Genomic DNA, 136,194 nt, shown 5'->3' on the forward strand with positions numbered 1-136,194 from the left:
CCACGTGAGACTACAAAAGATAAATTTTCAAATATGTTAGTCTCAAAATCACAAGCCATAGGATGAACTCCCCCTAAATGTGTGCATTTAGTGTTTGAATCACCAAGCAAATGTATGCACATTGATTTTGACACAATTGGGAAGTTTACCCTATAGCTTGTGTTCATGGTACACATATTGGGACAGAACCGCCTAAATTAAACCGGCTTAAGTGTGCTAATTATCATTTTAAGTATTAATCAAGCCACTGCGCACTTAAAACGGTGTAATCCGGCAGCCTGCTGGGTTAAGGATCGAAAACACCGGAAGTCTCACCCGAAGGCGAGCACAGATGATTACATGCAAACAGAAGTTTCTCAAATTTAAATTACAAAATAGAGCTTAACAAAATGAGTTTATCTAAAATATCAGAGTTCAAACTGCAGCAAAATTTAAATAGAAGTTTGATGTAAAAACCACGATACTACGAAGACGTGAGGATGTCACATCGAGCCCACCGGTGTGATCCTGGTTAGCTTCAACCAGCAACAAATACCTGAAAACAGGGTAACAACAAACCCTGAGTATACTAATACTCAGCAAGACTTACCCGTCTATGGGTATACTTAGCCCATTATCTAGACATGCAAAGCTCTTTAGGTTTGGAGTTATTTTGCCGAAAAGCTACTAAGAGTGGATCCTTACTTTCAGTATTTTAGCTCAAGTTTATTATACAAATAGCGACTAGGTTTGCCTGAACATCTAGAGCACGTATGGTTGATCACATTATCTTTTCAGAGTACCACAGTCATACCTCATATTCCCAGCTTTCCATTCCCAATTCCATCTTTTACTACGATGTGACAGAGAGATCAAGGTTCTCATATCCGTGAGTCACGGTGAATCGATTCGATTTAACCTTGCAAGGTGGACCTAACTCACACGCCAAGTGCGACCCCGTCGAGTCACACCGATCAACCCTTCCCACAATTACCCTGAAGCCTGAATCAAGCCCGCCAGCACCCGGATGAGGAGCCTCACACGTGCGAACACCGTGTGACTTCCGGCATGTGGTTAGTACTGTTCAATCCTCGATCAATAGTGCCAACAACGGTACGGTCCTCAATCGACACAGGCGGAGGCTCACTTTCTATTCATTCCATATCCATAACCAAATTCATCTCCGCCTGGTCTCCATTTTCTTTCCTCACTGATTCATTCTCAAGCCACTTTTCCATAAGTAACAAAAACCTATAGCTTGCGAGTGACAGCAATCACTCGACTTCTACTGGATCCTAGTTAAGCATGGCAATACTAACGACACCTGTATACTAGTATAGACTCATAGGTACCTAGGGAGAACCATGCATACTAGGGTTCCATACAACTCCTAAATATGTAAATGCACAAATACTTAAATAAACATTGAATACTTAAATTAGGGGTTATGCTCCGGGGCTTGCCTGGGTTTGACACAAAGTCAGTTAGTTAGCTTGTAGTCTTGCACCGGCTTGACATCATCCCAGTCCAAGCATGCACTCCAGTCGGTCCTTCCGTCTTCTGGATTGGTCCACCCGTGCACCATCTTCTGGCTCGGCTTCAACATTGCACTCCGGTTCCACGTGTCGCACATTTAGCGTACCTAGATGATATGCAACGATGTAAATGCAATGCAATTAAAGGAAAGACATGACTGGGCAATCATTTATCGAGTAAACACAACAAACAAACTCAAAAGGCAAAAGAGTTGGTGCTGCAACACGAGAGTTCAATCAAGTATTTTAGCCTGAAGTGTTTCCTACTAAAAATCATTACTAGCTTGCTTAGAAAAGGCTAAGCAAGGATATAAAGCAAGAAAGAACAACTAGGACAATTTATTTAACTAACAAGATACATGACTTGCCGCCTAAAACTGGTAACCAAAATTTACCAGCATGATGAGTTATTGACAAGGCATGTAACAATATTTTGCCAACATTTATTGACAACCAAAAACATTTAATTTAACCCTAGCAAGACGAACAGAACAAAAATATATTTACAAACATGCACATAACTTATGGGCACCAAATTTTTACGGTGAACTAAGCATACGAAGAGTAAACTACTGCAAAAATTTCATAATTTTTGGACTTCCAAAACTGCAGATATTAAATAAACAATCTAAAACAAGCATTAACCATAATTAAATCAATACATCATAAAAAAAATTAAACAAGCAACAATTTAAATATTTTTCCTAAGCTCTACATGCCAAAACAAAACTAACCCAACTGTTTTTACATTTTTCTCATGCTCCTAACTTTATTTAGGCAATTAACAATCTACAAAAGCATTTATCTAGCATAAATAAAACTGCACCGAAAAAGTTGTCAAACAACACATTTCATGGTTCTATCTTATAGAGCATAAAAATATGAATCTAACAAAATTAGTTTTGCATTTTTATCATTTTCCTACTATTTTCTACGGATTTTCAAAGTTTCAAGCGAGTTGGTCCCTAAAATACTATTCCTATGAGTCTATGACATTGCAGAAAACCCCCCTGGACTTACTCCAATTGCTGCACGAGGCCCCTGGTCGCCATTACAGTGAGCATGAGCTCACAGAGCTCCACGGGAATGGCGCTCCCGGCCTCCATTCTCAAAGCCGAGGGCCTGGGGAGAGAGAGGAGAGTGAGGAGGTTCAATTTAGGTGACTCGGAGCACGGGGAAAGGGGTGGAAGATGGTCGGCCATGAGCGGCCATTGTTGCCTCCACAGGAGCTCGTGGGGAGGTCTGCTCCGGCAGAGAAACGGAAGGGCGCATGTTGGGGTGGGTAGAGGAGGGAGTGTGGGTGCTTGCCAAGGCCTCGAATCAGGCAGGGAATGGCCGGAGGAAGGAGCTTGATGTTGGGGCAGAGCGGCAGCTCTAGTGGCCCGCAGATGGCCGATTCCGGTGGGGGTAGGACTCGGCCGGGCTCGGGGATGCTCGGAGGAGATGGAAGGCAAGGCGAGGAGGTCCTGGTCGCGCAGAATCAGAATGGGGCGACATGGATGGCCGGCTCGGCGGTCCGCTCGGCAGTCTGCCTAGCTCGAGCAGGAAGATGAAGAAAGAGGGAGAAAGGAAACAGGACGCCCGAGGATAAGCTCGTGGGGAGGGTTCAAGAGAGATAAATATATGGACCTATGAACAGTGCATGATCAGTACAAATGACTAATATTAGGCTATGATTAGCGATTAATGCACAAGATTAACACCCGGGGTGTTACACATATGAAATACATACCTCATGAGATCCATATACCATGAAGGGTAACTTTGTGTAGTTTTCTACACACTTATCAAACCATGTAGGTTGCTCATTGGTTAGAATCATGACACAAATAACCCACCATATATCACACTAGGAGATGCAAGACATGCAAATATCCTAGCAAAAGCAATGGAGCTACATGATGCTTGAATTGAAATCTAGCTACCATTACCTTATGGGGGATTTGGGTAACAAATGTCCAAGTTGTGAGCTTAACTTGTTTTGGCTTGAAACTTCACTTCAACTTGTAAGCTAAGCCTCCAAATCTCCCGATGCCATTCTTGGACTTCAAGTCTCCTTTGGAACCCACACCATTTGAGGCCCCTTCATATTGGTGGTGATGTCATTGGGCACCCAAATGGAGTGGTTCCAACTCTTTTCCTTCTTCCCAACCTTGTGAGCAACCATCTTGCCATTGGTCTTCTTTTTTATCACATAGGAGGTGCTATTGCTTTTGTTCCTCCGGTTGGGCTTGGTGTAGATGAGAGAACTCTTGATTGAGAGCTTCTTCTTATTCTTCTCATCCGGAAGCTTCTTCCTTGGTTGAGGACACTTGTTGGACTTGTGGCCTTCTTTGTGGCACTTTGAGCAAGTCACGGTGGACCCCTTCTCAAGCTTCTTCACCATATTTTCACGATTATCTTGAGAAGGTTGGACATTGCTCTCCATGCTTTTGCCCTTCAATTATACAAGTCCTTCATGAGCCTTTCTACTTCTTTCTTGAGCTCATCATTCTCCTTGGCAATGAGATCATCACATGATTCTACAACAACATTCTCGTTGTTTTTCTCATTGCAAGGGTTAGACCAAGATTCATCAACTAAATCAATGCAAGAAGTTGAAGCATCTATACTAGAGATTGGAATTGCACAAGGGATAGTTTGCTTCATTTTCAAAGAGTCATTAGTATCATTAATGCTCTCAAATTTTAATTTGAGCTCTTCATGCTCCTTGCTAAGCAATTTGAATTTGCACATCAAATCTTCAAAATTTGTAGCAATAAAAGCATTTAGATCATTGAGAGCATTAATTTTTTTAATTTCTTTTGATTGCTTCTTAATGACTTTTTGGAGCTCATGAACAAGGTCAAGAAGTTCATCAATTGAAGGAGAGTTGGAGTTATCATCACTTACATCGCTATCCATACCTTTGGCCATAAGACAAGTGTTGGATAATGATCCTATGCGGGTGGTGAATTTCTTGTTTGATTCATCACTTGAACTTGAACTTGCACTTCATTCTTCACCATCGCTTACCCATTCACCAAATACGACATATGATTCATGCTTGGGCTTTTTCTTCTTCATTTGCTTGTTCTTCTTGAACTTCTTCTCAACCTTCATGAGTTGATGGTGAGGCCCATCTTTGAGGAAGACCATATACCCCATTGAGTTGATTTCCTTCAAGCATTTGTTCATCTTCTTTACTTGCTTGTAGAGGTTGAAGTGCATTGGCTCTTTATCATCACTTGAGGAGCTTCTTGCATCCTCTTCTTCCTCATCACTTGAGCTACCTTTGATGGCCCTCTTCTTCAACTTCTTGAGTTGCTTGCATGCAAGTGCACTATGTGTTGGTGAAGAAAATGGAACTTTTGTCTTAATGTCATTGCGTAGCTCATGGGCAATCACCTTGTTGAGGACTTGATTTGGTGTCATTGTGGTGAGATCTTTTTCATATAGAATTGTTGTCACCAAATCATAGTCCGGCTTTCGGAGTGAGTGAACGATCTTGCGAATGAGTTCCAAGTCTTCAATTTGCTTCACACCTAAGGAATTAATCTCATTCACAAGAGTATTCAATTGTGAGTATATAGATTCGGCATTCTCATCATCAAATTGCTTAAAGCTATTAAGCTTATCAATGAGAACATGATATCTTTCGTTGGCAACATCCTCCGTGCCCTCATAGTTCTCGATGATAGTTTGCCATAGCTTTTTAGCATTTTCACAAGAATAAACACGATTGAACATATTATCACTAAGAGAAGAAAAAATTATGCATTTTGCGGTGACATCATATTGCTTCTCTTGTTGACCATTATTTTTTATACCCTCACTCACAACTCTCCAAACGTTTACTCCCGTCGCTTGAAGATAGGCTTGCATTAACACCTTCCATCGTTGGAAGCCCGTGCCGTCGAACCGTGGAGCGGGTCTAAAAGGATCCATCCTTCCCCCTAAGAGCTAACTCACTAGGTGGTGAAGCCTACCGATCTAATGAGCCGGTAAACACAAATTTGCCATTGGAATTGGCTTTCTTTGTGAGAGAAGTGAGTCCCGGCTCTGATACTAATTGAAAACGATCGGGTACTCTAGCCTAAGAGGGGGAGGGGTGAATTAGGCACTATTAAAACATTAACCTATGGCTCCAACTAGTTTGCACAAAACTTAAACTAGATCAAGCTATCTAGATATGCAACTACGGTTCAACTTAGTGTAAAACCCTCATCCCAAAAGAGTTTTGCAACATATAGCCAATCCTAACAAGATGCTACACTAAGAAAGTAAAGGCACACAAGTTGTAATATGAAATGCGGAAGCTTAAAGAGAGGGATGAGAGGAAGCAAACTCTCGATACGCGGATTTATCCCGTGGTTCGGATTGCCACAAAGGCGCCCCTACGTCCACGTTGTTGAAGCACTCACGAAGAGTATCGCTTCCCGGAAATCAAGTCTCTTCCGTGAACACAATCACGATCACCTTGATCCCGATCTTCACTAAGGGAGATTGCCCACGAAGGAGGGGTCTCTGTCCCCCGCACAATGTCATCGACGCCGCTCCACACCAAGCCGGAGGGTCGTTGACTTGCCGGCGAGCCACCAAAGCTCCAAGGAGGCCGACGCACCGAGATACAACTTTGGTTCACTCTAGAACCACAGCACAAGGATCTACACCTTGCTTGATCACTCACTCAATAGCTAACCTTGCACTAACACTCACAAAGATTGTGCTTAGGACTAAGGATTTGATCTTTATGCTCTTGGATGGCTTGGATATGTTCTTGGGTGTGTGTGGGATGTCCAGCAACTCCATCAAACTTCAAATGGACGGGGTGAGGCGTATATATAGGCCACCAAGTCTTGTAGCCGTTGCTCCAACGGTCAGCAGAAAACAGTATACCATCGGATGAACCGATGCCTATGCCTGGGGTGGTGTCGGTTCATCCGGTCACTCTCAGACCTGAAGTAGCCGTTGAGCTTCTGACGCACTGTCTGCGACACCACCGGTTTAACCGATGACTGTGTGTCGGTTAAACCGGTCACTCACAACTACCCGCTGGTTTCTTTCTCTCCTGCTGATGTCATTACACCGGTGCTATGCTCCGAGGCACCACCGGTTCAACCGGTGCTGAAGGCTTGGCTCCTTCGTGCTTGATATCGTCTCTGGAACATAGTACATCCAATGCACTGATGCCTAGCTTGACGCCGTCGGTTCAACCGGTGACCTGGCTATCTTGACTTGGTCTTCGCTTGATCTCCATTTGCTGCTCAGACTTGCACCGATGCCAAGGCGTCGGATCTTCCGACAACCATCGGCTGCACCGATGCCTATAGCATCGGTTCTTCCGGTGCTACTGATTTCAGTAGAAATCGTCCAATTCAGTGTTTATTTGCGTTCTTTCTTCGTGTTTTGTTTTGTATGGCCTTTTTACTTCATCCCTGGGATCTGGAAATGTTCATTTAATAAAAGCATTAGTCCAATTTATTGCGTTGTCATTCGATCACCAAAATCACTCGAAATGGCATAAATAGTGCCATGTTCGTTACAAAAATCAATTCAAGAAATTGCATAAGCTGTATGAGAAACACCCATGGAGGTCAAATCATGTGCATGCGATTCCCTCCCAAGGGGAAAATTTGAGGCATGCAATTTGCCGAATACATATTCTCTTTTGATACATTTGTCAGAAGAACATAGTTATTCTGAATTCTCTTTTGATTGTAAACTTCTGGAAAATTTGATACTGTTACTTGCTCTGATCTGATCAAAATCAATCAAACAATTTAAGGCCATCGTCCGCGTCCTCGCAGTGTCTGACATACCGGAGAACGGCACCGAGGTCCCCGTTCTTCTTGGCCCTGCAGTCATAGCTCGGCGGCGCGTGGAAGCACGGCTCCATCGACGTCGCCCGGACGCAGGGCGGGTTGGCCACCGTTTGGTTCCTCGGCGGCGGCGGCAGCAGCAGCCACGGCCTCACCCCGGCGAGCCCGTGGCCGACGTACCCCACCGTCGACCAGCTGCTCACCACCGACACGTTGCAGTAGCTGTGCAGGAACATCTCCACCAGCAGCTTCTGGTTATTCTGCGGTCGCTTTCCGGCGCCCCCCGGCTGCGGCAGCACGCTGACGGACTCGCCGGTCACCGTGGCGTGCTCGTAGTACATGGACCTGAGCCTCTCGGCGTACTCCGGCTGCGCCGAGCTGACGAGCACCGCCTTCGCCGTCGCGGCCGCTTCGTAGTCGGTCGACGCCGCGTCGGGGTCGATCTCCGGTAGGATCTTCTCCTGGCTCGTGCACGCCGTCACCTGCTTCAAGTACGCCTCCGCCGCCGGCACGGGGTTCCTGTCGCGGGCCGTGATCTGAATCCCAATCCTCTCGTCGAACTTGGCCATGTAGGACGCGTAGTACCCCGCGATGATCTTCCAGACCTCGTTGGACGGGTGGAAGAGGTACCTCCCGACGTGGTGGAACACCGTGTCCGGCGCCGGGAACATCCACCGGAGCTCGTCCTCGAACTGCGGCACGAGGAAAAGCCCCGGCGCGAAGTAGAGGTTGGAGCGCAGCACCAGCAAGTTGACCTTCCCCAGCACGGTCTGGTCGGCGTCGCAGAAGAAGAGCTGGTCCGGCAGCTGGTAGTCGCGCGCCAGGTGGAGGTACGCGTACGACGGCAGCGACTCGGACCGCACGCCGGCGGGGTCCTCGGTGCCGACCTTCCTGGAGGCCAGCAGGCTCCCGTAGCTGCGCTCGCCGCCGCGGCGGAGGCGCGTGAGGTTCTGCGCGGGGAAGCCGGCGGCCGGGGGCAGCTCCCACGTCGCGCCCGGGAAGGGCTCGCAGAAGAGGCCCGCCATGTCCCCGGACATGTCGACGAGGAAGACGCGGCGGGTGAGGAGCGCGTAGAGGAAAGCCGACGCCATGGAGAGCACGCGGTCGGCGAGGTGGTGGCTGTCGCCGCCGGGCCCGGGCGGCGTCCACACGAAGTAGCGGCACTCGGCGAGACCCATGCTGTGGCGGGCGGAGGCGAGCTGCCGCACGGACTTGTCGTAGGAGGGCGTGCCGGGGCCGCACCGGCGGTGGAGCGCCTCGTACTTGCGCAGCCGCGAGACGAGGTACGGCGACGGGGCGTGCGGCGACGGCGCGCGGTGGAGCGAGGAGAGGTACCGGCTGCGGCAGGAGGCCTCGTCGACGTCCGGCGAGAGCAGCCCGCCCAGGAGGACGTCCCGGGTCTCCCTCTCCGGCGGGGGGGTCGGAATGCTCCGTCGGCCTCGTCGTCTCGTCATCTGCGTGGATCGGAGGGCAAGGTGGGGGGTGAGCGAGGGAGCACGAATTGATGCGCGCATTGGCGAATGCTGCGGGACACGGAGCGAGCACGAGCGCGTGGTACCGTAGTGCACGGTGACTCTGATGCCCAGCTGCTGCCACAGGTCGAGCAGGGACGGCCGCCCCGGCGAGAGCGCGAGGAAGAGCGGCAGCGTGGTGAAGCAGAGCGCGACGAGCAGGCCGACGGGCCACGCGGCGCTCCTCGCCGCCGCCGGCTGCGTCGGCCGGGCTCGAGGCGGCCGCATCGGCTCTTCTCGACCGCTCCTCCGTCGATCGATCGACCGCCCCACTGGCCACTCGCCTGCGCCGCAAATGGAGGCGGGGAAGCCAAGCCTTGGCGTACGACGGGAGCAGAGTGCAGTGGACTCTTGACTGATCTCCGATGCAGCAACCTGAGGAACACGAACAGTCTGGAGAGACTTCACTTGGGGATACGGGGCGTCAGGGCGCGGCGAGCGCGCACTTTTTCCGCTCGAAGTGACGGCGAGTCGGCGGCGTGGTGTAAGATGCAAGCTTCCTCTCTTTTTTTTATGCGAGCATGCCTCGTTTCTCTCTACGAGCTGCTCTGCTTCGGACTGAAGTCTGGAAGACTGGAACCCAGTGTCCTCATCACAAATTCAATCATCAGAGAAGCAAATGCAGGCTTAGTAGGCCCAACAGTGCTGCCGAACAGCCTTATTAGGCCCATTCACTACGGTCATTTGTGGACGGACGGCGGCCGTCACAGACTCACAGGCCGTATGCTTTTGACCCAATGCGTTGGCACACGCTGAGGATCGGGTCAGATTAAAATTCAGCGGTTTTTTCTTTTTTATATTTAAAAAAATTAAAATTTCAAAAATATATGTCGGTTTTGGAAAATTTCAAAAATATACCCCGGTCGCCCTATGGGGGGCGACAGGGCTCAAATGTAATTTTTTTTTCTTCAAATTTGCAACGAAGTCCCTGGAGAAAAAAAAAGAGGGGGGCCTGTCGCCCGTTGGGGGGGGCGACAGGCCCCTGTCGCCCACCCCAGGGGCGACAGGCCAGTGGGCCCGCCAGGGGGCGGTCGCCCCTCCTGCGGGCGACCGGGTCATCCTCCCATATAAGGCCCCCTCATTCCCTCCCCTCATTCCCTCCTCTCATTTGACCTCAAAAAATCCAAAAAAATCCAGAAAAAAGAGAGGGGTGAGAAGAAGGGAAGCGGCGAAGCTCTGCCGAATTTCCGCACTTGTGATCTACCGGTAACTTTCGTATAAATTCGTTGATATTGTATAACAATTTAATTTAATTAGCAGATTAGCTGAATTAGATTTGGTGCTTTAGAACACTGGTTTAGTATTACAATTTGAGTACTATTACAGACTTTTTCAAATAAAATAATTATACATTAGAATAGAATTATGATAGTACCTTATTGATATTGCAGTATAAGACAATAGAATTATAACAGTACCTATATTTTCACGCATCGATTTGGTATACGATATGTGCATTGCTTAAATTATGGTTTGTTATTTGGCGCACCACACTATAGCGCCAATGTCTTCGTCAGGATCAACCTACATTCCGTGGAGCAAGTGTAAAGCCACCGTACCCAAAGGAATTAATGTGCCAATGTGCTTCTGCGGTTCGTTATGCAAGTTCATGCAATCTGAGATTTTAGGAGATGACTACGGCATGAGGTTCTTTATGTGTGAGAACTACGAATATGATCCACCTAAGCGATATGGCAAAGACCGGGCCAAGGTAGCAGAATAACATACGCTATTTTTCTATATGACCTAACATTGAATTATGATTCTAACTTGTGTTGGACAAAGTCTCCTCCGCCTCTTTGTGATTTTATGCAGTGGTTCGACACCGTGCAGTCGCAGCAGGCAAAGGACATTGTGGAACAAAAAGCAAGATGGGCTGCAGAACGTTGGCGCCGAATGAAGCACGAGGAGCAGCAAGAGGAGAAGCGCAACAAAGAGCAAGAAGAGATCCGCAAGAGGATGGAGGAGGTGGATCGTAAGGCGGCGGCCGAACGTGAAGCTGACAGGGATAGAAAGCGAGAGAGGGCACGCCGTGCGAAGGAAGCTGGGCCCGAAGCAATTAGGAAGGGCAAATATCCTAGGTGCACTCAGTAGAGTAGTACCATGTAATCCCGGCATTTTACATTCCATAAGGCATGGTAGGTTTAGATGCAACAAGAAATTATCTTGTCGCGTGCACATGCCACTGCAATTAGTTGTTTATGTTTTAAGTTAAGAGCTTAACTCTGTGTGTTGTAGCCTTTACCATTAATTTGCAGTTGTAGCCGGGAGTCTATGAAATCTTTGAACTTTTCCTTAATATTTTCGGAGCTTTTCATGTCACTAGAATACTAAAAAACACACATTAATATAACGATAAGAATTAAGAACTAAGAAATACATCAGGGTCTGCTGCTAAAAAGCTCAGCACGGTGATCACAGGTTTCCCAAATGTCGCATTGTTTGCCTAGACATACGTGACAAAAGACGACAACCTAATAGCAGTGCTCTTCCAACATTTCAAAAAGATGTGACAACACGGCAACCACACCAGCTCACCTTCAAAGCATTCTCTCTGGCGAGGACGACGGACCTGTCATTCTACAGCGAAGGTCTGTGGCGTGTAGTGGGGAAGGCGGCATCTCGGCGCGATCGACCGAGCGGCAGTAATGCAGTGCTGTGAGTCTGCATGCACAGAGATGCATCGAGTAGTGAAATTATGACGATTAGGCCGGTGCCCTGCAGTGTTCCGGGCGATGGGATATGTCGGGGCAGTGCAATAATCACGAGTGAGCGCTGTAGAGCGTGCAAGTGCTGAAGTCATGAGCAGTGAGACGTCGTGTCGTTGTTTAAAGTGGGAGGAGTGAGCGGTGTTGAGCGTGCGAGGGTACAAATCAAGAGCAACGAGAGGTCGTGTCCGTGTTTAAAGTGGTACGAGTGAGCGCTGTGGAGCGTGCGAATACTATAGGCTTTTCATGTTCATTTACACTCCACACTCCGGTTATCAGACCTTTGTGCGCCTATAAATACTCACCAGTTTGTGAACTCCCAGCACCACTCAAACACCAAAGCTTATTGTATACCCAATGTCTGGAGGTGGGTCTAGCGGGAAGAATTACTATGGTTTTGGGAAAGGAAAAGGGGGAAGAAAGGGAGACCCCATAATATGGGAGGGGCCTCTTGGACCTGATTCCTTTCCGGAACCAGTGTTTGAGTTTCCGCCACAGCACAAGAGTGAATTTACCAATGAAACTCCTCTTCGACAATACGACAACCGTAGAGAACCGTGGTCAAAATGCAGACATGGTGAGGACTGCTTAGTGCAGATGTGCACCGACGGGATGGATGGCGGTCGGCGTTTCTTTAAATGTCCACACGCATGGGTAATACTTGGTTGTTTCATTTCTTTATCTTCAAGGAGACACCTTATCTAGAATTTGTTTTGCAGTCTTCCGATGCTCCAGAAAACTGTGGTTTTACTAGGTGGGTAGATCATGCACCAATTGATTCTGTTCAGGAGTTCATCGAGTACCTCCAGATAAAGATCTTTGATCTGGAATGTAAGGTGAACCATTATGAGGAAGTGAGCGAGGCTAACAAAGACGACGAAGTTGATGATACCAGCAATGTAGCCGGTTCACAGGATGAACCATGCACTATTCTTTACTGCAACTGCCCTTGTCACAAGAAGAAGGGCCATGCGCCTCCGGCACCACCGCCTGCACCACCTGCAATGGGTGGATACTGCGGAGAAGGCTCAACACAGTTTGCTACGTGGGGGTACGGCTACTAGGACTACCCTAGTGCTAGTGACATGCTGCATCATTGTGTTTATTCTGTTTTTTTTTTAAAATTACCTAAGGCATGTTAGGTTAGTCCGGAATCTGTTTACCGTAGTTTGCAACGGGTTCTGACATGCCACTGCATGTGTGATGTGTGTTTCATTATCGTTGTATTATGATGTAAAATTTGGTGGTTCACATTATTACTTCTCGTCACCCCTCTCTTTTTTTCTGAATTTTTAGTCTCAAATGACAAAGGGAATGACGGCGAATGGTGGCCAGGGTTTAAGCAATAACGGAAGCAGCAGCAATTAGTGGATTCATGTTGAGTTCCTCGTGTCAAAAAAAAAGAAATGGTTAAGGATAAAATCAACCAAGAAATTATTACTTCGAACTTCTAAGCTCTATTGGTAGAAGTAACTAATAAGTACAAATAAATGATAATCGAAATCGTCCGAATTGCTTCGAGATCTCGTTTTTAGTTTCTAATCATTATAGGTTTGTGAAATCTGCATCTACCAGACATCCGCGCTGACAAAAAAGTTTATAGTTCGAAATCACATGAAAAGTAGTTTCTCTAGTGTCATCCTTTAGAGGCCGCATCGCCCACCAAAATTGACATCCGACACCTTCCGTAAATTTCATGATAATTCGAACTCGATTTCCAAATCCTTCTGCAAATATATCACAATAAATCTTCGGACGCTGGAGGAATTTTATGAAATTCAATAGGCTTTGTTGGCCACACAGGACCCTGTCGCCCCCAACGGGCGACAGGGGCCTGTCGCCCCTGGGGTGGGCGACAGGGGCCTGTCGCCCCCCCCCCCCCCCAACGGGCGACAGGCCCCCCTCTTTTTTTTTCTCCAGGGACTTCGTTGCAAATTTGAAGAAAAAAAATTACATTTGAGCCCTGTCGCCCCCCATAGGGCGACCGGGGTATATTTTTGAAATTTTCCAAAACCGACATATATTTTTGAAATTTTAATTTTTTTAAATATAAAAAAGAAAAAACCGCTAAAATTCAAGCCTGGACGACTGAACGCAGCCCGGCCCATTTTATTCCGTACCTACCTCCGGCCTATGCGTAACCCGACTGCCCGACCCCCGCTTGGGAGGCCCGAGTCCGCTACTCAGTAACTGCAGCCACCACCGAAGTTATGGATGTGAGATTTTGGTCCCTGATCGAGAGGCGACAACTTACTAGCGGTAGGCGCCTGGTAGTCAGGAGAAGGTGTGGGTGCAACAAGTGGAGGCGAGGGGTGAGGCGGTGGGGCGCCGTTGCCGTCGGTCACCGTCACCGGCGGTGACTATGTACAGGGGACTAGGTCAAGGCGAGGACGTTATGAAAGGTAAAGATAATAAAAGGTGGGGATGAGGAGGTGGTAGACTGATGGCGAGTGATATGATATGATATGATATCACGCGCCGGGTAACAAAGACGCCACAAACTACAAATAGCTAGTGGCATATATACTACATGTGCGGGATGGGTAGAAAGGGCAGACGTGTTAATCAGGACCTGAGGTGAAGGAAAAAGATGATCTCATGGTCATAGCATAGCTAGAATTCCCCATTTCGGGACTGTCTCGGTCGTTTGATGATGACCGGGAAAACAAATGAATAAAAAAACCCCCCGCATGTTCAAGTTGAACCAATCACGTCGACGCGTTGGTCAGCTGGTGCCGCGTACAGCGCTACTCCGCATGCAGCGCGAGCCAGCCGGCGACGACCGCGCCTGCAATCGCAAATTCACGTCCTATCCGCGTGGCGTGGAGCGTCGGGACAGCGACGGCGCCCGGCGTGCCACTTCGGGTTGGTCGGGCAGTTGATCCGAGCACGTCCAGGTCCGGAGGAATGCCGAGAGATTTATTCAGCTGGACCTGGCGCACGCAAGGAACAAACGCCCACCACGTCCGCCGGCGGACGCGAGACGCAACGAATCATGGGCTCGTGGCATCATCCAGCGCGATGGAGAGAGGAGAGCTCGAGCGCCAAATGCTTTCCATCCAAGCAAGCCCCCAAATGGCATTATTCCTGCCGCTGCTTCATCTTCATCCCCGCTCCGATCCGCCAAGTATTTTAATTAGCAGCGGTGAGACGGGGACAGAGATTAACCGATCAATCATAGCCTCCCCTAATAACGAATCTCAGCTACGTACGAGAACTGGAACGGGTCCTGCCGGCGTATCAGAAGAACATGTGGGCGCACCAACCACCGCCAAGAAGATTCAGGCAGAACGAACTCCTGTCCTGAACAAGCTGCCGTGCCGCCCGAGCAAAACAAAACAAAAGTCGCCAGCCGGCGGCAACCGCCGCTGTCTAGTCGTTGCCGTTCCCCCTCCCTCCTTCCAATCCCATCCAAATCCGCGTCTTCGTCGCGGGGCGCAGCAGGCGGCAGTGGAGGACCCCACTTCCAGCGGCACCGATGATCCCCTTCTCCCTCCTCGCCGGCGCCCTCGTCCTCCTCGCCGGCGCCACCGACGCTGCCCTGTCCGGTGAGCCCCTCCATCTTTTACGCTGCGCAAAGTTACGCGCTGTCCGTGTTCTTGTATTGCCAGGTGACGAGGAGTTCAGCTTACCCGCCCGCATCCGTTCTCTCGGCAGGGTACCAGATAAGCTGCGGCGCGACGTCGGAGCAGGTCGCCGGGAACGTGACATGGGTCCCCGACGGCCCGTTCGTCCACGGCGGCGAGGTCGCGGAGCTCGGCTCCCCGGGCGTGATGATGCCGATGCTCTCCTCCCTCCGCTACTTCCCGGACGCGTCCGCCGGGAAGCACTGCTACGTGGTCCCCGCGGCGCGGCACGCCAGGTACCTGGTCCGCACCACCTACTACTACGGCGGGTTCGACGGCGGCCGGGCCCCGCCGGTGTTCGACCAGGCCATCGACGGCACGCGGTGGAGCGCCGTGGACACGGCGGCCGCCTACGCCAGGGGCCTCGCCACCTACTACGAGGCCGTGGTGGAGGCCGCCGGGAAGGAGCTCAGCGTCTGCCTCGCCAGGAGCCGCGACACCGTGCCCGGCCGGAGCCCCTTCATCTCCGCGCTCCAGGTGGTGCCGCTCGAGGCCTCCGTCTACGGCGCCGTCAACTTCACCGCCTACGCGCTCAGCACCGTCGCGCGTCACAGCTTCGGCGGCCGCGGCGGCTCCGTCGTCGGGTAAGCGAGACGATCGAACCCGGCCGAGGCCGCCCGTCCGTCCATGTCTGTCCCTCCTCCGAGGTGCGGCGACCTGATCGGCCATTGCCGTGCGAAAATGTGCGCGCTCTAGCTATCCAGATGACCGTTTCAACCGGTACTGGGAGCCGTACGGCGACGGGAGCATCCCGGTGGTGGAGAGCCAGGCGAGCGCGGCGACGGAGGCGTTCTGGAACAAGCCACCGGAGGCCGTGTTCCGGCAAGGGCTGACGGCGAGCCGTGGCAAGAGCCTGTACCTCCAGTGGCCGGCGGCGCCGCTCCCCGCCGCGAGCTACTATCTGGCGCTCTACTTCCAGGACAACCGGGCGCCGAGCGCGCTCAGCTGGAGGGTCTTCGACGTCGCGGTCAACGGCCAGCTCTTCTTCGCCGGCCTCAACGTCTCCACGGCGGGGTCCATGGTGTACGGCGCCGCGTGGCCGCTGTCCGGGCAGACGAGGATCACGCTGACGCCGTCGCCGGGCTCCCCAGTCGGGCCGGTGATCAACGCAGCCGAGCTCATGATGGTGGTTCCCCTCGGAGGGAGGACGCATCCCAGAGACGGTAACCTGACTGATCAGCGAACTTTTCAACCATCTGCCATGGCTGATTCACTGTTTGTTGGCTCACAAGAGCTGATCAGCAAATGAATCCATCTCCTTTTGCTGCAGTGATCGGCATGGAGGCGCTGGCCGGAGGATTTCTGAACCCGCCGTCAGACTGGAGAGGCGATCCCTGCCTCCCCAAGGGGACTTCGTGGACTGGTGTCACCTGCAACGAAGATCCACTTGCAAGAGTAATCGCTATGTAAGTTACTAGTACTTCATCCAGATAACAATCAGGTCAGAAAATCACACTGTGGAAGTAAGTCTACAAATGTTCTCTTGTCCATCTCTGAACAACTGACAATGGTCATCGCAATGCAGCAACCTCACGAATTACAGAGTTGGAGGATCAATATCTGACCACATTGCCAACTTGACTGCAGTCTCCAGCATGTAAGCTTCTTCAAACAAATTGATGTGCATACTAACAGTAAAAAAACGAATGTTAAATTGGAGCGGTGATTGTTGCAGTTGGCTTGTGGGGAACAATCTAACCGGGCCTATTCCAGATATGAGCCCTCTGCATCATCTAGTCTCTTTGTAAGTACAGCAATGCGTAATTACCCTACTGCTAAATATCACTTCTGGGTAATCTAACACTGAAGATATTTGATGCTTCATTTACCTGATCTCGTTGCATTCCTGACTGGAAATTTGAAGGCACCTGGAAGACAACGCACTGACAGGCCCGCTCCCTGAATCGCTCGGAAGCCTAACGAGACTTGAGGAACTGTGAGTGCCTACTTCAATAAGTTGTCTACTCCACTGTAGGACAAAAATAATTGCCCCATTGCTCGGTGATTATCCTGCGTCTTTAACCTAGTGATCTCTGAATGGTTCTTAATTGACAGGTCTGTGCAGAACAATAACCTGCAAGGGACAATCCCAAGCAGCATAAGGAACAGAGCGATGGGGGACATTAGCTTCAGGTTCGAGTAAGTGATTGTCCTTTGAAGTTTCAACCTGTGATTGAGTCGTAGTGTCCTATAGTCAATGAGTAATAACTTGTGCATTGACAGGTACACACCTGGGAACAACCTTAGCTAACCGTAAAACAAGGAAGACAAAGTTATTTGACTGGTGATCTTATATCGCTGTGTTTCTTTTCGTACTCACTTTCTGGCACTTCAGACATTTTTGTTCTTTCATTTTCTTCTTTGTTTCATTTTATATCTGTATGTACTGCCAAGATGCATTTTTTTCAGTAGCGGTGTAAATTTCTGTTCATAGAAAGACAAAGAGTGGCTTTTCTTAAATGAGAAAAACAAGAAGGCTATTTACTTAGACAAATTCATAAGGGCAGTGATATATGTACAAACCATTTGTAGAGGTTCTTCATAACCAGAAGGTCAAATCACGAGAGTGGTTGCTCACTTATGAATCAAAACCATTTGGTTAAAAGTTTCCTAGTACACGCAAATAAAATATTTCGACAACGACATCCAGTCCAGTTATTAGAGTATCTCCATGAGCTCATGTATAGTTGTCTACTTGATGAGTTAGCTACAACAACTCTTCTATACTCGATGAGTTAGCTAAAAGAAGAAAAATTTCATCAAAACTCGGACCCAACGGACTCTAAATTTCTATTCTATTTCGTCCCACTTGCTAGGGAAAAAAATATGACATGTCCCGCTCGCCATCTTCGGTGGCCCACTCCCCCGCGCACCTCCTGCAGTCCGCTCCCCATGCATGTCCCGCACTGCCCTCTCTGTCGAGCGCTACCCCCGCCACCGCCGTCCCGGGCCGCCCCCAAGCGCCGCTCCCGCCGTCCCGAGCCGCCGGCGAGCCGCGCCCGCCCCTGCTGTCTCGGGCTGCCGTCGAGCGCCGCCCTAGTTCCCGTTGTCCCGGGCCACCGTCGAGTGCCGCCCTGCATGGAGGAGGAGGTGCACAGCCTGGGCGCCCTCGCCGCGCCGGCCACCGCCCAGGCAAGGCCCATCGGGAGCGAAAGGACAGGAGGTGAGGAAGAAGATAAGAAAATGAGTATGATATGTGGGGTCCACAAGCACAGTAATATATGGAGAGTGCAGTTTTAAAGAGTTTGTTGGTTTACCCAAACTTTTAGAAAGTTTTCTATCTTTTTACAAAGCTTGTAAAACTTTAAATTTAGCTAAGATTATAGAAGAGCTCTTGGAGATGCTTGTAATAAACATGTAAATATAAAATGTGAAGCATTTCCCAATTCAGAAATGTTTCTGTGGCAGGCCGTGCAATCCAGCCCGGGATTATTCTATCGGCCCATGAATCCGTCAGCCCAGCCCATCACCCCGTACTGTTCCAAGATATCTCCCAACTAACCTTTTTTTTTGAGCAATATCTCCCAACTAACCTTTTGCACCCCCTAAAAAAAACAAAAAAAACAACCTTTTGCAGTGTCGTCGTGGCTGCTCGATTATCGCTTCATTGCTCACTCTCATCGCCCACTTCAGCACCCACCGTGGCTGCCACTCGACCTCCCGCCACGCCGCCGGCGATGACCGACGCCTCCCAAACGCAAACCCTCCGCCCGTCTCCATGACGACTCCCGCGAACCCCGCCCCGCTCCTCTCCTCCCGCCCCAACCCCTCCCTCCCGCTCCACCGCCGCCCCCGGCTCCCCCACCCTCCGGCCGCCGCCAACACCACCGGCGCCGTCTCGTCACCAGACTGGTTCCGCCCCCGGCGCCCTCCGGACACGGACACGTCCACTTCATCCGGCGGCCGCGTCGCCGCGCGGGACCCTGGCGTCCGCGTCAAGGCCAAGGAGGACACCGAGGAGGAGAAGGGTAACAAGGGTAAGAGGAGGAGGCGGTGGTGGGAGCGGTGGTCCGGGGACAAGGAGAGCTACCTGGTCGACGACGTGGAGCCGCTCCCGATCCCCATGACCGTGCCGGGGGCCGAGCCCATGTCGCGGGAGGAGCTCGACCGCCGGCTCAGCTGCGACGTCGAGATCGAGGTGAGCGCTTCAATTTCTGCGTTCCATTTGGCGTCTTGGGGTTGGGCGCCGCCGCGCAGGTGATGACCTTGGGATGGTGTGGGTTTCGGTTGTAGGATTGTAAGACGGTTTCGTACGAGTGGACCGGCAAGTGCCGGAGCTGCCAGGGGACGGGGCTGGTCAGCTACTTCAGGAAGAAGGGCAAGGAGACCATCTGCAAGTGTGTACCATGCGCCGGCATTGGTGAGATGGGATTTCTCGGACTTGATTTCCTTACATGTACAATATTGTTCTTGTTAGGAGTAAAAGATCTAGAGAGAGCAACGCTAAGGGTACCCAGATCTTGTTGCTGGTAGATCTCCATTACTAGTGCATATAGGGTCTTTCAAGATAAGGCTTGAGCTTTGTGATTAGATGTGATTTTGTTGTGACGGAATACTAATTAGATAGATCACAGATAATGTAGTCATGCCGTAGAGCCGTTACTCTCGGAGGCACAATGCTGTTATAATTGTAAAATGTCCAACACTATGATGGTTTGAACTTTGAACTCCCCATGGCTAAGTTATTTGCTACAGTTTGAGCTGCTAACAGTGGGCATTAGAAATTTGTTTTGTGAGAAGAAACCTAGCTTGTCACAAATTAGGCCGTATGCTTGCAAATTTACAGCGTATTGACACTTGCACATTCCTAAGACCTCCAGTATTCACTGTTGTGTCCATACAGCGTTTTCGGTGCTATTTGCATTGTGAATTGACCACTAATTGGTTATGGTACGCCAAAAGGGTTTATATTGGAAAAACACTTCAGCAATAGGTTTTGGAGTATTCACCTAATTGTCTTGTGAAATACTGCTTATATGTGAGTCTGGTACAAAAGTATCACTCAAGTTTCTTTGCAAATATTTTATTGTTATCATCTTTACTATTGGAGTTGTGTTGGTGTATCAGTGTATGATTTCCCTGGTATTATCTGAAGTAATATAGTTCATGGTCAGTTTCCTACAGTAAACTATGCACATGAGCACTGAGATGGGGATCTGCAATCAACGGTTCTCTGTGTTGTTCTAACCTATTGTCTTTGGTTTATACAAGTATAACATGAATGCTAGTTGCACATGAAACAATAATGGACATAGTTTGTGTCAGTTGGTAGGCATGATGACAAATTATCAATGCCATAGTAGTAGATTTCTGAGTAAATTGTATTGGTTCTCAAGACGATTAGATGGTGACAAAACATGAGATTTCTAGTTTATGCATAATGGACAGGATAATCCCTCGGCTCTCACTCTGACGGATTTACACACTAGACATCTGAACTGAACTAAGCATCTTAATTGGCAGCATGCATACGAATAAAGCATATGTTAATGATCTGAAGACTGTATATGGGCAGCAGCCTTTGGGATGAGATCAGAGATGAGATACTAATGATACTCCATAAACTATAGAGCACAGAAAACTCTGGATTATGTAGTTCTAGACATTGTGGACAAACACAGGTAAAACTTGAGCAACTGTTACCCTAGAAATAATATATCGCTAGATTATTTGGTTCAGTTATGTCGTATACAGTTTTCACTGTTTCAAATGTTACTATTGTTTTTATGTTATGCTAGTTGGAAAAGGTTGTAACCTATGCAACAGGTGTTTAGGTGCAACCTAGTAGAAAGTTACCCATGACCATTCGACTTCAGAGCAATCGATGACATTGAACAATTGGTGCCTTATTCACAGCAAACATTACTGAACTTTCCCCAGGGGTTTGCCTTCTATCATGATGAACCCGTCCCCAAGTTCCTGTCATCACCATGGATCCAGGGTAATGATACCCATAGATATGTTTGTCTAATTAACTGCCGCACCAGCTCACTGCATTCTTACTTGATTCCCACCACTGAACTACAAACACGGTCCATGTCCTTCATGCACTTGTTGCTGCAGCCACATTCACCATGTAATCGAAACCGAGCGGATCCTTTGTTCATGTCCTGTACTCCTATGTCCTTTTCTAGATTAACCACCACTCACTTCACACTTGTAAACCTTGAAATATTTTGAAGTACTAGATTGAAAGATCAGCAGTTGATCCATTTTCTTGTTTCGGTAGGGATTTCCTACTAGCGGAACCAGTTCCACTAGTAGGACATGAGAAATAAGGGAATGGTATGAAGTACTCAAACACAAAGTTATTGGTACTGCTACCTTACCTGATAAATAAAACCCCTGATGATATTGGTGTACTCCATTAGATGTGTTGTTGTGAGTTGTTGACATATGATTGTAATTCAGCTGTCTAGTGGGCAGCCTGACACCAAGATTTTCCGCTGATGCTACCTCATTTTGTTTGTTTTCATGTCATGGAAAAGTATAGTTGGACCAATTAGATTGTCCTGTAAAGCTTGAGAGCTTGTGTCATGTCGAAGTGTTGGGCTTTCTTTCTACCAGCTTACTGCTTTTACTGTTATTTTCTCCTAGGCGAAATTTATGTGCTGACTTCTTCCCATGCCGGTGGGACTGGAACTTTATTTGTTTTGCAGGTTATGTAAGGAAAATTACAGTCCGTGAAGACATTCAAAAGATCGATGAGCTAGACAATGGCAAGCCACCATAATTTGAAGGGTCCAAGTTATTTGACTGCTGTAGTTTTGAAACTGCTGCTGAATAGCTTGTGCTCGCAACCTTCAAGTTGACCTATGATTCTTTCCACTGCACATTCTACTGTTCAGGCACGATACATATTCTTTAAGCATTGCAAACTTATCGATGGTGCACAATAATTGTACCCCTGTTACCCCTTGTTGTTCACTGACAGACATGATAACAATCGGATATATAAAAAGGAAAAGGAAAAAGTCTAAATAACCCCCTCATCTATCGGCAGTTGACTACTTAACACCCCAAACTATAAAACCAGATATTCTACATCCTAACTTTTTCAAAACCGGTCAAATAATCCCCTCAAGCAGTTTTGGATGGTGGTTTTGTCTTTTATCTTTTTTATTTATTTTGAATGAATCATCGAAAAATTATTGTAAATCATAGAAAAATCATAAAATGGTCAATTTTGTTGGACTCTACATTAGCAGAAGTACACAGTGAACATATAATATGGTAATTTTTTAATACAATTTTTTGTTTTAGATTTTTTATCTATTCTTTTCTATAACTAATTGGAATAATTCATAACTACAGTTTCTATTGTTCGATTGTGGTGAAATTTTTATGGTGACCTAATTATTATATGATTGAACTATAGTAAAAATTTTATACTCATTGGATCATGTATTATATAGTTATAAATTTAACAAGCATAAACCCTAAATAAATCTATAACTATGTAGTACATGATCCAATGAGTATGAAATTTTTACTACAGTTCAAGCATACAATAATTAGGTTATCATAAAAATTCCACCATAATCGAACGATAGAAATTACAGTTATAAATTATTCCAATTAATTATAGAAAAGAATAGATTAAAAAAATCTAAAACAAAAAATATATTAAAAATAATATTATATGTTCACTGTGTAGTTTTGCTAATGTGGAGTCCAACAAAATTTGATTTTTCATTTTATGATTTTTCTATGATTCATTCAAAATAAATAAAAAAGAAAAGAGATAAAACCACCATCCAAAACCGTTTGAGGGGTTATTTATCCGGTTTTGGAAAGTTTGGGGTGTAGAATATCTGGTTTTATAGGTTGGGGTGTTAAGTGGTCAACTGTCGATAGGTGAGGGGGTTATAAAGACTTTTTTCAAAAGGAAAATAATAAATTTCAGGGTATTTTTTTGCCCGGCAGGATAAAACTTTTGTCTTGTACATTCCCAAGCCGCTTCAAATTAGATTCTTACTTTGCACATTGGCATGTTCCATCTGTTGCCCTCTTTTCTGGTTTGAGATTGCCTACCCTGCAAGTTCTAGAGGAATCCCACATTCTGAAACTTTCTGCAGCTGTCACAGCATATGTTTTCTGGCAAACTTTGCTGATGGCAGGGGACACACAAAGTCTATATACTTTGACGAAGGGCATCCATCATCTGTAGCTAGCTGCAGCAGATCAGTTGATCACAAAATGTCTCATCTGAGCATTCTCTCCTTCAAGTACAATCTCGCCAAGCTCCGGTCCAAGGCCGGCCGTCCTGTGGGGCGGCCCCTGTCGGCCAGGGACCGGCAGTTCTCCGACCTGAGCACCTACAGGCCTGACGAGGAGGAGATGAAGAAAGTGTTCCACATGATCGCTAGGGACCCCCGCGGGATCAACAAGAAGGACCTGCAGCTGCTCCTGGAGAGGCTCGGGAAGGCGGACGCCGCCGGCGAGGCGCGGCGGATGATGTGCGTCGCGGACCACAACAAGGACGGGTACATGGACCTGGAGGAGTTCATGGAGGTTCACAAGAACGGCGTGCAGCTGGGGGACATCCGGCGGGCGTTCTTCGTGTTCGACAGGAACGGGGACGGCAGGATCAGCGCCGAGGAGATCATGACGGTGCTGCTCAAGCTCGGGGAGAGCTGCAGCCTGGAGAGTTGCCGGAAGATGGTGAGGGAGATCGACGGGAACGGGGATGGCTTCGTCGACATGGACGATTTCATGGCCATGATGACTCGCCCACGGAGGAAGCTGTGAGCTCCGGATCTGTGTGGAGCACTGGAATTCCATGTACTCTCCGATGTAAATATATGTTATGCGTGCAAATCACACCCAGAATAAGACAACCGGATTCAAACAAACGCTCATTTAGCTCAACAGCTCTAAAACTATCACAACTTTCTGCAGCTTGCTGATGAGAATATGAGACGCTGTAGGATTAGTGAAAAAGTTGTTGCTGTGATCGTCTGCCCCCATCCTCTGCCTTATATTCAGTTAACTGAGCATGTTCGCCTTATATTTCAGTTTATTGAGCAGGGGCGAACTGAGCTCAGCTGTTAAGTTCCTTGTCACTCAGCTCGATACTGTCGCGTTTTCTTAAATTTATTATTTGATTCTTATAGTGGTAAGTGATGTGACTGTCGATAGCAAGGTATTTGTGGTGATTTCGTCAAGCTTGAGATACGTCGGCTTAGTCTCTTGGAGACGCTCATAGCGGTAGGATTGTGTGTGTTTATTCATAGGGGTGATTGTGCATGTGTGTATGTGGGTGTTTGCGTTTGTCCTATGTTTACAAAATTTTTATCATAGAGAATCAACAAACCCCCATGGATTAATTTCATATAATTGGAGATTTTCTACACAACTCTACATAGTGCGTGCGTGCCTACTCTTGGAATCCTATTCCATCCTTTGTGTATTTATCTTTGGCCAGCGGCCAGCCTTTTGAAGTTGTCCTTTATGATTTCCTTACTACTTTCTTGTATTGTTAAGCTTTGTAGGATAAGGAGATTCTGCTCGTTCCGTATTGCCCACCCAGTTGCACCATTTGTTAGTACTTGTTTGTCCTTTCTTTCCAAGTCCATGTGTTTAAAGAAGTCATATTGGCAAAATTAATTAGTTAGTGCTCCCAAAAGGGCGCTCTCACAGATTAACACTGCTGGTCACATCTGTAAATGTAATTACGCAGTTACGCCATTCTAGCCAGGGATAATCCGTGCACAACTGCACATGAAACACGACCAAAAATCTGAAAGTCAACACAAGCCCGATGTGGAGCGCATGCCAAGTTGAAACCTGACACGATATGGTTGCCGTGTTTTAGAAGCGAGGGCAATAATACAGGCCTGATCGGCATCCTATTCCATCTTTTTTTTTAAATTTTTTGGGGTGGAAAATATATTTATACACATCATGTCCGATCTTTTTTCTCTCCTTTCAGATTCCCCACATTGTGTGGCTGCCTGACGGTGCCCGATTCCCATTCGCGCGCATCAACCAACTGCATCTCCAACCTTTCGTCGTTCTTTCGCGCCACTTGGTGCGGATTCTTGCTCCACCATGCTCAACGAGCAGCGCACGCTATCTAGCTAGCTAGCTGACGAAGGGAGACGATGATCGATCCCGATCCGGCTCCGGCTCCGGCTCCGGCGAGCTAGCTATACTCTGCTTTGACGTGGAGATCGATCGATCGATGAGCTGCTTGCCGGCATCGATACCGATCGAGCATATCTGAGCCAGCCTACAAAAGAATCAAAGATGTAAAGGTACAGCCTTGAGCGCGTACCGAGTAAGCTAAGTGCAAAAAAAAAATACGGTCGAGGTGGGGAATAATCGTGGAAAACGTAAGATGAATGAACAGTGACGACGACCTGTTTTGCTCGACCGGCAGCGCCGATTTCAGATCTCATCATCTTCGGCCGGCCGGGGGACGGTGATATATAAAGGGCAATAGGGCTCAGCAAGTTGCTTCACATAGCTAGCTTGGCAACACATACAGGTACAGCTCGAAGGCCCGCAGGCATAGAAGTGAACGCCCGTCGTAGGTAGTTGCGCGGCTTGTGCTGATCGAGGAGGTGCCGAGCGAGCGAGCGCGTCGATGGCGATCCGGAACATGCAGGTGGCGACGCGCTCGCTGGACGCGGACATGACGGTGGACGAGTTCAAGGAGTGGCTGCGGCGGTTCGACACGGACCGCGACGGGCGCATCAGCCGCGAGGAGCTGCGGCGCGCCATGCGCGCCATCCGCGCCCGGTTCACGGGGTGGCGGAGCAGGCAGGGCATCAGCTACGCCGACGCCGACGGCGACGGCTACATCGACGACAGCGAGGTGGACGGCCTCATCGAGTTCGCGCAGAAGAACCTCGGGCTCAAGATCGTCGCCTACTGATGATCGAGCTGGTCCACTCAGGGGCGGACCCGGGCGGCGGCGAGCTATAGCTCGATCCATCACCATGGGCTAGCAGCGAGCACGCCATCTGGCGCCTGGCCCCCCGGCCCGCTAAAAATAAGAACAACTGCTTGATCGACCGCTTGCTTGCTTCCTTAAAGCTTTGCTTTCTTGTACGTACTCTATCAATTCATGGCTCTGTATCCCCTCTCTCTCTCTCTCTGTGATCTATCTATGTAAGGTGTGTATATGGGTACCCGTGCGCGCTCTCGGTCTCGGCTACCTCCTCTGCAAGGTCCAGCCCTGCCATGGTGCCGCCGCGGATTTTAATTAACAGATTTGCTCTAGTGAAATTGACAGTATATTATCCTTGACCATCAAATCCCGTGTCTCCTCTGAATCTCCCATATATGACGGATCAGTTCCGAGGATTTCTTCGAGTTCATCTTCATCAAAGGTTTTGTGACTTGGTGTGCTACCTCCGGGCGATGCTCCTCCCCTGAAAAACCTCGTCAGATTGATCAGTGGGCCACCGGCACGCACATCATCAGAGGCTCGGAGTTATTCGCACGCGCCCGTCGCCGTCCATGGCAAAACTGTGCCTCATCACCAATCACCACGCGAGCTGTACCTTGCCGGATCAGATGCACACGATCGCCCTACGATCGACGAATGGGATCGGCTTCAACGCCGAGCCTGCGCCTGCCTGCCCGTGCCCGTCCTTTTACGCACAAGTTCATCGTACAACTTGTAAGTACCATTGTCGGTGTACTTTTTTAGTACGCTTTTCATAAAAGAAAGTTGTCAAGAGAACTTCAGCACATAATAGAACGTAAAAAGAGAAAACTTGAAAATAGCACTTGCACCAAGTAATGGGGAAAAATAGAGAAAAAAAGAGAAAACAATGAAATATGTGGGCAGTCATGTGGGTGGCTGGAGACAGCTGCATCTTGGTTGTCGCGTCATGCGCTAGGAGGTGCGGTAGCGCGCGATCGTAGATTTAGCTTTTGCTGAGGGATCAAAGGTTAAAAGCAGGGGTATTGGCCCAATAGGTTTCGATTCAGCTAGTAAAAAGCCGGTTGATTTCAGCTGATTCAATAGTATTTTGTGAGAGAGAATAAATTGAAATAAATCGTAAGTAAGCAGAAGCCGTCACTTTTGTCGCGTTTCCGAGGTACTATGCGGGCCTTCTCTTCCCACCAAAACAAAACCAACAAACCCAGCGGAGCCCAGCCAGCTTTTAATTGCCAGTAATCAACCTCGGGTCAGGTGCATCATCATCTACTGCACAATTGACTATTGGGGGATTGACCACACCATCTGGTGATCCCTTTCCCCTTTGGCTTTGCTACCCAACAAGGCGTAGTACTACATGCTTTCGCATGTGATCCCTGCACATCGGTCATCCCCTAAATTAAAGCTAGCTCCAGAACCATGGCCAGTAAACTAATTAAGCGAGGTCGGCCGCCTAATGATGCACGCACACATTCCCAAAGGGAGGAGAGCCGAGGGCGACGCGCGTTGCTCGCCGAGCGCGCAGTGCTTTTATTTCGCGCCTTGCCCCCGAGATCGGAGACCGGATAGGCTCACCGTGGAGTCAAAGGGAGGGGCACGGCCGATATCATGGGGCGATCATGAGCCGGGACCCTATATTCTATCATGGACTACTTGGAAGGCAGCGAGGCAGTTGGCTCCTAGCTAGTCCTACAACCGTATCTCAAAAAAAAAAAAGCTAGTCCTGCAACCTGTGGGTGCACTTTGACCGCTGGTTGGAGCATTTCTAGGAGCTGACCTGGAATCTGCCTTTGCACGACAGCAGCCTGCATGCCGAGGCCATTCAACCAATGATTGGATGTTTACTGGTATTGTCAAAATTTTATATGTACTATATGCAGTGAGCGGCTTGCTAGCTGATGCGAATAAGAGCAAGTATTGGGCTAAAAGCAGGCTGAATGATGAGGTGGAGGAGAGAAAAGAGGAAAGAGAGAGAGGGAGTGAGCTAAGCTGAACTAAGAAAGTTTGTGAGATAAACAAGTGAGTCATATATTAATAATGGAAAACTTAACCACTATACAAGTACGCTCAGAGATGAGCTGCAAAGAGTCTTGCAGCTAGCAATGTGCTAAATTATTAGCCTTGCTCTAATGGGCAAAGCTTTACCAGGATAAACTAGCCATGTTCAATTCTAAACCGGGGCCACTCAGTCAAAAGCATCACGTCAGTTGTAGTAGTTTGTAGTCTTTGAACGCCGGAACTTTGCTGAAACGTTGAAGCCATTGATTCTTTTTGGATGAAATTCATGACCAGTCAATATTCATTAGCCTGAGTATCATTCAGGTCCATGAACTTGAAAATGGTATTGAGTTCACTCACTTGTCAAATGTGTCATCCAGGTCCAAAGTACCCAAAATACTCCTATGTCACACCCTGAAATTTTTGAATTTCAGGATGTGATTGAAATTAAAAATAAAACAACAATTTTCTTATAGTTTTAAAAATTTTCAACATTTATTTTCTTTACAGGAAAATTTAGTGTTAAAAAACAATTGATTGTCTTTTAAATTAAATAAGGTTGTTTTTTTGTTTTGTTGTGTTGCATTCATGCTGCAATGCATTGTTTTATTGCTTGTTGTTCGGTTCGAATTTGAATTTTTGAATTCGAATTTGAATTGAAGTGTTTGAGTTGTTTTCAGAAATTGCAAAAACTTTTTCTTCCACACCCTGTTTCCAGCCCAGCCCACTCTCCCTTTTTTTTCCTTTTCCGCGGCCCAAGTTCCCTTCCACGCCGGCCCGTTTGCACCAGCCCGGCCCGCCACCTCACTTCCCTTCTCCCTCAACCACCGACAGGCGGGGCCCGCTCGTCAGGCCCTCCTTCTTCCTCCTCCCGTGCCCGATGGGGACACTAGAGTCCGGACATCGCCCGGGTGCTGCGTCGCCCGCGCCCTTGGCCCGCACGTCAAGGGGGACGCCGCCCCTATAAAAGCAGGGACCCGCACCTCCCCTAGAACCCTATCAAGCCGAAACTGCCGCCCCTTCACGCGCAAACCCTAGCCGCCATTGTTGAAGCTCCGCCCGAGCTCGGAGCTCTCCGTCGCGCCGCAGTTCCACCGCTTTCCCGACGACCTCGAGCCGCCCCGGAGTTCCGCCTCAAGGTAGTGAAGCCGCAGGACCCTTTTTCCCCCGCCCTCTCGCGCTATCTCGCCCGGGAGCGCTCGCCGTCGCCGCTGTCCGCCATGTGCCGCCGTGAGCTTTGCTCCGGCCACGCTAGCCCGCGCTGCTGCCCTAGATGGCTTTGCCGTGTCGCGCCCTTGCTCCCAGTCGAAAGAGCGCTCGAAATCGAGCCCCGGACGGCCGATCCGGCCTAGTCCGGCGATGCGCCGCCGCACACGCCTCACCGCCGGCGCCTTGCGCCGCCGCCAGCTCCGCCCCAAATCTTCCCGGCCGTCAGATCTCGATCGGGTGGCCAGTTTATATCTAAACCAAGTCAAAGAAGCTCATACCGGTCAACCCTATGCGACTTTGCAAAAGAGACCCTCTATTTTATAGAAATAAACCCGCAGTCCAGCATAGTTCAAAAGTAATTAGGTTTAAGTCCTTTTATTTCTGTTTTAGCCCCTGAGCTTTTCTAAAATCCAACCCGCCGTCCGTGAGTCGTGTTTTTGCTATCTAACCCCTGCGTATAAGGATTAATTACGTTTAGGCCCTCGATTTCTTCACCCAGAGCCCTTTTTCTTTTAAATCTTTCGCGAATAAACCCCTAGAACCTTGTTTTAGCCATAACTTCTTCGTTTTAGCCCCGTTTTCATCGATTCTTGCGCTCACGTGATCCTTGCGACGTGTGCAATAGCTTTATAACCTTTTTATCCTCTGTGAGCACACTTTGTTGTGTCTCAAATATTTTTTTCCCATTAGTCCTTAACCTTTTGGTTAATCGCGACTAAATCCTTACTCATTGTTTGTCCCATAGTTTCCACGTTCTAGCTCTGTTTTCCGTGTTTCTTGCGCCTCCGTAACTATAGCAACGAGTCCTATCCTTTAGTACACTCTTTTAAAGCCTTTCTTTTGTTATGGTGTAATGTTCTTAGTTGTATCTTGTTGTTTTCTTTGTATGTTTGCCCGATGATTGCTCCGAGTAGAAGGATCGCTGTTTGAAGATTGAAGAATCAAGATTTTCAAGTGAGCCAGAGTTGAAGAGCAGTAAGAGTAGCTTTTCGTTGGAGAAAGGCAAGTGACCCTAACCATCTTTCTGTCTATGCTTATTTACAAGAATATTATGATGATTTAATTGGAACATGGAGAACCACCCAAGAAAATAGTACAACCACAATACTATATGGCTCTGGTCTTGGCTGATTAATTAGAGACTCTAGCTTGTGACAATCTTACCGAAAGGGCAAGAGGGGATGCATCGACGGGGTATAGTTCGGTCCTCTTGGGGCAATTGGTATTGTTTAATGGTCCTTTGGCAAGGTACCACCTCATTAGGACAGTGTTATGACCGCTTTGACTTGAAACCTTAGCGGATTGTCATAGGTTAGGGAATCTTTGTAAAGGCCTCGTAGCGTCCCTATGCAATCACACCTCGGAAGTGTGGTATTGTGCCTAGCTAGCACATTGCGTGGTTGGGTTCAAAGTTCTTTAGAACTTTTACACGATTTGTGGTGAAAGTGTACAACCTCTGCAGAGTTAAAACTAACCGGTTAGCCGTGCTCACGGTCAGGAGCGGCTTGGACCCTCACATGATTAATAAACTTAAAGATGGATTTAAATCACTTTCTGGTTATTTCTTGTGGCCTTGCTGAGTACCAACCATAAGTGTACTCACCCTTGCTTACTGCTGCTCAGAAGGAAAGATGTGAGAAGTATTTTGAAAATGATGCTGAGTTCTAGGCGTACGCAACCCCCAGTCGAGTGCCTGTGAAGTTTGAAGCCTTCGTTTCCAGAATAAGCTGTATAACTCTGATAGTCTTTTAATTGTTTTAGTTTCTCTTTTTCGTGATACTGTTACTGATTATTCACTTATGATGTCTCTATATGTATGAAACTTGATCCTGGCATACATATAGCTATGCATTCGGTTTTGTTCCTAAAACCGGGTGTGACATCCTATATATGGTTGCTGATGCGTGGCAAGTCAAATGTGGAGGCCATGTATCGTATTAAAAGGTCAAAAAATAGTATGGAGTTCAAGCACTTTAGACCTCGATGTCACATTTCAGCAAGCTTATGGACCTTACCTGCAGTTTTCAAGTTCATAGGTCTGATCTCGCTCGATGACACTCGTTGAGAAGTTTAGAAAACACCTGTTCAAGGGCGGATCCAGCTCACAGCCATAGGGGGGCTGAAGCCTTCTTTTCTTCTCTCCTTCTTCATTCTCCTTTAGCTCCCCTAGTCCCTTGTAATGGAGGTAGCAGCCAGTAGGAGAGCTCGAGGCCCCTTCATCCACCACTGCACATGTTTTCCCTCATTTTTTTTCCATGTGAAATTCTTGGCACGTTTAAACTCTGAGTTATACGGAGTAGTAGTGGGAGTATTGCCACTCTTATAATCTTATCCTTCAAAGATGTCATTGCATTCTCGTTGTCATTTGGGCCTGTACTCTTTTGGATGCATGCTGCAATGCAAGCCCGGTAGCTATACACGTACGGCTGCCGCCAACACCACATTGCCAATGGGGGCTGGCCTTACCTTATCTCGTTATATCGTGTAGTCGTATATATGCCCTCTCGTTCCACCCGAAGCAGCGGGTTTCCATTGGGCGGTCAAACTGCACGGCGCGCCCCCGCCTGGCCGGCGCAGCCGCCCCAGCCCCGTGCCTGGCCACCCTCACGCTCTCAGTAGTTGAAGCCTGCAGAGGGAGGAGCCCCTGCCTACGCATCCTCTTAGCGGCAACTTTTGGCTGGAGCAGCCGGGAGCGCGGGCGCCAGCCCACACGGTCCAACCGCATCCTTTCAAGGAGTGCCAGTCAAATCCTACCCCCTCCGGCTCCAGCCTAGCCTGAAGCCTGCACCGCACTGTTGCCCATGCACACACACACACACATCCTCGCAGAAGCTTGGCAGCCGCTCTTCCTTTCAAAAAAACAAAACAAAAAAAAACTTGGCAGACGCAGCAGCACCTTAATGCTGGGCACAGAAAAGAGAGCCGTTCCACGTACTCGTACTCGGGTGGTACGTGCTCCATCTGATCCACCACTGATCCAGAGCCCGGCTGCCTGGCTCGCTCGGCGCTCGCTCGCTCTCGCTTCACTGGCCAGTGGCCGCTGCAGGTAGGCAGAGGCAGGGCTGGGCCGCTGGGAGGGAGCTATCCCTGCCGTGCGTAGGCGTCAGTAGCATCTCATCGATCGGCGGGGTTGAATTGAATTCAATCATCCATCCAGGCTTCACTTGTTTACTCGCGGGCATGCAACCCTAGAGGGCCGGGCGTTCTGGAACGCGGCGTTCCCGATGCTCATGCAACTGTGGGCTGTGGTCGTCGAGCTCGAGCTCGAGGCCGGGCTTCGTTGCCACTGCTGCATGCGTCCCGGTCGCCGAGACGAGGACGAGAAGCCATGCAGTGCAGTGCAGTGCAGGCATGCATAAATGCCGGGCGCCTGGTCAGGACGGCAGCCACAGGCGGGCGCGAGGACCCAAAAACGACCGGGCGGGCTGGCCGGCTGGCTTTGAACGCAACGCGACCTCGAGTACTCGAGTAGCTTTACCGTTATTTTTGCGTGGAAAGACGCGCGCGCGCCGGCGTCGTTCCAGCCGACTCCGTCCCGTCCCGTCCTCCTGCCCGTGTTCCGATCGTGCCTCTGTCTCGCTTGGGTACGGCTCGGCCTGCGGCTGGTTGCGAGGCCGCGAGGTGGTGGGGCTCCCTCGCGGCTAGCTGCTCGCTGGCCCTGCAGGCTGCAGGTGGAGGTGGGGCGTCCTGCCGTACTGGCCGCCGGCCGGGCAGGTCAGGTCATCACCTACTACGTACGCGGTACGCATGCATGCACGTACGTACAGCTTAATTACGTACCTTGCAGGCCAGTAAGTATTTTTACTGGTGTACCGCGAGCAGCAAGCTGCGGGGTACGGTGGATGATACAGCGAGGTTGCATGCGACGAGCGAGGCCTGCCAGTCTGCCATGCACTCCGGCCCGGCCGGTTTTACCCACGGCCTGCTGGCCGCTGGGTGCTGGCGACCATGTATTAGGCTGAGCCCCCTTCACATGGCGGAACAGTAGTGGGGCGCCGATGCCCGCGCTGCATCCCACCTCCTGGCTCCTGGCTCCTGTAACACTCGCGCGCGGCACGGAGAGTGGAGAGAGATGCATGGCCCCGGCCGGCCCTAGCTATGACATCTTTCTTTTCATCACCAGGGAGGGAGGAGATGAGGAGGCACTGACGACGACGGCGATGTGCCCCAGCTAGATGCTACCCGGATCCGGATCTGCATCCTACGTGCTGGCGCGCGCCCTAGATCACGGCATACCCCTGGACTATGCGCTTGGTTTGGTTGGACGCAGGGAGGCAGGAGCTACAGATCACTGCTAGATAGCATGCCTACTTAACTAGTCCACACCGTGAAAAATTGAGATACCTTATACGGGAAGCGTCCTAGACGCCGGCATATATCACATGGCTCGCTAGACCAATGCAAGCTACGTACGCACTACTATAAGACCCCGGCCCTAATCCGAAGCACGTTCCGCGCAGGTATCACTTTACCACCACCATGAGGTGGTAGATAGCTTTGCTAGGTTCGCTGTAGGAAAAAGACCCTGCGGCCAAGAGGAGGAAGAGGGTGCCATGATCGGCAATCTCGGTGGCTACTGACTACTACTCCAAGGCCGTGTTTGGTTGCATAAGCCAAAATTCCAAAAAAAAAATTCCGACACCTGCATGGAGACTTAAATATAGACGAAATAAAAAACGCATTACGACTGCTGTCTGTAAATGGCGAGACGAATCTAATGAACCTAATTAGGCTGTAATTAGATGCTAAATTGATACAGTAATGCTACAGTAAATAACCTCTAGTGACGGATTAATTAGGCTCATTAGATTCGTCTCGCAATTTACAGACGAGTTCTGTAATTATTTTTGTGATTAGTCTATGTTTATTACTTCAAATGTAGAAAGATGTCTTTTCAAAAATTTTACGGGAGGCAACCAAACACGGCCAAGTCTCCAATTCCTGGGCTCCTGGCTATAGTACATGTCCACTTACTAGTACATGAATGAGTGACTGGCCACATGACCGAGGGCCCGGGCGCGCGTGCCAATCATTCCCGGCCGGATCGATCGGGCGGCTGGGCCATCGTCGTCGTCGACCGACGTGCGCGTACGCAGCCCAGGGCGCGTCGCTATCGACGCCTTCATTCAATTCGCGCGCATGCATGCACGCACGCACGCACGCGGGCAGGCAGAGGGCAGCTGACGGCCCCTCGTGGCGTGGGCACGCGTGCGCGCGCGCACGACCGCGGTGGCGCCGCGCGCGCGGCCCGCCCGACCCGGCCGGGACACCGACGCACAGTGCCGCCCTCTGCACGCGCGCATGGGGTTCGCGCTCCCGTCGGCGTCGGGTCAGCTGGCCGGCCGGCCGGCTTGCACGCGCGTAGGGACGACCCGGAGGCCGGCCGGGACTGGGAGGGACCGAGCAAGGCGAGATTCAAAAAAAATGTGGATGGTTGCTACGCGCGCGCGCCGCCTACTGTTGGCGGCGCAGCGCGGGGTTTGTCTTCACCGTGTGCGTACGTACACTACAGTGCCATTTATTCCCCCAGCTGTGGGGCCTGCCAGGCCGGAGGAGGAGGGACCAACAAGAGGATTGAAAGCAAACATGTGTATGCGCTGCGCGCCCCTGCACTGTACGATACGTAACTGGCACTGCTGTAGTTGGAGTCATGGACTGTACGCACCATCGATTCGACCGACTTTGAAGATGCGTTATGAGACCAGCAGGCCAGCGGGAGTGAGGGGGGTTGCCAAACGCCCAAACAATAGTTGTAGCAGTAAAATTGTCCGGGACGGCGACAAGCGAGGCCACTATAGCCACGTTGCTCGCGTCCACACTACTGGCTGGCTACTAGCTGCAATGCCATCACGTGATACTGTGACGAGATCGAAAGAGAAAGCCCAGACCTAGTGGCGTATACGTCCTAGTCTGCATTTGATACAAGTGCTGATGGGTGAAAGTGGGTTTCAAACTTTAGCACTAGTTCATCCAAACGAGAGTGCTAATGAGTAAAAGTGCGTGCTAAACTTTAGTTAGTAAGATTTAAAAACTTTAGCACATACATGGGCTAAAGTTTAACTTATCCAACCAGACCTTTATCCACGCTGTAACAATCGCCATCACTTACATCGCATGTGCTATCTAATTGATGCTACCTGATGTCTGATGACGACGATGCCACGGACAAACTATACAGCACCGGTCGTCGTCTCCGATATATACGTATTCTTTTCCCGAGCGCCTGGATCGGTCGTCGTCGAGCGTACGTACGGGAGACTGGCAGCGCGCAGGGCACACACGCTGCAAGCACAAGTACCACGCGTACTGTGTACCGAGCCCTCCTCCCAGCTGCATGCTCTAGTGGATAGCCCGCCAGAAAGACCGCAGGACAAAGACCAAACGACCCTAGCTCACCCGGCCCGTACGCCTGCGCGTGCGTGCTTGATTGACGCATGGAACCGTATCGGCATCTTTTGCGTACGGCCGCGGCCGCACCCGTGCACTGCCCTGCCCGCCCCTGATCGCAAAAGTTTCAATGCTGAGCATGCAGCTGCAACGGGCAGAAGGCTGCGTACGTAGTACCTAGCAGGAGGCTGCGCTGCGCAAGTGGCCGGCCGGCCGTGTCCGTCTGCATGCGCGGCACGAGATGGACGGACGGACGGGATGGGATGGGCGTACTCGATCGTTGGAGGATCTCGCTCCGGATCACGTGGTCTTTTCGACCCGTCCACAGCGCCAGCTTATCCCCTGCATTCGTGCGCCCAGTCAAACTCCAGTCAACCTCGCTCTCTCTCTCTCTCTCTCTCTAGCTAGATTCCGTTAGCTCCTCGCACCGTAAATATACTCTTTACTGTTAGCAGCACAACACTGTACAGTACGTCTGCACTGGCGATTTTAACCATTCTTGGAGGGCAGAATGAAATATAAATACATGAAGGAGCTAGCACTCCTAGAGTCTATCTAGAATGGTTTATTTTGACTTCAACTTCGCATATTTCAGGCAAAATCGAGATATTGTAGCGTGAAACAGTTTTATAAATTTTTGTTAAAATAAACTAGAAAAGTCGGATGAAGCTATTTTTTTTCCTAACCGGTTTTGGCTTCGCCAGTGAAGCCGTTGCATTGTAGGTGAACCCGTGCCAAACAGCCCCATAGTGTCGCGACATAGATAGGATGCCCATCGCTTTTTGGGTCATCCACTGACAACTGATGATCATCATGCAGCTCCAACGTGATTAGACCGGCCGCTTTCGCTTTAACAATGTGGTTTTGCGCCATAAAATACTGCGACGGGAGCCTGATTTGCCAGCCACAGCCGCGGCATTATCAGGCGCCCGGGGACAGGCGCTTAGAGAAACCGGCCGAAAGGCAGCCGCGGCGCTGCCAGCTGCAGGGGAATGTGTGTCCGCCCGGGCCGGGGGGCATCGAGCGCTTGGTGGTGCACTCCCACTTGCCCAAAGGAAACGAGCATGTGCCGTCGCCTTGTCCGGGCTCGAGCCTGCTCTGCCTGCTCATGGTGATCAAACCCGCCAACACCTCTGATCTGAGTGTCATTATCGGGGCGTGCTGGATTGCTGCTTGGGATCTCTTCGACAACTTGGCAGGGCGCTGTGGTCGCGTCGAGACAAGGAAGCTGGCAGTGTGACTGTGTGAGAGACCTGGGATCATTAGGACGAGCAGTACGACGACACGAATGACAATTAGCACTTGGTTTCAGCGAGGTTGTTGTTCGGGTAAACGCAGACATGCATGCTGGTCAGCCATCATATCAGTCTCAGTAACCACGGGTGGTTGCCGGTTGGGTTTTGTTATACTATACGATGACGACACCGGTTTTTTCAGATGATGGCATAAAAACTCAAGCCTCTACGGCGTACGATGCATGTGGTGTGGATACTTGTTAATTACAAAAGCTGCAGCCCAGCGGAAAGCTTCAAAAAATATAGTTCTCAAATAATTAATAATGAAGTTGCTGAATAACGTGATTTAGCTTCGGCCTTCAACATAATCTGCTGCTAAAACGCCATCCATGATTCGCCAATACCTCAATAACAAAGCCCAACATCTTTGTCCAATGTGCAGTCCTAAATAATAACAACACTAGTACATTTGTCTTTTTTTTTCGTGATATATCATCAATTCATCATCATATGTCTAGCTTATTTTCTTGCCAAAATGTAAGTTTTGAACAAATGTATGCATCCTAGACCATTGCAATCTAGTAGGGATAGTTAATCCGGCCCCTCGAGTTTCCCTAGTTATCAATTTCATCCCTGGCCTACACATGGTTCATTCTAGTCTTGTAATTCTTTCTCAAAAAAAAAAATCCAAAACAGTCCCTGGCATGAGGTGGGGCTCCACACTGCATGTAAGGCACGCTCAGCATCTATCTAGTCATCACCCTGAATATGTTGGTTTGTTATGTATTTTGCTCCCACGCACTCCACCAAAGGCACTTATTAATTATGTGGTTCCAAAAATGTGAGAGAATATGTTCATAGGATATATATATATAGATAGTCATTTTTGCACAAATGATTCCACAAGCAGAGCTTCACGTAACTGATTAAAAAACACAAACAGTGTGCCGACTACTAGTACTCCCTCCGTTTTTATTTACATGCCGTATTAGGTTTGTTCTAAGTTAAACTTGACTAACTTTGACCAAATCTATAAAAAAAAAATAGGAACAACTATATGTCGGTGTTTACCGCCAAATCTGCTCAGGGATACCCTTAGCAGTAGGATTTGTAGGTAGGGATCGATTGCTCTAGAACTCGATGGTACAAAGAACACAAAGATTTAGACAGGTTCGGGCCGCGAGTTTGCGTAATACCCTACGTCCTGTGTGGTTTGTATTGCCTTAGGTGTTGATGATTGTTTGGAGGGGGTCCATGCCCGCCCTTATATATCCGGAGGGACAGGGTTACATGGAAAGTCCTAGCCGAGTACAGTTTGAGTCCTACTACAACATAATCGGATAGTTTTCTTTGTACTGCAGCTAGTTCTATGCCTATTCGGGTAGTTACAAAAGAGGTAAGGTACATCCATGAGCTATCCCTTACTCTAGAACATTCTATGCCTTTAAGCAGTCCCGGGTCTGACACTATACTATCCAACCTATGAGCTATCAACATATATACTTCACAGTAGATCCAATGAAATAAATTTGGTATTAAAAGTGTTATTAATTTTTCCTGTAAGTTTAACTAAAGATAGGACAAATCTAGGCAGTGTTTGGTTACTACAGTAAATTTTTTGCGCACGTTTTTCGAGAAAAGAATCTCACATGCATGGAGTACTAAACGAAGTCTATTTTCAAAACCTTTTCAGGGATGGGTGTAACTTTTCGAGACGAATCTAATGACGGTAATTAATTAATTATTTGCTACAGTGATGCTACAGTAACCATACTCTAATCACGCGGTCAAAGACCTCATTATATTCGTCTTGCGATTTACACGGGAGTTGTAGAAGTGGTTTTGTAATTAGACTTTATTTAATACTCTAAATTAGTGGTAAAAAATGTAAAAAGTTTTCGCGAAATTTTTTTCAACCTTAACCAAACACGGCCCTAATATGATGTGTAAATAAAAACAGAGGGAGTAGCAGCTAAAACCTTAGTGCACAGCCTGCCGAGCCGGCCGGGGCAACGCCACCGAAGCGTACGTCAAGCGACAATGTGCGACGACTCATAAAATACTCCCATTTTCATACCCGGCAGGCGGCAACAGCCCTCCAAAGAAGCAAGTGTACGCACACACAGGCACACACAGGCAAAGCCCATGGCGTCCCCTCCTTCCCTAGCTCATCAGGTCATCATCCACTCCCCCCCGCCCGCCTGAACAATCCCAGCAACACATTAAAAAAAAAACTCGCGGCGCCATGGGTAGCCACTAGCCACCACCCTACCCGGCAGATCTAGATGCTACCCTCGCGTGCCTCCACGCGCGCGCATTCCGCGTCCATCCAAACCGGCCGCCTCATCCGGCGAGCCCCGCCCGTCATCCCTTGCACGCGCGCGCGGTCGCCCTCGCCCCGTCCCCGTCCGTCCGCCCCCACGCTCGCTCGCTCCCCTCCCACCCGGCTGCCCGCCCGGCCGGCTGGCCTCCAACTATATATCGTGCCCCGGCCCAACCCCAGCCCCTTCACTCCTCGAGAGCTATCTGAGCTTGCTCCCCATTCATAGCCATCGCTCTCGTCACTAATCACAAAGTACCACCCACTGGCCAGCGACTACTACACGAGCTGAGCTTGCTCCGATCCACTCACTCACAAGCAAGCAAGCCAGAGTGTACTCTCTATCTCCTCTCTTGTTGATCTCCAAGCTTGAGTGCTGCTTGACTTGGGCACAAGAGCCCACCAGAGCTATATAGGGGCCGGTGAATAGGGAGAAGGGACAACCAACCAGCTAGCTAGAGCTTGGCGATGCATGGCATGTGCTAACATGTACAATCCGGAGCACCACCAGCACCAGCCGGCGGCGCCCTTCATGGCGCCGCGCATGTCCTTCTCCAGCGACTTCGCGGTGGAGCCGCCGCCCCCGGCCGCGGCACGCGGCGGCGCGGCGGCGCCGGGGGACGCCGACTTCGAGTTCTCCGTCGGCAGCCACCCCATGATGGCCGCCGACCAGCTCTTCTCCAAGGGCCGCCTCCTGCCGCTCCGGGAGGCCCCGCACGGCGGCCGGCCCGTCACGCTGCGCGACGAGCTCCGCGCCGACGAGCGCCAAGGCCGCCTGCCCCGCGCCCCCAACATCCGGTGGAAGGAGCTGCTCGGGCTCAAGAAGGCGCCCAAGAAGCAGGCCGCCGCCGACGCCGCCGCCGCCGCCGGCACGTCCACCGATGCCCATACGGTAAGGTCACCCACGCTGCTGGCATCTCGGATGGATATAGATCTTCACTTGCTGGCATCTTCAGCCCAAGTACCACTCTCCTCTGGCGGCTAATTGCATTGTCCCATTTATTTTCCAGTGCCCGCCATTGGCATTTTCTGCTGAACATCCTTATTCAGAGTTGAAACCACCTGCAGCTCTGCAGCAACGAGCCTGCAAGCCGTAGAGTACTTGCTGCATCCAAGATTTCTCCGAGCTAGCAGCTAATAAAGCTAACTGGCGCGGGATGCATTACATTGCATGTACTAACTACAACCTCACAGAATCACAGTACACACAGAGCAACAGAGAACAGACTGCACTTTTTTTTTCTCTCTTCACAAATACCACTCGCGGCGGCATCTTTTTCTAATCAGAGCTTGCATTTTTTTTGAACAATTATCAGAGCTCGCATTGACAACAATGTATATATATGCAACATTCGCAGGATCTTGGAGGCCAGGGAGGCACGAGAGACTGAAGCAGCATGACATGATCAATCGTGTGAGTGGCCAACAAGTAGTCTGGATGGTGGTTGCTATTGGGTGGTGGATGTGTGCCTTTCAGCTAGCTGCTGCGTGCTCGAATCATCATCCGCTTGCTGATGATGATTTGGTAATCGAGCTATCTTTCTAGCTATCTAACTCGATCATCATGTCCGTGCTTAACCGGAGATGACTGAAGCGATGAAGAGTAATCAGAAGACGACGTCCGGAGGCACGCACCAATGGGCATTATTTCCTTGTCACCTGACTCACCTCTTCGCTCCAGCTGCTGATGGATTCTCCTCCTCTTTGGTATTAATTATTCCGGGTGTGTAAAAGGGAATTTTTTATCATATTTGTTTCCTGGTAAGTAGTAGTACTAGCTAGTCAGTAATTGGTTCGTGGGGCTAGATGCGAGCATCCCTGGATGCTTGAATTGAATTTGTAATGGTCGCGCTGTGTAGTGCAGCAGCAGCAGTAGTCGTAGAGAGTCAAATTAACTCCAGCTAGCAAGCTGCGCCTATCATCATCTCTGATGTTTTGAAAGGGCCAGTAGTTAAATGTAGTAGTATTTTTTTCCCCGCCACATGGCTCGTGTGGTCCCTGTACGTGTTGTTTAGCTGTTCCCATGCTTGTCTGCTTTTGGCACGGCGCGCCGGACGCCCGGCCCCCTCCTCACCTCGCTTCCTCCAACGCTACCCCGAAAACGGCCCCCTCCCCCCACATACCGTGCACAGTTATCCCTGAAGCGCTCCAACGGCATACCCTACATCGCTCCCCCACATCCGGTGAGCGGCTTCGCCTCCGCAAATGTGGAGGGAGGTCGGCGTCCCTGGACGCGCGAGCTGTTGCAACCTCCACCTCTCGCGCGTAGGGAGCGAGCCCGTGGACGCGCGCGGCGGCGACGGGGAAGTCGGGGGCGCCGGCCATTTGGCTGCCCCGCGGGAGGTCGGATCCGCGAAGCTGGAGGCGGGGAGCGAGGTGGGTGAGGTGGTGGCGGTAGATCCGGTTAGCGGGTGTGGCGAGAGGTCCGGCGAGGTGGCGGGCGTGGAGGGACGGCGTAGCGGGGGGGGGGGGGGAATCCAGGAGCTCGTCGCGCGCGGGAAGCAGATCCGGAACGCGGGGGAAGAAGCGGAGCGGCGGCATCCGGCGGCGGTCGCAGAGCTCGTCGCCGAAGCCTCCCCGGAAGAAGGCCCGATCTGCAAGGTAAGTCTAGGTGCAATTTTCGTTTTTCGAAAATCTCCATGGTGCTCTGCAGTTGGCGTTGATTCCAGTTTATGAACCTTTAATTATGCAACCTAAATGGGGAACATATCCTAGATCTAGGGAATGATTTAGCTTACGTTCTTGGAAAAATCTAGCATATGAACATGTAGATCTCTAGGTACTGATCTAGGGAAACTTGTGAGCTCATTTGTTCTCTGTAGTGTTATGAGTCCGATGAAATGCAAATAATTTTTCCTTGTACTGTGATAGAAATATGCAGCGATTGTTATTGTTCCTTTATTGATCAGCACGACAGTTGCATATAGGAATGCTTGCCTTGGTATTTCGATGTCTGTTTGTAGGGGGAATAGATGGGTTGGGAAAGAAATTTCTAAAGTTATAGTGTTGCACCACTAATTTTTTCCGGTGTTCTGTTGAACTGTGGTAATTCAATTGGATGAATCATAAAAAGTGATAGAAGTGATTTACAGGAATCTGCAACAAGGCTATATATTGTTTTTTTTTGGCAAAAGTAGTTTCCTAACTTAGCACTGATCGACATGCCTTCCTGTTAATCGCACAATAGAAGGAAGCAGTTACACATTTTGGTAGGAATTAAAAATTAGTAACAACCCTCTGAATTACACAATTAAATTTTAATAGGAATTAAAAATTAATAACAAATTAATTGTAACGCCAATATTAAAATGCATGCCGAAATTAAAATTGTTACTGTTCATTTATACAAATACGCATCGCGTATAGTCCATATACGTTGTGTTCGAATGAGAAGTTAAAATGAATAAAAAAATATGGTAGTTGGTTTAGGGGGAGCGTATAAAGAGAATGGTTGGAGAGGAGGAATTATAGGAGAGGAATCTTTTAGGGAGAGGTAGTAAAAAATAATAAAAATTTCATTTAGAGGGAGTTTGATGGGGAACCGTTGGAGGAAGCCTTATCTTTATCTTTGTACAAAACGCTTCGCGTCGTGGCTTAGCTAGTACCGGTAGCTTTTGAGTCCAGGGAAGACCATGCGTAGGAAGCATGATGCTTTCTTTATCCCCAAAAAAAAGGTCTCTGTAGAACTTTTTGTACATGTTGCAACATGGCCGTGCGTGACATGCTGCGAAATCCGCGATTTCGTCAGTGGCTCGATCGCGTTGCTGTCTGGATCGGTAGTACGGTGGCTTGCTGCTGCTGAGCAAAGTGGTCAAAGCCTGGTCGTCGTCGTCGTCGTCACCAGAGATATTCAAACGGGAAAGGAAAGCGTCCGGGGATTTGCGGGCAGGTGGCGTCCACGCCGGCGCCCGGCAGGAGCGAGGCGGGGGGGCTCTTGCCTTGTTTGGTGATGCCAGATTTCTAGCACGCATAAATTTCGAAAAAAGAATCTCGCATGCATGAAGCACTAAATGAAGTCAATTTGTAAAATCTTTTTAGGAATGGGTGTAACTTTTCACGACGAATCTAATGACGATAATTAATCGATAATTAGCTACAGTTATACTACAGTAACCATCCTCTAATCGCGCGGTCAAAGGCCTCATTAGATTCTTTAGGATTACTAGCACGGGGTTCCGAAATTAGTTTTGTAAACTGATTTTATTTGACATTATAATTAATGGTCAAAGTTTATATTATTGATACGGTGCTCGTAGCATGAACCAAACTTGTCCTCTTGCGCCGGCGCGGCGCGGGAGAGAGGAGCGCGGGCCCAGCGCATCTCCCGCCCTGTCGCGATGCTCCTCCTCCTCCGCCTCCGGCGGCCCAGTCCACTCCTCCTAACGTGATCACCGCCACAGTGCGCGGGCCTGTTTGGTTCCTAACACAAGTTTTTTTTCGGTACCCTAGCACAAGTTGTGCCAGAGAATTTTAACCATTAATTTTTGGTATTAAATGAAGACAGTTTACAAAACTAAAGCTCTGTTTGGATCTCAATTTTTTTCAGAAGTCCCTATCACATCAAAAAGAATCTTATTATTTTATAGTATTAAATAAAATCTGTTTATAAATGTTTTTTGACAGCAGAGTGCTTTTTCGCGAGACGAATCTAATGAGCCTAATTAATTCATAATTTGCTACAGTGATGCTACAGTGACCATTCGCTAACCATGAATTAAGATACCTCATTAGATTCGTCTCGCAGTTTAGCCCTAGGATTCTGCAGTTAGTTTTATAATTAATATTTATTTAATACTTCTAAATACTCAAAAGTCTCTGGGACTTTTTTTAAGTCCCTATTCCAAAACACCCCCTAACTCCATAGCCCTATGCTACCTCACGAGAGGAATCTAATGAGGCTTTTGATCGCACGATTAGAGGATGGTTATTGTAGCATCACTATAGCCAATTACAGATTTTTTTGACTCATTAGATTCGTCGCGCAAAATTGCACATATCTATGAAAAAATTTTGTAAATAGATTTTATTTATACCTTCATGTATGAAAGATTTTTTGAATACTATTTATAGCACAAACCAACCAAATGCAAATGGGGCCTATGAGGGGACTGCGCCGTGGCTCCGCCCCAATCCCCATGCCCCCCCCCCCCCCCCCCCCCCAATCCCTTCCCCGCGCCTGCGCGCGCTCGATCTTTGGCGCCTGCCCGTGGCCACGGGACAAAAACAATCGCCTGCATCTGCCATGCGCGCGCGGGGCGGGGCCCCCCGGGGCAGTGCAGGCGGCAGCCGCGGTCTCCCGGTCATCCCATCTGGATGGAGGGAGGAGGGCCCGTGGGGGGGGGGGGGGGGGAGGGGGGGTTGGGGGCGAGCGCGCGGTGGAGGCGGGCAGGGCGGCAGCAGCTGGCGTGGCTTGGCGCGGCCGGGGCCTGGCGGACGAAAGGGCCGGGCAGGCCTGGCGCGAGCGCTCTGCGCGGCCTGACTGGGCGAGCGCTTTTTTTATTTTTATATTTTTTATTTCTGTTTTTTACAAAAATATATTTTCGATTTGGAAATTTACAGAAGTATACCCCGGCCGCCCCGCGGCGGCCGGCCGGGATCTGGCCGCCCGGCTGCCGGGCGGCAGAGATTTGAACGCAAAAAAAAGAAGAAAAAAATTGCAGACAGGTCCCTGGGGCCGGTCGCCCGGCAGCGGGGCGGCCGGCCCCCGGCCACCCTATACAAGGTGTTTGCCCCGTCACCCCCATTTGGCTTACTTAAAATCTAGAAAAAAAGAAAAGAGAGGGAGAGAGAGTCAAAGCGGCGAAGCCCTGTCGGATTTTCAAGGCAGCGACTTTAGGTAACTAAAATTTTCTACATTTTATAAATAGATTATATTGTAATTATTTTTTTGAAATTGTAGATTAGCAATCAGTTCAATTATTGTTAGGAGTGATTAGTGTTATATTTAGGTGCAATTACTTGTAGTGATTAGCGTTGATATAATACATTTAGTGTTAGATTTAGTATTAGAAAATACTAAAAAATTGTTAGAGGAGTATTAGAAAATAAAAAAAATGCAAGATAATATTAGAAAATTGTAGAAAATGTTAGAAAATTGTAGAAAATGTTAGAAAATTGTAGAAAATTATAGAAAATTGTAGAAAATGTTAGAAAATAGTTTAGCAATCAGTTATTAGGAGTGATTAGTGGTACATTTACGTGTAGTTACTGATACTGATTAGCGTTGATATAGTATATTAGCAATCTGATTGCTCACTTGTGATTGCCAGGGCTCAACACCATGGCATCCTCAGGATCCACGTACATTCCATGGAATAAGGTGACGGAAACAGTCCCCCAAGGAGTACAGGTGCCTATGTGTTTTTGCGGATCCTTGTGCAAACTAATGAAATCAAGGGTTTTGGGGGACGACTTTGGCAAGAGATTCTTCATGTGCGAGAATTACGAGTACGACCCGCCCAAGCATTACGGCAAGGACCGAGCAAAGGTACTACAAAACACTATCAGAGTTTGTCACTTTCTGATCTAGTAATGACTTCTAACATGATTTGGGGAAAGACTCCATCGCCTCTATGTGATTTCGTGCAGTGGTTGGACACCGAGCAATCTCAGCAGGATAAGGACCACGTGGAGTGTCAAGCAAGGGCCAAGGTGGGCTGCACAAAGGTGGCAACGAATGCTGCATGAAGAACAGATGGAGGAGAAGCGCAAGAAAAACCAGGAGTGGTAGAGCCGGCCGCCCAGCTGCCGGACGGCCAGGGGGGGCCGGCCGCCCCGCTGCCGGGCGACCGGCCCTAGGGACCTGTCTGCAATTTTTTTTTTCTTTTTTTTGCGTTCAAGTCCCTGCCACCCGGCTGCCGGGCGGCCAGGTCCCGGCCGTCCGGCAGCGGGGCGGCCAGGGTATACTTCTGTAAATTTACAAATCAAAAATATATTTTTGTAAAAAACGGAAATAAAAAATATAAAAATAAAAAAGCGCCTTTATGGACTCGTCTCGGAGTGTGGTGGGAGTAGCAAGGGCGTATAAGCCCAGGAGAGAAAGCGGGCAGGCGTGTGGGCCCCAATTGCTAAAGCATCTTGGGCCTCAGCCTTGTTGGTCGTGGGTCTATCTTCGTTTGATCCATGACAGACGCTAGATAGAAGCGAAGGGACAACCAGATCCAGGCCGGTTACAGCATCTTTGGTGCCAGTAGTGTTCTTTTTTAATTTTTAAGGATGTGCATATTTTTAAATTCTGGTTAAATGAACCTTCTCTTATTTTCATTATACAGTATAAACTCGAACACTCGTAACGCACGCATACTCACCCTTATAAAAGCAGGGCGCTGCTCGGGGCCACCCGTGTGACCCCGAGCAGACCTGTCACACGAGCGTCCCCCTTCTCCAAATTCCGTGTGTTGGGTCTAAAGTGGCTCAACAAACCATCCCACATATGTAATCTAGTTAAATTTGTTGTAGAACAAAATGGCTTTTTGTTGCAGAATAATTTTCAATTGTTCCAGCAATAGCAACAAAAAAATGTTCTGCAACAAAAAAATTGTTCCAATCCAAGAATATTCGCTCCAACGGGGAGTCGAACCTAGAAACTAAGGTGCTACCGAGACTCTTGTAACCACTAGACTACATGCTATTTTGCGTTAAATAATTCTTCTCAAATAGACTTGATGTATATATTTTTCTAAAAAATCGTGACTTTGTATGATTTGTTCTAAGTATATAATATTTGCTGTCCAAAGTTACTGTAGTTTCTAGGCATGCCATCGTAGCTCTAGTGTGCGTGTTAAGGTGGCATAGGACATTGGAGCAAAGGTGATAGTAAAATTGACAAGCACATGTTGTTTGTTTGGGCACCAGGTTGCAGAGAAAAATGATTTCAAATGGAACACCTAATATAGCACAAGAAGGTGCTAGTGTGTTTTTTTCGCGCCGGCGTCAAAGCTTTGATTCCACTATAGCCCAACCTGCTAATGGTCCGACATCCAGACCAAAGCCACACCAACCCAAATGCGAAATATACTCACCCTTCAAACCCCACCACACCAAACCACATACCTAAAAAACCGAACCAAATTAATTTGCCAGTGCTTTCAAACCGAAACCGAACTGCACCCATTGTTTTTTATGGTTTCCACCCCATTATCTAGCCATACATGTTGTGTTGTCTTACTTACGTGTTGACTAAAATTAATGCTTTAAAGTATTAGCTGCAAGTCTTTCACAGAACTCAATTTGTTTTGCGAGGTACAAGGAAATGAAGCAGTGCGTTGAAGTCCAAGACCAAACCAACCCAATCTGTTCTCCAAACAAAATCAAACCAAACTGGACCACTTCTACATGTAAACTATTTCTCGCTGAACCATAGTGACCCATAATAAGAACCAAACTGTTAGAGCCGGTTGTGATCCAAACCACTACCAGCTTGAACTATAGCTTATCCTTTGATGAGTCGCTGTGTGTTTTGATGAAGTTGAGATAGGTCCACTAAAGATTCCACTAATAGTTGAGATAGGTCCACTAAAGATTCCACTAATAGTGCCGTGGATAGTAACTCGAGTTTTTTAAATTTGCGAGTTTGAAAATTCGATTTCCTACACGGATTTCCCTATACTGGTATTGTGTCAACTGAATTTGAATAGTGCCGTAAATAGTAACTCGAGTTTTTTAAATTATATATATATATATATATATATATATATATATATATATCACTACCCATCACCATCAGCGCCAGGCGCAACTAAACTTATACTCAGCTAGGACGCCAAAAGCACAAACACAAGAAACAGCTCTTACAATAAATTTTGAAGTTTTGCAAAAAAAAAATACACTATCTGTATACCGTTTTTCATCTGTTCTTACATCTTAATTTACATGCCCTTGCGAGTGATCGAACCGAACCCCTCGGCTTCTGAAATTCTGATCTCCAAATTAAGCTCGATCATAAGCCACACGTACGTACGTCGCACGGGCGGCGCCGCCCCTACCAGCTACGGTTTACGGAAGCTTGTTGTCGTCCCCGGCCGCCGCCGTCTGCTTGGTCGCGGAGATGGAGTTCTTGCAGTGCGCGATGGCGGCCTGGATGGCGCTCTGCAGCTCCTCCATGGTGCTCTCCTCCGACGACGTCGACACCTTCACTGACCCGCCCACCGACAGGTGCCCGCTGTTCGCCGGCGACACCCGCAGCGACGCCGGCGCCGACGACAGCTGCCCCCGCCGACGACTCCACCGCTCCCGCTCCCTCATCTCCCTCCCGGCGCCCGGGCCGTGCCCCGAGAACGAGTGCGGCCGGCGCCGCTGCTCCCGCCTGTCCAGCTCGGCCTGCCGGGAGAAGGAGGCGCGCAGCTGCTCCACCACGGACGCCATGCGCCTCTTCAGCCACCGGCCCACGTCCAACGCTCTCTTCGCCTTCTCCTTCCTCCTGTCCTCGGCCTGCTGCTTCCCCGCGGCGTCGCTGCTGCCGGTGCTCTCCTTTCTCCACGCGGCGGCGGCGAGGCCTGAGAAGAAAGGCGAGGCCTTGGTCCTGCCCCTGTCCCTGTTCCTGTCCCTGCTGCTCGCGCCGTCGGTCGTGGTGGCGTGACTGTGGCCCGTTCTTGCGTGGTGGAGGTGGCTGAGGTCGCTGCCGACGCGGCCGACGGGGGTGCGGGACATGGGGAGCGGGGGGAGGTGGTGGCCGCCGAAGGTAGAGGGGAAGCAGAGGTCGTCGTGGGAGTGGGAGGTGGCGGCGGAGAGGGGCGGCGGTGGGGGAGGGAGAGGCCGGGTTGGCGGCCTGGACAGCGGTTGAGGTGGACGTGGTGACCGCAGCCGCGGCGTGTCCATGGCTTTGAGCGCCGCGGTAGGGTTCGCGCGCATACGTGGGGGTGACAAGGTTAGGTGACCAGCTGGTGTGGGGGAGGGGGGGTGCATGGCGGGAGCTACCGGACGGACGACGCTATCGATTAACACCAGACCACGGGGACGGTTTTGAGTTTAACCAGAGAGCTTTGCTATGTGAATTTGGGACGGTGAACGAAGCATGGAGAAGATGAGCACTGTGCGATGAACTACCTGATGGCGTCAATAATGACTATATTAAAAGAAGGAGAACGGCATCGAGATGACGCGTTGATGTGACTTGGTCTCGCCATGACCGGGCAAATAAACAGTACACGGATGATGCGACTTAAAATCAAGGCAACCTGTTGAATGAGATTACATGCGACTTGATAAGATTACACTGATGATAACTTGATACTCCGTTAATACCATTCGCACTCAAACAACTGTGCGTACGTCTGGCAGAGATAATAACGTTCTTTTTTTTTTCTTCCGAGAAGACAGAAGATAACTTTCGGCGCGGCTGCACTGGAGTCTTGAACCCGACATCATACCAGATCGAAATAGGAAATGGTTCACAGCAGTTGGCTAAGCTCAGCTCCTTTCTTTCGGCATGCATGTAGCCAAGCTTACCTTACTAACTCCATCAGGCGTCTAGGACCCTCAAGCCCTGGACCGCCAGCAGTCAACCCACCACCGGATGACACGCAGTAACTATCTATTTGGCCATAACCTGAAACGGACAGCGCACTAATTGCGATACAGCCCGATCGTCAACTGACGCGTACGTGTGTCCGTACTCCGTAGCTCCATGATATGACGCCGGCCGGGCGTGTCGTCCCCAGCCCCAAGCCAATGATGAACCGACCGGGGCCTGCAACTGGTTTGGCCAGCTAGCTAGCTGTCATGCCTTGGCATTTCAGGCTTGAGACACTACTGCTAACCTGACGGCAGCGCGCGCGAACCACATGCAGGGCTTTGCCCGTTCGCCCGCCATTAGAGCCAGGGGGCGTCTCGCTGTAGAGCGCTTGACGCCGGCAGCGACCGACGCCGTCGTCATTTGCACAGGTGCGGCTGCCGGTGCCGATCGAGCTCATCAGGGACACACACGGACCGACCTGGCACACCATGCATCCACCGGATGACCTGCCCGGACATGTACACACAGCTGGTCCCGGAATGATCGATCGTCCAATGCAAGGGGCATGCTTCATCAGAGAAGATGAGGAGATGTTTCGTGTGGTTGCGGAACAGTGCGCGCAGATTCAGCGAGCGAGATCGAAGAAAAAAAAAACTCGTTTAAATCTGACAAGGATGTATACGCGATGAACCAGCAGAGAGCTACGTCGTCCAATTGCATTGATCGATGGCCGGCCGGGCCCCCTCAATTATCCCTTTTGTGCTCTTCCTTCGCGTGTCCTCGCCGAGACGCCGATGGAGCCGTGGTATCTTTCTTTTGATTAGTATACTCTAATCCTGTGAGCAATAATCCCAGTTAGGACACATCTCGCTCGCGGACACAGCTAACGTTGCCAGAAGAAGGCAGCAGCGTGCCGTAGCGCTGTCGTTTCTCATGTTCAGATCGAGTTATCGACGGCAATAAAGGTGATTCCGTTGCTGATGACGCGTTTGTCGTGCACCCTTTGGGGATACTATAATAATCTTTTCATCTATGTTGGAACCAATAACCAATCCTCACGGTCGGATCGATCAGCTAGCTCCTCTAGCTCTCGTTGTCTCTAACGCTATGTTGACCAGGCCAAGATTACAGGCAGAACGAACGCGCTGCTGGAGCAACCCCCTATCGGTTCAGAATGACTTTTTTGGTTCTGTCCATTCGGAGTACAATCTCGTCGTTGATTTCGTTGGGCCATTGTTGGTTAATCGAAGCACGACCTTTTGAACCCGTTTGATTTAATTTCGAGTAAGCATCGCGCGCTCACTTCTCTCTCCACGCGCACTCCTCGTCAAACTCGGCCGGTCAGCTCAATCCTCTCTGTTCGGTTCGCAAATCACAATCACGGCGCTGTTAGTCGACTATCAGTCTGCGATCACACTAATTGCTTTGGTGCAGTTTCCGCGTTACCCACTTTGGCTTTGTTTGGCAATGCTAGAATTCTAGCACGCACACATCCCGAAAAAAAAATCTCGCATGCATGAAGCACTAAATGAGGTCTATTTGTAAAACCTTTTTAGGGATGGGTGTAACTTTTCGCGACGAATCTAATGACGGTAATTAATTGATAATTAGCTATAGTGATGCTACAGTAACCATCATCTAATCGCGCGGTCAAAGGCCATTCTTCAGGGTCACCAGCGCGGGGGTTTTGAAATTGGTTTTGTAAACTGGCTTTGTTTAACACCGTAATTAGTGGTCAAAATTTACTATTCATTACCATGCTACCAAACCAAACAAGGGCTCTGTCACGGACACGTGGACCCGCATTGTAACGTTTTTTCTTGCTCTACTAATCTCTACAGTTGCCAACGCGAAATCGCGAATACGATACATAATCCGGCCGGCTAGCTGGTCACCACATCCAAGCACACCCCCTCTGCGTGACGTACATCATGGCCCGGCCGGCCGTACGCACGAGTTCCCGTGGATGGTAGCTACACCTCTGGCGGCTGGCGACGGCAGCGGCGGCGAAGCTCTCCGGCCCCATGGCATCATCCTCTGCCAGGTCCGAACAAGCGGAGGAGCGGCCGGCACGCACACGCTGCCGCGCGCGAGGGGGGGGGCTCTCGTGCCAGAGCGACGCACGGCCAAGAGTCCAAGACCAGCTCATCAAACATCAACACATGATTCGGCACAGCACCAATCAGGTACGGTCGCCATCCATCCATACCCTCGCCGGCCCGCCTCGCGTTCAAAGGCGGCGATCGAGGGCACGGCTAGCTCCCGCCGCGACACGTCCAACGCGCGGGGCCGGGCCGGGCCGCGCGTCTAATAATATACCAGCGAGCGGAGCTCGAGCCACGCCGTGTGATGCATCATGCTTGCTCGCCGATGGCCTCGTCGTCCGCCGCCGCCGCTGTTTGGCCTCGGCCGCCTAATCAATGGGCCGGGGGCGGTTAAGCGTAGCGGTCGATCGGGCGGCGCGTGAGAACCCACGGTAGGTGAGCCGTAGTCCCGGCGGGGGCAGCGGGCGCGCTGGCACGACGAAGCTAGTAGTAGTAGCTATCCGTGCGGCGCTGCAGTCCTCGCGTCGTCGCTCTCCGCTCTCCGGGGAGGCTCCGTCACCGGCATGCTCCTTCTTCCTCTCAGCTCCGGAGGAGACAAGGCGGGGATGGCGGATGTGCCAGGTGACAGTAGTGTGGGGGGAGAGCGATCGCCGGGGAAGGGGCCAGAGATTCCCTTCCCCGGATTTTTCGTCACTGGATTTAGAAAATGTGCGGGGGCGGACTCTGGCGCTGAGCAAGCGACAAGATGGCTCGTTTGGATGATGAGCAGAGCAGAGGGGCGTAGACATGGTCCAGTCCAGAGTATGGGTGGATGACAGTTACATGACGAGCAGCACTGATGATGGAGATTAGATATTACTCCATACTGTATGTAGACGGTAGAGTAGTACGCTGGAATGGGTCTGAAGTACAGGGATCATACTGATTTCCCGGTGTCCGGTGATTGACAGCGGATGTTTAGCAACAGCGGGCACGGGCAGTCCAAGTGCCATCAATCGACAGAATCCAAAGCTCCGAGCAGCAAAAGAATAACCAGTAAATCTCGAAAGACAACCATCGCTAAGCTTTATCATTTTTTCTTTCTCGGGCGTCGTCAGTGAACTGGCGTCAACAAATTACAAGAATATTGATGATCATTTAGACCTCTATGTACAAGGACAACGACCTCTGTACAGTTGAATGCCGTAGGAGCAGCTTTCAGCTTGGGCTGAACTGAGACAGCCGTGGTTCTTTGAAAAAATAAGATGGGCTCTCCTATGCTATAGTCCAACGGATGAATACATCTCCAGGCTGTCTGTCAAGAATACGTTGAATTACTCGACTGAAACGGTCAATCTATCCAAAGAATTGTTATGGGCTGACTACTGGTTCCAGCTATGAATAAAGGAATCTTTAGTGGTATGAAATAATGGTTCCGGCAATCAGGCAGGCCTAGCACATGTGACCAAAGACAGTTGGTGAAGAATCTGCAAAGATAAACATGCACCAAGACAAATTAGCAATCTGGAAGGCCAGCTAACCTCTATAGTACACTGAAGGTACAGGTGAATTTCCTAACAAAAAAAAAGAAGAAAAGAAAAGGAATGAATATATGTCAGATAACAAGGGAATATCCAAACTATTATGTTATACCTTTTCGTCTTCGTTTACCCTCCATGGCCTCTTTTTTATCATGACAGCTATGGCACAGGAAAGGACCTTGCCAACCTTGTAGTTTTTCATGTTGCAGTGGGTTGGCATGTAGCGAAATCCCTTGCCCAGATTTCAACCGTACCAGACAAACCGCACAACTAGAGCGCGCAAAAATTTTCTCAAGTGCATATCCGGTGGTTAGCCTGCACGTAATGAGTACATGTGAGATCTAAAGCCAAGTAGAAAAACCTAATATAATGTTTGATGTTAATGACGAGGGATTTTCTTATCATGAGTGTTCAACAAAATATCTATTGATTGCAAAATCAGGGACTATATCTTGAAACTAGCTAAAAATAGACAGAATCAAACTACACAAATAATAAAAGTGTATTTCTTATTTGGGTTCATATTAGAAACTAAGTGCTGTACTGGACGGATTCCTGTGGAAGAACCCAATCGGGAGGCAGAATTGACAGTATAATGCACGAAGACTATGCGCTCTACTTTTTAGACTATGCGCTCTACTTTTTATTCATTTCAACTATGGAACCTTTTTATTAGTTCCGGTACTAAAATTGAACAGCAAGGAAGCATAGACACATCCAAGATTTCTTTGGTTTAGTGATATATTTCTTGTACAAAGATAAAGTGTAAATACTATTGACATTACAGCGCATCCAAATATTAATATGTGTATCAACCAGATCTGGATGGTTTGAGGACAACTAACATGTGAATGATCAAAAGAAAGAAGACGATCCAAAGGTTGTGGGGTTGGGAAAGGAACCAGCAAACAATATACTGACCCAGATGAGGGATCACATGTATGGGAACAAACATGGGGCTGTGTTGCTGAAACCATCAATCAGTAGTGCCACTTTCTGTTTCCAATAGTTACTAAAAGTCTTGCTATTCTTTAGCAGACAGCAAGATCTGCTGTTGCTCATATGGGACAATCATGTGGAGTACCAGATCAAGATAACCATAGCAATTACACTAGCTGAGTGCCCGCGAGCTAAAAAGGTCTCTTTCATTGCCATAAACACAAGGACATAATCATAGTGACCAGATCTACTCTACATTGATGCACTGGTACACATGGACATCTCCATCACAATTTATAGTGATGCTAGTACTCGTCTTTCAAATGCAAGGAAAGTCCAACTATATTTTTATGATAAATTTATGTTTTTTACTTTTAAAAAATGCATGAGGTACAAACTATAGCACTAGCGAAGAATTTGAAAAAGAAAAACTGTTAGGACCACTACATGTTACCTTTTAGAAAGCATCGCAGAGCCATCTTCAAATATTTCTTCCACCACATCCGGTTCAGCATATTCACTATTTGTTTTGAAGGGCACATCTACAGATTTTCGGCGAAACATACTATTGAACGCAATCTTCCCGTGCCTCTTAGGAGGAGTTGGAGCTAGGCTTTCTGGAGGTAGTATGTCGATCACAATGCAAGTTGTGTCATCCCTGATTCCCCGAGGCCGGATCGCTTCCTAATTAGGATAAAAAAAGTACAAGTTGAGGATCATAAGATCAATCAAAGAACTAATGTGAGTCTTTCTTTAGAGAAAAGATGAGAGTTCTTTAGAGAAAAGATGAGAGTTACATTAACAATTCGATTGGCAGCTACATCTGATGGGAACCCACGAGAACAGTCAAGAGCCATTTCACAAGTCAAATCATCCCAAACGCCATCGCTCGCGATGATAATTCTGCCTCCAGCATTGGAAAGCTGTAAAAAAACACATGATTAGAGGATTAAATAGCATCACAGACAGGGTCACAGGGTGAGAACTGCATAGGTCATAATTAAAAGCAGATGACACTAAAAAAAAAGATCTCCAAGAACTTAAGTTGGCAGGGCATGTTTAGAACAAGACACGTGAAGTGCAGAACGGGGCATTCAAATGAGATGAACAAACCTTCACTTGCTTAACATGTGGAACAGGGATAATGCATTCACCAACATCAAAATCCCCTATCGATCTAGATAGGCACAAGCCACCTGGCCAACATCTCAGAGGTCCAACCTGAAGATACAACAGATATAATCTATAAACCCAAGACACTTAACAAGATAAAAATATTGAAGTCTAGGAAACCATAGAATGTATTGAACAAAAATGCTAATCAGTTTGCAGTGCTTGAGAAAAGGTAAAATACTAGCTCCCTAATTAAATACAGAAATTTGATAGTTAAATCATGGAGTAACAGATGACTGCAGGCAGTGGAAAGTTATACACCAAACATCCACACTATGTCACTTCTTCATATGCTAATTCAAGCACGCAAAGGATTCAGGATGAGTTACAAACCTCTGGGCCGCCGACAATATCCATTTTTCCAACCTTACTCCCACAGGCAGTTACTCGTTCAACCCTGAAAAACAAGCAGACTAAGAATCGCACAAATATCAAATAAATAAACATCAGCGGCAAAACGAAACTTACTCATCTGGGTTGGAGTCGAAACGATGATCAGCAGATAGATAGTAGACTGAGCCATCGGCAGATTCTAGTATGCAACGTGAATCACCAACAGATGCTACTGTTACGACCCACTCATCTACTATCACAAACGTCACAGTTGTACCAGAAGTTCCAGCTGAAAATGATAAAAGGAACATTTCTTAAAAGAAAAGGGCATAACTCATCTTTACAGGTATCTAAAAGACATGCAAACAGGAAAAAGGCAAGTTATACAAGAAAATCTGAACTACATACAAGGTTCTCACATTTTTCTATTCAAGAAGAAGAACAGAAATTGATAGATAAAGACACCACTGCGATGTGGCTTTCAAAAAAAGAGAGGGAGAAACATGTGCAATGTATGCCTGTTTATTGAAGGACTAAATATAGAAGTCTAAGAAACGTGCAATCGGCGTTAAATATCCTAAGCTGAACAAGAACAGGGCTGATTCATTACCTACTCTCTGGAAATCCTTGTCTGTCTTGACAAATGCTGCAACAAGCGCACGTGGGAGCACAGCAAGCCACTCATCCCTGCTCAAGCACGTAGGAATGGCACGCAAGACATTGTGCAGCAGATTCTCCTTAGCGTATATGGCAGCTCCAGATCCGTTGTGCCCATCAAACAGCTATCAGGAGAACACAGTGATCAACAATGGAATAAATATATTAAACACACAGTGATCAAGGATCAAATGCTAAAAAAACATAGTGATCGTCATCGATGTACCAACTGATAGCTATATCACCAAAATACAGCAAAACCAAAATGATCTACCGACAGGAGTTCACTACCCATCTGCTTCCCGGTAGAGTGCGACCACTCATAACAGCACAAATATTAAGATATGCGAGCATGGGTAAACTCATTAATCATGACCCACAATCACCAGGGCGAACAAAGTTTTCGACATTTCGTATGCATGATGGTCGCAGCATGCACTGTTCTCCATTTAAAAAAGAAAAGAAACGCCAACAACTTTTTCTCTCTTGACCGAAAAGTTGGAACAGCCATGCCACTTGCAAATCGGAAAAGGCGAAAAGCAAGCGCGTAGTGGCAGGCACGTACAAGCAGGGAGGAGCCCCCGCACTGCATGTCCAAAACCACACACAACTCCAGGGAGGGAGGCGGACGCGGCCTCTGCCTTGCCCGATCCCGAACCTCCTGGACTCGGTCAGAACAGGAGCATGGTAGACTAGTAGGCAGAGCAATCAGCATTGTAGGGGGGTACCGCGAAGACGGAGAAGGCGGTGGAGGGGTCCCCGGCGACGCGCTGTCCGGCGCCGGCGCGGAGCAGCGTGAAGTCCTCGCCCTTGCGGCTGCGGCTGGCCTCCCCGCACAGCACGTCGGGGCGCTCCATCCGCTCCTTGGTCACCTCCCGCCGCAGCAGCACGCCCAGCGGCACCGTCCCCGGCGACAACGCGGGCGCCGCCGCGGCCGCCATCGCCATCTATCGCCCCGCTCGCGCGCGCCGCCCTCAAATTAAAACCCTCGGATGGCCACGACGGAGTCCGTCCGGCCCTCAGGCGGCGGCTGCTGTCTCCCGCCTGTGCGCGCGTGCTCGGTCGCAACTCGCAAGGAACGCCGCGCCCGGCCCTGAAAAGAGGATCGCGCGAGGGGGGAGCGCCGCGGCCGCGCAGATATAGCGGGAGCGGGGAGGCCGCGATCGCGGCCGCCACGCGGTGCGTGGGCGCGGAGCACGCGATTGACCTGGACCTGGAGACGGACGGGGGCCGACTTGGATGGGATGGGAGGAGGCGAGGTCAGGCAGTGGCGAGGAGGAGGAGGAGGATGGCTGATCTCGATCGGTGCAGCCGGTTCGATTTTATCGGCACGAACACGCAATGCGGTTTTGATTCGGCTCTCGCTCGGTTGCGATCGATTCCCGTGGCCCCGTGCAGTGCTCGCTCCCCACTCCGTTCTCTCTCGCTGCGCTGTCGCCTCTCGGTGTGGTAAATTTCCTACTTATTTCCCAATCCACCTCGCACAAAAAAAAAATTCCCCAATCCAACCCTTTCCTCCATCCATGTGTGTTCGGCGTGGGCCTTGGAGGCGCCGCGCTGAGCTGGACACACAGACTGAGAACCCGAGAAGGCCGGCTTGGCTCGTGGGGGGCTGGCGGCTGCGACGGGCACAGAGAGCCCGGTCTCGTTTGACGGGGTCAGGTAGGCGCAGGCGCAAGCACACGCCGACGTCGTCGTATCGTATATTCGTATAGTATAAGCAGCAGCAGCAGACAACGATCACGCGCCGCGGCGACGGTTGCCTCGCGCCCATCGTCCGACGACGACGGCGAACCGAACAACAGGTGGCCGAGCACGTTCCGAAATGCGACCCGCCAACACCACAGCCACAGGTGGGTGTGGGCTGGTGTGCAATTGGGAATTTGGGATGGTGTGGGTGGCCGGGAAAGTCCAGGAACGGCGGCCAGGCAGGCCCATGCACTGCCGCTGGCGTCCAGACCGCGCGGCAGCACGTGTGCCCGCCGGATCCGCCGCGACACGCGTCGTGCTTGTTTGCGTAGAAAAGCGGAGGTGTCCGACGGCTTCTTCGTGGCGATACCACACTATCTGCGGGTGAGCTTATGCGTTGTGGTTGTTAATTGCGTGACGTGATGCGATGGTTGATTAATTAGCTAGCTGTAAGCCTGTAACGGAGGTCCATCAATGTTGAAGCTAAGTCCTCGCGTCGGTTTCTTCCGGTGATTGGTGAAGGAGACGGCCGGCGAGCTCCAAATGGAGCTAAGATGGCAGGGCGCCATTTTTCAACTGTGCTTGTACAGTTGTACCGCTTTTGTACGGGCTTGATAACACGGTGAGGCGGGAGTACATAGGCGAAGGCTATCGTATCTCCTACAGCTAATGCTTATAATCATATATAAAGCCAGTTTAGTTCAATAGATTAGGAGATGTAAGCTTAATTACGAACGTGCTCCACCTGTCTAAAAAACAAGTCATTCGAGAATTCAACTCATTTTTATTTCATTAAGAAAGTATACACGTGCATTCAAGAATCAATTAGTATCAAATATGAGTAATAAATAGAGACAAACATGGTTATTTTACATTCTCATTAATGTATCATACAATTCCTAGAATGATTTTATATTTTAGGGGCAAAGGGAGTAAGTCATAACACCATATTATTTTTCAATAGATAAAGCTACATAGCAAAAGGTATTCTCATGATGGATTTAGTGGCAGCGACCATATATTGTCACTCCATCTAACTTTTCATATATTGATGAGTCAAGCTTAAAGAAGTTGGACAGAATCCTTAATGACCTGCATTTGGAATTGGAGGCAGTAGTCAAACAAGACTAACAAAATTATGCTAGTATATCTCGCTACTATCTTGTTGCTTTTATCGCCTGGCAAGCTAGCTACAACCAACTTTTGTACAAGTAATGTGCCCATCTCTCGTTATGGGCCGACTCAGATGTGGCAAGCTAGCTACAACCAACTTTTGTACAAGTAATGTGCCCGTCTCTCGTTATGGGCCGACTCAGATGTTAGTGGCACAAAACTTGAGCATAGACTCCATAGCTTACAAAGGGCCACGGGACTCAACGAAGTTCTAAGCCACATAGACTCCATAAAGCTTGTATATATATCTCTGACAATAAATGTTGTTCCTTTCAAAATGTAGTAGGTCTTTTTACTAATTTTCTAAAAGTACATTATCACCTACAATACCACATGAATGCTTCAAAACCAGATGAAACCATATAATAAATGCATTTACAATACCAAAAAAACGCCAGCATTTGATTAATTCTTGCATTTCGCAAGATAAATCTGGTTTTGCCACTTTCTAAAATGCCGGTTCGTAGAGATCAATACCAAGACGGGACCACCCATTATTGTTCTAGAATTGGGTAGAGGAAATCCAAGTGGATTATGAAGCATTAAAAAGGAGTCCCGTATCTAATTGTCAGTGTGCGTGGTATGGACCATCTTGAACTGGAAGCAACAGAATCACTATGGGCTTGTTCGGTAGTGCATCCGCAGCTGCTGCAGCAAGCAAAGCCAGCCACACACGATCTATGAGAACTGTGCTACTTGGATGCTAGGACTTGGTGACTAGGCTGCTAGGAGAAGCTAAGGCGTTTGGGGAGCGGTTCCCAGCTTCTGCGGCTGCAAGAAGCTCCAGAAGCAATAAGCTCCCCCAAACGGGGTTGCTTCTCCCCCCAGAGAGAAGCTCCAAAAGCTCATTTTACACTGCAAGCCGAGAAGCAAGTCAGGACGTGCTTCCCGAGCTTTTGGCCTCCGCCTCCTTTCTCCCCTTCGTGCCGACCGCTCAGCCCCTCTCCGCTGGCCGCGCCCAAGCCCCTCGCCGCCCGCCGCCCCCTGAGTCCTTCCCTCGCCGGTCTTCGCCGTGGCCCCCTCCCCCTCGCCGGCACCGCCCTGAGCTCCTCCGTGGCCGCGCCACCTCGAGCTCCCTCCCTCGATGGTCGGCGCCGCCCGGAGCTCCCCCCATGGCCGCGCCGCCCGGAGCTCCCTCCCTCGACGGTCGGCGCTGCCCAGAGCTCCCCCCATGACCGCGCCGCCCGGAGCTCCCTCCCTCGACGGTCGGCGCTGCCCGGAGCTCCCCCCATGGCCGCGCCGCCCGGAGCTCCCTCCCTCGACGGTCGGCACCGCCTCGAGCTCCCCCCATGGCTCCGGCCTTCAGATCCGGCCCTCACCACGCGACACGGCCGCTGCTCGGGACCGGGGGCGACCTCCCCTGAGCGGATCCGGCAGGGGCGAGCTCCCCAGGGCGCGCGGCCGAGCGCGGCCGAGGCTCGGCGGCCGCGGGGGTGAGCTCCCCAGTGCGCGCGTTCGAGGTTCGGCTGGGACGGGGGGCGAGCTCCCTGGGCGGCGCGGCCGGAGCTCCAGCTCCCCTGAGCGGCGCGACCGGGGCGAGCTCCTTGGGCGGCGTGCCGGAGCTCCAGCGCCCTCGAGCGGCGTGGCCGGGGCTCGGCGGCGGTGGGGGTGAGCTCCCTAGGCGGCGCGACAGGGGGTCAGCGGCGGTTGGAGCTCCCTCCCTTGACGGCGCGGCCGGAGCTCCGCTCCCTGACAAGCGCTTTGGATAAGCTCCCCCAAACAGACTAGGTAGCTTCTCTGAAAAGCAGCTTTCTAGGGAATCAAGTGAAGCTTTTGGAGAAGCTTAAGCTCCCCAAACAGGGCCATAGTGTGATGTACTAGCTAGTAGTTAGCCTGTGTGCTGTCATTTTATTTGTGGCACTCGTGAGTTACCAAAGATTAACATGGACGCTATTGAGCAGTTTGTAATCGAATCGCTTATTCCGATCCCTACCTTAATACAGAATTCACAGCTCTTATTCACGTTTGAAACATAAAAGTATCGGTAAAACATATGTTACTGTGGGCTTAACCAAACTAATTTGATGATGTAGACGTGTTACTATTTTTTATAAACTCAGTAAAGGTTAGAGATAATCAACTTCACTGTGTACAATAATGTATCTGATACACCTACTTCTTGACAATTGCCTTGCAATCTATTTACCTTTCTTCCTCCAATGCAACCTTCTATTTTTTTTGAACACAGTGCATCTATGTACTAGCGATCTTGGGTTCCCGCATCAATTGAGATTTTTAATCTTTTCATATTCCTCTCTTTAAGATCTTATCTCCTACAGTACTTTTGGATATAATAGCAACTCCAACAGTTTGATTTTTTTCTTTTTCCTTTTCCACCTTTTCTCAATTCTAATGGTGAAAAAACTTGCTCCAATAAATTGATTTTTCATCTTCCTTTCCCTTTTATTTTTTCAATCCCAATAACATCTCTCCAATCCCCAATAGAAATGGGAGACAGACTCGTCTCCCTTTCCTCATTTTCCTGTCGCCTCTCTGCCCGCCAATGCTTGCATTTCTTCATTCCAATGCGTTTAAGTGTGTGAATATCACCTGTTTTGCCGATGCGCGTGATGCAACATTGTGGTGCTGTGAACATGTGACTGTGAAGTTTGTGAATTGTGACTGTAATTTTTGGTATTGTGCCATGGTATTGTGACTGTGAACATTGGTATCGTGACTGTGAACCATGGAACATGAGGAGAGGGGAAAGGAAGGGAAGAAGATGTGACAATGACAGATTGACCCCACGAGGGAAAAAGGGGAAAGAGAAAAATAAGCTCATGGAGTATTTTTCTCTATAAGTTGAAAATGGAAAAAGAGATTTCTCTATATGGTGAAAAAGGAAAAAGAGGGAAATCAAATGGTTGGAGTTACTCTAACCGCCACCACCCTCTCTCCCTGTACTCGTATGTCGCAAATCCACGGTGCTAACGGACGGTCATAAACATGGGAGCCGGGAAACCCAAGTTCCCGTTGCTCTTTCCATTGAGCCGGTATCTCGTATCAGCAAGGAAGTGAAGCCGTTGGAGCATGGCTTCGGTGTGCCCGGTGCCCACCTCTGCCCGTGCTTCAGCTTAACGGAGCTGTCTCGCCGAGTCGCCGAGGTCAGCGGAAGCAGCAGCAGCAGCCCACACGGTCACGGGCGCGGCATAAACAGGAGAGCGGCGCCGAATAGACTCTGCGGCCTCGCCTCCTTCCCCACTTCGTCATCGGCAGCTCCGCCGCGTGCCGGCCGGCCGATACCTTCGCTACTATACTCGCTACCCGATCGCCTGCTCCCGCGGTCCCGCCTGCGCCTCTGCATCCCTTTCCGGCTCTCGCGCCTTCTACCCCGCGACGCCTCGGCATCAGCCCCTCGCCGCGCAGCGCAGAGCGCACCCCCCACCACGCCCCCGGCGCCGGCGAGATGGAGCTCAAGCCCGGCATGTCGGCGCTCGTCACCGGCGGCGCCTCCGGCATCGGTGAGCAGCGCCGCTTCTCCTTCCCCCGGCTCCCGAAACGTTGTTCGGTGCTGATTCCTGATTCCTGATGCCGCGGCGCCCGCTTCAGTTTAGCCTGCGCGAAGGGGGTCCGATCCCACTCCGACGAGCTGGGGGGGGGGGGGATGCATGATTGCGCGTTGACTTGTGGGGAACGGGGACGGGGTGGGCCGATTATGCGGCGTAGCTCTTGAATTGGGGGTGCCGGGTGTTTTTTTCTCGAAACCCATGGATTTGATGATGGTTGTCACTGGCGAAGCCAGCCGAGCATACCACCGGGGTCGGCTCCATTAGGACAGCGGGGTCAAATGTAGAGATCTATAGTAGTTTACATGGAATTTCGCAGATTTCGTCGGGGTCGCCGGACCCCGGCGAGATAAGGTAGCTCCGAGTCCCAAGTCCCAACGTTGTTGTGCAGCACGGTGCTGTTCTGTTTATGGTACAGCAATATGGGTTAACTATACATTCAGCCAGAGCTAAAACTTTTGCCCGAAAGTGAACCTTGAACATCATCACATCGACAGCATTCTTAATCTGTGGCGATTATTATGAGCTTACACAGCAAGAAAGAGCTCTAGAGCATTGTTACAAGATGGTACTGTAGCAGGAACGGGCAATCGCCCCCCACCCCAAACAAGTTCAAGCATGCACTTTTCTAGAAGACCTTGGATTCGGTACCAAGCAATTAGTCTGTATCAGGGTGATCTGCGACCGTCGGAGCACTAGGTGAATTATGGTAGAATTGTGCTGATGAGAGAAGCTTTGCTTACAGGATGTTATACTTTGAAGTTCAATCTGCAGGAACGCTGGAAATAAAGTGGCCTCATGGATTTCTTCTTTTCGTTTCGGTTGGTACTACCCAGCAGTTAACATGCAGCCATGCAATGATCTCTGTCCACAACAAAACCGAAGACTCAAAACTTTCCAGAAGTGGGCATGTAATTGTCAGCAAGGTTCTTTGTTTGGCAAATCCCAGATTGCAAGGTTGCAACTGACCATAGATTCAGATTATACTCTTAGCTAATAATAATGAATAGGCTTGGTACTACACTGTTTGTCATCTAGATCTTAGACCTTTAGTTTAATGCGAGGAAAGTTTTATGGTACCTTCTGCTTCCTTTGCTGGGTTAAATTATCCCTTCAATTCAACAGGCTATGTAGATACCTCCCAATGTATTAACTGAGTTTTTTTTTCTTTCTACTTTCAGGGAAAGCACTGTGCATTGCTTTTGCACAGAAGGGTTTATTTGTGACCGTCGTCGATTTCTCTGAAGAAAATGGAAGAGAAGTTGCGGTGTTAGTTCAGAAGGAAAATAGCAAATTTCATAGAGATCTTAGAGTTCCATCTTCTATATTTGTCAAATGTGATGTTAGTAATGCAGGTAAGAAGTTTAGACTTTTTAAATGTTAACTGGAAGCACAACTTTACTTGAGCTTTCAGAATTCAGATGTGCGATATCTTAAAGATACACTATTTTGATATGCAGATAGTCTTGCTTCTGCTTTTGAGAAGCATGTTCAAACATATGGTGGACTAGATATCTGCATCAATTGTGCCGGAATTGCCAATAAAACACTAGTTTATGATGATACATCTGATGGAGCTAGAACATGGAGGCATGCTGTAAATGTGAACCTTGTTGCTGTTATTGATGGTACTCGCATTGCAGTAAGTATACAGTTAATTGTTAGTAAAAAAATTGTCTAGTTGACCTTTCAGTAATTCAAATTGTTAACTTGTACTAACAGTAAATACCGGTATAGTGTGGACTTTATTATTTTGGACATGAATATATCATATGATTAGAAAGTGCACACATGTTTTTATTGTCTGTTGATACAGTATTTTGAGATATAATTTTTGAATTACCCTTTCTTTGCATTTATTATTGGATAACGCTAGAGAATGTAAGTGTCATTTTTGACAGCGACATGTTCACCAAGGTGCAACTTAGGCACCAGCAAAACTTACATATTACGACTTGTTGCGGCACATCTTGACATATAATTTTGTGCATGTCTAATTATGTATTCATAAATATATTCTCCTAATAAAATTCATAATATACAGATAGCCAAAGGTTAAAAGGTTTGGCTTCATTCATCTCAAAACATAACTTTATTTTTATTCTTTATTTTTATTCAGGGAAGCAATAGTTTTGTCAGTATGTAGCATGTCCTCAAGGTTTCCTTAAGAGCCAGAAGTAGGATACCATTTTGGATCAACTATAATACACACATATCGCTTTCTTGGTTTAGTTTGATTTCTTCACTTTTGAACAACTATTTTGAATCATGTTATTAATTGTCAGAAATGCCACATGCAATGACTCATGGTTGAATTCCTAATCACCAGAGTCAAATAATGCGGTCCCAAAAGAAGCCTGGTGTCATAATAAATATCGGTTCAGCAGCAGGCCTTTATCCTATGGTTTTTGATCCCGTATATAGTGCGACAAAAGGTACATTATCCCATATACCCTTTTCTTCTTCCCTCTTTCTGGGCAGCAAATTTCCATCGCAATATGGAGAACAATATGCACATAAATCATTTACCGCATAGTTTCAAGGTAACTTGTGACCTCAAAATCCATTTCTTGGCAGGGGGTGTGGTTATGTTTACAAGATCACTTATTCGATTGAAACGTCAAGGTGTTCGTGTCAATGTGCTCTGCCCAGAGGTATTAAGAAACTGCATTACTGAATGCAAATATTTATCATTTGTCCTATAATTTGCACATTTGCTTTCATTGTGTTAATTTCTACTAGTGAATTGCGTGCGCATTGTGCGCTTTCATAAGCCTTCTGTGTGAATGGATGCACTTTTCATGTTTAGGGTAAAGGTTTTTTTATAAGGAAAAGGGGCCATGCTGTTTTTTGTTTTGAAGAAGGAAGGCTGATGGATGGGCTAACACTATTTACTATTGGGCCTTGGGTCTCGATAATTTTCGGTGCCACTTCTTTGGTTGTTTTTTTTTTCTTTTGCAGTATCGCCATTTGTAGTATGGTGTGCAAGCGTGATTAGGTTGAACGTAGAAATTAGGTCTGGCTAAATGTTTGAATTAAAAAATATTTTTAAAACGGCATTAAATTTTCTGCATTATTCACATGCATATTCCATAAAGCTGTATAGATGCATAGGTCATGGAGCATTGAGGTTGAAGGAACATAATAGCACACCTCTGCATGCCTAAGGCGCTAAGACCCTCTAATGCTAATTGCGATCACTATGGACCGTATGTAATGTTAGCAAAGGATGCCTCCCAAAATGCTGCCTGCATCCAAGTTTTTGTAGATCCGAGTAGCTGTAAAGAGCTAAACATGGAAGATGAGTTTAACAAACAATCTGCAGGTAGAACATATACAAATATTTGATTTTGCTTTTTTCGTAACTTGAATCTAGTGTTGGAATATAAGTGAATTGCCCACCTCTCCCCATAAGCTTAAGCTTTTGTGTTGAATTGGTTGGTGCATGCAACTCAATATGGTATCAAAGCCAGAGGTCTTGAGTTCGAATCCTGGTTAGTGCAATTAAATAAAATAATTGCCGCTCGCTCCTATTCCACGTCTGAGGCCTAAGGGAGCCTCCACGTGAGGGGGAGTGTTGGAATATAAGTGAATTGCCCACCTCTCCCCATCAGCTTAAGCCTTTGTGTTGAATTGGTTGGTGCATGCAACTCAATATCTAGACTGCACTTTGTGTTGAATTGGTTGGTGCATGCAACTCAATATCTAGACTGCACCACCACAGCAGCTTTTCCTTAGCCTGAGGAACCATAGCTGCTGAATGCTCCTGTTTTTTTTTAGGCACTTGCAAACTTGAGTCAAGAAAATTAGCAATGCAGGTTCAAATATGTGCCATCCCAGTTCGATGCCATTAACAAAAATGAATAACCAGTGGTGTCATTAGGTGCACTAGGAGGGAAGTTTTGACCCTAAACTGCATTGTGCCTTCTGTACTTGGCATTGTTAGAGTATATTTGGTAGTTTAGATATTGTATCCGGACTGCCATACATATCCGGTAGGGTTGCCTTGCACCCCAAGTTTTGTACTCTTATATATACCGGCCGAGACCTCAAGCTAATATCAATCCATCAATCACCATCTCTATCCCTTCGTACATGGTATCACGAGATTAGGGTTTGAGATCCTAGGCTAATCTTCCGCTGCCCCTCTCGCACCCCGCCCTCCGCGCGCCGCCGGCCGTCCTCCACGGCGCACCTCCAAAGCGCCCCCTCGATGGCCTCCTAGCGCGCCCCCGGGGAGGTCGCCCATGACCTCCGCCGGGGGCAGCGCCCCTCTCCGCGGCGGATCAGTTTAATCCGCCGCCAGATCGCGTCAAGCGGCAGCAGATTGGGAAGTACCTCGTCATCCACAGGGAATCATCGACGACACCACCGTCCCGCGCTGCCGTGGTGGCAGTCGCGGCCTCCTGCAGCACCCGTCTCCGACCCGTGCTGCCGTGGTGGCAGCAGGGGCTGCCGAGTGCTGCTTACGCTCGTCGCCGACGAACCCCCTTGGCGGCGTCCAACTTCACCTCGTCCCTCCGCCGTCGGGCGCCGCTGCCTCGCCGTCCGCCCTGGCGGGATCCGCCGCCGGGCGCTGCCGCCTCCTGTCGGGATCCACCGCTGGCCGCTGCCGCCTCTGGGCGGGGTCCACCGCCGCTCCACGGATCCAGGCGGGGATCTGCCCGATCCGGCGGGATCCGTCACCGCGCCGAGCGGGAACCGCCTCGGTGTGGCTCCGCCCCGCCTTGCCTTCGCCCCCGGACCGGATCCGCCCCGCTCCTCCACATCGCCGCACGCTCAGCCCTTTTCTTTGTCTTCTCCCTCTCTCCCATGGCCTTCTTGACCGTGGACGTGAGAGGTGGCAAGAGATAAGAGGATGAGGGGTTCTGCTACGTGCACCCGAGGTACTACACAAGCTGCTGCTGTATCAATTTTTCTTTTGCCCGATCAGAGATCGGGATTGCGTCGCCCACCGCCCGTCGACTTCGCGCCTCTACCTCGTCGACTTCACCGGCCTCTTCTTCCTCTCCGACCCCTGCGGCATGGCGAGATGGCCGGCACCCTAGGGGGCGCTCGTTTGCGCCGCCGCCTATATCGCCGCCTCGTCCGCACGTCGACCTTCGCCGGCTCGTCGTCGCCTTCACCGATCGGGACGCCTTCACCGACTTCGCCCACCGTTGTCTCGCCTCACGCTACTCGGTCTGATCAGCCGATGTGCGTGATCCACCCGGCTTCCGTGACGTCCGTCCTCGTCGAGCGCGCCCTTCACCGAGCACGGAGGGCTGTCGCTGCGTCGCCTCTTCGGGCAGCAGTGGCGTCACCCCGTGGTCTTCTCCGCCGTTGCTTCCTTACCGCCGTCGACCACGTCCCCGACCTCATCGTGGACTCGTCGCTGCGCGCCCCGCGCATGGTCTTCGTCAAGTTGTACGAGTTCTTCGCCGTCTCTTTCGAGCGCCGCCGTCGCGTCAACCGGATCATTCGGCCTTGTGCTGGAAAATCTGGGTTCCCCTCCTCGCTTCGTCTAGCACAACCACGTCGCCAGTGTCGCCATCTCGTCCCCGACTACTTCGTCTACTCCAGCAACAGCAGGCATTGGCATCTTCTACCTCGCCTTCTTCTGCTCCTGCGACCGCCATGGAGGCCTTCTCTGCTGGTCCCTCGGCGACGGCGTCTGGTTGTGCATCCTCCCTTGCACGTCCGGTATTGGCAACACCAGTGCGTGCCCATCGTCCCCGATGCGTTCCCGAGCCTGGCAAAGTCGGGCATGTGTCGCCCGATGGTCTGACTGCATCGACTTTGGCATCACTCCCTCTACGTCTGCCTCGACGCGTCGCCATCTTCGTCTCCGGCGTCATCTCCATTACGCCACCACCATGGTGCCTCCTCGTGCGCCCGCGGCTTCATGTGCGGCTACCTCGTCTTCGGCAACTTCGACAGCTCTACGTCGACCACGGCTACTCTACGCACGGCATCTTCGACCATGGCTCCTTCAGCTCGGCTATCTCGACATCGGCATAAAGGGCTACCATCCGCATGAGTTTCTCGCCGGTTCTCTCCAGTAGCAGCATCGGCATTGCGCCGACGCTACAACTGCGGGGGGATGTCAGTCCGTCGGTTCCTACCTTCGGCTTCTCCTCCAGTCTCACCGTCTGCAGTGCTCCCGCTGTGACTGCGGGGGGATGTTAGAGTATATTTGGTAATTTAGATATTGTATCCGGACTGCCATACATATCCGGTAGGGTTGCCTTGCACCCCAAGTTTTGTACTCTTATATATACCGGCCGAGACCTCAAGCTAATATCAATCCATCAATCACCATCTCTATCCCTTCGTACAGGCATGAGCATCCAAAAGATTAGAATCCAAATAAATGTGCCAGATGCAATTGTCATGCACATTCTGTTTTGTATGGCATGCAAAATCCACTAAACCTTTCCAAAGATTTTGGCAACCATTTCTTGAGTGTGGCAACGATCACATTAATGCAATTTGGGGTGTGCCTAGGTTTGCTGAAGTATTTGGTAGTGAGAAAGTAGAACAGACGTCTCCATATAACAGCACAAAGTGTGGCAAGGAAAATAGCAACAGTAAACTTAATTGGGTGCACAAGAAGCTCTTCAATCGGTATTGCAATGATAATGCTTAATGAAGGCCCAAATAAAGCAGCTGAGAGCTCAATGGCAGGAGTTTGAAATCTCCCTTCAAAGATTGACCAGATAGTGTGACTGGTCACTATCTTAAGGACCATTGCTGACATCAATACCTCTGATCCCCACCATTGCATGTACATGATCTTATATTGTTCTAGAGGCAAACTTGTATGCATAAGATCACAATATCAATTAAAACCGAGAACAATTTGTCTAAGGATTCTAAATGGAACCAACCTGTCCTATGGGAGATGCAAACATGATTCTTGTCTGTCCTTCAGAGTGGAACAGATGAGTTGATCTCCATAATTTGTAGAAACTATCATCTTTTTTTAATGAATCATGATTAACAGCCAACAGGGACAAATATGAGGTTGGATTATGATTATTTTTTGCATTGACCTAGTGATGTTCTGATTTATGCAGTTTGTTCAAACTAATATGGGGGAACAAATGAGCCGCAGAATTGTAGATGCTACTGGTGGATATTTGAAGATGGAGGATATTGTCAATGGTACATCATTTCATACCTTGTTTGGAATTAAGTGTTACACGACTTGTAGCTTTTTTTTTTACTGTGATTTATGTGCCACGATTACTATGCGTCATTGCAAGGCTCTGATGAACTGTCCAATACTTCTCATATTATGTTGAGATGAGATGTTTTAAATGATCGAACTAAACACAAATATCTGTCGAAATTGGATCCCTTTGTTAGCGTGTGTGTATATGGGCTGGCCTCTGGCCGTGGGCTATAGCTGCACCTGCCTATCTGGCCGAGCGCCTCCCCTCCTGGGGATTCTAGATGGTTTTGGATTAGGCAAGGAACTCATGATTGGTAGTACTTCTATAAACCAAACCCTAGGACTTCCTTGCCTATATATGTACACGAGCTTTGCCTCTCCATAATCAATCTATTATCTTCCAAGCCATATTTGATTTCACTATTGATCTAAATTCAATAAAATAGATAGTAGGTCGCTAAACTTGCATGAGTCACTTCAGCTTCTGAGCTGGTTACCCCAAACGGTGTCCCCTGGTAGACATGGTTGAGGGATCTATAAAATTTATATTTTGCATACGATGTTTTTTCTTTCTGGTAATATCATCTTTCAAGCACCCCTTTCTTTTGGCCTCAGGTGCGTTTGAGCTTATACAGGATGAGAGCAAGGCTGGTGCTTGCCTTTGGATAACGAAACGACGAGGGATGGAATACTGGCCAACACCAGATGAACAAAGAAAGTATATAGTGAACCCCAGCAAGTCGAAAAGGATGCTGACAAATAACATATATCCGAGCATCCAAATGCCTGAATCTTTTGAGAAGATGTAAGTAGTCTTGATATGTTATGCTTCTTTAGAAGATAGAAGCTGCCTGACTGCCCCCAGCACATAGTTGGCTTTTCTGTTCCAGCAATTCTATCACGACGACACTAATTCAACCAATTAATAAACAGAAACTAAACACCTTTTGGCTCCTCACTTCTCATAGCACTGCAGCATTTGCTTGGCTGGAAAGGCACCTCTATTTTTTCTTGAATAACGCAGGTAACTGCATGTGATTCCATTAAGGAGTTAATAAAAATACAAGGGTTTTCACCCATCCAAACACACCAACACACAGGATATGTGCCTCTATTCTTTATGCAAAGCTGACATATTGATTTTGATCTTATGAGGTTTACCATCCTTTTTTATTCTTTTTGGCATTGTTTTAGTCTTGAGCACATGATATCTTCTAGTAGGTTGTTTTTCTACAAGATAGCTGAACTTTGACTCTATATTGCCTGTCAGTCATCATGTTTTGCTCATGAGAAAATTCCTGTAATAGCAATACCTTGCCAGATATTATGTCTCCCAGGCTGGAAAATTTGTGGGTTTATTCAAAATTGCATTTACTTTATTAAAGATTGTTTCCTATTGATGCTTGTGTAGAGTTGTTCACACACTCAGCCATAATTTCCGCAATGCTACAAGACTTGAGCGTGTTCGACTGAGATTGCCTGTTGAACCACACAGTGCTCTGGTTAAAATAATATATGCTGGTGTAAATGCTAGTGATGTAAGTCTTTAGATTTTATTTTCATCCACTTCTCTTTTGATGCATGATGCCTATCAATTAACCTTTTGGATGATCTAACGGCCTTGTGCAGGTAAACTTCAGCTCAGGACGCTATTTTAGCAGTAATCCTAAAGATGCCTCTTCACGCCTTCCATTTGATGCTGGTTTTGAGGTAATCGATGTTTTCGCATGTCCATGCTAATAGCATGCTCAACATTGAATGATGCTCTTGAGATGTACTCTGACAACTTATCATTCTTATATACCATAAATTCCCAAGCATAGCGATATCACTGAGTGTGAGAGAAAGTTAATCATAGAAAAGATCTAGCTGACAGCAGCAGGTTAACAGTTCTGCTGTTATGATTCTACATAGTACACTAAAAAAAAGTAGACGTAGTATGTCAATAACTCATGTGTGCCATAAGTGTAATTGGCCCATAAAAAAAGGAAAAACAGACAACATATCATGCTACCTACTTATATTGATACCTGATCGCACATCCAATCATATAATTTGATAATGCTGTCGCTTTCATAGGTGTGCCGTTTGCCACTTTCTGCATAGAGATTAGGATATTCAATTGAGTTACTGTATAATCCTTCCGTGAAGTCAGGATAGTTTTTGTGTAAATTTTTTGACCTAACGTCCTCAATAATTTTCTTTGCCTTTTTTTTCTTATGAGAAATTTTAATGTATGCAGGGTGTGGGAATTGTTGCCGCAGTCGGAGATTCAGTGAATCATATCATAGTAGGCACTCCTGTGGCCCTTATGACTTTTGGAAGCTATGCTGAATTCACGCAGGTGCTGCATTTTATGCACTTCCTTACATGTCAAATTACCTGTTAGTTTCTGTCCTTCAAATGGGATCATCTCCAGCCTATTAAATTTTGCATATTTTTATGTTTGTTTACCAGTAATGATTCTTATCTTTGCAATTTTCTTGTGAAGGTTGCAGCCAAACATCTTCTTCCGGTGCCAAGACCAGACCCAGAGGTTGTTGCTATGTTGACATCAGGACTGACTGCTTCAATTGGTCTTGAAAAGGTTTACTTAATTTAAACCCCTGCTTGTTTTCTTTGCCTCTATAATATATCTGTTTTCCATCCTGGACTAATTCGGTTAATTCTTTCTGGCTTTAGGCGGGGCAAATGACATCTGGGAAAGTTGTTTTAGTTACAGCAGCTGCCGGTGGAACAGGACAATTCGCCGTTCAGGTTAGCTGATACCATTTTGATATCATTACCAAGATTATTTTTTTATGTAACTCTCAGTTGCACATATAGTTCTATGGATTGCAAGGAGGTATAATATAAAATTACTGTTTTGTACTTTTCAAATTTGAACAGGATAATTATTCCTATTAATTTGCCTTTCATTTAATTTGTCTTTCAGTTACTAGCTCTTAGGGATGTACTTTGGTAAGTTATTGTGCTTTTTACTGGATTGAGCAGTGAGCATGATATTTTAGGACATGGGCAAGTTTTCCTGTTTATTTCCTCTGATCGAAATTACCGTGTCTTCAATGGGCTACTCCAAGTGTTGGTACGGCCTTAAGTCTTACTCGGGAAGAAATACACCTGTGAGTCTGGCAGGAGCTGAGGGCCTTTCCTCTCTCTCTGCCAGCGGGGTCGGGTAAGGGGCCTCCTTGTGGTCTAGTTTCTAGGCCAGCAGGTGTGTGCCCCTGGTGGTTTGCGTGCGTGCATCTTTTTCTTCTACTATTAGGACAATGATATGCAGAATCCATCTAGGTCTGTCCTAAGTAAAAGTTCTTTTTTTAACTTTGACCATCGATATTCAAAATTTTATATAGATTGACAGCACAAGATTGTCATTACTAGATTCATTATGAAACAATATAGTCCCACAACATGTAACTATTTTCATTTGAATAATACATTTTTATTCATCTCGCTAGTCAAGGTTTTATTGGAGACAATGTTGATGTCCTAGTGGACTTATATTTGTGATCGGAGGAAATACATACTATTCTTAGCAACTGTTGATTTCTAACTCTGATGAACTAGATCCTTATTTGACATTTTAATTTCATATCTTCACAAGCTGGCGAAACTAGCAGGCAACAATGTTGTTGCCACATGTGGAGGTGAAAGTAAGGCTGAACTTCTTGCTTCCTTAGGAGCTGATCGTGTTATCAATTACCGGAATGAAAGCATCAAAGATGTGAGTTCTTGTTTCAATTTTTAGATTGGCCTTCTTTTACATCACTGCACAGAGTGTGATTTTACTATGGAGCGCTTTATGTGTCAACTGTCAAGTGCCTGAGCTTGTTGTCAAATCCTTGTATTGGCATAAATGTGCCATATTTATTTTGTAACCTATATGGTTCTGCTGTTTGGTTTCTTCCTACCTCTGTTTGCAGGAATGCAATGTTGAAGGCATGTTGTCCTTAAACTAGCGTAACCTTTCCTGTGTCAGACATCTCCCCAAACGTTTGATGTGCATGCTTGAACTACACTCGTGTTTCTCTAGAAACTAAGTTATGTAGATTTATGATATTATGATCATTTTGGATTCTCAAGTGACTGTAACCATTTAAGTCAATCCCTTGATTGTTTTCTTTAATTGCTCGTTAAATGTTCGAATTCAGGTTCTGAAGAAAGAGTTTCCAAGAGGTGTAGATATCATATACGAATCTGTAGGTGGGGAAATGTTTGACTTGTGCTTGAATGCACTTGCAGTCCACGGGCATCTCATTGTAATTGGTATGATCTCCCAGGTAATTCTGGCAGCCGCTGGAGCCCATTTCTTTTTATTTATTGTATTGTGATTTGTGAGTGGCAACATTTGAGAGTGAACATGTCAAATTGTTATGCTATTCACCATCCAGACTTTTAAGGAAAACTGAAGTTGAGGACTTGATGATTCTTGATTTTCGTTCCATTTGGTGGAAAAATAAACTCCCGGAATATTTTGAAATATGATGAATTTAATAAAGAATTTGCCCATTATGCAGCTGATTACTAGTTGGAGATTGGAGTTTACCTAATCTATTGTGGTTCTGTTGACACATTTCTGAATTAGTATTTTCATCATTCTGTGTTACTTGTTGTATTTTTTTTAATAAGATCCTATAGCTTATACCTAAATATTGGTTACTTTGGTGATTTCAGTATCAAGGAGAGGGTGGATGGAAGCCTAAGAATTACACTGGACTATGTGAGAAGATACTAGCTAAAAGTCAAACTGTGGTATGTGTCACCTAACTTCTTTAGTTAATTCTAAAAAAACTTCTTTAGTTGGCATGTACTGCATTGATATTTGATGTTCATTAAAAAAATCTGTAATGAGACAATGTGATCTTGTGTGTTGTTATCTAGTCGTCCGACTAATCGCGATTAGTCGAGCTTATCGGTCCAGTGACCTCGATAAGGGACACCGAGTAGGTCTGAGCGACTAGTTTTCTAGTCGTCGGCCGTCACCTAATCGCAATTAGTCGGACCGATCAGGCAAGAAAACGATCAGACTCAGGATTGTTTTCTGGGTTGTTTGAGTTATGGGCTTCGGCCAGTGGTAGGCTGGCGAGGTGGCCCATTAGGTTTTAGGTGTATAGAGCCTGAGACAGAGCAGCTATTGTTCTAGCTTCTTTCTCTCCGCTTCCCCTCTTGCTCTACTTTTGCTTTCCTTTGCTATTGTTCTAGCTTCTTTCTCTCCTCTGCTTAGTGTTATGTGTATGTGCAGATGTGGATCAACGACCATCATCGTAAGTGAAAAATTGACCATCATTGTTGTCTTCATGCTTGCTTTATATTAAGTAATGTATAGCATATATATCATATCGGTCCTGGTACACATAGGACGAATATACAGACGACTAGGACCGACTAGGCTCGACTAATCGGCCTGATCGACGACTAATCGCGACTAGTCGCCTTATCGGTCCCATGGCGACTAGGTCCGACTAGACGATTTGAAAACATCCTTCAGCTTAGATTCTCATGGAATCAGATCATCAAATAAACTTAACATTTGATTTGCTCTGGGAGATTCTATTTTTAATTAAAAATTGAATTTCATAGTTAGCAGAGAGAATGGCCATACCCATTCTATGCACCTGTTGAGGTTGAACTTTCTATGCGCCCATAATATGAACTGAGCGTACATTGGCCGCAACATGTTGGGCGCCCAGCTATTTCTTACTATAGTTGAAACTGAATATATGACTGCGATGTTGAATCCATTAGTAGCTTTTTTTACTATGCTCCTTCAAACTTTGAAAATCTTCCATTTGAATTGCAGGCTGGATTTTTCCTTGTTCAGTATGCTCATCTGTGGCAAGATCATCTTGACAAACTTTTTGACCTGTATGCCTCTGGAAAGCTAAAGGTATGCTTTCTACTTATAATTCTGTGTAAGTATGTTCAGGAAGGAATAACAAGACAAGACAACTACCTCACTCAAATATTTCACCCATTGATGGTTCCTAAATTCGTCTGATAATTTTAAGTTCTTTACTTTTTCATTTTTCCCTTTCTGATGTACCTTTTCATGTCATACCAATACTACTACCACCATACTGCATGAACAGGTTTCCCTAGATCCCAAGAAGTTCCTGGGTGTTGTTTCCGTGCCAGATGCAGTAGAATACCTTCATTCTGGCAGGAGTGTTGGCAAGGTAGCACCGGTTCCATAACAACTCGAGAAGATATTCTCGCCTGTTCATTGTGACTTACAAATTCCCATTCGGATCATTTTCAGGTTGTTGTGTGCATTGATCCATCATACAGGCAGATCGTTGCTAAGCTTTAACTTAAGGACAATGGCACGCACTATGGTTCACAGTTGCAATATAGGTTAGGCTGTTATAGGACGCAGAGGCCCTGAGGCCATTTTTCTTTGGTTCTCTGTTTCCTGCCTAGGTGGCTCAACACAAGACAGCATTTTCCAGGTTCGTTTCAGAAAAGATAGCATTTCCCAAGGGGGTAAGAACCGAATAATATGCATGTGTTGGTGTATGGCTCAGTTTTGTGCATAGTTTATAAGATGCACGACTATACTAAAGGGCAAACATGGACATGGAATTCAATTAAGTTTATAATCCCAGAGATTATGATCATATTGGGCATTGGTACAAGGTGATCTGTGCAATCGTGTGATGTAGTTCCACCACCTGTGTCAAACTTTTCTTGAATAAAACAATGTCTTCACCATATTATGCCATTGTGCGATCATTATAAGCATCCATGAGGGGATTGCAATAGATGACAGTTTCTGGAATGGAATTATGTTTCACAAATGGCATCATTCTAAATAAATTACCACCCAAAATTTCATCTAAAGCGAGCATCCTGGACTTCTTCTGCTCATATGTGGAGGATTGAGTAATTCAGAAATTCACTAGTTCTGATAGTCCTCTAGTTCCAACCAACAGCTGAACTCCAAATATGCGAACCAACAACTGAAACAGAGCTTGCAAGGCAGACGGACAGACCCCGTGTAACTCCAAATTCCGAGTCTGATGCGTCCCAGTCCCACACGGTTCAGACGGGACGGAGATCATCATCACTCGTCAGCGAGAAAGAGGAGCTCGAGATGACGGAGACAAACACGTGGAGTGGAGAATGGAGATCGAGCCGGCCGAGGCGGGGGCCGGCCGCGCGGCTGTTTGCCTCGCGCCTCGTTGCCGTCGTGCGTCCCCATCTCGGCTTCTCGGCAGCTCCACCGCCCACCGGCCGGCCGGGCCGCGCACTACTACTATACTCTGATGACCGTCCGCATGCCCCGCCGCGTCTCGCTCCGCGCTTCTCCCGAGTCTCGCTCTCGCCGCCTCCGCCACCTGCGAGCCCCCCGCCAGAGGCTCGGGCGGGATGGAGCTGAAGCCCAGCTTGTCGGCCCTCGTCACCGGCGGCGCCTCCGGCATCGGTAAGCAAGGGCAGCGCCCCCCCGCCCGCCCGCGCGCCGCGCCGATTCAGACGCGGCTGCGCTCGTTCCTGGTGTAAATGGGTTGGGCCGGGCCGGATCAGCGAGGAATCGCGCTTTCTTCTCTTTTCCGTTGACGGGCTCCCCCTCTCTCTCCGTGGCCTGTCTACGGGCCTGGGTGGGTCACGGCCTTCGGCTCCTCGCTCCTCCGGTCTGCCCTCTTCGGTGTTCCGGCGATATGGTCGTTGCCCCCGCCCCAATCGGTGGCTGGATACGTTGTTGGACGGTTGGAGACTTGGAGTGGCGGCCGGGAGTGGGATACACTTGCCATGATTTGATTCTCTCCGTCCACCATCGCCCAGCCAGCGGTGGTGTACCCACATTCCACCTAGCGCCGCTTCGGGTGAGGTAGAGGCACAGGCACGCTTCGGTGTAGGCGGGGATCATAGCTGGAAGCACGAGCTCGTTCCGTTCTATGTTCGCATGATTTTGTGCAGGGGCAGCGGTTTTATAATGTATTGGCTGACAATTCCCCTTTGTTTTTTTTTCAAGGGAAAGCGCTCTGCATTGCTCTTGCAAGGAAGGGCGTGTTTGTGACCGTCGTCGATTTTTCCGAAGAAAATGGGAGAGAAGTTGTTTCCATTGTACAAAAGGAAAACAAACATATTCATGCATATGCTAGAGGTCCATCTGCCATATTCATCAAGTGCGATGTTACCAATGGTGGTAAGTTCTCGTAGGGGATGCAGTAAATGAAGATTAATCTGGTGTACTACTTTGATTGTCTTAGCCACTCGTTTGAGCTGTCCTCTTGATGCTAGGTTTTAAGACAACAACGATTCTAACGTATTACATGGCAACTCCAGTAACGGCATCTGGCATCTCATAGGATGTTTAACTCTCAAATGCCACTGACTGAAAATCCAACGTGAAATAAGTTAGCGAATTGCAGCACCTGTGATTTTCTTTAGAAATTTATTAAATATCTAGAATTTTAGTAGGATCATAACACGAGACACTATCAAATTTCATGCTGTAGGGGTCATTCGTACCTTTTGCGTCAGATCTTTGAATTTGTTTCCTAGAATATTGTTAATTTGGGGCTAAGGTCATCAGATTTATTTTTTTCTTGTTGAATATTGAGTCACTTGCTTTAGTTTCCAGCAGTTCACTGGAACTGTAATTTCTCCTGCCATCCATATTTGCCATGATCTTAATGATATGATTTGCATTGGTTTTGACATGTAGATGTTCTTGCTGCTGCTTTTCGGAAACATGTGGACACATTTGGTGGACTAGATATCTGCATCAACTGTGCTGGATTTGTCAGCAAATCTTTGGTCTATGAAGATAAATCTGATGGAATTTCTACCTGGAGGCATGCTGTAAACGTGAATCTTGTTGCTGTTATTGATGGTACTCGCATTGCTGTAAGCCTCTCATCAACTGTTATAATGGAATTGCAGTAACAGTGAGTGTTGTTCCTGTGTATACTTTATTATTTCAGATAAATGATATTATACTTTATTATTTCAGGTAAATGATATTTCAAATTGTCCTTTCCAATAAATATTGTCACTATTGAAGTTTAAGAGACAACTGTTTTTCTATAATATAGCCTGTTCATGTTGTCTATTACTCTATTTAAAGAAAGTAGGATATAATTTTGGATCAGTGACAATATTGTGAATTTTGAATTCTTCAAATTTGCACTACTTCAGAACACAGCCCGATTTTCATACAAGTTATTTGTAGTTTTGTACTTGTTTTTTGCCAAAAGAAAACATGTACACTCGTAATGTTGCATTTTTTTTTACCACAGACTCAAGTAATGCGATCCCAGAAGAAGCCTGGTGTCATAATAAATATTGGCTCAGTTGCTGGCCTGTATCCTTTGAGCTATGAACCTGTGTATAGCGGGACAAAAGGTTTGTTCATTATTCTGGAAGACAGATTTACAATCCATATGCTGATTGACTTGGCAGCAGAGCAGTTGGAACATGAAACCAGTTTTGGATTTATCTAAGTATTGATTCGTAGAAAATAATTCAGACATTGATTACTTTTATATTTGGTCCAAATTACTGAGGATTCACAAACCAGAACATGCAAAGATATTCAAATTTTGTTCATGTAAAGCTCAGCGCTATTCTATTTTATTAAATTATTAACTACGTGTAGGGGTATTTGCAGACCTGTTTGGTGTTAATATTTTTTATTGAAAGAATAATCTGTTTGGCGCGTATGTACACTATATGACCTCAAACTTCATTTTTGTAGGGGGCGTGGTTATGTTTACAAGATCACTTGCCCCATTGAAGCGGCATGGCATCCGTGTCAATGTATTGTGCCCTGAGGTATTAAAATTTTGCATGACTTGAGGCATATATATGATTATTTCTTGCACTCATTGACTTCACGTTCATTGCAGTTACTTTGAAACTGTCCCCACATTCTTTATGAACTTGTGAAAAATTACTTATAGCTGCAAAACTCAAGACTAACCTTTTCTTTTATTGCGAGTAGATACTCAGGACTAACCTGACAGTTATACTGTATAGCGTATAGTATCCTCAGCATTTCAAAATCGTACGGACAGGATAAAAGGCATACAATTTAACCAGAAAGTGTGAGTGTGTGACTGCTCACTAGCTGGGTTCTCAAGGCAAGGATCAATGATTGAATTTAAGTTATGAACATGAACCTGAACTACCTTGTAAAATTAAAAGGAGCTTTGTTCTACAACTAGCTTCTGGAGGGACAAGGGCAATTGGATCATGGCATTTCAAGAGTCCTAATTGTCTTAGATTTATATGTTGCGCTAATGTATGCAGTTTGTCCAAACTAATATGGGAGAACAAGTAAATCGTGTACTCGTGGATGCACTTGGTGGGTTTTTGAAGGTGGAGGATGTTGTTAATGGTAAGCTATTTCTTCCCTAGCTACGTTTCGGTTTGTTTCACTTTAGGCATGCCATGACTCATGATTATAATTGGTTATCATTGTTCCTTAGATGAACCGTACCAATGTTGAATTGAGATGGGATTCTGTAACTGAAATCAAATAAAGGCATTCATGCATGCATGTGAAATATGCATGCATTATTATAAATTGATTCCTTGCAGCACTTTGGTCGCAATTTGAGCTATAGGTTTGACAATTTCACAATGAATAGAGAATAAGTAAATTGCATCAAGGGTCTCCAAACTTGTCTCGAGATTTTACCTAGATCCCCAAACTCTCAGATCGTCTACCTAGGTCTCTAAACTTTGTTGTTCCATTCGAGGTCCCAAACGCACCACGCCAGCTTCCAACACCGACGTGGCATGCCACGTGCTGTCAGGCGGGCAAGAATTTACAAAAAAAACCCTCCATATTCTTATCTTCTCCATTCTGCTCATGTCTCTCTCCCTCCTCCAATCTCTCTCTCTTTCCTCTCTCTCCCTCTATCTCTCTCACTCCCCCTGCCCGTGGCTACCGGCACACACGGGCCACGCACCGCCGCACACGCCGGTCGCCGCCGCGCGCAGGCCACCGCGTTTAGGGTGGAGGCGCGGCTTGGTGGCCGTGGACCCGGTGTTCGGCGAGAGTGGGTCCGGACGGGCGTGGCCCTCCACGGCGGTGCGGCCCTTGTTGGCGTGGCAGTACCAGCGTGAGGAAGGGGAAAGGCAGATCCGCAGCGAAGCTCGATCCGGCGGCGGCAGAGCTCGATTGGAGGTGGCGGAGCTCAATCCGATGGCGGTGGAGCTCGATTTGGTGTCCCCGGCCATGGCTCCGGCCTGCTGCGCCTAGCCGAACCCCGCCGGCCGCTGCCGCACCGGCGTCGACCTCCCTCGCGTCCATCGCCGTGCCACCACGATGGCCGTCGCCCGCGCAGGCCGCCGTCGCACAACGTCCGCGGCAACATCCCTCGCTGCCGCCGCCGCGCCACCCCGATGGACGCCGCCCGCGCAGGTCGCGGCCGCATCCAGCACTGCCTCCTTCGCCGCCAAAGCGCTATGCCGACTGCCGCTGCCTGCACCGCCCGCGGTCGCATCCCGCACCAGCCTCCCTCGCCGCCGTCGCGCCAGGCCGACTGCCGCCGCCCGCGCCAGCCGCGTCCGCGTCCGCTCGGGTAGCTCCAGTGGCGGACGGCGGTGGTGCGGAGAGAGAGAGGGAGAGAGAGAGGATTAAATGGGGGAAGATGAAACTGTGGAAGGATTTTTTTTTTGTAAATATTTGCCACTGTGGTGCCATGTGGCATGCCACGTCGGCGTTGGAAGCTGGCGTGGCGCGTTTGGGACCTCGAATGGAACACTCAACAAAGTTTAGGGACCCAGGTGGACAATTTGAGAGTTTGGGGACCTAGGTGAAATCTCGAGACAAGTTTGGGGACCTGTGGTGCAATTTACTCATAAAGAATTGAACGGTTAAGTTAGATTATTTTCTTGCCAGAATGGATCAATCTGGCTAGGCCAACCATCTGTTTCAGGTTGGTATATTTTCAACCTCCCTTTGATTTCCCTGGACAAGGGCGGTCTTCAAATTCATGGAACCAGGCAAGACACCTATGCAAGTTTAAGGACCCACTGTTTGCTATGCTATTTTAATGTCCATATTGATATTTATCTCTTGCATATGATGTTTCCTGCATGTTGGAGAGAGAAAAATTTGATGAAGTCTTTCTCTTTCCATGTCTGAAAAGAACCCCTTTTTATTTGCATTAGGTGCATTTGAACTCATAGAAGATGAGAGCAAGGCTGGTGCTTGCCTTTGGATATCTAAACGGAGTGGGATGGTTTACTGGCCAATATCAGAAAAAGAAAAAAGTTACCTTGTTTATTCCTCGAAATCAAAAAGGAAATTAGTAAAGAATGGATTTCCTAGCATCCAAACACCTGAATACTTTCAGAAGATGTAAATCCCTGCTACGTTCCATTTACATTTTCCTAGTAGCTTGTCGAATATATTTGTTAATAACAATGACTGCATCGAGGGATTGTTGCTGAAGGAGTGAAGGATATACCCTGATTTTCTAATTTCTATCCCTTTTCATGCTATGGAATTTCCCTGTTTCTGTTCTGTAACATTTTATTCTTGGGTTGACTGTTATTAGAAGAATGTCGGACTAAATAGCTGAGCATTCATTCAATGCTACTTCATTTTTCTCATTTTTGGAGCATAACATGTATTACCATGGAAGTTTTGAACCAATTATTTTTTTTAGAACACTGAACATGATATGAATGTAGTTTCAGAATCCTATGTAAAGTATTTCCTACAGTAACTAATCAATTTAATATGTCTGAGAGGTGTCATAACAATATAACACCAATAGTTGGTCCATATTTTACTATAGGATCTAAGTGAACTAAATTCCCTATAGTTAATGTCCTGTCAGTTCTTATATTTGTGGTGCTTCTGCAGGGTTGTTCACACACTCAGCCATAATTTCCGGAATGCTACAAGGCTTGAGCGTGTGCGCCTGCAATTACCCATTGAACCGCACAGCACTCTAGTTAAAATATTATATGCTGGTGTAAATGCTAGCGATGTAGGTCCTTGCATTTGTATTTTCAATTGTTTCTCTTTTTATTCCCCCATTGCAAAACCACTGGATGATGTTAATGATATGTTTCAGGTAAACTTCAGTTCTGGTCGTTATTTCAGTGGTAATGCTAAAGAAGCTGTGGCACACCTTCCATTTGATGCTGGTTTTGAGGTAACTAATGCTTTTCATATTTCCATGCTTAGTGTTGAATGGTGTTTTATATGACATTCTGTGTAAAAATTTGTGCCCCCTATCTGATTTTCCTGAATTTACAAGCACTCTAATGCTTTTGATGGCTAACCAAAGAAACTAACTTGTGGACAAAGCAGATTATTAGCTTTGTTGTCGACATACATGCTATTAAAAAAGATAAAGTGTATCTGCAGCTCTTTGGAGCCAACAGTATCATGGTAGAAAGTATATATGTTAATGTTTCATATTTGCATCAGGAAGGACCCTAAGGTCAAGGTCTCAGGGATAACACCTTGCCTTTGACTGGCCAACTGGTAGACTCTGCATTCTACTGTCATATGAGGCTCTGGTACCGCTTGTCTGCTTGTTGATGAAAGGATAGAGCGGAAGGCTTATTTCCTTTCATTTCTTGCTTAGACCCAAAAAGATGGCAGTACCTCCCCTTATTTTTGAGTACCAAACACTAGCATCTCAGGATATGGGAATGTAGAATTGCTAGTAGAAATGTTCATAGTTAACCAAGCTTTGCAACTAGACAACAGGGAACTCATGTCCATTCTTACATCAATCAGATTGCAGCTTGCTAATTGCTGTGGTATACAGTTTTACTGCTTAGGTTTTTGAACTATTGGATTGCTGCATGCAAACTCAGAAACTTGTTTCTCTTCTTCTTACCACATTAACACATCTACTTATGCACAACCGTATCACAGGGCAATTGTTTATGACGTTTTATCAGAATTTTTCTTGACTTTCTAATATTGTAAGTTTTACCTGATTTTGCCTTTTAAAAAATACATGCAGGCTGTGGGAATTGTTGCTTCTATTGGAGATTCAGTGAAACATATCAAAGTTGGCACTCCTGTGGCCCTTATGACTTTTGGGAGCTATGCTGAATTTATGCTGGTACTGCATTCTATGTCTCTTTACATAACTAGCAGGGCGACCGTGTATTGCAATTAATCTTGAATAAACTATCAATTGATCCATTAACCACTCGAAAATAACTATTGACACATTGATACTACATGAAAAGTTACGAAATGATCACTAAGACATAACAAACCCACAAGAGCATAACTATGTGCAAAGAACCATCAGTACACACAGAAATGCATACACAGTCAATGCATAGAAAATCCCATACCATAGAACCAACAACCACCGACAATAAAATCTCAGTCTTTTTACATATGAAGATAAAATACCAACCGGCATGCAACCTGCATCCTCTATCTAGTGCTATCTTCTCTAACCTGTTGTGTTTTGGACACAATTACATCTGACAGTAACAAATCTTTTGCTTTATATCTTTCTGGTGGAAGATTCCGGCCAAACGTCTCATTCCAGTGCCAAGACCAGACCCAGAGGTGGTCGCTATGTTAACATCAGGATTGACTGCATCAATCGCTCTTGAAAAGGTTATATTTCTCTTCAGTTCTATCTGTTTTCTTCACCGTTTGACATATACCATGCCTTTTGAACTCTATATTGTTCCAGATAAGATTCAATTTCTAAATTGTAAGATATAACTTACTTTCTGATGTGTACTCGATTTATTCTGCGTTTCTTCCTTTAGGCTGGTCAAATGACGTCTGGGCAGGTTGTTTTAGTTACAGCAGCTGCTGGTGGAACAGGACAATTTGCTGTTCAGGTGAGCTGATGACATTGATGACTCTACTTCTACAGTTTTGTAAAGGCAGTTGGATTACAGTGCTCCGCATTATTTTTAAATTTGCACAAAATGACTGTATCATGAAAACTGGAACACATCTGTCCTAGTTAACTAGCACTTGGGGTCATGGCCACTTGCATTCTATTTCACTGCATGCAACATGATATTTGGAGGATATAAGTAATTTTATCTTTTCTTATCCTTAGTGTTTATGGATCTCTATTTGACACAAATGTCATAGGCATTTAAGTCTGAATGTCCTTTTGTTCTGAATATACAGCTTGCAAAATTAGCAGGCAACAAAGTTGTAGCCACATGTGGCGGTGAAAGTAAATCTACGTTTCTGGCTTCCTTAGGAGCTGATCGAGTTGTCAACTACAGAAATGAAAATATCAAAGATGTGAGTTTTTGTTCATCGTTTTGTATTTACCTTTCATACTCCAGCTTGATAACATTTCTTTTGGTTCATGTGCTGACATAGTATGTCATATTTATTTGTAGTCTCTACTTACCCGGTAGCAGGATAGGATCATGACAGTATGTTATCCGTGCATTGGAATGACCTTTGACCATGTATAGTGCATGGATTTTCTCAAGCATGTTTGAATTGCATATTAACATTTATAGTCAAATCCATATAGAATGTATACAGTCAGTCTGATTACTGTTGAATAAGGATCGTTCTAATGTTCAATTCCAGGTTCTGAAGAAAGAGTTCCCAAGGGGTGTGGATATCATATACGAATCTGTAGGTGGAGAAACATTTGATGTCTGTTTGAATGCCCTAGCAGTCTATGGGCGTCTCATTGTAATTGGTATGATCTCTCAGGTATACTTCTGAGTTTTGACAGGCTCTGGACTTTGCATTCATCGATTCATTATATGCTCACCCCCATTGGCGACTCGAGTGGGTGATACAGGATACATGAAAATTACTCCTTGCTTCACAAGAGAAAAGATTACACATTTTAAAACAGTGGGGAGTTGAGGGGCTGATCTGCACAAAGTCATTAGTGACTACAGGTGCTTAGGCATCGTACAAATTTCATCTGGTGGAGTTAATAAACATGTTTCGGGATTGTCATGTAGTACTATTTTGAACTGTTAATGTCAAACATGTCCATTTTGCATCTGCATTAATAGTTTTTTGGGAACGTGCCTGAGGCATCTGCATCAATATGCTCCGAGGAAAGATTATTAAGCTATTGAAATCATGCTTAAAGTTACCTGAGCTTGTGTTGGTAGGTACCCTAAATAATTTATAGGATACCGAACATTGTAGCGGCAAATATACTAGTTGGTAGTGAACAATATTTTATATGTTTTCAGTATCAAGGAGAGGAAGGATGGAAGCCACAAAATTACACTGGACTATGTGAGAAGATTCTTGGGAAAAGTCAGACTGTGGTATGTGCATGCAGAATAATACCAGAACTCCCCAATTCACATGCACTGAGCTTTGTATGTTACTTAGCAATTGTTGACAAAGTGACATTGCAGTTTCAAAAATGTTTTATTCAATAGTCATAATCATAATCATAATGGTATGCGTATCATAGATTGCTCAAAATTGCATGCATATACTTCACGCACTGACGCACTGAATGGAACAGACCCTGAGGCATATACACAGATCCTAGAAGTGCATTTAAAGCGCCACAATGACAAATGAACCCTAAAACTTGAGATATTTTCTTTCCACTTTCAGGCTGGATTTTTCCTGATTCAATATGCACACCTGTGGCAAGACCATCTTGAAAAACTCTTTAACCTGTATGCCTCTGGAAAGCTGAAGGTATGCTCCACATTTGTGCCTCTCCCGCTACAATGAGAAATGATTCCTTTGCTTGATGCAAAAACATGACCTTCATGTATTCATTTTCTGTTTTTGAAACCATGTTTGACCTATATATTCAAACCCAACTTACGGCACGCTGACAACAGGTTTTCCTTGACCCCAAGAAATTCCTGGGTGTTGCTTCCGTCGCAGATGCAGTAGAATATCTCCATTCTGGCAGGAGCGTTGGCAAGGTACGACGGTTTTTACAGGCCTACAATAATAACAGACGACCCTATTACTTTTGCAGTAACGCATCTTGCAATTTTCAATGTTATCTTTTCAGGTCGTCGTTTGCATGGATCCATCCTACGGCCAGACCCTTGCTAAGCTATAGCGCGCAGACATATGAGCTGCAATGTCAACAGAAAGATACTCCGTATTCTTCTTCAGATTCCTGGTCTGTCAGACTGAAAGATGACCGCAAGATCTCCTCTGCACTTACGCGCAGAGTTACGCCATATGTTCAGACTTGGCAGCATATAGCTCGCTTGTCCGATTAGTTGGCAGGGCACGTGAGTCGGAGGGGTGAAAATTGGACAGGAAATCGATTCGAATAAATTGCTAAGCCGGGTGACTGTTTGAATAAATTGCTCTGCTCAATTGTGCAAAGCATTTTTTTTCCTGGTTAACGTGTGCAGAACTTTTTTTCTGTATCTGGTGTGCAGAACTTCTTGGGTCAATGAAGGAAACTTCTCTGAATATTCTGAGTCTCCTGTTGTCCATATGGACGGGAGATGGAAGAACATGTGTTCTGGGGTCTTATTTTGTACCACTGGAATTCTTGAATTTTCTAAAACCGCACGGGATTTTGAAATGTCTCTGGTGAAATTCCTATGAACATTTCGTGTCCCAAGTAAACAATTACAGTTTTATGAGATGAGATATAAGAAGACAAAAGTTGTTACGGTTCAGCAGAGAAGTCTGTGTGGGCCTGAATACTCTGTTTCATTCATTCATTGGTATGAACGGGGAACCAACAAATCGAACACAGCGACAAGTTACAACTTTGTTTTTCCCTGGGCTACACTACACTACACATAACGACATGTTAACCAAACGCTAAGTTACAAGCGGAACATCCACTGACGTAGCGACTTACAAGGTCGAGGCTTTCACATGATTAGCCATCTCGTGAGCATAATTACAGGCACAGCTAGAACAAGTGTTGCACACACGGTAAGTAAGCTACAGTACAAGGGAAATCAACACCGAAGCAGACACGGGCGCGGCCAGGCTTCTCTTCGATCTGGCGGTTGACTGGCCGAGTGCCCGCCCGTTGCGCGATCGTGTCACGGGCCCACGCGGACCCACTCGTACCGGCCGTCCATGGGAGCGTCCTTGACGACGTCATAATTGTACCTTGAACATGACCAAAAAGATCCAAACGTTAAACGCACTGCCAACACGTGAACAGTTTGCTCAGATTCGGCAAACGAGATGGAAAAGCCTGAACAGATTGTTTGGGGTTTTTTTTGAAATGTTTTTTAAAAGAAACTGAGGGGAAAAGGAGGCCATTGGCCAGTGGAAAGAAGCTTCACAGCCTGTGCCAACGCGAAAAGGCCCAGCGGCAAAGTTGGAGCCATCTCATGATCCCCTAAAGCTCCATTTGTTTAGCATAAAAAAGGAGGGATAACTTTACAGTGACAGCGGGGGAAAAATTACAGACCAGGCAAGCCTGAACGGAAATACCAAGAAGCCTGAAGCTACTGAACTGGTACATGCTAGTATTATAGTATCAGCACAGTAACTTCGTTTGGCACCTTTTTTACTGTCTTGTAGCGCAACGCAAAGTGTGCAGAAGAACCACACTGACAGTTTTCAGAGCCTGAGCAGCAGCATGCCATCATCAATCATCACGGAGGGGAGGTCAGAGAGGCCCACGGCTGTGCCTTGCATGCTGCTACTGCTAACTATAAATAAATGGAACCATGGAAGCTCTGGAACCGGAAGCTCGCAGCATGAAGGGTTGAAGCCGGAAGTAGGTAGGAGGAGCACTGCAGGTGCAGGCTATACTCACTTGGCCGCGAAGCGCCGCGCCAAGGTGCTCTCCGCGGCGGCGAGGAACGCCTCCACCTCCTCCGGCGGCGGCGGCGGCCTCCCTCTCTTCCCCTTGTTCGGCCTGCGCGACGACGACGTACACGAGCATTAGCCACGGCGAGAGATCGTGCACTGCGCAGCTGCGCTGGAGCTTGCAAGCGCAGCTTCGTGTCTTCGTACGAGGAGCTTAGATAGCAGCCTGCTAGCTCGCTCAGCTCGGCTGCCGTCTCAAGGAGAAGAAAGGACAAAGAAGGCAGGGCGCAGGAGAAGAGCGAGGTCAGAGAGGGAGACAGGAGACTGACATGCCGGCGGCGTCCACTATGTCGAGCTCGCGCTTGCCGCAGCTCGACACCGCCGTCACCGTGGCAGCGGCGGCGGCCATACTTTTTCCTTGCTCGTCCTCCTGATGTTCTCGTCGCGGGGGCCTGCGCCAGTGGTTGGGGGCCTGGGGCCTGAGACTGTTTGGTGTTACGGGTCCGGTAGGGGCGTGGGTGGGAGGAGATAACGATGGACGGCGGGGCAAGCCGGGGTTACTTTTATGCCAGCGGCTCCCCGTCCTGGGTAGTAGTGGGTGGGCGGGGCGCCCAACCGAAACGGAGGCCGCGGAGGCGGAGCGGGAGATTCCCATGGATGGAGTCGAGTCAGTGAGTCGTCGGCCACAATAACAGCAGCCGCCTACCGCGGCACGGACGCCGGACGGGACGGGGAAAAAGTGGGCGAGCAGCCGCAGCGGGGCCGGGCGGGCGTCCGTGTCGCGCGGCCGCGTGTGGCCGGTGCGCTGTCAGCCACGGCTGTACTTGCCCTCGGGCGCGCCAGGCTGCCCGATGCCGCCGGGTTGGCGGCGTTGTTGGGTTGTGACTGTGTGGCCTCTGGGCGGGAGAAGGCGAGAACGGAAACGGAGGGTATGCCGTCGGTGCCTCCCTCCCGGTGGCTGGGTGTATCGTTGCGCGCGTGGCCGCGTGGGGCTTGTTCGCCCGCCTGGCGCCTGCCCCTGCCCCTGCCCGCGGCTCGGGTACGGCCGCGGTAAACGGGCAGGTAAAGGGAGACCCGGGGCCGGAGCAACAACGACCGGAGGGGATGATTAGCACCGCGCGGCACGGGTTACCGCCTTACCGGTCGCGGTGGTTGCTACGGACCCCATGTGCGCTCCCCTCGTCCCGATACGGCATTCACCGACGCGATCCAAGACGGCGCCGCCTGTCGCTGACAAAGTACTCCGTAGTTGCGGTGCCGGACCTATGATTAAAACCTAGGATATGTCTTGTCAAAATTTTAATATACAATTCAGTATTCGATACAATCTAAAAAATTCGCTGCACAATAAAAAAATTTCACAAGTAATTCAGTATACAAATAATTAGGTTTAATAATTGCATAGATTATAATATAAATAGTAGAAGCAAATTAAAGATGTGTTTGGTTGAGCTGTGACTTTTGGAAAAAACTGTTGTGAGCTGTGGGACATGAAAAAATAGCTGTGAAAAAAGCAGAAGATCATTTGGTTGGGCAGCTGTATTTTTTTATCAGAAAATTGTTAAGGAAACCCACGTATCATCCACAATCATCCCGATGGGGCCCTCTCGAGGGAGGGGAGCGGCGTGGGGAGGGCGCGGAGCTTCAACGACGATGAGGGCAGGGACACGCGCTCATCAGAGCAGGGACGCGCACCCGCCGGACAAGGCTTGTGGTGCGCTGGCGGGAGGGGAGGTGAGGGGCGCCGAGGAAGCGCTCGCGAGAGGGAGGAGAGAGTGACGTAAAAAAAACACAAACCGGTATCTACATAATCAATGGCAAGTGGATAATTTGTATGCCCAAAAGCTAGTAAAAGTATGGGAAAGTGCTTTTGGATCTGTACTAGTGAAAAGCTGGCTTTGGAAAAAAATGTTGCCACAGGTAGAAGCAAGACCAATTTTAGAAGATTGTAAACCATATCATAAATCTTATGCCTCCCAATTTGAACTAGAACTGAGAGGTCAACAAGATTGGTAAGACCTTTGAAGCTGTCCTCATGTCTAGTGTCATCAATATGATTGTCAAGTTGTAATTCAAATTTTATTAATCCCAGTCAAAGAAGTCATTAGAAAGAGAAGTGCTGGCTTAGGGTATGCCACGGCATACCCTGGCCACCCACTGGGTCCGCCAGTGGCGGCGGCTGGTAAGGAATGCAGCAGCTGCCCATTTCGTCCCCAATTGCATGCAGTTTGTTCCGCTTCTTTTTGGCGATTTAAGAAGCTTGTGGCTACAAACCCTGCAGAAGGGCACATTTCCTCGTGATTTCGCGATGTGGTTTTTAAGTGTTAGAGATTAGGATTTCGCGATGTGATTACAAAATTAAATTCAAATTGTATGACAGGCGAAAGTTTGAATTTCATATCTTAACTATTAAACTTCAAACTCAAAAACCAGATATCTTTGCATACCTTAACTATTAAACCCGGACAAACTACCCCCACCCCACCCCCACCCCGCGCGCGCGAACTGGTCAAGGCTGTTGGTTTTGCTGATGTGGCAATAGGACCCACATGTCATACCTTTCTTTCCTCTCTCTCTACCTCTCTTGCTCCTAGGCATAATTAATTGCGGCGAACGTGGCTAATACCATGGCCGGTTGGCACCCGGCAGGTCGGCCTTGCGCGCGGCTCACCGACACGGTGAGCACCTCGCGTTCTAGATCACCCTACACGTGTGCCCGACGCCGATGCTGGAGCTCGTCGTGCCCACACCGGTGCTACTGCTAGTGCCGCCAGTTCTTGGCAAGAGCAAGAGCCATGGCGTCACGATTGGAGACAGTGGCTTCTCGACACGGTTGAGTGGCGGCGGGTGGCCCCTCTCCTATGTCCAAGCAGCGGTGGCGACGGCTTGTGGCCTACCTCGCGGTCAAGTGGCGGAAGCTCTCGAGACCTATCCCTTTGTGGGCGAGTGGCAGTGGTGGCAGCGCTCGTGAACCCCCCCCCCCTCCCCCCAACCCCCACCCACACACACATGGGCTGGTGGATGCACCTGAGACCTCCTCCTCCATGGATCGGTGGCGGCGACGCCAGGATCTCCTCCCCCTCAGGCCAACGAGGGCGGTGGCCATTATGGCAGACCAAGGGCTCCTGCACGCCGCGATAGAGGGAGGGTGAGGGAAAGGTGAGGGGACACAATTGTGGCAAGTGGGGTGTGACATGTGGGTCTCATTGCCACATCAGCAAAACCGTCTGCTAAACAACTTTAGACCTAATTAAGGATGGTATTTTGTTAGGGTTTTTTTGAAAGCTTGTCTTCTTTTTTGATAAAATCTTGTCTGGTTTTTTTTAGTTAAGGTATAGATATTTGGTTTTTAAGTTTGGAGTTGTTTTTCAGATGGGTGACAAGTTCAGGGGTAAAACAGAATTCCTTCAAAAAATCTCGCAAAAAAAAATCCTCTCCACTCGGCGCTTAGGGTTCCTCCGGCGGCGGCGGCGCAGCTGCACTCCTCCCGCCCGGGCCCCGGCTCGAGTCTGCCGTCCGCCACCTCCCGCCCGCGAGCGCGCGGCCAGCTCGGGCCTGCGCCCCGCTCCCGGCGCCCCGCGGCCATCTCGCGGCGCCCCTGTCCCTCCGAGGCTCCGAGCAGGTAGTCCCTCCTCCGCCTTCCTTGCAATTAGAAGCGGGTTATTTCTGTGTTCATTACTGCTGCAGTTGTTAATGTCACCCCTGCTGCACTGTACTTGTTATGCACAAGCTTTTATAATTTTTTTTACATATTTATGCACTGATGTATTTAACAATTAATTAGTGGCGGACCCACTGGGTGGGCCATATATACCATGGCAATATAGCATAGTTTTTTTTGAGATAGATATACCATGGCATAGCTAAATATTCAGGCCCAAAAAAAAAAAAAAAATTCATCCCAAGCCCAAGGCCCATGCGCATAACTCAGCCCGAGGGCTCTCACGGAAGACACGGAACACACAACCTGAGACGGCGCTCGCGGGGAGGTGATTCGCGGCTCCCCGGAACTGGTGACGCGCCGCCGCCGCCGCCGCCGCCTCCACCGGTCGCCGGATACCGCCTCCACGGACGCCGGACGCCGATTCGCCCCTGCGCCAGGCTTCCCTCCGCAGGCCGCAGCTGAGTAACTCCGCCTCAAGCCCGTCGACATCGACGCTGCTGCAGTGCTGCCGCGCCGCTTCCGCCGAGCGCCGACCGACGGTGCGCGCTGCCGTTTGATTGACGCACGGTGCGGCGGCTCTCCCTTCTGCAGCCGTGAGCACAACCTCAACGCCTCGGCCCTCCACTCCTCCTAGCTCGGCAGCTCCACTGCCTTGACACGCATTTGGGTATGAAATTTGTGGAAGTGGAGCCCTAACTGCAGCTCGCTAATTTTTTTATAGTGATTGAACAATTGGAAAATTGTAAATTAGTGTAGCGCATAGGTTGGGTGATGCTCTTTTACATGATTGTCTGGTCATATTCATTGAGCGGGATATTTTCTTTGAGGTGGATAAAAATAGGAAACATAATCGAGACTTTCATGAAATTTAGAAATGAGTAAAATGCACCAGAGTTCCACCAACTTGTAAGGGTGTGTCATTTAGGTCCACAAACTCCAAAGACGCATTTCTAGGTCCATCAACTTGTAATCTGTGTCACTTAGGTCCATAAACTTAGAAAACATTGGTCCATAAACTCTAATGGTGCATTTTTTGGTCCATAAACTTGTAATTTGTGCCACTTAGGTCCATAAACTCTAAAAGTGCATTTTTAGATCCATAAGCTCCATCCATGAGTAGTCGTGCGGCCACAGACGCGCCTACAAAGGTCGCCCCAATATCGTTGTCGAATATCTTTCGACTACCGAGAACCACTCTGGATTGACCTAAGTCTAACGTCGTCATGAGATTTTTTGCCGCAACATCTGGTGCCACCATATCCGGCTACTAGCTCCATGGAGGATACAATATCCCTAACCACAGTACCCATATTGTTGAGTCTCTATGTGACATCCTCCACCTTTCCCAAGTCATCACCCCATCCTCTCCACCCATATTATTGGGTCATATCTAGATTTAAGCTCCATAACTCATCAATGGCAGTTTGTAAGCTTCCCTTTAAATCCTAGTACATGTCAGTAACCTCCAAAATAAGCCTTTCATCCCTCCCGTCTCCTCTCCCTATGCTCTTGATTCAAAATCGAGGCTCAAATTTCACCCTTCTAACTCTAGCAACGTGTGGGCACCGTGTAGATTCAAGTTGGTGCAGTATCAGTGCATTAAGATTAGGTGGAGGGATGGACCTAGGTGACACAAATTACAAGTTTATGGATCTAGGAATGGACTTTCAGAATTTGTGGACCTAAGTGACAGAGATTACAAGTTTATGGACCCAGAAATGCAATTTCGAAGTTGATGGACCTAAGTGACACCCTCTTACAAGTTGAAGGATCTCTGGTGCTTTTTACTCTTTAGAAATCTAGAACAGATAAGAAGTAGCTTAGTATGTTTGAACTATTTCTGTTATTATGCAACATCATTATTTAACTGTTGAATTTAAGACTTGGAATGTAATTTTTAATTCTTGGTAACCGAATTTCTCAGTGAAATTTAAATTTAAATTTTGTTACCGAATTATATATGGATTATACCAAATTGCAAGTAGAAAAAATATCATGGCATACCCTCCGTGAAATCCTAGGTACACCAATTTAAGTTGGGATTGGTGTGATGCCATACTAAATTGATATCATACCACTTTTCACTGATACCATACTAAATTGAATGATATACTGTCTTTGTATTTATGTGAACCATATGTTAATGGTGGACGCGAATTTTGCTTCCAAATATAGTCATTTACATGTGAATCAGTGAATAACAGAGTTTTACGATCAATTTGCATATAAACAGTCTCTTAGACCTTTAGGGGTATTACAAACATTTTGGGCCAAACCTACAGTTTCAGTCATTTGAACCAAACAACCAAACAGCTTTCAGCTTTCTCATTCACAGCTTACAACAGTTTTTCCACATCTCACAGCCCAACCAAACAAACCCTTAGATTGCTTGCTGTTCCTAAACCAAAATTGAAGTTACATGCCTCTTTGTAATAACCACGGAAGAAACAAACCAAATATTGATGGTACTTCCAGAGTCAATTTGTTAGTTCGAACCAAGATCTGTTTGCCTAATAAAAAGTTGTTTCCTTAAATTTCAAAATTTGTAGATACAAGATAACACGCATTGCATTATGTTCGTCATGATATTATTGATATAAAAAGGTGTTTTTGCATATATTACATATTCAGAAATTCCCTCCTGCATACAGTGGACCAGCTTCCCCTATGGTTCTTGGCAGCAACATTTCCATCCAGAAAACCTTATACGAGGTTTTATCTGTGAGTGAAGATGCTACATTTGATGAAATCCGTGCAGCATACAAGTCTGCTGCTCTCAGCACACATCTTGACAAAGCACATACAACTCTTGAGTCATCTGTCCCTTCCAGTGAGCAGCAAGAATTTCTGAGCGTTCAGAAAGCTTGGGAAATCCTACGTCATCCTGCATCTAGAGCAGACTATGATAAGCAGCTGCAATCATCCAGACAGAACATTGAGATCATTGCATCTGAAATCGAAGTTGGGGACATGATCATCGAGACCACTGCTGATACTGTGGAGCTGTTGTACCCATGCAGGTGTGGCGATTATTTTTCCATCACTTCATGTGAACTTGGCGAGATGGGAATTTTGGTCAGTGGAGATGGAGAAGTAGAACAGCAGTCATCTGATTCTGCATCAGCTTCTTTTGTTCTGGGCTGTGGCTCTTGTTCTCTTAAAGTACGTTTGGTTATAAATGAAACTTCATAATACATTTCAGACTCTGGTTGTATGTTTCCCGGCAGGATAAGTTTGAGCAAATGACCTCAAAATTATTGAAGAATATGCCTCTGGAGATGGGAATTTTGGTCAGTGGAGATGGAGAAGTAGAACAGCAGTCGTCTGATTCTGCATCAGCTTCTGTTGTTCTGGGCTGTGGCTCTTGTTCTCTTAAAGTACGTTTGGTTATAAATGAAACTTCATAGACTCTGGTTGTATGTTTCCCGGCAGGATAAGTTTGAGCAAATGACCTCAAAATTATTGAAGAATATGCCTCTGGAGATGCGAATTTTAGTCAGTGGAGATGGAGAAGTAGAACAGCAGTCGTCAGATTCTGCATCAGCTTCTGTTGTTCTGGGCTGTGGCTCTTGTTCTCTTAAAGTACGTTTGGTTATAAATGAAACTTCATAGACTCTGGTTATATGTTTCCCGGCAGGATAAGTTTGAGCAAATGACCTCAAAATTATTGAAGAATATGCCTCTGGTTTTCCTGAAAATAGTGCAGACTAAGATTATTTGTTCTTCTGGGAAGTATTGTGAGATCCTGATGGTGGTTGCATTGTGATAAATGACGATTTGACCGTTGTAATCAGCTAACCACCAATCAGCTAACCACCATTGTGAATTCCATACGCTGGGAATTTAAAATGTTCCCGTGGTGGTTATCCGGTACATCTTTGGTTAATGTTGTTTATGGGCCGATTTAATGTTCGCACCTGCCAGCCATTCGCCTAAACAACAGCTAAATGAATGCTTGTTGCTCTTGATTCCTATAGTTCCCTGACGACGAGTCCCTGTTGCTTGAGGCCATTTGCTGTATTTCAATCAAATGGATGATTCAGCGGGCTTGTGGATCTCCTCGGGTAGTTACAGTATGCCTTGTTGTGACCGTATCTGTACTGCTAAGCAAGGACAGCATCCCATGCACAAGCAGAACGTGCGTGTAGCTTTCTTAATGCTAGCGGATAATCTTTCTGCACTAGATGCTTGCAAAATTGTGCCTGCCGTTACCGGCAAGTCATTTGTACAGGACAACGAGTTTACATTACATTACATCTCCTTGCTTGTTCTATTTCCGCCGTCTCTTCCTTTTGCTCTTTGTGGGTGTATCTACATGGTTCTCCGTCAGGAACTGCTTGCCATCCACGGCAAATGAGTTGCAGGACAAGCTAAAATTTTGCTTGGCCTTTTCCACCAGCGCAATCATTCCAATACTGTATCTCAGGAAATTTCCGTTCAGAACCAGATCATGCTCGCCTCACATCGCATCGCATCGACAGAAGAGATCTTTGCGCATCCTGATCTTTGATTCTCCATCCATGCCCCTGAAAGCTACATGAAACCACTACCTGAAAATGCCACGCCGCATCCATTCTTTCTTCTCTCTCTAGGTATTGGTCCAGACGAAGCTTGCACGAGTCCCACACCTCGGTGCTCGGTGACCTCACCGTCGTCGAGACTCGAGAGCCTACGCGCCGGGCCGTAGCTAGAGTGGGCTTGCGGGTGAGCGGTTGGTTTAGCGTTTGCTTCAAGAGAGGCGCGAAAACAACGGCCACGGCGGCCCGCGCATCCCCGCCCGCCGCGAGGACGGACACGAGCGGCGGCCTCGGCTCGGTCTGATGCCGCCACGGCAACCGCCGGAGCACCCGGCGCCCGGCGTTTCCTTCAATTCCTTGGAGTTGAGTTGGCCGGCGGCTCCCAACAAGTCCGAGGCGTCGCTCTCCATCCCGTCGCGTGTGGGTCACAGGATCCGGCCGTGAGTGCTGGCCGGTTGAGTGTGTAGATAGTCAAAGACTCAAGAACGGCGAGTTCATCGACGTTTCACCGGTAAAAGCGTACCGGCGGTTGGGTATGTATGCCTCGGGACCGAGCATCGTGTAGGCTGCAGAACAAGAGTGTGTCCTGCAACTGCTTAGCACTGTTGACAGAGGTCATGTTCCTTTCATGCTAGACTTGCTCGCACCGCACCATCCGGAGAATGTTAACCAAAAACAAAAGAGAGAGCGCTTATTTTGACATGCCTTGGGGAAAAATTATTTTGACATGTAGTGCTGCCGCGATGATCAACCATGTACCAACTACCAACCGTGGACACGTGCACGTAAGATTCAGTAAGTACGTAGTACCTATACCTGCAATGTGACGCCGCAATTTCGATTCTAGTCTGTTGTCCAACTCAAATACTGCCAGCATTTCGTCTTACTTAGCCTTGAACCCAAAGGATTACGAATTCCACGAACGCCAGCACACGCTCCCACAGCGAGGCTCTCCTTTTGAAGTTGCCGGGCACTTGTCATGCACGTCCACATCGATCCCTCCTCCGGGAACCCAATTCCTCCTCCGAGCTCCCCCATTTATATCCACCGCACTCCTCGTCGATCGGATCACGAGCTGATCGGATGAACGGCGCAGACAAAGAATCACCCGATCCGTAGCGGCGCGCAGAAGGATCACTTGATCGGGGAGCAATGCCTTGCTTGGCGCAGGAGCTCCACCCCAGGCCGGCCGCCGCCGCCAGCAACTACTGCAAGTCCCTCTCGTCGCTCATCCGGGAGACTTACGCGCACTGCCACGTCCCCTGCGTCAGGGTCCCCGCCGGCGCCGCCGGCTGGAGCTCCGGCGAGGACAGCGACGACGACGACGGCAGCGGCCTCGACGAAGCGCTCGACACCAAGCAGGTAACACCAAGGGTCGTGGTAGCACTAGCGTCTTGAGAGTTCTTGATCGATCCGTTCGGGGAATTCATTTGACTTGGCGCAGGTGGTCCTCGCCGAGATGAGGAAGCGGTCCCGGTGCAGCCAGCTGGACTCGCCGACGCTGCCGCTGACCAGCGCGGCCTTCGCCTGGTCCTACACCCCGCTCGATCCGAGGACCGTCCTCGAGAAGGTGTCGAGTCCCAAGACGTGCGTCGTGGTGGAGGGGACCGACGAGAAGGCCAAGGAGGAGGAGGCAGCCGAGGATGACGGCGACGCGGACGACGAGAGCGAGGCCTTCTTCTCGGTGAAGAGCTTCTTCACGCGCAGCACGAGCCGGGCGGCGACCGTGGCGTCGTCGGCGGCGGGCATGATGATGGAGATGGACCCGCCGCCGCCGATGCTGCGGTCGCCCGAGGCGTGGGAGCGCTTTCGGGACTGCGAGGGGTGGCCGTTCGGGCTGTGCCGCCGGCCCGCCGTCCTCCCGCTGCCGCCGCTGCCCAGCACGCCGGCCGACTCGTGGAAGTGGCGCAAGAGCGCCAGCAGCGGCTTCGCCGCGAGCCCGGCCCCTGCTTACACCCACAAGCTTGCCAGTAAATAACCGCATCGCCATTGATGATTAGCCAAGAAGGACCTCGGACCGTACCGTCCGTCTTAGCAACGCTGCTGAGACGAGACGACGTTTACAAGCTCTTCAGCTACTAGTTTGTGACTCTCTGCTTGATGAGTGTTGCCAGCAGTGGTGGCGCTTCTCGTACTCTTAGCTAGTCCTGTTCTTCCGCCCTCCTCTAGAACGCGGCAATTTCATAGGAATTCTACAGGACACGAGACATCCAGTTCGAACAAAAAATGTGAAGTTTCCTAGGAAATTCCTACGAAAATGTTGCATTTTGAGGAGGCCTTGATCTTTGGGAGGATTTTCATCGGGTGTACGTGCTCTGAATAATAAAACTCAGGTGTAAGTGTACTTTCAGGCCCTGCGCGTCGAATGCTGCAGTTAATTTGGTCCGTGATCAGATCCCCGCTCAATCTTCATCTAAAGTTCCAACAAATGATATTTCTTGTTCCAATTCACTTTTTTTTTTGAAGGTAACAGCATCCAGTTCACTTTCTTACCCCCTCCTTTCCTCCCTAAAAAAGTTCTTAAAGTTCTTTGTTCCATTTGTATGAGGTAAAGACAGCTCTGCACTCCGACAAGTAAAAGCAGATGGAACAAAGCGCAGAGCAGGAGCGCACGGTTTGGCTGGCTACCTTTACTCGCCGACTTGCCAACTGATGTGACCAAAAGGAAAAGGGAATTCTAATCGCTAGAGCGTTGAGTTGGAGGGGCCAAGTACTCCACTATCACTGCCTGCACTGGAGTCTACACCTCTGATTCCGAATTCAGAATTCTGTCCAAGTTGAGAGGCCAAGATTCATAAACGCAGCAGAGAATTCATGGTGCGGGTAGTCACCAGTGCAAGATCTCGTTCGCTTTGCCTTTGCATCACTGACTCGGCAGCAAAGGTGCATTTGCTACAGTCTACAGATCTTGCACATTGTAGCTACAGCTCACTCAGCAGCCGTAGCAACTAGCAAGCGTATGTTACTCCATGAGGCAAGATGATATGATACGACATACCAAACATGAGTTGGTCTTTGGAGATTTCAAATAGAGGGGAAAATATACAGGAAGCGATAAGGGCCTACCAGTTCAGGATATCAAAGGGACACTGCACAAATTCGCTCATCATGCTCAGATGCAAACTTTATAGGCCCTGTTTGGTCCCTAGCACAACTTGTGCTAGGAAACTTTGACTTTTAATTATTGGTATTAAATGAAGGTGGTTTGCAAAATTAACTCCACAACCCCTGTGCTAGGAACCCTGAAGTATCTAATGAGGCATTTGACCGCGTAATTAGAGAATGATTACTGTAGCATTATTGTAGCCAATCATCAATTAATTACCATCATCGGATGTTGCGGTGGTTTTGCGGGCACACAAGGAGGGATAGAGTCCGGAACGAAGTTATTCGGGATAGGGTCGGGGTGGCACCAATTGAGGGGAAACTTACTCAGCATCGGCTGAGATGGTTTGGACATGTCCAACGAAGGCCTCCTGAGGCGCCGGTGCGTAATGGGATCCTTGAGCTAGTCGATAATGTAAAGAGGGGTAGAGGTAGACCTAAACTGACGTGGGATGAGTCGGTTAAGAGAGACCTTAAGGATTGGAACATCTCTAAAGAGATAGCTTTGGATAGGAGCGCTTGGAGACTAGCTATCAATGTGCCTGAACCTTGAACTTATTTCTTTCGGGTTTCATCTCTAGTCTACCCCAACTTGCTTGGGAAAAAAGGCTATGTTGTTGTTGTTGTATCAGATTTGTCGCCGCCCATTTCTAAAAAAATTTTACAAATAAACTTCATTTAGTACTCCATACCTGTGAGATTTTTTTCGGAAAACGCGCGTTCTAGATACTAGAAGGATCCAAACAATGCACGGTGAACTAAGTCAACTCTACAGTGAACTAAGTCTCTAGAAAAATATATTAGCACCAATACATCAAATTAATGCACGGTCAAGATATATTTCATGGTAGATTTGATGAAAGCTAACTTTGCTTTCCGAAAAAAAAGGACAACTAACTTATACTGCAAATGTTGGTATAATTGGCTAAAATTAGAGAGGTTTAACTTAGAACAAAACTAAAACATCTTATTACTTACTTTTGGAATAGAGGGAATATTTCTTAAATTTGGATCCATTTTCTAATGCTGCAAATCCTTTTCTTCTAAGGTTCCACCCATGAATCAGCTTTGTCGAAGCCAAAAGAGAAACATAGCAAGCAAGAACAAAAAGGAAACGACAGATGTGGTAGCGCAAAGCGAATCAACACTGTTGGAGAAGCCAATTTTTGGAGGAGAAAGAGAGAAATCGAATCATAATTGAGAGTCGACTCTCTAAAAATAAAAAATGATTGGCCCACTCGTCAAAAACCTTCTACCGCCCACTGCAGCGCCTCCTAGGCTGCAGCTAGCCAAACAGGAAGAAGAGACGTACATTCTTGCGTGATTTCTTTTCTTCTATGTGGGACCCTCCTTGCAGAGGAGTCAATTCTTTGTTTCTGCCTAGGTGTTACCCTCTCTCCTCCAAGATTCGACTCACTGCTGCGGATGCCCTTAGTCCCATACATAAAAATGGTGTAATCCAATTTACACAGAAAACCATTACGACATCAACACGGTCTTTATATATAAGACTTTGACTACCAATGTTTGTGTAAATGTTTGTTCTAAATTGAGTTTACATGTGCCGCATAATCAAATTACTTCCCACCTTGAATCTACTAACATCAATTTACCAGTAGTGAAAATCAAAATATTCAACCAACATCAAACCTAAATGAACATATAGATTAGAGGTACCGGTAACAAGTCAATTTTTGTGCCAAAACAGTTACAGTTCCCATTGGTCAACGTTCTGATCTGCCTCACCTCGCGCTGTTTCCGTCTGATGTGGCACCCATTGATTGGCCCAGTGCACATCAGCACGTACTGAGTTGGCGCCTTGGCGGCATTGATGTCCTCCGGCAAAAAGAAAAGGAAAAGACAGTGGGGACGTGAGCACCCTACATCCAACCGTCCAGCCTGCTACCCCGTCAACACCTCAGACCTCGCCCGTCCGATCCTCCCCGCGTTCCCTCGCCGATCACCGGGCCCACTGCACGCAGCCGGCGCCACCTCACCCTTCGACTGCTCGCTCTCTTCCGATCGCATCGCGCGGCGGCCTCCTCGCCCTCAGCCGCCTGGCACGCCTCGGCTCCCGACTCCCGTCGCCGCCGTCCCAGCGGAGCTGGGCAGGTACACCTTCAACGCACGCTACAGGTGAGCCGCCTTCGCTACTCTCTTACTCGTGTTTGAGAAGGTGCTCGCGGAGATCTAGGTTGTTAGCGATTCGGTTCGAAATTTCCTTGATGCGGGTGGTTGCTGCGTGGTAATTTGCTGTAGGATTTGGCATACGACAAGTGGAAAGGAACCCTTGTTAGTTTTCCAGGCGTAAACTCCAGCTCTGATCTCCTAGGCTAGTTCGGAATTTTAGTCTTTTTTTGTTGTTTTGGACTTAATTTCGTGCTGTGGGTAAATGTATTGAATTATGCACCCGTAATACATCTATAACTATGAGCAAAGCTGCGGATTCAAGAATAATTATATATTTGTTTGATTCTGGGGCGTATATCTTTAGGCTGGGTGTAAATTCAGTTATACATTTTGTTTATTTCCAATGATGCAAGGCACTAAGCATTTGTATGTAATCTCATTTTGTGTTGGCATTTTCACTGTCTACCATTTCAAATAAATCTTCACAATATCTACAACTTGGTGATATGGGATATTAAAGAAGTTATTAGAAAAACACTGTTAAAACCCTGGTTTTATGACCAGGAAATTGCAACACTATAATTGTACTCGAAATCCACTGCCCACTGTCACTAGGTCATAGCTGCAAAAGAGCACATGCATCCTGGTTTGTGGCACATAACCTCAACACCTCTGGTCACCTGTGGTGCCACATTGCGGTGTACAAGGTGGGGCGCAGGCAACATGCCGACGCGGCACCGCGGATTGGCCCACGCTGTCAGGTCAGGTTCTCAGGTTGGGTCTTCTTGAGGTGGGGTTTGGTAAAAACAATAAGACCATTACCCTTGGGGTTATGTGTTTTAAGCCAAGGCGCCTATGTTTCTGCGAAAAAATAAAGGATAACCATAAAACATGTGGTTCTATGCACTTTATTTTGGAAATTCAAGGTAATCTCATTTTAACTTAAAAAAAGGATATTCTGCTATATGAGCACCAGTTATAGGCTCACAGTTATAAGATGGCATTCAGTTAGAGAACATTTCAAAGCTCCAGAATAGAGTTGCTGGTGTCCGGTGTTCCTTGTGGTACTTAAGCTGATTGAATTGTGATTGGCATCAACTTTAAGGGTTTTGTCTATTGTTTCTGTTTTTACTGTTGTTCATGGCCGCCAGTTTTCACATATCCTACTGATTGATATTTACAGGATAGATTCCTTTGGCCGAATTGTGGAAGCCTTATACACTGTTATACAAGGCAGCTGCATTGAAGATGTCTGAGTTCCTTGACCTAGAGGCACAAGATGGGATAAGGATGCCCTGGAATGTTATTCCAGGCACAAAGCAGGAGGCTTTGAACTGTGTGATTCCTGTTTCTGCTATCTATACACCTCTGAAGTCAATTCCTGATATTCCGGTTCTCCCATATTCACCCCTTCGCTGTCGCATGTGTCGTTCCATCCTCAATCCTTTCTCCATTGTTGACTATGTTGCTAAGATCTGGGTCTGTCCATTCTGCTTTCAGCGCAATCAATTCCCTCAACACTACTCCTCGATCTCAGAAAATAATCTCCCTGCAGAACTCTTTCCTCAGTATACCACCGTTGAGTACATATCATCAACCGAAACTGGTCCTGTAGTGCCACCGGTTTTCATTTTTGTTGTAGATACTTGCATGATTGAAGAAGAAATCGGTTATTTGAAGTCTGCATTGGCACAAGTTGTTGAGCTATTGCCAGATAATTCCCTTGTTGGATTCATTACTTTTGGAACGTATGTGCAGGTAAAAGCTCACTGTTTCTCACTAATGCTCCATATAATTGACAGTTGTTCTGTTCGATGTTTTATTGGTTAGTTTAGTAACATATATAATACATGTCCATTCAGGTTCATGAATTGGGTTTTGGCTTGTTGCCTAAGTCATATGTGTTCAAGGGAACAAAGGAGGTCACCAAGGAACAAATATTGGAACAAATGTGCTTCTTTGCAGGGAAGAAAATGCCCACAACTGGGGTGATTGCTGGTACCAGAGATGGTCTTTCATCCGAGAGCATCTCTAGGTTCCTGCTGCCTGCTTCTGAATGCGAGTTTGTGTTGAACTCAGTTAAGAACCAGTTATATTAAAATAAGAAATAACCATGTTCATACCGTATGATATATCCTCAATGTTCAATATTGCAAATTTCACTACCTGTAGGTTATAGAAGAAATGCAAAAGGACCCTTGGCCTGTACCAGCTGATCAGCGGGCATCAAGGTGCACTGGAGTTGCCTTAAGTGTTGCAGCCAATCTCCTTGGGGTTTGTGTCCCTGGATCAGGTGCTAGGATAATGGCATTTGTTGGTGGTCCATCTACAGAAGGCCCTGGTTCTGTAAGTCGTAATTCTTTCAACTGGATCTGGATGCCATTCTTTTAAAGCCATCCTGGGTTCCTTTCAGTACATCAGTCCTGAATTAACATGCCTAATAGAGGGCCAATTGGGAAGGTTCCTTCAGCGATGTACAACCAACATATTTCTCTAGAAATTCAACATATGTCAAACATATGTTCCTATAAGCTCTAGAAATGTTACTGTCTGTAACTTCTCCAACATTATATTCTGAAGTGGAATGGATTATGCTCACATAACATGAACATATCTGGATCTGATGCTCTAAATTTTATACAAGATTTACATGGTTTTATCTTATTTCCCCTAAATGGTCTGCTAGATGCTAAAATGCTAAATTACTGTTAACAACCATGATTCTGGGAGCAGTTATTTAGCTGTATAGTTCACTATATGCCTGAGTTTTATTTGTTTACATTTGCTTGGGGATTATATTGGAGTACCCATAATAGTATAAGATAAGTACTTATTCACTTGCTTTAGACTATGAGATGTAACCATAAGTGATTTATGATGGAGTACCCGTAATAGTATAAGATAAATACTTGTTCTATTGTTGTACAGTTTTTTTCAGAGGATGCTGTTGTATATTTTCTTGAAACGACTAACTCATGTTTATCTCACTACTTACATTGGATTTCATTTACCAGAATTTTCGTCACATCACTAGGCGATATCATGGAATAACACCTTGCCCCAGTTAATTTGTTTAGAAACTCACATTGCTCTTGCTACAGATAATAATTAAGCTTTAGCTTTAGTGACAACTATGATTTTCGTACCATGTAATTATATGATTCAGAGATGCTCCTGTAAAATCCTATCTTGTGCAGTAGGATGACTGTCTTGCACAATTTCCAGATTGTATCCAAATCCTTATATGAGCCACTTCGTTCACACAAGGACCTTGATAAAGACTCGGCACCACTATACGACAAAGCTGTTAAGTTCTACGATCAAATAGCAAAGCAGCTTGTGCACCAAGGGCATGTGCTGGATTTGTTTGCCTGTGCAGTCGATCAGGTTTGCCACTGATTTCCTTTTTTCAAGTATGAAGTTATAATTCATTTGGGACAAATCCCAGCATGCTGAACTCCTCCTTCGGCAACATTCTATTATGAGCCTATACATCATTATTACACTTGTTCTGATTTTTTTTATTTTTTTACTGTTGATTTTGCTAAAACTCCATCTTTATCACATACAGGTGTCTATGCATCAGAGTACATCATGCATATGCGCAATTTAAAACATGCTCTGGATTGCTAATCGAAATCGATAACATCACAATGCACAGTATTTTGATATACCATTAACAACCTGCCAAATTTGGTCACCTAAGAAACAAGGCATTTCCAATGTTTACATGTAAGATTGTGTACACAGTTGATTCCAATAGTAGGACAGACAATCAGTGTAATTAAATACACTTGTGAAAAAAGAAATTTGAGTGGACAGGTCATTATAAGCACCACTGCACAGTATTTTCAATGTGAAATTGATATGTGTGATTACTTGTTCTGAACTAATAAATTTCTTCTTTGTGGTTTGATTTTATAGGTAGGAGTAGCTGAAATGAAGGTTGCAATTGAGAAGACTGGGGGAATGGTTGTGCTTGCTGAAAGTTTTGGCCATTCTGTTTTCAAGGACTCACTTCGCCACATTTTTCAGTCAGCAGATGACAAACTTGGTCTATCATTCAAGTAAATATTCTTTTGTCAATCTTAATTTTATTGTTGTGGTAGCATGACTTTTATATGATTGTTTCTATAGAAGATCAAATGTAATTGTAAGGACTTGAACTGGGTCACCTTTATTTTTTTAGAACTTTATACATGCAAGATGCAGTTCTGAATTGGCAGAGCTACTGCTTCCTTATATCTCTTTTGAGAATGGTGCATTAGAGACACTTCACACTTGATTTCCCTTTTGAATACCATAGAATCACACCTAGTCATTCTTCAATACACCAGGAAATATATGTTGTTGTGCATAGTACAATTGAAAGGTTTCAGTGCATCCCAGCTGTTTTCCACGTCAAGGTGTTGTACAATTGCTTAAAAGTGGGTTGACTGTTAATCGCTCTGCTTAAAACATAGCATCTAGTGCTTTGGTTGCACTTGCACATTGACCATAACTGAAGCTGACTGGTTGCCATATTAGTGAAGGCATTGTCTCGTTATTCCTTGAATAGATGATCCCATGTAGGTTGCTAATGGCATGTTTGGATTTTGAAAGTTATACTGGAAGATTTCACTTGGGATAATTGAACCTGAGATTTCTTAGTTTACATCATACTCCCTCTGGATACAAATGTAAGTCGTTCAGGACATTGACATGGTCCAAGATGTCACTCGTGCTTTTCGTGAAATTATGTTACTTCAGATAAAAGGAATCGGGTATTGTGAAAACACTTCTATGTTGAAGTACTACCAATTTATGTTCTCACTTCTGAGTCTGTGATTGGAGGGAGTATCTTTGTGGAATGGTGGCATTCTGATTTATTAATATGGCTAAATTGCCTCTGCAGTGGTATTCTTGAAATCAATTGTTCAAAGGATGTCAAGGTTCAAGGCATCATTGGACCTTGTACTTCCCTGGAGAAGGTATGACACTATGGCCATTCAATAGCTACTTCGTTATTTAAGCACACAACAAGCTGCTCGCGTTTTTCCTGCCGTTTCTAATATTGCTGTCATGTCACACAGAAAAGTCCTTTGTCGTCAGACACTGTTATTGGTCAAGGAAACACTAGCGCTTGGAAAATGTGCGGTCTTGACAAAAAAACATCACTTTGCTTTGTATATGACATTGCAAAAAAAGATGGTCAAGATTCAATTGGTCAATCAACAAGCAATCAGTTCTACTTTCAATTCTTAACCTAGTAAGAAGATTTTTGGTTTCCTTTGGCTTATCATACGCAAGTAGCTATTTCTGTTTTGGATGAATTTGTCTGCCTGACTTGAGGGTGCCACATTCAGCTATCAGCACAATGAGGGTATGATGCGATTAAGATCAACCACAATATCCAGAAGATGGGTCTCTGGCACCGACAATGTGGAGGCAAGTTTCCTTTTTTTTTAATTTAATAATAGTAAATTTTCAAGCACTTTGTTTTTACAAGCTATAGCTAGTTTAGCTAATACAATGAATTTTTCTGTATTCAAGGCAGGTTTATGCCTGTTTTTTATTTCTTTCCTGTGTTTATTTTCCCTGGTGTTTCCACTTTTTGAGTTTTGAAACAAAGCTATGGTATTTGTTCCTTAGCAAGTTCGTTTGTGCTGTAGGAGTTAGTAGCTGGCTTTGATCAAGAAGCTGCTGCTGCAGTCATGGCACGCTTGGTGTCATTTAAGATGGAAACTGAGGTATCCCCAGCATATTTCGCTTTAGCGTCAATGCAAAATGTTATTACTTTATGCTTTATCAGTTGTAGTGTTGTACAATGAGCCTCTTTGCTGTTTTGATGAGAAATGGGAATTGAATCATTATAGATCATTCTGCTGACACACGCTCTCTCTGTAAATAATTGCTGGTCATCATAGTGTTATGTCAGCTCACAACAATTAACTTTTTTATGGTCAATCCGGCTGCAGAAGTTTATAAGAGCAATATCAATTCATTTTTGTCTATGTGGCTATACACAGCATTTTTGGAGTATATAGGCTGAGGGATTCGCGAAGCATGCACAATAATTTAAGTAGTTGAGCTCATCTTAATGTAACATTTTCCTGTCATGGATTATTCTAGGTTGATTTTGACCCAGTAAGATGGCTTGATCGAGCTTTGATACGTATATGTTCTAAATTTGGAGACTATCAGAAGGAAACACCCTCGTCCTTCAGTTTATCTCCGCGTCTATCAATATTTCCTCAGTTTATTTTCAATTTGAGGCGTTCTCAGTTTGTTCAGGTACACTTTTCACCTTTTTTTCATTAAGCAATGCTTCGAATATGAAATTTTTACATCTCTGGATATTAATTATTTATTTCCTGAGCAGGTTTTCAATAACAGTCCTGATGAAACTGCATATTTTAGGATGATGTTGGACAGAGAGAATGTAGCCAATGCAGTTGTGATGATTCAGCCTTCACTTTTATCTTATTCATTTCAGTCAGGACCAGAGCCAGTTCTCTTGGATGTAACTGCAATTGCTTCTGACAAGATCCTTTTGTTGGATTCTTATTTTACTGTTGTCATATTCCATGGGGTAACCATTGCCCAGTGGCGAAAAGCTGGTTACCAAGATCAAGAAGGTCATGAGGTAAGCCTTCTCACAGCTTTATAATGTTAGTCTGCTTAAGGTACAAAACTTTTTTGCCCGTGCATTATTTTTCAAACACATTTTTGTTTATTACTTAATCTTCACATCAAATCAAATTGTCATTATTTTTATATTATAGTGATCAAGGTATATCACAGTGCATTGTGGATTACATGCTATAGTTGCCATCTGGTGCTTACTTGTACTATGTTCAGGCGTTTGCCCAGTTGTTAAAAGCTCCACACGAGGAAGCTAATTCAATAATAAAGGAACGGTTTCCTGTGCCCCGTTTGGTAGTCTGCGATCAATATGGATCTCAGGTACTTTTTTTTTCTTGTCCATTTTGAATTTCTTTAGTTCTGTTTGGACATGACGCGGTGGGGTTGATAATTCATAGTTTTTTTTAATAAGTAGTCCATGGGTTAGTGAAGTAATCCCTAAGTTTCATTTGATCATGTAAGATAATACTCCTTGTTGTGGATTCAGGGGTATTTGCACGATACAAGAACAATGAGCCATTGCCTGTGTCTAACTAGTTCTATGGCATGAAAATAATGAAGTGTTCAACAATTGCTGCTAAAAAAATTATCTTGTACTAATTTTAGTTGCCAAAAATCTCAAAACCTCATCTCAACCAAACAGTGTTTATATCCAATGACTGGGTCATGCTGTTGGTCACATCTAACCGTCAATGTTCATTTGCTCTAATAAAGCCTGTGATCCTTTACTTTCATTTCAAGGTCCCTGATGTTTCAGCAGTCTCAGAATCAAGCCATTTGTCATGTCTAACCACCAGTGCTCTAGTGTGTGTTTGAACCATGAAGTGTATTATGGTTTAGGGGGATCTGGTCAATATTGACCAAGGAAAAAGAACTACCATTTCCATCGATAGAACCATATTTTTCAACTGCAGTCTCATCACAACCTTTCTGTTGGCATACCTTTCCCGCTATTATTTGTTCTAGAAAGAACTAAAAATTACTTCTGAAACTGCAGGCTCGATTTTTACTGGCGAAGCTAAATCCATCAGTGACGTATAACTCAGATAATCCCGCCCCTGGTGGAGATGTCATCTTCACTGATGATGTGAGCTTCCAGGTTTTCATGGACCATCTCCAGCGGCTATCAGTCCAATAGCACATGGATCTCTGTAGAGCAGTGCATAGAGCAACTTTGTACCACCATTGATCACTTCTGCTGTACAGTAAGGAGAATCTTTTTTGTTTGTAATGTCTTACAAGCTGGTTTTTAATTATACACCTCCCCCCCCCCCCCCCCCTTTATTAGTGCATTGTTGAATGGCAAAGTGCACTTTCAGTAAGATGGCTACATTTCTATGGATTTACCGAAGAGGCATCTTTTGAACGAGTAATCGTGTGTTATGTCATTTAGGAAGTTGCCAATCTGCTGAGGCATTTTGTCACGACGCCTCTCCATTTTCCTTCAGACCAACCACAGCCTTATTAGGCGAAGGCACTGTTCTGCTAAGTGACGTGCACGAACGCAGAAAAACACGCCTGTTCCGAAGAGCTGCCTACTGCAACGCTTCCTATATACCAGCAGCGAATTTTCTTTCTTCAATGTCGTTTGGATATTAGATGATGTACCCCAAATGATAAACAAAGAAAGCACGGTTTAAAACAAAGCTTCAAGCGGCAACACAATGCCTAAGATAGTAAGATTTTTTTTGCGTAGTTAAAATATAGTCCGAAACTTTTCTTTTCTAATAAATCCAATTGAAAACTCAGTCAAATCAACTCCAAATACAAATTTTACATGCACTTGAAACAAGCCAAAACAAACATAGTACAACAAGCAGATCAAATTTTTATCAAGTTGTGTTTGTTTGTGAGAACCAAAATGTTGTGTTTTGGATTATCAAGACATTTTTGTGATGAATTTAACAATTTGATGTTATCGATTTTGGTATAGTTTTCTATAAATTTGATCAACATTTTTTTACTTCTAACTAATATATTTTAATCGGAAGGGCGCATAAATAGTACCATCCACTGGCCCGAAGCACGTGTGGTCGCGATTCACTCCGAAGTTAGAGGCTGAGCTGATCGCTCCCCTTATCATCAATCGGATGCATACTGTTGTCGGACCTAAAGCTGTGGCCGCGTGCGGTCACGATCTAAGCGAAGCCGGTCTGCTAGGCCTGGAGTGCAGAGGTTTCATCGTGGTACTCGTTTATGCAATTCCTGATGAAGCGAGCTCTTTGCCACAAGATCGCAGCGATTCCATGCTGTGGTAGGACCGAGCGCCGGATTTTCTCTACGCCATGGATGCCAGCGACTTGGCCGGGTTCAGCAGCTAACGGAGCCCGAAAAAATCCATCTCGTCTTCTTTGGAAGCCTGCCACTGTCACCGCCAAGGCCACACCGACACCTTCCTCCACGTCCATGGAGCCCGCCGCGGACGAGGTGGCCTTCGAGTCCCCGGCGCACTTCCGCATCTACAAGAGCGGCAGGATCGAGCGCCTCAACCGGCCTCTGGCCCTCCCCGCCGGCCTCGACGAGGCCACCGGCGTCACCTCCAAGGACGTCGTCCTGGACGCCGGGACCGGCCTCTCAGCGCGCCTCTACCTCCCGAAGCTCCAGGCGGAGCCGTCCAAGAAGCTCCCTGTCCTCGTCTACTTCCACGGCGGCGCGTTCCTGATCGAGTCGGCCGTCTCCGCCACGTACCACACCTACGTCAACCCCCTCGCGGCGGCGGCGGGCGTCCTCGCGGTGTCCGTGAGCTACCGCCTGGTGCCGGAGCACCCGCTCCCGGCGGCCTACGAGGACTCCTGGGCCGCGCTCCAGTGGGCGGCGTCGGCGGAGGACGAGTGGATCGCCGAGCACGGCGACGTGGCGCGCCTCTTCCTCGCGGGCGACAGCGCCGGCGCCAACATCGTGCACGACATGCTGCTGAGGGCGTCTGGCGACGGCGGCGGGCCGCGCATCGAGGGCGCCGTCATGCTCCACCCGTGGTTCGGCGGGAACGCGCCCATCGAGGGGGAGCCCGAGGGCTCTTCGGCGGCCACCGCTGGGCTCTGGACGTACGCGTGCCCGGGCGCGGTCGGCGGCGCCGACGACCCGAGGATGAACCCGCTGGCGCCCGGCGCGCCGCCGCTGGAGAAGCTCGGGTGCGCGAGGATGCTGGTGTGCGCCGGGAAGAAGGACGCGCTCTACCTGCGGGACCGCGCGTACTACGAAGCCGTGGCGGCCAGCGCGTGGCCCGGGGACGTGGCGTGGCTCGAGTCCGAGGGGGAGGATCACGACTTCTTCCTTGGGAAGCCCGAGTGCGAGAACGCCAAGAAGCTCATGGACCGCGTCGGGGCCTTCATAGCCGGAGCCTGATTTGCTCTACCTGCGCGCTCGAAGCATGATTCGAGGTTCGAGCCGCCATGGAACTTATTGTGCTAGTTTTCTGATGATTGAATAAATCGGTCTTGGTCCGGATATATGATTGTTTTTCTAGAGGCACTCCGTAGTATTGAACTGCTTGTTGAAACTGAAACTTTTAAGCAAATGGAAACAATTTCTACTCATTATTCCAGCTCTGCCACCGTCGAGTAACACAGTAGAGTGTTGTCATGTCCTGTTTAGTTCTCAAAAAATTTTCTACAATACTCGTCACATCGAATATTCAAACACATACATGAAGCATTAAATATAGTTGAAAAAATAACTAATTACACAATTTAACTGATTAGCACGAGATGATTCTTTTAAGCCTAATTAGTCCATGATTAGATATTATTTGTCAAATAACAACAAAATATGCTACAGTACTAAAACCAACAACTTTTCACCAACTACAGTACAGCTTTACGATAAGCTTTCAGATTTTCATGAATGACAGAGTTTCTCTTTCTTGTTACCAGGATAGGTTTTCTGATTTTTCGTAGTAGCGATTTTTTTAAAAAAGAATCATAATAGCTACTCCCTTCATTTTCAAATTATATGTCGTTTTAGCAAATTTAGATAGGAATTTTGGTGTTCTTGCCCCTATTTCAAACTCAAATGGTGATTTTACCCCTATTTTTTCAACTGTACGATTTTGCCCCTGCTTTTCCAAAACGAAGGCACCGTTTACCCCTATTTTTAACTCTGTTAACTAGAGGCCCGCCAAAAAAAATAGATTGGAAAAATATTCAGAGTATTGAGAAAAGACTACATTACCCCTCGTCTTATCCAAAAGCTCTCCTTCCCTCTCATCTCCAAGTCACCTGCCCGTGCCCAAATCACAAGCAGCAGGCGGCGGAACCGCGGAAGCAAGCAGCAGCAAGCAGAGCAGCAGGCGGCGGCGGCGGCGGCGGCTGCGGGAGCAAGCGTGGCCAGGCTTGGCCTCGCGCAGCACGCAGGAACAGGCACGCGGCAGGCAGGGGTAGGCTCGTGCGCCCCTAGGCGCGGGCGTGCGCGGCGGGCGGTGGCTTCTCGTGTCAGGCTTGTGCGTCCGCACGGGCGCGGGAGCACGCGGCGGCACCAGGCCAGAGGAGCGGGGCGGAGCTCTCATCGTCCACGTCCGTTCCCTCACCTCCCCTCGCGCCGCCGCGGCCGAGCCGCCGCCGCCACGCGGCCCTACGTCGTGCCACTGCACGCCGTGGCCTCCCCTGGGCGCGCTGGCCGCGGGCTGCCTCGTCCCGCCTCTGGCTGAAGCCGTTGGCCGAGCCGCCGCCGCGCTCGTCGCGGACCACCCTCGCACGGCCCTGCACCACGCCACGCCGCCCCGTCCCGCCGCTGGGTGACCTCGCTGCTGGGCGCTGGCCGAGTCGCCGGCCCGGCCCCCTGGGTGGCCATGGGCCATCGCTCGGTCTTGGCCGGCTAGACCTCCTTTGACCGGTGGGGCCCGCTGGCAAGAGGGTGTTAGGATTTAGGAGGGCTGGATGTTGTGAAACAGTGAAAGAAAGGCAAAATCGCATATGGCATATCTGTCTTTTTACTACATATTTGACACCGTTAACACCTTCTATCATATTAGGGGTAAACTGGAGCTTCGTTTTCAAAAAGCAGGGGTAAATCACACAAAGCGAAAAGAAGAGGTAAAACCACTATTGGCATTCAAAACAGGGACAAGAACGCCAAAGCCCCATTTAGATACATACGCTTCTCATTATTGTACACAGCTTTCCATGTCTGAAGTAACAAGGAACTGTTGTGGCTTAATATTCAAAATAAATAATTTAATGGTAACTAGTCAGCATTATTTGCTCTCAAATTGATTGACTTGGATTTCTATCCGTGGATTTCTTTTTCCAAACTTGTTTGAGCTGGCCCTCGCCTACACCATGCCTAAAGACCAAAAGGAAAAAATGTTAATAGAGTGGAAAAACTGTCAAACATACGAAAATTCAGTAAAAGAAGCAGAACTCATGGAAAGACAAAGAATGTACAAGCATAGCTCATCACACGTTGAAGTTATAAGATAATAAGTTCCAACCTCCATAGGAAAATAGCTTCGATTCTGCTCACTGCCAATTTGGACGCATGGGAGAAAACCTTGCTTTAGTTCTCGGTTGTATTTATCTCTGTAGTATTCCATGACAGTCATTTCCCCAGAGGACGACACGAGTAACCTTTGATTAATTAAGTGAATATACATCTCGGTTGTATTTCAAGAACTCAAGTAACCTTTGATTAATTAAGTGAATATGGGAGAATTAGATGCCGTGATTTCTAAATCACTGGAGAGACAAGAATATTTGTTCAACATTAATGTTCAGGAGAGAAATCCTACGACAACGTACTAGCAGGCTCCAGTGATAAGCCAGCAACTCTCTTCTTCCGGCGTTCAGATCTCCTCGGTGTGTATCTTAAATCCTCACACCCTTGATGGCTTTCTGGATCTGCTGGAGTGCATTTTTTTTAGTTTGATCCTCTAAACTTGAGATAAGTAAAGTGCTATTCAGAGTGTCCGCTGAAGTTGCTCTCGGTGGAGAAAAGCTTGACGCCGGCGGAGCGAGACGGAGCTCCAAGCATGCAAATTCCAGCCTCCAATGGCGGACGGACGACGCTGATATGGCCACCCATCTCCGCTAACTCGAGGAACCGGAGGAAGAAAGAGCATATTGCGGTGCACGGAGGGCCGCGACCGGCGAGAAGCGGTCCGCGTCGACGAGCACGTCGCAGTGCGGTTCCCCTGCCAAATCGGGTTGGAGCACAGTAGGTCGGGCGGACGGTGGCCTCTCCACCCTCGCGCTGGAGATCGTGCGTCGTGGCGCCATCGAGACTGAATCAAGCCTTCAGCTCAACAGGATGCAACGGACGACCAGAGCATGTTGTCCTCTCGTTTCTTCAGGCTTGCAAATCCAATTTTCTAGCCAGAAGAACTAACAGAACACGAACCGCAAACCTCCACCTCCACTGCACAAGTGCACGTACAACGAACTGAAGCGACAGGCTAACTAACCTCTGCGTTTCTGAAAGTGCCGAGCGTAACTCAAACGAACGATCAGTACGCTGGAAAATAGGCATACGAAGAGGTCCATTTCAAAAATTCTAAAGCAAGAGTGCATGACATCCTTTAGTCCTACATTGCTAGTTTAAGTTGGTGCAAGTCAACTTAAATAGAAGAACTCTCCTTTGTGTTTGAACATACCACAAAGGGGAAGATTGAGGTTGATTTACACAACGTGTGCGTACAACACGTGCGTATTCCTGTATGTTTTTGCATGATGAACCGTGTGACTTGCGACAGGCCAAGTTGGTGTGAGTCTTTTGCTATCTGAGCATAATATATTGACAACAGTCATTAGATGTGATTAGTGCAAGTCAATGCCAAAATCCCGAGTTAAATGAGCAGTATTAATCCGAGTTAATTGGGTGATACGTCCAGATAATACACATGAAAACCTCCACTTCCTCCTCTTCCTTTTGCTGCGGGTGAATTTGTGATGTGGTGTTGAGCTGCTGGTTCTCGCCGGCTCTTCTCCTTAGTGCATTGAGGAGAAGAGTGAGTGGTATCTCCGAGCCATTGTCGTCGTGAAGCCTGCACGAGGGACGGCAATAAGGTTCCTAGGCAGCCCAACTGCGCAACCACTCGAGGCCAATCGTCTACGTTAGGCATCGTCTTTTCATTAGGACGGAGTGCTAATCTGTAAGTCCAATGGAATTTTACTTGAGCTTTTCAAATTTTGTAACACCCAAAATTCAAATTTTATTTGAATTCAAAACAATTTTATTAAAATGATCCTTGCGCTTTGTAAAAAAAAGGTTTTTTCCTCCCCTTTTCTCTTGGCAGCCCGGCCCAGCAGCCTGCACCAGCCCGCCCTACCTCCCTCCCCGCCTCTCTCTCATTGACAGCGGGGCCCACCCATCGGGCCCTTCCCCTACCTCCGGCCGCTCGCCTCCTCCCCCATGCTGCGCGCGCCGCCGGCCGCTTGTGTGCCCGCGCCCACTCGGCTCCCTTCCCAACAAAGCCCGCCTTCAATGTCACCATCAGTGCCGCCAACCCCCCCCCCACCTCCTCCTCTCCTCCCTCAACCACTAATGGTCGCCACCATAATGGCCATCAAGGCCGGCCACCGAGCTCCGCCCCCTCCCTTTCCTAGCGCCCCTCTCCCTTCCTCGCTCTATAAATGGCGCACCCGAGCTCTTTCCTCACTCCTTTCCCTGCTCCCGCACCTCGCGCCCCCTACCTCTGCTCTGCAGCACCGCCGAGCGAAGTACAGCCGTCGCCGGTGATCTCCATCTTCGCCACCTCTCTTCGCCAACAAGCCATCTCCGGAGCTTCGCAAAGTGGAGAGCTTCGTCACCGACTCGTTTTCCCTCTCTTTCTCGCTCTCTTGTGCTCGGAATTGCTCACCAGAGCTCCTCGGCTGTGCCTCGCCGCTGTGGGCACACCTCAGCCTCTGCATTGCTTCATCGACTTCACCAGCAAGATCGTCGTCACCTCCATTCCCTGTCCGGCTCCTCTGCACCACGAACCGAGCGCTGGACGGACGGGTTCAACCATCCCAGGCGAGCTCGCCAACCACTGCCGCCTTGCGCCATGGGAAGCCACCTCGTTAGCCCCGTACGCCCCCCACCGACGTCGCCGTCGGCTTCCCCGTCACGTGCGCAAACTCCACGGCCGAACCCCGTCTCGAATCGAGCCCTGGAGCGCCGACTTCGACTTCCTCCAGCGATTCACCGCTGCGCGCTGCCGTCACGCGGCGTCCCGAGCCGCCAGCGCCGTGCAGCGAAGCCGCCGCCTCACCTAAGCCGCGTCGTCGCCAGGCCGAGCCGAGTCGACTCAAGCCAAGGCGTCCCGAGCTGCCCTCCGCCCTCGGATCTTGATCCGACGGTCTAGATCCATCTAGACCGAAATCAAAGCTCAACATATCAGTCAACCTCTGTCAGTTTTGCAAAAGGGTTCCTGTCTTTTGTGGAAATCAAGACGTCGTCTAGCCCAGTTCAAAAATAATTACAAAAACATCCTTTTCTTTCTGTTTTAGCCCCCGAGCTTTTCCAAAATACAATCCGCCGTCCATACCCTCTCTATTTTCAATGTAAACCTTATATTCAAGGTTTATTTATGTTCTAACCCTCAGTTTCTTCAAGTCTAGCCCTGGAAGTTCTGTTTTTTTGCAAATAAGCCCCTAGAACCCTGTTTTAGCCATATCTTCCCTGTTTTAACTCTGTTTTAAGCGATTCTCACGCTCATGCAATCCTTGCGACACGTCCAACATCTTTATCACCATATGTTTCTGTTTTTGTAGTGTTTGTTGTGTTGTTTCTTATTTGTTGTATATTTTGTTTGTGTGATCGTGTATACAATGCGCCTTCGAGGGAAATCAAGCACAACAGTTCGTGGAAGAGACACAACAGTTTGGCAAGGAAGGCAAGTGGACCTCTCCCACTGCATAATCTATTTTGATCCCAATAAACTGCATGATAAATTCACTTTACTTTACTGTTGTTGCATAAATTTGATGGGAACCCAATTAAGAATTTTACCTAGTCTTTTACTCCTGAAACCTTGAACACCTGGGTTTAATAACTCTTGTTGGGTAGACATGCTTAGTTGGTTTATCTTGGGATGGTAATATAATGAACTTTTGAGAATGACAAACATGCTTTATTTATATTGTTATACCTGGATAATTACAAGATCACTTGATTTAATTGGGATATGGAGAACAACCCAAAAAAACTGTACAACCACAAAAACCATGCGGCTCTGCTCTTGGCTAATTAATTAGAGACTCTAGTTTGAATCGGTCTTACCGAAAGGGCAAGAGGGGTGGCGATAGATGGGGTATAACCTAGTCCTTTTGGGAAGTGGGTTTTGCTAAGACACTATGCCCATTAGGGAGATTTATGCTCTACTACTGCTCCAGAAATCTTAGCGGACTACTTCTTACTAGGAAATCTTTGTAAAGGCCTCGTAGCGTTTCTATACAATCACACTTTGGAAGTGTGATATTGTGCCTGATCAGCACACAATGGTTGGGTTCAAAGTTCTTCTGAACTTTTACGCGACTTGTGGTGAAAATGTACAACCTCTGTAGAGTATAAAATTGATATATCAGCCGTGCTCACGGTTAAGAGTGGCCTGGACCCTCACATGATAATTAAACTTGAAGAATAATTTAAGTCGTGGTTTCTATATGATGATGTATCTTTTATGCTTAAGTGGGTTGGTATAAACTTATACCTAGTTAATAGGTGCTTGCTAATAAAATTTTGGCCAACTAAAATGCTAACTGCTTTAAACCTCAGTCTTTTTCTTGATAGCCTTGCATCTTCTCCCACATAATGAATACCAACCATAAGTGTACTCACCATTGTCTAATTGCTACTCAGAAGAGAACATTGAAGTGGAGAAGTACGACGACTTCGAGGAGTTATAAGTGTGTGTTCACCAGTTAATTGCCTGTGGAAGAAGCTACTCGTTTAGGGTATCGATGAAATGATTAAATACCTTTGTGTCTATTTATCGGAGTGTAATAAAGTTATTTACTCTCTCTTGTTTATGTTTGGACACTATTTTTGATATATTCACTTATAACGTCTATCATATGTCTGTAAACTTGATCCTAGCGCACATATGAGATGCATTCGGTTTTGTTCTGAAAACTGAGTGTGACAATTTAACTCTTTTTGTTCTGTCATTTTTTCAATCTATTAAAGATAGCAATAGCATGTTGTTTGTATTTTGCCTCAAATTGAAATCTGATCCTTTTAAACGCATATTTCCAACGCATCATTCAGAAGAGAAGCGATACCTGACCTGCAATCAGAGTCAAGTCATTCTACTGACACTCTGATAGAACTCCTTCCAATTACTCTGTTCGGCTGGCTGTGATTGGTGGCTGGTGCTGATTTGTTATGAGAGAAAAATACTGCTGGTTGGCTGGTGTTGGTGGCTGGTGCTAATTTGGTGCGAGAGAAGAACAATGTTGGGTAGTTACAACTGAACAGAGTGAATAGACCTATGAATGATTGGCCAACCGCGATGTGTCTGCGAGTTCAATCCGAAGAAACAAACCCTTGTCATCCCGAACCAAGAATACAATGGAGGATAACCAGACCCAATATGTCATCCCGTTCGGCTGACGATGGACAGTGATGAACCAGGCTCTGGAAAAAAAAAATCTTAGGATGACGCCAGGGATCACGCAGCATGCATTTGTCACGTTGTCACCTAAGAATTATCGCCACAGCTGCGCGGATTTACCGAGTCCTTTTTCGCGTCCCTTGTCTTCAAGTGCAGAGAAACCACATTAAAGCCGGCTTCTATTTCTGAAGCTTGCAGATTAAGCTGCAACGCGAAGCCATGGATCCGGACGCCGACGAGGTGGTGTTCGACGCCCCGGGCCACTTCCGCATCTACAAGAGCGGCCGCATAGATCGTTTCCACCAACCAGTGCCCGTTGCCGCGGGCGTCGGCGACGATGCCAGCGGCGTGGCAACCAAGGACGTCGTCATCGACGCCGCCACCGGCCTCACCGTGCGCCTCTTCCTGCCCAAGCGCCAAGAACAACCTTCCAGCAAGAAGCTCCCCATCCTCGTCTACTTCCACGGCGGCGGGTTCATCCTCGAGTCCGCCAAGTCCCCCACGTACCACAACTACCTCACCTCCCTCGCCGCCGCGGCCGGTGTCCTCGCGGTGTCCGTCGACTACCGCCTCGCCCCCGAGCACCGGCTCCCCGCGGCCTACGACGACTGCTGGACCGCGCTCCAGTGGGCGGCGTCCGCGCGGGACGACTGGCTCGCCGAGCACGGCGACGCGTCCCGCGTCTTCGTCGCCGGCGACAGCGCCGGCGGCAACATCGTGCACAACGTCCTGGTGAGGGCGTCGTCTGCGGAAAACGCGGCGAGGATCGAGGGCGCGGTCCTGCTCCACCCGTTCTTCGGCGGGAGGACCGCCATCGAGGGGGAGCCGGAGCGCGCGATCGTGATCACCGCGAAGATTTGGGCGTCCGCATGCCCCGACGCGGCCGACGGCGCGGACGACCCGAGGATCAACCCGAGGATCAACCCGCCGGGCGCGCCGGCGCTGGAGCGCCTCGGGTGCGAGCGGATGCTGGTGTGCGCGGCGGAGAAGGACTGGCTGGTGACGAGGGGCCGCGCGTACTACGACGCCGTGGCGGCGAGCGCGTGGCCCGGGAGCGCGACGTGGCTGGAGACGGAAGGGGAGGAGCATGTGTTCTTCCTGCTGAAGCCCGAGTGCGACAGGGCCAAGGCGCTCATGGACCGCGTCGTGGCGTTCATCGTCGGAGCATGACTGCATGAGCTGCCTCCGCGTTCATGCAGCACGACCAAGTGTGTCTTGATGGAATGGCGACTGCTCGGACGGAATAGGGGCGTAGCAAGCTGGATATCAAGCTATCAGCAATTCAGCAGCGGCCACGGTTCCCATGCATTCAAAAGAAAAACTAGAATAAGAAGTTTTTTTTTCTAAAAAAAATCCTTAATGTTTGTGGCCTTTAGATGTGCTTTGTATGTGTGCTACAATGTTGAGATTTTCTTTTGTTAAGGCCAGTTTCAATGGAAGTTTCATGACATTAAATATCATCAATTTTGCTGATGTGGCAAGGAGAGAGAAGGATGGAGTTTCATGGAATGTGAGGAGAATTTCATCACCATGAAACTCATCTGGCACTGTTACCTAGTTCCCAGTCTAGATATCTGTGTCTATGAAACTTCCACTGAGACTGGCCTAAATGGATGGCATACCGATTACCGAGAGATCCCGTCTATTTTTATTGAATTAATTAGATCTATACAATTACAATTGTCATGTCTCTGCGATACACCATTACTATTCGCGATATCACGACGTACCATTATAATTTCACATTCCCTGCAGATACGTCATTACATACTCTTTTAATGTGTCTATGAAAAATTTAGATCAAAATGCTCTCACCTTCAACCTTCCACCCCTATTTCATTTCTCCCCCCCCCCCATCCTCGCCGCTGGAGTGGCCGCTGCGCTACCCATGCCCTTGTGCACTGCCAGTGCCAGGCTCGAGATGGCGCGCATTCACAGAACATGCTGCTCGATGTGCATGCTCATAGCTGCGTCAACCATCGGGCGGTCCTTGCTGTGTCCCGGGGCACCGCCATCGCCGTCTCTGTTCCTGGACAATGCATCTGAAATGAGGGAGAGCGGCGGCTACGACCTACAGTTCTTGAGCTCACCGTCGCAGTGCACTCCTCCTCCACCTCAGCTTGAATCCGAGTTGGACCCTGGGCGCCCAGGCCGCGCGCGCCCAGGCCGAGCTCCCGCGGGTGGCTAGGAGTAGCGCGGTCATGTCGGTGGCACGGAGGCACCGCACGCACCTAGACTGGTGACGGAGGTCGTAGGCCCCCTAGCCGCGGGCGGGGCAGGAGGCTCGCGGCGAGCGGGGGCGGCAGGCGGCGCGACGCGCGGGGCAAGGCACGCTCAGCCACTAGGCAGGAGCAGGGTTTTTTTTTCCCGACCGGTATCCGGTAACCGCCGGGCTTCGGTTCCGGTTTACCAGACCGGTCGGACCGGTTATCAGTCGGACCGGTTACCGGTCGGAACCGGTGGAATTCAAATAAATTCAAAAACTTCCGTGCAACCGGTACCGGCCGGTTTGAATTCAAATCCAAATTCAAAAGCTCCCGGACAACTGTTTTACCGGCCGGTTTGACCGGTTTGACTGGTGGGCCTTAATGGGCCGGCCTATTTTTTTCTTTTTCTTTTTTGATTTAACTTTAAATCCCCGCAAACTATACTAAATGAACGAATTTTTTAGAAAATTTGATACCATTAGATTCATCGCAACTTGAAATATTTTTAGGAATTTTTTATTTTTTGAATTTGAATTTAAATTTTAAATTTTGGCCGGTTGGGTACCGACCGAAACCGGAACCGGTCCGGACCGGTTTGACCGGTTTGGTGAACCTTGGGTAGGAGCCGAGCAGCTATGTTGCTGCGGCCCAACGGCCACTCCGGCGGGCGAGGACAAAATGGTGCGTAATGGTATATCTCCACAAAATGTGAAATTGTAATGACATGTCCCCATTATCGTAAATAGTAACGGTGCATCTCAGAAATATAATAATTGTAATGGTATAGATCCAATTAATTTTTTTCTAGATCTAAATCTGTTTTCAGTTTGTCGTGCGTGGATGTCAAATATATGGTCGGGAAAAGCTAAATGTCACCTGACTGTTTCTTGTGACCTCCGCGCTCGAATTTCTATCAGTCCGTTTGTCATCGTTTATCATCTGCCTCTATCTAATCCAGCGAGCCGTGTCTGGTTTCAGAGTAGTTAGCTATTTTTTTTTGTAAAGGTTTCAATTTGTTTGATTAGGTTTGGTTTTTTTTCTAACAAAAAAAACCGATAATTCTTTTCTTTTCTAATCACTTCGTTCGCTAATTTTCGGTTAATTATATATTTTGTTCTCTTTATTGATGAACAGCAGTTACCCTGAAGATGCGCTTCAGAGTGGTTGGAGTGTAAAGTTGAATTTTCTTATTGAAGATGAACCCATGATCGAGTTCTCACAGAACCAACGCATCAGTATGGCATCAGTAGGAATGCAGCACCAAGAGCCCTGTACCACAGTACCAGTATGGCATCATGTACTATTCGATCCATACATTTCTACAGCCCATTCAGTTTACATGTCTAAATGGGCCATTTACGCAGAGCATTGATGTGCTTAAAAATTCAGCCCGCATTTAAAATGGCCCATTCTCGTTGTCACGTTTTCTGGAGATAAATCCGACCTTCCTTCCATAAACAAACAAAAATGCAGGACCTTCCACGTCAATACAGCTATACAGTGTCTTGCAAACAAAATTACAGCTAAACATTGCATCGTCCAGCGTCTGGCCGTGGCGTGGGCGGTGGATGCACCGTGGCATGCGACAGGTTAGCAGACCTCGTGAGTCTCATGTCTCTTTTATACAGAAATCTAGATCTGGTTCTTCCAGGCTTATTTTAAATCTGTTCCATCAGATATTGGGATATTAATTAGGAGTATTAAATCTAAACTAATAATAAAACAAATTATACTCGCTCCTTATATGAAAAGGAAGTTATTTTAAGTTTGTTGAGCTTGAAAATATGAAAGTGATGTAAGTGGATCTATTTTGAAATGTAGTTTCATAAAATTATATAGCAAAAAGATAGTGGTCAAAATTGTTTTTGAGACCGTGTCGATGTCTGAAATGATCTAAGCGAGTATAACTCTAGGTTAATTCGCGAGATAAATCTATTAAGCCTAATTAGCTCATTATTAGTCTATGTGATGCTACAATAAATATATATCAATTATGAATTAATTAGGCTATCTCGAAAATAAGACTTACATTTATACAGTTAATTTTATAATTAGCTTACATTTAGTCTTTCTAATTGATATCGAATCAGGTCCTTATTTTTCAGTCCATTGTCCTCAAGTGCAGAGAAACCACTTTAAAGCCGGCTTCGATTTCTGGATCTTACAAATGAAGATGCAACGCGAAGCCAGACAATAGCATCCTGACAGGAACCCATGGATCCGGACTCTGACGAGGTGGTGTTCGACCTCCCGGAGCACTTCCGCATCTACAAGAGCGGCCGCATAGATCGTTTCCACCGACCAGTGCTCGTTGCCGCGGGTGTCGACGGCGAAGCCAGCGGCGTCGCAACCAAGGACGTCGTCCTCGACGCCGCCACCGGCCTCACCGTGCGCCTCTTCCTGCCCAAGCGCCAAGAACGACCTTCCGGTAAGAAGCTCCCCGTCCTCGTCTTCTTCCACGGCGGCGGGTTCATCATCGAGTCCGCCAAGTCCGCCATGTACCACAACTACCTCACCTCCCTCGCCGCCGCGGCCGGTGTCCTCGGGGTGTCCGTCGACTACCGCCTCGCCCCCGAGCACCGGCTCCCCGCGGCCTACGACGACTGCTGGACCGCGCTCCAGTGGGCGGCGTCCGCGCGGGACGACTGGCTCGCCGAGCACGGCGACGCGTCCCGCGTCTTCGTCGCCGGCGACAGCGCCGGCGGCAACACCGTGCACAACGTGCTGGTGAGGGCGTCGTCGGCGGAAAACGCGGCGAGGATCGAGGGCGCGGTCCTGCTCCACCCGTGGTTCGGCGGGAGCACGGCCATCGAGGGGGAGCCGGAGCGCGCGGTCGTGAACACCGCCAAGTGGTGGGCCTCCGCGTGCCCGGACGCGGCCGACGGCGCGGACGACCCGAGGATCAACCCGACCGCGCCGGGCGCGCCGGCGCTGGAGCGCCTCGGGTGCGAGCGGATGCTGGTGTGCGCGGCGGAGAAGGACTGGGTGGCGGCGGCGAGGGACCGCGCGTACTACGACGCCGTGGCGGCGAGCGCGTGGCCCGGGAGCGCGGCGTGGCTGGAGACGGAAGGGGAGGAGCATGTGTTCTTCCTGCTGAAGCCCGAGTGCGACCGGGCCAAGGCGCTCATGGACCGCGTCGTGGCGTTCATCGCCGGAGCATGAGCTACACCGCGTTCATGGAGCAGGAGCAATTGTGTCTTGATGGAACGACGACTGCTCAGAATAGCGACGGAACAAGCTGGGTATCAGGATATCAGCAGTGGCCATGGTTCCCCATGCATTCATAAATCATAAGAAAGGCTACAATAAGAAGGTTTTTCTATTAAAAACTCTGTTAAGATTTGTTGTGGCCATTTAGATATGCTTTGTGCTGCTATGTTGGAATTTTCTTTTGTTAACTGAACGACATGCCGAGAGATCCCGTCAATTTCCATTCTTTTAGATCTATAAGCCTGTCTTCAATTTTTGGTGAATGATATGGCCGGCTTCGCAGATTTATGTTGTGTTCTGTCATTTCCTCTGCTTCTTTTGTGGTATTTTCGTTTGTAGAGTTCGCTTGGTTGTGAGCATCAATGGCTGGACTAGTGCATTTTCCCCCCATTGGGGATGTTCTAGTGAGTTTTAGTTTTTCCTCTTCCCCTTATGTCTTGTGAAAGAATATACTTCTAGGGTTGAATTTGTTCTAGTTAGTGCCATATGTGCACATTTGTGTTGTGTTAAATTTTGAAGAGTTTGAATGGCTATTTTATAGTTATTTTTTTTACACTTCTACACTCTATACTGCCTCCATGAATAAGATTCTAGAGAATCCTTTGCAGTCAGCAGCGATCTCACCAGCCTATTCCTCGCCCGGCACAGGCTCCACGTTTCCGGCAAGCACATAGTAAAATGCTCCGCGGGCCCTCGATCCTAGCTCAGTGTGTCACGCCGGTCTTTAAACTCTCAAAATGTGTTTCATGCTAGATCCGAACTACAGTTATTTGTGCTAAACTACACGTTACATGGGTGCTGATTGGGTGATGAGATGAACCTGATATGTGAAGCCCATGTGTCAACCCTGTCTCTCTTCTTCCCGTCCGTGCTCTCTCTCTCTCTCGTCTCCTTTACCGGCGGTGTGGCTTCCGCTCGCCTATGGGGCGGAGTGGCTGGGCTCTCCCTCATCAACTGAGCTCGTGTCAGCATGGCTTCTGCTCGACGCGGGAGCGGAGTGCCCATCAGAAATCAGGGTGGTTGGTTTTGATCCCGGGGTAAATCAAATGTTTTGAAAAGTTCGAAGTGTAGGTGTCCGGTTTTAGAGTTAGGGGGTTAAACTCGTTGACAAGTTTAGGAGAGCAATATAGACTTTTCTCTTTAATTTCTATAGGTCTAAACGACCATTTACGCAGAGCATTCATTGGCATACCAAAATATGGGCTTGCCATACCGATTTTTTTGACCAACACTTTGGCAATTTTAGAATAGCATTTGGCTAGATTGATTGCTTTTTGGCCTTCAACCAAATGAGTGCCAAAATTTATAGATTTACCCATATTTTAACACGTCAACATTTTGGAAGCAAAGCGCTCATAAGTCCTACCTTCCTTCCAAAAAAACAAAATTGCAGGACCCACCTTCCACATCAATACAGCTATACAATGTGTCGTCAAGCGTGGATGCACCGTGGTACACGACAAGTTGGCAGACGCCGTGAGTCGTGACAGATTGTCATGTCTCTTTTTTTTTCAGTCGTGGTACTCTCACCTCAGCTTCTTTCTGATTTGGATCCGAAGCGTACTTCTTTACTGAACTAATCACGCTGTTCACGGCTTGACTGCGAGAGACACGACAAGTTTGTTCGTCGCTATCGGCTATTCAGTTAGGCGACCGTCGATGAGTCTCCGCTGACTTAAGTCAGCGGGACTCGGGCCACTGACGTGTGGGCTCTACGTGAGCGTGGCCCACACGTCAGCCACAGTGTCACGTGGGAGGTGCGGCTTTTGCCTCGCTAGGGACTCGCTCGACGCACTGCGATTCTGCGAAGCCTTCTTTCTTCGATCCACAGCAACTCGGCAAGCCGGTCTGATCTGCCACGGCCATGGAGTTCCGCGACGACGAGGTAGTGGTTGGCTGCGACGCCTTCCGCATCTACCGGAGCGGCAAGATGGACCGCCTCCACCGCCCGGAGCGCGTGCCCGCCGGCCTCGACCCGGCCACCGGCGTCACGTCCAAGGACGTCGTCCTCGACGCCGGCACCGGCCTCTCCGCGCGCCTCTTCCTCCCCCGGCTCGGCGCGCGCGGCTCCTCCTCCGGAAAGCTCCCCGTCCTCGTCTTCCTCCACGGCGGCGCGTTCCTGATCGAATCCGCCGTCTCGCCGCAGTACCACGGCTACGTCGCGTCCCTCGCCGCCGCGGCCGGCGTCCTGGCCGTCTCCGTCGAGTACCGCCTCGCGCCCGAGCACCCGGTCCCCGCCGCCTACGACGACGCCTGGGCCGCGCTCCAGTGGGCCGCGGCGGCGCGGGACGAGTGGCTCGCCGACCACGGGGACGTCGCCCGCCTCTTCCTCGCCGGCGACAGCGCCGGCGGCAACATGGTGCACAACGTCCTGGTCCGGCTGGCCTCCGCTCCCCACCCGGCTGCGCCTAGGATCGAGGGCGCGATACTCCTGCACCCTTGGTTCGGAGGGAACACGTTCGTCGACGGCGAGGATGCGACAAAGGCCAAGGAGATGGCCATGGTCTGGGAGTTCGCGTGCCCCGGAGCGGCGGGTGGCGCGGACGACCCGCGGATGAACCCGATGGCGCCGGGCGCGCCGCCGCTGGAGAGCCTGGGGTGTCGGCGCGTTCTCGTGTGCGCCGGGGAGAAGGACTGGGCGACGGCGAGGGTCCGCGCGTACTACGCAGCCTTGGCCGCGAGCGCGTGGCCCGGGAGCACCGCGTGGCTCGAGTCGGAAGGGGAGGGGCACGTCTTCTTCCTCGAGAAGCCGGAGTGCACCAATGCTAGGGAGCTCATGGACCGCATCGTCACGTTCGTCGACGGATCCTGAGCACCCAGCTAGAGTGGCGCTACGCGCAATGGCGATTCGATCTGTGTTTGTATGATTCCGTTTCAGAGTTGGAGGAACGATTTGATTTGTACTCCTATTTGTAGGCTGCTTCTTACTAGAGGATATCGATTCCTTTGAGACAGAGGATGCCAATCTGAAACTGAAAATTAGTCAACGTGCGCGTTTGCATTTTGTATACAGAAAGCAAAAGGGGGCATATATATAACCGCAGGAGCGAGACACTCAAGTAAAATCACAACCTCCAAACAAATGAACATTACATTGTATAAAGCACGGTTGCATTACTCTTTTATTGATAAGTACCACACAAAGTCACAAGTCAAGCTTCTCCTGCTGCGTCAAAGGGAGCTGCCTAGTGAACAGATCTAAGAAGAAGCGGGGACTCCTGCACGCGAAGCCTCCTCTGCTCCTGTCACTGAAGCGCGGGCGGACGAGGCTCTCTGTATACGGCGTGACGTTGAAAATGCAGAGGTTCTTCCATTTCCTTGCCCGACGGCCCTGATACCTGATTCGATCCAGCCTGCACACGGTGCTCAGCTCGGCCTCAGGCTTTGCCAAATCATGGCTGTAGATGACGCGGCCACGCCACAGCAGAAGACGGCTCCCGCCGGCGACGAGAGCCATCGGGTGGCAGAGGTCCCGGGAACGGATGTTGTAGCGCTGCTCCCATCGGCCCTGGCCCCCATCGTCGTCCACCTTCATCGTCCAGATGGTCACGGACTCGTCTCCGGTGCAGGCCGTCAGGCACAGCTCCTGGCCGTGCAGCTCCTACAGTGAGAAGCTGTAGTGAAGCGCAGGGTCCAGCGACTCTGGCAATCCAGTGACGCTGAACTTCTCATCCGCCAGGCTCAGCCGGAGGAGACCCCGCGGCACTGGACCCTCGTTGTGATAATCATCGATGCGCCAGTACATGAACCCTTTGATGTGGATGCCCGTTTGCCAGTTCCACACTGGGTACGGCGGCCGTGTCATCGTCTCTCTCCATACGCCGTCGCCGCCGACGGTGAGCACCTCCATCCCCACGAGGTGGACGTTTGTGAGGAAGCCAGCGTAGATAGCCAGAAAGAAGGCCTGGACGACCTTGTACTTGCCGGTGCGTGGATCTCGGCCGAGGCCTGCGCAGTGGCAGCCTCTCGCGCCGTTCCGCTCGTTGCGCTCGCTGTCTGGCAGCGTGATGGCGTCCCTGGTGGCCGGGTTGAAGAGGTAGAGCTTGGTGTCGGTGAGGGCGAGCACCAGGCCGTCGCAGTGGGCGAAATAGCAGAATCGGTTGAACTCACCGGCGAAGTCCTTGGCGTGCTTGAACCTCGCCGCCTTGCCGCCATTGGTGGCGCATTGCTGCCACTGGTAGAAGCTGATTCGGCTGGAGAAGGTTCTTGGGGTGGTCTCCCCTGGGTCGAGGCGGTCGAAGGTGATAGGGGTGATGAGGAAAGCCGGGTCCTGCTCGCACCTGGAGGCGGAGCTCCGGAGGTGCGCGCGGATGAAGACGGGGTCGGAGACGACGGCTTGCCAGGCCTTGCAGACGGAGGTGCAGCGCACGAGGGACTTGACGGGTAGCCGCACCAGGATCTCCACGACGATCTCGTCGGGAAGCTCGGGAACGGGTTGTGCTTCGGATGTGCTCGCCTTCCGCTTCCTCGTCTTATTGTTTAGGGTTAATTGGATTCATGTCATTATAATTTTGCAAGTTTTGTGATCCGCCATTACAATTCACCTATTTCGAACGATGACATTACAATTCTTATATTCTCTGAGACATGTCATTTTATACTTATTTGATGCCCTCGGACCCACCTGCAGGCGCCCATATTACCGTATAGACCAAAATGCCCCTGCTACTATGATTCTCTCTCCACTCACACACAGCCGGCCCCACATGTCATCCCCTTCCTCCGAACGCGTCGCCGCCCTTGCTCCGCACGCGCGATGCCGTGCCGCACCTCGGCCCCTGCTCCACGCCGCCACCGGGCCGCGCTCCGCGCAGCGCCGGCACCGCCGTTCCGCGCCTCCGCCCTGCTCCGCGCACGCAGCGCCTGCGAGGCCCGCGCCGCCGCCGCCGTGCCGCGCCTCTGCCCCTGATCCCAGTCCCCCTCCTCCCCGTCGGGGCTGAGCGCGCGGGACTCCGCAAGAAACAGTACACAACGGCGGCGACGGCCCCGGCGGCCAAATCCCTCACCAAATCCAGCACAGCACAGAGCTCGCCGGCGGAGAACGGCTCGAGCGGCCGGGCGAAGCCTCTCCCGAGGGACGAGGTCGTCCGGCGCCTGCGCGTGCTGCGGCAGCACACCAGCCTCGCCACCGTCGACGTCAACAAATGCAGCATCGGCGCGCACCGCTCGGCCATCCCGGAGCTGGTGGGGCTCCTCCGCCGCGGCGGCCCGCGGGAGCGCCGCGAGGCGGCCACGACCCTCTACGAGCTCTGCAAGCTGCCGGAGAACCGCCGCCGTGTCGTGCGCGAGAGCGCCGCGCCCGCGCTCGCCGACTTCGCCGCCGTCGGCTCCGCCCGCGCCGTCGAGGTGCTCGGCTTCCTCGCCAAGTGCCGCGAGGGGCGCCAGCAGCTGTGCATCGAGCAGGCCGTGCTCGTCCTCAGTTCCTTCCCTCTCTGCTCTGCTCCGTCTGGCCACTCTGCTCCGGCCTCCGGCCACATATGAAGGGGACTTCCAATTCAGATGCTTGGGAGATCGATCCAGTAGGGAAACTAGAAATTCGATTGCCAGGGAGCTCGATTCGCTGGCCAATTTTGTCTCTCTGTGCTAGTTTGATTGATTTGTGAGGAAGATTTTGATTAATTTGGCAGAGAAGGCGAGGAAGCACTCCTCCAACAGCGGGCCGTCGAACCGCTGGACGATCTGCTCGAGCTTGCCGAACGGGAGAGGGATGGAGACGGGGCAGCTGTACGGGAGCCAGCGCTCCAACACGGGCGGCGGCAGCACCCGTGCCGCGGTTGATGCGTGCCCGCGTGGATGCCGCTCGTCTACTCGCTCGCAAGGGATATGGTGGAGTGCTCCGGTCCCACGCCATTGCTGTCCGCGCTTCAGCCCGTCGCCGCGTCGGGGCTGCCTCCTCGTCCGCCGCTGCAAGCAACGGCGGATCCCGGGCCCCGCCGCCGGCCTACTACTCCGACCCGTTCGTCCCCTGCAACCTCCTCTCCCCGGCCGTTGCCGACGCGCTCCTCATCGCCTACGCCCAGTGCGGCGACCTCCCCGCCGTGCTCGCGTGCTCCCACCTCACCGGGAATCCGCGCCTCGGTCGTGAGGCGCACGCGTTCGCCCTGAAGAGCGGACTTCTGGACGGCGACGAACGGTGGCGTGGAGCAGGGGCGTGGCGCAGCACGCCGGCGCCGGCGCGGGCCTCGCATGACAACGAGCAGAGGAAAGGAGAGGGGGGGGGAGAAAAGGACGGAGAAAGGGGATGACATGTGGGGCTGGCAGTCTGTGAGTGGAGTGAGAGAATTATAGCAGGGACATTTTGATCTATACGGTAGTATGGATACCTGCGGGTGGGCCTGGAAGCATCAAATACGTATAAAATGGCATGGCTCAAAGAAGATGTGAATTGTAATGACATCGTTCGGAATAGGTGAATTATAATGGCAGATCAGGGAGTTTGGAAAATTATAATGGCATGAATCCAATTAACCCTATTGTTTATGGCGTCCATGGAGCCAACACAGAAAAACAAAAAGGACAGGTGATTAGCGACGACTCGACAGGCGACATAGGGTGTGCGTGTATGTATACATGTAAATATACATCACGCAGATGATCGATCGACGCGGTCTCGAATCGGTCTCGGAACAGGGAAGCGTTTTCCTTTAACGACTTATTCGCAATTACTGACCAAACAGATATATAGAATAGGTATTAAAAAGATCAACTATAACCACGGACTTTTAGTGATTATTAAACAAATTTGAGCTAACAAAATAAAGATAGAGTTTTTCCAAACAGAGACGAATCCATCTATTATTTTATAATTCAAAGAAATAGTACAACAAAAATATCTATTATCTTATAATTCAAAGAAATAGTATTTGTATCGAATATGGTCAATAGATACACGAAACAGTAACAAGCAGTTGTTACATGCCGAGAAATCCGAAAGATCAGTGAGCTGGTCATTCATCAGAAAATTCACCTATATATCATTGCTTTTTTTTTGAGATTTTATATATAATTGCTCTATGCTCCACCGCTGGCCTGTTCTTTAATGGCGCTGCCCTGGGTCTGACATAGATATTATTGTGACAATGTTGAAGAGTACCGATTCTCAATGTAGAATGGTGCATTCCTTTTCCTCATTTATAGTAGACAAAGAATACTAGTCTCACATGCAATGTCTATAAATATTTCATTACAATTCCAGTAAAAACTATTACTAGGTGGTGGCCGACGGTGGCAGATACGAGGAGGCTTTGGAGCACGATGACCTCAGTGGCATTTCCTTCGCTTTCTTCTCAATATGAGAGCTTGCATGTGCATTAGACATTCATGGATGCAGAGTAGGTCTGCTAATGGGTTGGGTTGAAATGGGTTTTATGGGATGGGTTTTGAAATGGAATGTGTTTGGATGATTTAAAATGGGTTGTATTAGTTAATGGGGTGGGTCGGGGCGGATTCTATATAAATGCGGGTTGAGGCGGGTTGGGGTGGGTTGAAATGGATATTTTTTACAAAATAGTATAACTATATATAAATGTGGGTCCCACGTGAGAGCTGCACTCTGAAATTAAAACCACGTGTTTATATCAGAAAATTTTATCCAAATTGACTGAATTTTGTTGGAGATAACTCAGTACGACTGACAACTATTTTGCGCAAAGCAGTGTGGCTAGAACTACCTGTGGGCCCCACATGAAGAGCCGGACCCTGGAATTAAAACCTCGCGTTCACACTATAAAATTTTATCGAAATTGACTGAAATTTGTTGGAGATGACTCAGTACGACTGGCAGCTACTCTGTGCAAAACAGCGTGGTTAGAACTACACGTGGGCTCCACATCACGAGCCGGACCCTAGAATTAAAACCTCGCGTTCACACTATAAAATTTTATCAAAATTGACTGAAATTTGTTGGAGATGACTCAGTACGACTGGCAGCTACTCTGTGCAAAGTAGCGTGGCTAGAACTACACGTGGGCTCCACATCAAGACTCGAACCCTGGAATTAAAACCTCGCGTTCACACTATAAAATTTTATCGAAATTGACTGAAATTTTTAGAGATGAGTCAATATGACTGACAGATACTCTGTGCAAAGTAGTGTGGCTAGACATATATGTGGTCCCCACATTAAGTGTAGAACCACTAAATTCCTCTGCATAGTAGAACCCATGGGTTTTTATGGGTTACCCGCTTATAATGGGGCGGGTTGGTTAGAGTTGAGAAATTAACTAATTGGGTTGGGTGGGCTTGGGTATCTAAATATGTTAATTTTGGGTGGGGTTGGGTATCTAAATATGTTAATTTTGGGTGGGGTTGGGTATGGTGCGGGTTCCAACCCATTAGCAGGGCTAATGCAGAGGCAGTGTGGAACTGTGGATTGTGAGGCAGTGGAGGATCCAGAATTTCACTAGGGTACGAAAACTTAAGCTATATGGTTCACCAAAATTTAAAGGATACTAATCTAGAAATAACATCAAATATATAGTATATAGTCGGAAAAGAGAATTTCACTGGTATCTGGTGCGCGGTGCCATGTCGGGGTTACAATTAGGGCCCAATAGCAAGCCCAGTAGGAACGAAAATGGAAAATCCCATGTCATCCCGAAGCCTCATTCGACCTCACACTCCCACCCATAGCTGAATTTTTCAGCACTCGTCCTGCGGGCAGGTCGTGGATGGTGAAGAGACACACCATGCCGCATCAGCTGCCTAACTCGCTGGGAGTTAACTGGAGAAGAATCACTAATCTGCCGCCTAAACCACGCTTAGCGAGGACGCGTGTCACCCACCCCTGCACACCCATGCTGCCCGATGCCCGGTAGTGTTTCTTTACGACTTTTTCTCCCGACCCCCGCAGCGATACACATACGATGGCAGTAAACAACTCCGAAATGGGACCCGCCCGAGGCGGCGAGGCCATCGCCCGTGAAAAGGGAGGAGAAACGCGAGGGCAGTCGTTTTCACGGGCCATAGCCCGTGAAAAGCCGCGCCGCATCCGCGCCTGCGGCCTGCCCGTCGCGTTGCGGATCGCTCGCTGGTCTGGTCGGCTTCCCCTCTAGGACTAGTAGGCAGTTAGCAGTAGCAGCCAAGCAAACGACTGCCCCGTCGCGTTGCGATCGCACAGCGACGAGACGGCGGGGCGAGCGAGATCCACAGGCGCGCGCCGCGCCGTAGCCCGTACCTGTGGCCTGGAGGACGTACCCGCCACTCCACACTCCACAGAGCGACCGGACAACGAAGGCCCGTGTTCCGTCGCCGGAACTGGGGGCCATTTCGAGGCACCAAACAGTGGGTCTGGGGGGGATGGCCGGCGCTTTTATACTTCCAAATTCTGTTGGTAGATTGTTGAATTTGGATTTGGCCCATTAAATATTTTAGTTATTCCAAATAAATCTCAAAGACCCATGTGGTGTAAACTTTTAATCCCATATTGCTAATAGAAGTTGAAAAGACCATATGACTCTCCTATATATCTAACCCATAGGCTTCACCGGAGAACATCAATTCGATTATTCCTCTTGTAAGCCGCCGTTAGTCGTTGTAAACACACACCTGATATAGTGAAGTTCTTGCTGGCTGGCGCCCATGGTTTTTACCCTTCGCATTGGAGGGGTTTTCCACGTTAAATCCTTGTGTCTCTTGAAGTTTGATCTTTGCTGTTTTCATCGTTTTGTTCGTCGTCGCTTCTAAGTGGTACCAGAGCCGTGGTTTCAAGTTAGGGTTTCGTGATGGCGTCGATGAAGTATGATTTACCGATGTTGGACTACAAGACGAGGTTCTCGCTGTGGCAAGTCAAGATGAGAGCTATTCTGCCGCAAACCAATGATCTTGATGAGGCGCTGGAAAAATTCGGGAAAAAGAAAAAGGATGAGTGGACCGATGAGGAGAAGCGCAAGGACCGTAAGCCTCTTTCTCTTATTCAGCTTCATCTATCTAATGATATTCTGCAAGAAGTGCTGCAGGAAAAGACTGCTGCAGAATTGTGGCTAAAACTGGAATCGATCTGCATGTCGAAGGATCTTACCAGTAAATTGCATATGAAGTTGAAGCTGTATACGCTTAAGATGCAGTAGGGTGATTCGGTGATGGATCACCTATCTGTCTTCAAGGAGATCGTTGCTGACTTAGGGTCGATGGAGGTTAAGTATGAAGATGAGGACTTAGGTCTTCTCTTATTATGCTCTTTGCCAAGTTCTTATGCAAGTTTTCGTGACACCATACTATTAAGCGGTGATGAACTAACCCTTGCGGAAGTTTGTAAGGCACTCCAGTCTAAGGAGAAGATGAAAGGCATGGTGCAGACAGATGGATCGTCCTCAAGGGGCGACGCCTTGCATGTTAGAGGCAGATCAGAGCAAAGATCATCCAACGACAACAACGATCATAGCAAGAGCAATGACGGTAGAGGCCGCTCCCAGTCCAAAGGTCCCAAGAAGAAATTATTTTGTAAGTACTGCAAGAAGAAATCTCATATGATTGAGGATTGCTGGAAATTGCAGAATAAGGAGAAGAGGAAGAATAAATCTGATGGTAAGGCTAGTGTTGCTTCCGCTAGTGAAAACTCTGAGTCAGATTGTTTGGTTGTCTTTGATGGTTGTGTTGCTGGTCATGATGAGTGGATTCTTGATTCTGCATGTTCCTTTCATATCTGCACTAACAGAGATTGGTTCAGTTCCTATGAGTCTTTGTAGAACGGTGATTTTGTGTGCATGGGAGATGATAACCCGTGTGAGATTGTTCGCATAGGCTCTGTTCAGATCAAGACCCATGATTCGCGCACTGAAAAATGTGAGGCACATACCAGGGGATGAAAAGAAATCTGATCTCGTTGAGCATACTTGATAAAGAAGGACTCAAATACATCGGTTCAGGTGGAGTTGTGAAGGTATCTAAAGGTTCGCTTGTATGTTTGCTGAGTGATCTAAATCCTTCAAATTTATATGTTCTCAGAGGTTGTACTTTGCATGGTTCTGTTTCTGCTGCTAATGTTGCTAATACTGAACCTAGTAAGACTGACATTTGGCATATGCGTCTTGGACACATGAGTGAACTCGGTATGGCAGAATTGATGAAGAGAAACCTGCTGGATGGCTGCATTCTAAGTGGCAAGAAGTTCTGTGAGCATTGTGTATTTGGTAAGCACAAGAGGGTCAAATTCAATACCTCTGTTCATACTACAAAAGGTGTCGGTACCCTGTAGCAGGGATACCCACTCTTACCGCAGCAAGACAGGACCCGCGTAGTTATCCGTAACTACGCGTAAGGACGGAGTAGCCAGGCCCCTCCGGTCAGGCTCTTGCCTCACCAGGCCAACGGCCCCGGACCCGTTCCCCGCCTGGGGATGGGTCCGGAGACGCCACGTGTCTCTAAGGAAGGGAAGCTCCGAGCTGACAGCCGAGGTCTCGGACCCCCCATAGGGGTCCGGGACCTCCTGCGCCGTCCGGACCCCCTTACCGTGCGGGGGTCCGGAGCCGCCACGTGTCCCGGAGGCACGGGCGCGGGCTCGTGCGCGAGTCCTCCGCAAGGGGGACTCGCCCACCCACCGTATTTAATGCAGATGGTTGACGCATGCTCTGCCGCCGCAGCACGCGGGACAGCCTTTGTCAGGCCCCGCTGTGCACCGCGTATTACCAAGGTGCACAGTGCAGCCGCCTGTGCCGCGCCCGCGCAGGGCCCGTCAGCCGCATTAAATGGATAC

At 48.2% G+C, this 136,194-nt stretch overlaps 19 protein-coding genes across 24 annotated transcripts; 14 read left to right on the forward strand and 5 right to left on the reverse strand.

The window, feature by feature from the left end:
• Nucleotides 1–7,232: 7,232 nt before the first annotated feature.
• Nucleotides 7,233–9,174, reverse strand: LOC120696087 (galactoside 2-alpha-L-fucosyltransferase-like). Its single transcript, XM_039979242.1, has 2 exons — nt 8,848–9,174; nt 7,233–8,715 (listed from the first exon to the last, which is right to left on the reverse strand). The coding sequence occupies exons 1-2, from the start codon at nt 9,052–9,054 to the stop codon at nt 7,264–7,266; spliced, it is 1,659 nt and encodes a 552-aa protein (XP_039835176.1). The 5' UTR covers nt 9,055–9,174; the 3' UTR covers nt 7,233–7,263.
• A 5,462-nt stretch (nt 9,175–14,636) lies between these two features.
• Nucleotides 14,637–17,666, forward strand: LOC120681215 (probable LRR receptor-like serine/threonine-protein kinase At1g67720). Its single transcript, XM_039962737.1, has 9 exons — nt 14,637–15,082; nt 15,192–15,744; nt 15,857–16,323; nt 16,431–16,566; nt 16,686–16,757; nt 16,836–16,904; nt 17,025–17,096; nt 17,216–17,299; nt 17,384–17,666. Exons 1-9 carry the CDS (start codon nt 15,013–15,015, stop codon nt 17,409–17,411), a joined length of 1,551 nt encoding a protein of 516 aa, XP_039818671.1. The 5' UTR covers nt 14,637–15,012; the 3' UTR covers nt 17,412–17,666.
• Nucleotides 17,667–18,744: 1,078 nt separating this feature from the next.
• Nucleotides 18,745–22,073, forward strand: LOC120681223 (protein disulfide-isomerase SCO2-like). 2 transcript variants are annotated; one of them, XM_039962746.1, is made up of 4 exons: nt 18,745–19,298; nt 19,394–19,520; nt 21,041–21,101; nt 21,820–22,073. In XM_039962746.1, the coding sequence occupies exons 1-3, from the start codon at nt 18,879–18,881 to the stop codon at nt 21,058–21,060; spliced, it is 567 nt and encodes a 188-aa protein (XP_039818680.1). In that variant the 5' UTR covers nt 18,745–18,878; the 3' UTR covers nt 21,061–21,101; nt 21,820–22,073. The 2 variants fall into 2 exon arrangements, with proteins under 2 accessions (XP_039818680.1, XP_039818675.1); XM_039962741.1 differs by lacking the exon at nt 21,041–21,101 and having other exon boundaries at nt 18,751–19,298.
• A 1,021-nt stretch (nt 22,074–23,094) lies between these two features.
• On the forward strand, nt 23,095–24,193 carry LOC120681236 (calmodulin-like protein 30). The gene has a single exon (XM_039962753.1). It carries the CDS (start codon nt 23,360–23,362, stop codon nt 23,909–23,911), a length of 552 nt encoding a protein of 183 aa, XP_039818687.1. The 5' UTR covers nt 23,095–23,359; the 3' UTR covers nt 23,912–24,193.
• A 1,409-nt stretch (nt 24,194–25,602) lies between these two features.
• LOC120681246 (polcalcin Phl p 7-like) lies at nt 25,603–26,424 on the forward strand. The gene has a single exon (XM_039962760.1). It carries the CDS (start codon nt 25,752–25,754, stop codon nt 26,040–26,042), a length of 291 nt encoding a protein of 96 aa, XP_039818694.1. The 5' UTR covers nt 25,603–25,751; the 3' UTR covers nt 26,043–26,424.
• A 12,873-nt stretch (nt 26,425–39,297) lies between these two features.
• On the forward strand, nt 39,298–41,187 carry LOC120681256. 2 transcript variants are annotated; one of them, XM_039962772.1, is made up of 2 exons: nt 39,298–40,098; nt 40,217–41,187. In XM_039962772.1, the coding sequence occupies exons 1-2, from the start codon at nt 39,679–39,681 to the stop codon at nt 40,301–40,303; spliced, it is 507 nt and encodes a 168-aa protein (XP_039818706.1). In that variant the 5' UTR covers nt 39,298–39,678; the 3' UTR covers nt 40,304–41,187. The 2 variants fall into 2 exon arrangements, with proteins under 2 accessions (XP_039818706.1, XP_039818710.1); XM_039962776.1 differs by having other exon boundaries at nt 39,303–40,098; nt 40,565–41,187.
• Nucleotides 41,188–47,976: 6,789 nt separating this feature from the next.
• LOC120681270 (probable BRI1 kinase inhibitor 1) lies at nt 47,977–49,223 on the reverse strand. The gene has a single exon (XM_039962786.1). The coding sequence runs from the start codon at nt 49,107–49,109 to the stop codon at nt 48,201–48,203; it is 909 nt and encodes a 302-aa protein (XP_039818720.1). The 5' UTR covers nt 49,110–49,223; the 3' UTR covers nt 47,977–48,200.
• Nucleotides 49,224–52,740: 3,517 nt separating this feature from the next.
• On the reverse strand, nt 52,741–57,668 carry LOC120681281 (probable protein phosphatase 2C 69). The gene is made up of 9 exons (XM_039962795.1): nt 57,055–57,668; nt 56,280–56,451; nt 55,805–55,958; nt 55,670–55,733; nt 55,277–55,384; nt 54,961–55,086; nt 54,618–54,847; nt 53,337–53,539; nt 52,741–53,170 (listed from the first exon to the last, which is right to left on the reverse strand). Exons 1-9 carry the CDS (start codon nt 57,271–57,273, stop codon nt 53,136–53,138), a joined length of 1,311 nt encoding a protein of 436 aa, XP_039818729.1. The 5' UTR covers nt 57,274–57,668; the 3' UTR covers nt 52,741–53,135.
• A 4,631-nt stretch (nt 57,669–62,299) lies between these two features.
• On the forward strand, nt 62,300–76,561 carry LOC120681290 (prostaglandin reductase-3-like). Of its 2 annotated transcripts, none has more exons than XM_039962809.1 (18): nt 62,300–62,649; nt 63,876–64,049; nt 64,155–64,336; nt 65,024–65,129; nt 65,272–65,348; nt 69,753–69,840; nt 70,466–70,655; nt 71,262–71,388; nt 71,480–71,560; nt 72,093–72,194; nt 72,342–72,437; nt 72,533–72,607; nt 73,455–73,574; nt 74,002–74,130; nt 74,525–74,602; nt 75,651–75,737; nt 75,940–76,026; nt 76,110–76,561. In XM_039962809.1, the coding sequence occupies exons 1-18, from the start codon at nt 62,595–62,597 to the stop codon at nt 76,158–76,160; spliced, it is 1,905 nt and encodes a 634-aa protein (XP_039818743.1). In that variant the 5' UTR covers nt 62,300–62,594; the 3' UTR covers nt 76,161–76,561. The 2 variants fall into 2 exon arrangements, with proteins under 2 accessions (XP_039818743.1, XP_039818737.1); XM_039962803.1 differs by lacking the exon at nt 62,300–62,649 and adding an exon at nt 63,529–63,651.
• A 444-nt stretch (nt 76,562–77,005) lies between these two features.
• LOC120681307 (probable quinone oxidoreductase) lies at nt 77,006–87,321 on the forward strand. Its single transcript, XM_039962818.1, has 18 exons — nt 77,006–77,273; nt 77,823–77,996; nt 78,519–78,700; nt 79,093–79,198; nt 79,551–79,627; nt 80,105–80,192; nt 81,977–82,166; nt 82,677–82,803; nt 82,891–82,971; nt 83,797–83,898; nt 84,318–84,413; nt 84,572–84,646; nt 84,948–85,067; nt 85,368–85,496; nt 85,997–86,074; nt 86,376–86,462; nt 86,612–86,698; nt 86,791–87,321. Exons 1-18 carry the CDS (start codon nt 77,219–77,221, stop codon nt 86,839–86,841), a joined length of 1,905 nt encoding a protein of 634 aa, XP_039818752.1. The 5' UTR covers nt 77,006–77,218; the 3' UTR covers nt 86,842–87,321.
• Nucleotides 87,322–87,433: 112 nt separating this feature from the next.
• On the reverse strand, nt 87,434–89,216 carry LOC120681316 (cyclin-dependent kinase inhibitor 3-like). Its single transcript, XM_039962825.1, has 3 exons — nt 88,847–89,216; nt 88,525–88,626; nt 87,434–87,866 (listed from the first exon to the last, which is right to left on the reverse strand). Exons 1-3 carry the CDS (start codon nt 89,170–89,172, stop codon nt 87,797–87,799), a joined length of 498 nt encoding a protein of 165 aa, XP_039818759.1. The 5' UTR covers nt 89,173–89,216; the 3' UTR covers nt 87,434–87,796.
• A 2,705-nt stretch (nt 89,217–91,921) lies between these two features.
• LOC120681337 (DPH4 homolog) lies at nt 91,922–96,089 on the forward strand. Of its 2 annotated transcripts, none has more exons than XM_039962848.1 (2): nt 91,922–92,139; nt 94,833–96,089. In XM_039962848.1, the coding sequence occupies exon 2, from the start codon at nt 94,849–94,851 to the stop codon at nt 95,371–95,373; it is 525 nt and encodes a 174-aa protein (XP_039818782.1). In that variant the 5' UTR covers nt 91,922–92,139; nt 94,833–94,848; the 3' UTR covers nt 95,374–96,089. The 2 variants fall into 2 exon arrangements, with proteins under 2 accessions (XP_039818782.1, XP_039818775.1); XM_039962841.1 differs by lacking the exon at nt 91,922–92,139 and adding an exon at nt 92,183–92,848.
• A 1,510-nt stretch (nt 96,090–97,599) lies between these two features.
• On the forward strand, nt 97,600–99,048 carry LOC120681327. The gene is made up of 2 exons (XM_039962832.1): nt 97,600–98,060; nt 98,143–99,048. Exons 1-2 carry the CDS (start codon nt 97,851–97,853, stop codon nt 98,674–98,676), a joined length of 744 nt encoding a protein of 247 aa, XP_039818766.1. The 5' UTR covers nt 97,600–97,850; the 3' UTR covers nt 98,677–99,048.
• A 2,691-nt stretch (nt 99,049–101,739) lies between these two features.
• On the forward strand, nt 101,740–109,895 carry LOC120681354 (protein transport protein SEC23-like). Its single transcript, XM_039962858.1, has 14 exons — nt 101,740–101,939; nt 103,117–103,691; nt 103,796–104,011; nt 104,106–104,279; nt 105,159–105,320; nt 105,858–106,000; nt 106,828–106,903; nt 107,006–107,181; nt 107,279–107,360; nt 107,585–107,662; nt 108,045–108,206; nt 108,295–108,558; nt 108,774–108,878; nt 109,555–109,895. Exons 2-14 carry the CDS (start codon nt 103,182–103,184, stop codon nt 109,693–109,695), a joined length of 2,289 nt encoding a protein of 762 aa, XP_039818792.1. The 5' UTR covers nt 101,740–101,939; nt 103,117–103,181; the 3' UTR covers nt 109,696–109,895.
• Nucleotides 109,896–110,630: 735 nt separating this feature from the next.
• Nucleotides 110,631–112,096, forward strand: LOC120681363 (2-hydroxyisoflavanone dehydratase-like). Its single transcript, XM_039962863.1, has one exon. The coding sequence runs from the start codon at nt 110,754–110,756 to the stop codon at nt 111,900–111,902; it is 1,149 nt and encodes a 382-aa protein (XP_039818797.1). The 5' UTR covers nt 110,631–110,753; the 3' UTR covers nt 111,903–112,096.
• A 7,137-nt stretch (nt 112,097–119,233) lies between these two features.
• Nucleotides 119,234–120,556, forward strand: LOC120681374 (tuliposide A-converting enzyme b1, amyloplastic-like). Its single transcript, XM_039962870.1, has one exon. The coding sequence runs from the start codon at nt 119,305–119,307 to the stop codon at nt 120,253–120,255; it is 951 nt and encodes a 316-aa protein (XP_039818804.1). The 5' UTR covers nt 119,234–119,304; the 3' UTR covers nt 120,256–120,556.
• A 2,871-nt stretch (nt 120,557–123,427) lies between these two features.
• On the forward strand, nt 123,428–124,737 carry LOC120681396 (tuliposide A-converting enzyme b1, amyloplastic-like). Its single transcript, XM_039962886.1, has one exon. It carries the CDS (start codon nt 123,507–123,509, stop codon nt 124,452–124,454), a length of 948 nt encoding a protein of 315 aa, XP_039818820.1. The 5' UTR covers nt 123,428–123,506; the 3' UTR covers nt 124,455–124,737.
• On the forward strand, nt 124,468–127,514 carry LOC120681382 (probable carboxylesterase 12). 2 transcript variants are annotated; one of them, XM_039962879.1, is made up of 3 exons: nt 124,468–124,605; nt 125,896–126,156; nt 126,252–127,514. In XM_039962879.1, exon 3 carries the CDS (start codon nt 126,367–126,369, stop codon nt 127,312–127,314), a length of 948 nt encoding a protein of 315 aa, XP_039818813.1. In that variant the 5' UTR covers nt 124,468–124,605; nt 125,896–126,156; nt 126,252–126,366; the 3' UTR covers nt 127,315–127,514. The 2 variants fall into 2 exon arrangements, with proteins under 2 accessions (XP_039818813.1, XP_039818809.1); XM_039962875.1 differs by lacking the exon at nt 124,468–124,605 and adding an exon at nt 124,781–124,906.
• A 48-nt stretch (nt 127,515–127,562) lies between these two features.
• On the reverse strand, nt 127,563–129,676 carry LOC120695379 (putative F-box protein At3g10240). The gene is made up of 2 exons (XM_039978648.1): nt 129,509–129,676; nt 127,563–128,973 (listed from the first exon to the last, which is right to left on the reverse strand). The coding sequence occupies exons 1-2, from the start codon at nt 129,674–129,676 to the stop codon at nt 128,104–128,106; spliced, it is 1,038 nt and encodes a 345-aa protein (XP_039834582.1). The 3' UTR covers nt 127,563–128,103.
• Between the last annotated feature and the right edge of the window lie 6,518 nt (nt 129,677–136,194).

The sequence above is a fragment of the Panicum virgatum genome, chromosome 2K, assembly GCF_016808335.1.
Source record: "Panicum virgatum strain AP13 chromosome 2K, P.virgatum_v5, whole genome shotgun sequence".
Classification (NCBI taxonomy): Eukaryota; Viridiplantae; Streptophyta; class Magnoliopsida; order Poales; family Poaceae; genus Panicum; species Panicum virgatum.

What these genes read in the sequence shown, in the direction of transcription:
- LOC120696087 (XM_039979242.1), bottom strand. Translation starts at nt 9,054, where the DNA reads ATGCGGCCGCCTCGAGCCCGGCCGACGCAGCCGGCGGCGGCGAGGAGC. An exon ending in CGCGCTCGTGCTCGCTCCGT is followed by an intron (nt 8,716 to 8,847) that starts GTCCCGCAGCAT and finishes CCGGAGAGGGAG; the next exon opens with ACCCGGGACGTCCTCCTGGG.
- LOC120681215 (XM_039962737.1), top strand. Translation starts at nt 15,013, where the DNA reads ATGATCCCCTTCTCCCTCCTCGCCGGCGCCCTCGTCCTCCTCGCCGGC. An exon ending in CACCGACGCTGCCCTGTCCG is followed by an intron (nt 15,083 to 15,191) that starts GTGAGCCCCTCC and finishes TTCTCTCGGCAG; the next exon opens with GGTACCAGATAAGCTGCGGC. An exon ending in CTGCATCATCTAGTCTCTTT is followed by an intron (nt 16,905 to 17,024) that starts GTAAGTACAGCA and finishes GGAAATTTGAAG; the next exon opens with GCACCTGGAAGACAACGCAC.
- LOC120681223 (XM_039962741.1), top strand. Translation starts at nt 18,879, where the DNA reads ATGACGACTCCCGCGAACCCCGCCCCGCTCCTCTCCTCCCGCCCCAAC. An exon ending in GCTGCGACGTCGAGATCGAG is followed by an intron (nt 19,299 to 19,393) that starts GTGAGCGCTTCA and finishes TTTCGGTTGTAG; the next exon opens with GATTGTAAGACGGTTTCGTA. An exon ending in TGTACCATGCGCCGGCATTG is followed by an intron (nt 19,521 to 21,819) that starts GTGAGATGGGAT and finishes TTTGTTTTGCAG; the next exon opens with GTTATGTAAGGAAAATTACA.
- LOC120681236 (XM_039962753.1), top strand. Translation starts at nt 23,360, where the DNA reads ATGTCTCATCTGAGCATTCTCTCCTTCAAGTACAATCTCGCCAAGCTC.
- LOC120681246 (XM_039962760.1), top strand. Translation starts at nt 25,752, where the DNA reads ATGGCGATCCGGAACATGCAGGTGGCGACGCGCTCGCTGGACGCGGAC.
- LOC120681256 (XM_039962772.1), top strand. Translation starts at nt 39,679, where the DNA reads ATGGCATGTGCTAACATGTACAATCCGGAGCACCACCAGCACCAGCCG. An exon ending in CGTCCACCGATGCCCATACG is followed by an intron (nt 40,099 to 40,216) that starts GTAAGGTCACCC and finishes TTTATTTTCCAG; the next exon opens with TGCCCGCCATTGGCATTTTC.
- LOC120681270 (XM_039962786.1), bottom strand. Translation starts at nt 49,109, where the DNA reads ATGCACCCCCCCTCCCCCACACCAGCTGGTCACCTAACCTTGTCACCC.
- LOC120681281 (XM_039962795.1), bottom strand. Translation starts at nt 57,273, where the DNA reads ATGGCGATGGCGGCCGCGGCGGCGCCCGCGTTGTCGCCGGGGACGGTG. An exon ending in ATATTGTCGGCGGCCCAGAG is followed by an intron (nt 55,385 to 55,669) that starts GTTTGTAACTCA and finishes TTGTATCTTCAG; the next exon opens with GTTGGACCTCTGAGATGTTG. An exon ending in GGGTAAACGAAGACGAAAAG is followed by an intron (nt 53,171 to 53,336) that starts GTATAACATAAT and finishes TTATCTTTGCAG; the next exon opens with ATTCTTCACCAACTGTCTTT.
- LOC120681290 (XM_039962803.1), top strand. Translation starts at nt 63,552, where the DNA reads ATGATCTCTGTCCACAACAAAACCGAAGACTCAAAACTTTCCAGAAGT. An exon ending in ATGTGATGTTAGTAATGCAG is followed by an intron (nt 64,050 to 64,154) that starts GTAAGAAGTTTA and finishes TTTGATATGCAG; the next exon opens with ATAGTCTTGCTTCTGCTTTT. An exon ending in CTGGCAGGAGTGTTGGCAAG is followed by an intron (nt 76,027 to 76,109) that starts GTAGCACCGGTT and finishes GATCATTTTCAG; the next exon opens with GTTGTTGTGTGCATTGATCC.
- LOC120681307 (XM_039962818.1), top strand. Translation starts at nt 77,219, where the DNA reads ATGGAGCTGAAGCCCAGCTTGTCGGCCCTCGTCACCGGCGGCGCCTCC. An exon ending in CATTTGATGCTGGTTTTGAG is followed by an intron (nt 82,972 to 83,796) that starts GTAACTAATGCT and finishes AAATACATGCAG; the next exon opens with GCTGTGGGAATTGTTGCTTC. An exon ending in GAAATGAAAATATCAAAGAT is followed by an intron (nt 85,068 to 85,367) that starts GTGAGTTTTTGT and finishes GTTCAATTCCAG; the next exon opens with GTTCTGAAGAAAGAGTTCCC.
- LOC120681316 (XM_039962825.1), bottom strand. Translation starts at nt 89,172, where the DNA reads ATGGGAATCTCCCGCTCCGCCTCCGCGGCCTCCGTTTCGGTTGGGCGC. An exon ending in ATAGTGGACGCCGCCGGCAT is followed by an intron (nt 88,627 to 88,846) that starts GTCAGTCTCCTG and finishes GTCGTCGCGCAG; the next exon opens with GCCGAACAAGGGGAAGAGAG. An exon ending in GCGCGGCGCTTCGCGGCCAA is followed by an intron (nt 87,867 to 88,524) that starts GTGAGTATAGCC and finishes GTCATGTTCAAG; the next exon opens with GTACAATTATGACGTCGTCA.
- LOC120681337 (XM_039962848.1), top strand. Translation starts at nt 94,849, where the DNA reads ATGGTTCTTGGCAGCAACATTTCCATCCAGAAAACCTTATACGAGGTT.
- LOC120681327 (XM_039962832.1), top strand. Translation starts at nt 97,851, where the DNA reads ATGCCTTGCTTGGCGCAGGAGCTCCACCCCAGGCCGGCCGCCGCCGCC. An exon ending in AAGCGCTCGACACCAAGCAG is followed by an intron (nt 98,061 to 98,142) that starts GTAACACCAAGG and finishes GACTTGGCGCAG; the next exon opens with GTGGTCCTCGCCGAGATGAG.
- LOC120681354 (XM_039962858.1), top strand. Translation starts at nt 103,182, where the DNA reads ATGTCTGAGTTCCTTGACCTAGAGGCACAAGATGGGATAAGGATGCCC. An exon ending in AAACTTGGTCTATCATTCAA is followed by an intron (nt 106,001 to 106,827) that starts GTAAATATTCTT and finishes TTGCCTCTGCAG; the next exon opens with TGGTATTCTTGAAATCAATT. An exon ending in AAGATCAAGAAGGTCATGAG is followed by an intron (nt 108,559 to 108,773) that starts GTAAGCCTTCTC and finishes TACTATGTTCAG; the next exon opens with GCGTTTGCCCAGTTGTTAAA.
- LOC120681363 (XM_039962863.1), top strand. Translation starts at nt 110,754, where the DNA reads ATGCAATTCCTGATGAAGCGAGCTCTTTGCCACAAGATCGCAGCGATT.
- LOC120681374 (XM_039962870.1), top strand. Translation starts at nt 119,305, where the DNA reads ATGGATCCGGACGCCGACGAGGTGGTGTTCGACGCCCCGGGCCACTTC.
- LOC120681396 (XM_039962886.1), top strand. Translation starts at nt 123,507, where the DNA reads ATGGATCCGGACTCTGACGAGGTGGTGTTCGACCTCCCGGAGCACTTC.
- LOC120681382 (XM_039962879.1), top strand. Translation starts at nt 126,367, where the DNA reads ATGGAGTTCCGCGACGACGAGGTAGTGGTTGGCTGCGACGCCTTCCGC.
- LOC120695379 (XM_039978648.1), bottom strand. Translation starts at nt 129,676, where the DNA reads ATGGCCGAGCGGTGCGCGCCGATGCTGCATTTGTTGACGTCGACGGTG. An exon ending in TCTGTGCTGTGCTGGATTTG is followed by an intron (nt 128,974 to 129,508) that starts GTGAGGGATTTG and finishes CTAAACAATAAG; the next exon opens with ACGAGGAAGCGGAAGGCGAG.